At 43.4% G+C, this 144,179-nt stretch overlaps 1 protein-coding gene across 1 annotated transcript; it reads left to right on the top strand.

Moving 5' to 3' along the window:
• Window positions 1–62,451: 62,451 nt before the first annotated feature.
• On the top strand, window positions 62,452–138,629 carry LOC308289069 (uncharacterized protein). Its single transcript, XM_080730620.1, has 24 exons — window positions 62,452–62,577; window positions 74,982–75,086; window positions 79,525–79,590; window positions 79,674–79,796; window positions 80,050–80,112; window positions 85,192–85,253; window positions 85,666–87,484; window positions 92,114–92,290; window positions 94,142–94,315; window positions 94,911–95,054; window positions 98,676–98,725; window positions 99,680–100,220; window positions 104,061–104,114; window positions 106,305–106,573; window positions 110,774–110,974; window positions 123,258–123,349; window positions 123,874–123,973; window positions 125,386–125,477; window positions 130,763–130,841; window positions 133,529–133,767; window positions 134,710–134,835; window positions 136,592–136,733; window positions 136,973–137,011; window positions 137,777–138,629. Exons 2-24 carry the CDS (start codon window positions 74,998–75,000, stop codon window positions 138,058–138,060), a joined length of 5,025 nt encoding a protein of 1,674 aa, XP_080586746.1. The 5' UTR covers window positions 62,452–62,577; window positions 74,982–74,997; the 3' UTR covers window positions 138,061–138,629.
• The last annotated feature ends 5,550 nt before the right edge of the window (window positions 138,630–144,179 follow it).

The raw sequence follows: 144,179 nt of genomic DNA, 5'->3' as shown, positions 1-144,179 counted from the left end.
TCAATCCTTTAGTCCAGTGCTCTTCAAACCTTTAGTCCAGTGCTCTTCAAACCTTTAGTCCAGTGCTCTTCAATCCCTTTAGTCCAGTGCTCTTCAAACCTTTAGTCCAGTGCTCTTCAAACCTTTAGTCCAGTGCTCTTCAAACCTTTAGTCCAGTGCTCTTCAAACCTTTAGTCCAGTGCTCTTCAATCCTTTAGTCCAGTGCTCTTCAAACCTTTAGTCCAGTGCTCTTCAAACCTTTAGTCCAGTGCTCTTCAAACCTTTTAGTCCAGTGCTCTTCAAACCTTTTAGTCCAGTGCTCTTCAAACCTTTAGTCCAGTGCTCTTCAAACCTTTAGTCCAGTGCTCTTCAAACCTTTTAGTCCAGTGCTCTTCAAACCTTTAGTCCAGTGCTCTTCAAACCTTTAGTCCAGTGCTCTTCAAACCTTTAGTCCAGTGCTCTTCAAACCTTTAGTCCAGTGCTCTTCAATCCTTTAGTCCAGTGCTCTTCAATCCTTTAGTCCAGTGCTCTTCAAACCTTTAGTCCAGTGCTCTTCAAACCTTTAGTCCAGTGCTCTTCAAACCTTTAGTCCAGTGCTCTTCAAACCTTTAGTCCAGTGCTCTTCAAACCTTTAGTCCAGTGCTCTTCAAACCTTTAGTCCAGTGCTCTTCAAACCTTTAGTCCAGTGCTCTTCAAACCTTTAGTCCAGTGCTCTTCAATCCTTTAGTCCAGTGCTCTTCAAACCCTTTAGTCCAGTGCTCTTCAAACCTTTAGTCCAGTGCTCTTCAATCCTTTAGTCCAGTGCTCTTCAAACCTTTAGTCCAGTGCTCTTCAAACCTTTAGTCCAGTGCTCTTCAAACCTTTAGTCCAGTGCTCTTCAATCCTTTAGTCCAGTGCTCTTCAAACCTTTAGTCCAGTGCTCTTCAAACCTTTAGTCCAGTGCTCTTCAATCCTTTAGTCCAGTGCTCTTCAAACCTTTAGTCCAGTGCTCTTCAATCCTTTAGTCCAGTGCTCTTCAAACCCTTTAGTCCAGTGCTCTTCAAACCCTTTAGTCCAGTGCTCTTCAAACCTTTAGTCCAGTGCTCTTCAATCCTTTAGTCCAGTGCTCTTCAAACCTTTAGTCCAGTGCTCTTCAAACCTTTAGTCCAGTGCTCTTCAAACCTTTAGTCCAGTGCTCTTCAATCCTTTAGTCCAGTGCTCTTCAAACCTTTAGTCCAGTGCTCTTCAAACCTTTAGTCCAGTGCTCTTCAAACCTTTAGTCCAGTGCTCTTCAATCCTTTAGTCCAGTGCTCTTCAATCCTTTAGTCCAGTGCTCTTCAAACCTTTAGTCCAGTGCTCTTCAATCCTTTAGTCCAGTGCTCTTCAAACCTTTTAGTCCAGTGCTCTTCAAACCTTTAGTCCAGTGCTCTTCAATCCTTTAGTCCAGTGCTCTTCAAACCTTTAGTCCAGTGCTCTTCAAACCTTTAGTCCAGTGCTCTTCAAACCTTTAGTCCAGTGCTCTTCAAACCTTTAGTCCAGTGCTCTTCAAACCTTTAGTCCAGTGCTCTTCAATCCTTTAGTCCAGTGCTCTTCAAACCTTTAGTCCAGTGCTCTTCAATCCTTTAGTCCAGTGCTCTTCAAACCTTTAGTCCAGTGCTCTTCAAACCTTTAGTCCAGTGCTCTTCAATCCTTTAGTCCAGTGCTCTTCAAACCTTTAGTCCAGTGCTCTTCAAACCTTTAGTCCAGTGCTCTTCAAACCTTTAGTCCAGTGCTCTTCAATCCTTTAGTCCAGTGCTCTTCAAACCTTTAGTCCAGTGCTCTTCAATCCTTTAGTCCAGTGCTCTTCAAACCTTTAGTCCAGTGCTCTTCAAACCTTTAGTCCAGTGCTCTTCAAACCCTTTAGTCCAGTGCTCTTCAAACCTTTAGTCCAGTGCTCTTCAAACCTTTAGTCCAGTGCTCTTCAAACCTTTAGTCCAGTGCTCTTCAAACCTTTTAGTCCAGTGCTCTTCAAACCTTTAGTCCAGTGCTCTTCAAACTAGAGGTCTTCACGGGTCCAAAAAAGCGAACCGAAATCGAAAAGTACCGTCAAATTTCGACCGATTCCGACCGGTTCCGAAATAATAATCAACTTACAAAACCAAACCCGAGTAGCCCCGTAACGGTCTTGTCCGATTCCGACTCGTTCCCGACTTTCTTTCTTTTTTTACAGACCGAAACCCGTGACATGTTGTCCCGAAATCCTTTTATTTCCGAGGTTCCGAGAGACCCGAACATTAAATCATTATTAAAATCCCCTTTCATGTACCGAGATCCCTAACTCACGGCAGCTGTGCGGCGTGCGCTGTTTAACTGATTGGCAGGCAGAAGAAGGCTGCCAAGGAATCTATTATTAACATCGAAACAAATGCAAGAGATAAAGGAATACTTTTAGGCTATTTTCTATCAACAGAGGTAAGTCATGTTTGTTTGTCATGGTTTAACTTGTAGGCGAGTGCAGGAGAAGCTGCTACGCATCAGTCACGCACACGCATGCATTACGCACCAAGCTCTTTTTTCCCCGCTGTAAATCTGATCTTAGACCAGCATTATCATCTCACAGTTACAGCCATTCTTCATGTCGCTGCCTCGCGGCTAATAACGGACCTGAATCTGATCCTAGGTCAGCCTAAACACAGCACACTGAGCACAGCACTCACGTTAAACACAACTCCAGTCCGTTCCGTATCCACTATCCAGATCATAGCGCAGCTGCAGCGCACGCCAGCGCACACACACACATTGATTGATTGCTTGCTTTATAGTTTGCATAAAAAGCATAAAGTACACACACGTCACACACACAGTACGGGTCCTATCGGGTCCTCTCGGGTTATACACATGATGATTACAGTCCCGTGTCCGAAGTGTTCCGAGGGAAATGCGACCGTTTCCAACCCGGATCCGAGTGATTATGATAAAACACTGACCGAACCCAGTACGGGTCTCTCGGGTCCTCGGGTAATTTCGGGGTCGGGGCCCCCGTGAAGACCTCTACTTCAAACCCTTTAGTCCAGTGCTCTTCAAACCTTTAGTCCAGTGCTCTTCAATCCTTTTAGTCCAGTGCTCTTCAAACCTTTAGTCCAGTGCTCTTCAAACCTTTTCACATTATTTATTGGGCATTTGAGCCAAAGACCACCATCTGATGACATTTAGCATTCCATCCATTGATGTTGGTGTCATAGGAGAGATAACAGGTAAATGTTGATCATAATAACAATTATTATTCATTCTCTAATTGTGCAGACCAGTGGTTCACAAACCTTTCAGTCTGTGACCCAAAAGAGAAATCAGACAATCGCCCAGGACCCAAACTAAACAGCAGATCTACAAGCTCACAACGTGTTGCTTTGTGCCGCGTTGAGAGCTTGTAGATCAGCTATTTTCACTACGTATTTATTATATTTTATTCATGGGATTTCTTAGATGTGTTTGCTTGTTTGACGAAAATGTATACAATTATTAAAAAATAACCTTTCTAAAAATAAATTATTATTATTATTATTTGAGTCGAGACCCATACAAATTTAGCCATGACCCACAAATGGGTCCCGACCCACTGTTTAGGTCTTGGTGGTGTAGAGGTCTTGTAAGCAATGCAGGAGTTTAACAATAATTCAACTCTTGAGAGCTTAAATTCCATAAAATGAAACCAAATGGACCGTTTCATTTTACTCTCTAGAGTTACAGATCTATATAAGGGTCCATTTGGATACCATATTTACCAACTCTCCATCATTTAGCTGGGGACCACCTGGAACCCCCACCTCAAGGACAGGAAACAGGTATTTGGTGGTTCTGGAACTAGAGGTTCTAAACGGTCAGAACCGCTCTGTCGCTGTAGTTCTCGTCCTCCAAGGCTCCCAAGGCAGTCCATTGGCTCCTCTGGTCCGACTGGCTCCTCTCTTCTACAGCGTCACCAGACTGAATTAGCTGAAGCTAGCGCCATCTAGGGGCCGGAAACCAGGCTATGTTTCACTGCCAAACACAAAGGGAGAATAAACTATAAACTATCTATTTTTGTATTTTTTAATGCAAATTTTGAACTGCTTTCCATACAGACTCGTGGGTGACCTCATTAGACTTGGTTCAGAATCCTTGTCCTTCATTGGATCTACATAGCTCCTCCTCTTTCCTGTCCCATATTTGATTTGCTATTTTTTGCCCGAACCTTTGACCTTCTTGTCACATAGCCACTGTGAGTCACCTTATAGTTGCACAACTGAGCAGTGTTGCGCACAAGTGACAAAACATTACCTGTTTTATCTGTATCAGAAAGGGCGTGGCCTAATGGCTCAACCCGAGGAATCCTTGAGGGAAAATGGTTTCTAAGACAAACGTTTTGCATTTGTAATTCCTCTGGTGGAGAACTCTACTGTGAACCATCAATACACCCAGAGATGGGCAGTATTTGAAATACATGTATTTGAAATCATTTTTTGTATTTTTTCATTTGTATTTGGCTGGGATGGACACAAAAATGGATGTAATTTGTATCAAGTCTAGTATGTTCAGTATTTGAAATACAAAATGTTTTTTTTTATACGTTTTTAATGTAATTTTGTTCTCAAATGGACATTTTAAACATTCACAAAGTGAAAAACTGTAGGGTTTTTTTTTTTTTTTCGATCTAATTTGCTGGTGTTCATGTGTGTGTGTTACAGCCATAGAACTTGACTTTAATTTGCTTCAAATTTAACGTGCTTTTATTATTACAATTTCTAATTAGGCCTACTTGCACAGGCAAGAGCGCGCAAGTACTGCATTCGGCTGTGTATGTAGGCCTAAGTAGGTAGGTAGGTAGGTAGTTGTGTTTGTTTAAGCCCATAGCCCAATCAGGGACCAGCATTTATGACAATGTCAAAATACAAAATACGTATTTAAATCTCAAATACATGTCTCTGTCCTGTATTTATATTTTGTATTTTGATATATTTTTGTATGATACATTTTAAGTATTTGTATTTTGTATCAAAATACTTTTCAATGTATTTTCGGCCATCTCTGAATACACCCTTGAAATGTGGGCTCAATCACACAATGAATCCATTGATGCCCATCCTGCAAAGTTCACAGGTATATGTACATGTGCACGCACACGCACACACACACACACACACACACGCGCGCACACGCACACGCACGCGCGCACACACACACACACACACACACACACACACACACACACACACACACACACACACACACACACACACACACACACACACACACACACACACACACAGGTGATGTCTCTATCTTCTCTGTTGTTGAGCAGGCTGGTGGTCTAACTGGTTTATTCTTTGTCGTAGAGAAAAAGAGGCAGTTTGAGGCACTGAGGGACTTCCAGAGGGACAATGAGTGTGTCCTGGAGCTCAAGAAAGGAGATGTCATTGACTTTATTAAAGAGGTACATTCATTACCCTCTCATCATTGATCTCATTAAATAGGTACATTTATTACCCTCACATCATTGATCTCATTAAAGAGGTACAATTATTACCCTCACATCATTGACCTCATTAAAGATGTACATTCATTACCCTCTCATCAATGATCTCATTAAATAGGTACATTTATTACCCTCTCATCATTGACCTCATTAAAGAGGTACATTTATTACCCTCACATGGTTTACACTCTATGCTACTGTATTAACCCTTGCATTGTGTTAGAAACCTGATGACACACAAGGAAAACTAAGAACAAATATAACAACATAATTTAAACATGGTACCTGTTCAGTTTATAGCTGACTTGTTATACATTCATATCCATGTAAACACTATGTATACATATTATTCTGGGTTAGGGTTAGGGTTTCATCTATCAATATAGCTCTCTCAACTATATAAATGTTTAAATTCACTCTTTACATTTTCTAAAATGAAGACAATGTATAATAATGTTATCTGGCTATAATAGACTAATATTACACTTCCAAAAATATATTTTTTAGTTTTTTAACTTAATATTATTAACAATAGTGATGGTTACGGGTCAAACTTTGCCCATACATTAATGTCAGGAAAGAAGGTAAAACGTCTTTAACTCTTTATTTTACTCCACAAACTGATGACACGTTTTCTCTCTCTCTCAAGCATGTAAACATTGACGATTGGAAAGGAATTGAGACACATTTGACTCATAACACCACACTTTTTAATACAAGACCATTAGAATGAACTAAAAAGGGATAATTTATTTTGTTGTGTTAAAATAGCTGTTTCTGAGGATATGATGAAGCCCTGTTCCAATAAATCTATTAGCAAACTCAGGTCCATATACAAGAAACAAAAAAACAATAAAGAAACACAACAGGCATTAAAAATCTATATAGAAAATGTAAAATAAATAGTACATTAACACATGGGCTGCTCAGGTTTATAACATTTCTAGCTGTTGCTGCTGCCGCCGCTCACTCACGCTTTATTTTGAAGAGCCTCGGAAGCTTCGTGCGTGTGCACGTGGGTGTCCACTGACGATTGAGGAAGATAATCCCTTTGTTTACAAAAGCTCGCGAAACTATAATCCAAACCGGAGCCGACCATCGCGTTATAGTGTCGCCGTGCCCTTCTTATGTTTCAGAGCAGAATGGAAAGTAATGTAAGCTGCCTCCGCCATTTCCTCCCTCTCTCTCTCTCTCTGCCTGCTGCGGGGTGACGTAATGGACTCGGGTCATTCAGAGGGCAGGCTGCAGCAAGTACAGTTAACCCTGCCAAACTCCTTTTGGCAGGGTGACACCTAGTGGCCTTAACTCGTCCCTGAACGAGTTTGGCTCCCCAAGTGTTAATTAACCCACAGGCAACACACTTTTAGCGAGTGCCTTATGCCTTAACGTCTTTGCCTTTTTCTTACTATATAGACACACATATATATATATATATATATATTAAGGCTGGGACTTTAACTGATTAATTGCGATTAATTAATTACAGAAAATTAACGCGATTAAAAAAATTAACTCATTTTAATCGCACTTAGTTTTTGCACCACAGAACCTTCAGTTTCGGGCATACCGATCATAGCGATGCACCAACCAAGAAGAGACAACAAACGCAAAGGAAGAAGTAGCCGATCAGAGCGCTTTGCTTGGCCCAGTGGATGCGAAATTTAGATTTAAAAAACTCACTCGTTGATTCACTCGTTCAACAAAATGTGTTTTATTTGAAAAAAATTGCTTCTCAGGTCAAATATCGATGTGCGATTAAAATGCGATTAATTGTGATTAATTAATCACAGAGCCTGTAATTAATTAGATTAAAATTTTTAATCGCATCCCAGCCCTAATATATATATATATATATATATATATATATTTCTTTTTTTATTATTTCAAATAGCTGATCTGCAAGCTCACAACGTGCAGATGTAGATCAGCATTTGAAATATTTAAAAATGTTTTTCAAAATAGTAAAAAAAAAAGGCAAAGAAGTTAAGGCATAAGGCCTGGATAATAGAGCCCTAAATGTCTTAAAAGTGATTTAAAAAGAAAACTGGTCAAAAACGACCCCAGCACAATGGAAGGGTTAACTAACCTAACCAAATTATGTTCTATGAAATACATGGTTTTATTTGATTTGATAATCTTTATTCTGAACTCTCAATTAAAAACAAAATAAAACTAATAATAATAATGGTCACAATAAAAAAAACATAAAATATAAACAAAACAAAAATAAATAAAGTGCAATTATCATTTGGAGTAGGATGAAGTAAATACTTATTTACTCCTACCCCCTTATTGAATAATCCATAAACAACACGGTATATCATCTAATCCTATGATTTATTTCCCATTTCTAAAACGGCTAGTTCCAATTATGGTTGGGACTCGTTAGGATTTTAACGATTCCGAGTCCTTAGCGATTCCCTCTTAACGATTCCGGTTCCTAACGGTTCTCTTAACGGTTCCAATATATATATTTTTTCATATTTTCTGACACTGACGCTTCTGTATGTCCTATAGAAAAATAAAACATGAACGATTGAGACCATTTAACAGTAGTTGTTTACATAAGCCTAATGGGCGTTCAAATAAATAATAATTTAGGTATAGTTGTTGTAATACAAATTTATATTGTAATATAATCACAGTTAAGGGTCAATTTGTTTCTTACCAATAGGACTACTTTGGTGTAATTGAAAATGTAGATATATTCATGTGGTGTGGTGTTATTGCTTTAGTATCTAATATATAATATCTATAATCTATATCTAACTTCAATTACATACATACCGTATTGGCCCGAATATAGGACGATATTTTATTCTAATAAACATATCCTCAAAATAGGGAGTCGTCCTATAATTGGGGCTTAGACTTTTCACCGGGGAGATACGTTATGTATCTTTCAGGACCTTTCCCTGCTCTCTCTCAGCACAGCCCCCGCGAGCTCCTACGGTAATTACCGTACACTACATGATTGATGCGCAGCGAACTTTGGACCTCGGCTCATTTCACCTCCCGTTTGGCAAAGTCGGATGGCTTTGGCATTGGACTTACCGGGCCGCGTGCGTGTGCGTTGTTCTCGCGAACATCGGCGTGGATGACGGGCGCACATGTGATCTTTAGCGTGGAAGTTTAATCCCAACAGCAACTGAATAGCCTAGCCCTAGGCTATAACGCTGGCTGCAATGGTTTCTGTTTACAATGGACCGTCGCATCTGAATGATGAAACGGGCCGCAAAGCTTGATGGGAAATGTAGTGTTTGTTATTGGGCTTTTCACAGTCTGAATTGTGAATGTTGTTTTTGAATAGAAGTTGACTTTGATGGTTAATGCAATACAATACAGCAGAATGTTATCTCTGTATAAGCTTTTCTATAATAATTTTACAATAATAACGTGTTTCTTTATAAATAACATAATATAATATAATATATAATATTTTGTCTTCAACATATTTTTTCCCAAAATGATAATTGAAAAATAGGGGTCGTCTTATAATCAGAGTCGTACTAAATTCGGGCTAATACGGTACGTAAGAAATGTAAGAAAATATGAACAAAAATAAAAATAAAACAATTCACAGGAGGCATGGCAGTGAATGAGAGCCGGCTAGACCAGCTGGTGAACAAACACTATATTTATGAACCATTGTGACCTTTTCTCTTATAGTCGGTTCAGGAAAAGACATGACAGGTTGTTTTGTAATCACTGTTTCTCCAATATGCACACTATGTAAAGCATTCTATTGAGGGATCGAAACAGCAGCAGGTATCATTACAGGCTCAGTAGTACAACCAGATGTGGTTGTCAGACTGGCAATGATGGACAGTCTTGCAATACTTTGGCCCATTTCTAACCATACTTCTGCCTCTATAAAATAATATGTTCAACCCAGAGATTAATTGTCAATTATGGTTCAAATAATAACAATCATACCTAGTTTGAAGTGAGTTGTGCTATTTATGTACAGTAGCAGTGAGAACACAACACATGTGTGTGGGGAGGAATTAATTTGGGAGAAGAATGGGCTTTTTAATTATAATAATTAATTGGTTTTACTTTCTAAATGTACTCTCAGAGAATGCTGTCCAACTGTTAAAGTCAACATGTTTAACAATACATCAGATTTCATATAGGAGTCCAGGTGGATAAACTATGTCTTATGTCTTGTACATTCAGCTTGATGCTAACTGGTGGATCGGCAGCTTGAATGGAAAGAAGGGTCTTTTCCAACCCCACCATGTCAGAGAAGTGAAGACAGGTAAGACTGATCTGTCTGGGTTCATTAAAGAGCTGCACCATGACATGAACTCCTTCATAATAACATTATTGGTAGTTTTAGTATTTTGTCTTCTCTTCACTCATCCTCCTACTGAAACAAATTAGTTTCAGTTAATCTCCTCTCTTTGGACTATTATTACAAAACATACATTAACCACTTCAGCCCTATTTACATTTTGGCCATTTGTGACATTGTGAGCTTGTAGATCGTGTATGTCTGAGCATCATAATCCACTTGTGTTGGTGGTTGTTGGTTGAATAGTGGTCTGAGGTCTTTATGTAGCCTATTGCTGCTGTTTGTTTAGGCCTGACAGTCTGTCTCTTTAAACCTGATGGTCTGTGCAGTGTCTTTAAACCTGATGGTCTGTGCAGTGTCTTTAAACCTGATGGTCTGTGCTGTCTCTTTAAACCTGATGGTCTGTGCAGTGTCTTTAGGCTGACAGCTTAAGCTCCTGGATGAGATTCATTTGGCATGTTATTTTTGCCTGTGGAACAAAATAGTTAGCATGAAGATTAAGCTGGCTTGTGATGTAAGCCTGTTCCTTTCCAGATAGGAGTTCATGCCGTTGGATCTTTTAGAGACACGTTTTGAATTGATTTCCAGCGTGTTGATTTTAGCATTGGCTGCGGCCAGCTCAGTTTCCAGGGAAAACTGTTCCTTTTCCTTACTTAGTTTCTCCTGCTGCAGCCTTAGTTCCTCTTGCTTCTGTCTTATTTCCTCCTGTTGTGCCTCTAATTGATGTTTCCTTTTTAGGGCATTTAAACGTTCCAAAAGTGCTGCTTTGTCAGCTTCTGCTTTTATCCTAGCAGATGCCGTGGATGATGATGATGATGATGATGATGATGATGATGATGATACCTTTGACACATTAGAATGGGTTTTGTGTTGCTTTTCCTTGAGACACAAAATATTTGAAGCACTGTCCTCTGGATTGATGTCATCAATGACAATACTCTTTCTTTCAATAATCTTTCATCAACCTCATTTTTGTTTGTTTCAACATTTTCATTTTCAACCTCATTGTCATTTCCATTGTCATCATTTTCAACCACATTTTCAACATCCTCAGTGTAATGACAAAACGTTGTCACTGTTGCATTGAAATACGAATTTTGCCTCAGCACCTCCTCCTTAGGCAAATTCATATTTATGAAAGCCTCATGCATGTCCATAGCTTCCCCATAACAATGGATTAATTCACACCAATGAGGCTGCACAGATTTCACATTGTCAGTGGATTTCATCATTGGCTTGTTTGAATATGAAACTCCAATCCTTTTGCAGTAAACTTGCTACTCCGTTTTGCGAAGGGCTCTTGTGGAGCAACATTCTCCACACTTGGAACATTAGCATCATCACTCACAGGCATTGTCTCGTTTTATCTCCACATGATCCATATTTACTCACACTGTCACAGGCAACGTACGTGACGCAGCTTTTACGTCGGAGATTTATGAATGAATGTCTCTATAATTGTGCAATCAAACGGGCATCAAATCCAAACTCCCAGTTAGCGCAAAACAACTCAAGTCACTCCAATAGTTAAGCCTTTTTCCAATAAAGCCCTCTGAGTATGATGTTTCACATACCAATGTTGTCAAAAGTCAGTTAGAAAAACATCAATAATAGAAGCAGGTCGGTGCAAGTTCTGTCCACAAGTTCATTGATGAGGCGGCGGCGTCTCCTTCAATGCATAGCAGCTGAATCAAGTCCATATCAGCTGAAGCAAGTCCAAACATCCAGTGCAAAGATCCAAAACGATAAAATGTCCACTTCGATAAGTGCAAGTTTTTACTTTGTTTAGTGGCTATTTGTCCTACAAACAAAACATTTCAAAAGGCCACTGAGGCACCAGGTATAGTAGGCTAGATCTTACGTGTGTCCCTGGTAAAAAACACTCTCCCGGTGCCAATCTGAGTGCTGAGCCTGCCTAATGACTGTTAAGTAAATTCACCTCGGCACCCCAATTGCCCAATTAACTTCAAAATAAGAGTTTTTAGCTGTAACTCAAAATTAACTAAAATAATACGTCTGTAACTGAATTAATTAAGCAAAACAAATAGGAATCAAATAATATAGTAAATGACAAAATACTGAATAGCACCCACAATACGATTTAATTTTCACCATCTTCAGGTAAATGTTAAGTTATGACAGGGTTGAGCACAATTGGCACAATTGGCTCTCTCAGGCACATTTATATGTCAGAAGTTTCAAATTCCATTTTGAATCGCTTTCAAAGTCTGCAGAGGAGGATTTTTGCACATAATGCCACAAGCGTTGCTGGACACATCAGTGAGAAGCCATTCAAAAGTATTCACATTTTCCTGGCATAGCGCCACCATGAGGTCAATTCTTGCTGTTTGGCCTGGCGGAGACCTGTGCTCAGCGGAGCACTTTTTTCCAGTTTTATACTTGATTCAATACTGATTAATTTCTCTTGTTTTGTTTGCCAGATCCTGGCATGCAGCACCCTAGAGTGCAATGTGACTGCTGTGAGATGGCTCCTATCGTAGGGACCAGGTACAAGTGCACAGTGTGTCCTGACTATGACCTGTGCTCTGCCTGTCAGTCCACTGGGGTTCATGAGGAACACCTTCTGAGGTCCATCCAGCCTCCAGGTCCAGGTAATACTTTATCTTTAATATGTTGTAGGTCTCTCTTGAAAAAGAGATAATACTGTTGCTCCATTGTAGTTGGACAGTGAAGTGATTTTTCCTGTAAATGTACTCTGAACGGCCTGTACGACCAAACGTTCATTTGGTTACACATTCTGGATCACTTAAAGTCGAAATGCAATCAAAAATGTTTTTCACACTTTTAGAGCATATTTATGGTGATAATATGGCCATACCTAACACTGGATGCCAAAACAGTGAAGAATTGGAGTATTTGTGTATTATAATGAAACCGTTAGAGCCCTAAGCCCAGCCCTTAAACAGAAACGTCTTGCGTGATGACGAACATCAAGAAAATGTATAATTCACAAGGTCAGAATGACTGACAGGTGTCTGTGTCAATAAACGTCATCTACTTCAACTTCAGCGACTCCCCGTGAGCCGCTGGTTTGCGTGTCTCCCCCCTTCCCCCGCATCCCCTTCCCCCGCCTCCCCGTTCGTCCAGTGCAAGCCAGTCTGTTGCACTGGCTTGCCTCTGGTTCAGCCAATCGCAAGCCACCGCCGACATCTGATGTCCTATGAACACAAATTTGTTTCTGTAGGTGCTGTAGGTCTGTAGGTTCTGATCGGCGCTTAGTATCACAGTGTTGTGCTATAGACTGCTATAGCACAACACTGTGATACTGAGCGCCGATCGTCAGCCCGCCCATCTTTACATATTAATGTCTTCAATGAGTTATGGCCCGCCTACTTTTTGACCGTCAAATCACATTCACCCAAGTGCTTTGTACCTCCTTTCTGGAGCGTTTCAGGAGGAACTGCCTCACTATAAGGAAGTGGAGTGAGTGGAAAACTTGGTTTCATTTCGGCTTTAACAAAGTCCTGGGTGAACGCTAGCTTCGGGATCCAGAGTTTAGGTGAACGCTAACCAGAACAAATGCAAAATACATTCAGGGATGTCGTGTTTTGATCGAAGAGTCATAAGTCTATCTTCATGTTAAACTTATGCATGTTGTTAAAATCATCAAATGTGTCTTATAAACTTTTTACCATGAAATGGAAACTATAATGTTAAAAAAATACCTTCACAGGTTACGGTCTCTGTGTGGTCCACATCACAGAGGATGGGGTGGAGCTCTTAGAACCACTGGAAGTGACCCAGACTCATGTGGTTGTAAACGTGAGCCACCTGTCTCTGTTTGGACTGCTGTGGAGGCAGATCAAGGAGTATCTCTTTCCAACGTCCGGTCAACTTCTGATGTTCCTTCAACCACCAGAATGCAAAACACGGAGACTGAACGTGTTAATGCTGCCAGGCAACGTGACTTTCAAAGAGGTAACAAATACAGTTAAAACATTGGTGGTCGTTGATTAAACAATGAGTTAATGAAGTATGCCAGGGTATTTTATTGTTTTTATTTCGGAGGCTCTGAGTAAAAGTATTCGGAGTAAATGTAATCCGAGTATTTCCGTTTTTTCGTTGCGATCGTATTTTCTTTCACTCAAAAATGACATTTGCGGCCATCAGTGCTTTTGTAAAGGCCGGTAGAGAAAAAGCACTTTTGTGAATTTCATAACACTGGCCTGTATTGGAAAACCAGATTTCCTGATTGAGCTATCACCCGTTGCATTGTGGGAAGTGGAGTTTTTCTATTCAGCAGCAGCTGCCGCAGAGCTAGTCTTTGATTGATTGATTGATTGAAGACTTTATTAGAAGTTTGCAAAGGAAAAGGTACAGTTTCATGACGGTACAGTTCACTGGTACAAGGTCTACTAAAAGGAGATCCATGAAAAGACTAAGCTTATTTCCACTGGAAACCATTTAAGTATCTCATATAACATTGAATGACAGACGAATAGAACACAGTACTATGCAGTAGATATGTAAAGAAAAGAAAAATGAGAGAACAAAAAAAAGAGTCTAAACAGTAAGTAAGTAAGTATATACAAAGAAGGGGCAGGGGAGGGTAGGGTTGGGCTAGGTTAGTTTTTTTTTACCAGTTGCGAACGGCTGCTGCCTGTAAGTGGTTTTTCAGGGCAATTTTAAAGGATGCTAGTGATCCACACTCCTTTATGGCCTTCTTGGAGGATTTGCCTCGATACGTGGGCTTGTTGAGCCATAGGTAACCTCCTCCATCTTTGCCTCTGGTTACCCATAGGTAACCTCCTCCATCTTTGCCTCTGGTTACCCATAGTTGCCTCTGGTTACCCATAGGTAACCTCCTCCATCTTTGCCTCTGGTTACCCATAGGTAACCTCCTCCATCTTTGCCTCTGGTTACCCATAGTTGCCTCTGGTTACCCATAGGTAACCTCCTCCATCTTTGCCTCTGGTTACCCATAGGTAACCTCCTCCATCTTTGCCTCTGGTTACCCATAGGTAACCTCCTCCATCTTTGCCTCTGGTTACCCATAGGTAACCTCCTCCATCTTTGCCTCTGGTTACCCATAGTTGTGCAACTTCCTGCTACTCAGATTCTGAGCTGGGCTGACTTCCGGCCCAGAGATATAATGGTTTCTTCCCAGAAGTTCTTCTCGCCCCCCTAGTGGTGAGAAAAATAACTTCTTAACTCAGATTACCACAGAGCAGACCACAAGCTAACGGTTTAATATAAAACCCTATCACGACGTGCCAAACGCACCGACGGCACTGGGCGACATCAAAGAGTTGGACGAGTTGATGCTTTCTGGGCATCCAATGTCTTCCTTGCATCTTAGTTCTTTAGACTTCACTTCAATTCAGATTTTGAACAGGTGTGGACACAGTTACAGTTGACAAGCAATTTAATACCAAAATGTATACTGCATGGTAGCTGGGAGGGAATTCGTAAATATTGTGCACTTGGTGACAAGTTTTAGATTTTTGGCATGGTGTTAGGTATGGGTATAAGGTTTACAAAAACCATCACAAACAAGTTGGGCTCACCCCCTAGTGGTCTGTTTGCGATGAATCAAATATTAAATAGGTCAGTATGAAACCCCAAATAATTGATGGAAGAGATTTGTCAATGGATTCTTGTACTATTGGGTATGCTAAATAACATACTAAAAATGTAGGACAAAATGACTTCTGTAAAGGCGTCCGCGATGGCTGCCGGGAGCTTAAAATGCCTATAAATTAACCTGGGATTTAATATATAAAAAATCATAACAATTGTGCACTTGGTGATAAGATTTCGATTTTTGGCATGATGTTAGGTATGAAGGTTTTCAAAAACCACCGCAAACAAGTTGGGCTCGCCTCTAGTGGTCTGTTTGCAATGAATCCAATTGAATAGGTCAGTATATGGTTGAAACCCCAAATAATTGATGGAAGAGATTTTTCAATGGATTCTGGTACTATTGGGTATGCTAAATAACACCCTATATAATTAAGGAAAACAAACTTCTGGAAAGGCATCATTTTCAAGAGGGCGTCCACAAAGGCTGCCGGGAGCTTAAAATGCCTATAAATTAACCTGGGATTTAATATGTAAAAAATCATAACAACTGTGCACTTGGTGATAAGATTTAGATTTTTGGCATGATGTTAGTTATTGCGACCGTCAGGTCGCACTTACTATCAAAACCTCCACAAACTGTAAGTCAGTCAGTCCCTCCGTCAGTCTGTCTGTCACACCTCACACGTCACACTCTTGCCCTGCTCATATCTCCGCAACCGTTGCCCCGATCCATGCCAAATTTTGCACACACGCTCCTTGCCTGCCAAACTACAACCTCCAAGGACCCCCAGAGCTCCAGGGACCCCCAGGTCCCTGGGGGACCCCCAGATGTAAAAAATGACCAAATGTGCAAAAATGACCAAATGACCACCCCAACGGGGCTGCTCACGGGGAATTCCCGGGGACCACCGACTCCTGGTGCTCCAGAACGGATGCAAAAGTGGTGGCGCCCCCAGTGGAGGACCCCCTCCACTGCAGCTCACATAAAATGCCGTAACTCGGGCTAGGAGCATCCGCGAGAGCCGGGGCCGGTACCTATTCGTCCGCCAAGGCAACGCGGAGACCCCACCCCTCATTTCTCACATGCCCCTCTTCTAGCGCCACCATGAGGACGATTCTTGCAAAACACATTTTTGGACACTGCTCCTACAGATTTTGCCCTAAAATCACACAAATCGGTACACACTATGTCTACACGTCCCCCTACACTCAGGAACCAATGCCACTTACAGCCCTCTTTGTGTATACATGTCACCTGACGGTCGCTTATCTCCCGATTAGGGAGTCTTACTGGTGGGTATAATGTTTTCAAAAACCATTGGAAACAAGTTGGGCTCGCCCCCTGGTGGTCTGTTTGCCTTGAATCCAATTGAATAGGTCAGTATAGTTGAAACCCCAAATAATTGATGGAAGAGATTTTCAATGGATTCTGTTACCATTGGTGTGCTAAACAACACCCTAAAAAATAAGAAAAACTAACTCCTGGAAAGGCAAGATGGCACATATTCCCTCCCAATTTATAGCCTATGCACCTTCTGGTTGTGGTTGTGTCTTTGTAGGTGACGGCATTCCAGCAAGAGTTAAACCTGAAGGACCAACTGGTGAGGACAGCAGAGTGTGTTCTGACCTCACAGCAGCGCTACAGACTGCAGTGTGCTTCAGATGGAGTAGGCGTAATGCCTGAGGTATTCATTATCACATTAAACTACTACCTTCACATGAAGTACTGCCTGAGGTATTAATGATCACACATTAAACTACTACCTTCACATGAAGTACTGCCTGAGGTATTAATTATCACACATTAAACTACTACCTTCACATGAAGTACTGCCTGAGGTATTAATGATCACATTAAAACTATTACATTAGGCTATATGTTAACTCATTAAAAGCCAACCCCGCGATGTCGCGGGAAAAGTAATAGAGTATCTATAGTGCCATCCACGCGATGTCGCGGGAAAAGTAATATATTACTGTAACGGCGAGTAAAAATACCTAGTACAATGGCCGACGCTCCGGAGACGAAATCCGCGCTGATTTGTCATCATCACGGCTCCACGAGCACACAATAGTCATCCCATAACATTGAGGTGGACGGCCGATCTCATCTTTAATGTCCATTATCTCAAAACTACACTTTAGAAGCTAGGATGGAGGCAGATGCTCGCTTATTTTACACAGTTATAAAAGCTCCCGGTCGGCCATTACACAACTCCACGTGGACACGCATCGGTTCCGGCGCACGATCCGATGACGTCAGACCGGAAGTACTTCCGGTCTAGACTTCTGGCCTTCAAAATAAGACAGCGGCCGTTAATGGGGCCGGGAGGGGGCACTCTGGACCCCCTAATCCGTTAATGTCCTGGGCTCAGAATGAGTTAAGAGTCATCATGATAATGTCTAGTAACTAATACTACTACTGCTAGTACTACTAATACCAATACTAGTATTATTACCATTAATAGCGCTAGCACTGCTAGAACACAATACACAGACATTTCTATCTAAAACATGTCTCTGTTCTCAGGCTGTGACTTATCGTCTGAACTACGGACCAAACTACCATCCAACGTTTAGCGTGAAGATTCCTCTCGACGCAGTCGACGTCTTATTGACATTACTGGGACCTGAGAACGAACAGGTCTGGGAGGATGACTTGGAACTGAAAGGTAAACACAGTTTACTACCGCTTTTTGTGGTCACATGTTCAGATACTGGATTCTGATTGGCTTAAAACAGTGGTAAATCAGTCAACAACCTTGAGTTGGCTCATGGACCCCGCCCACTGTTGTGTTGCATTTGTATAACTAAATAGACTTGCAAGTTACAACTGTGTTTTCATTTATATGGTAGAAGTGGTAGAAAAGCAATTTACCATTCGAGGGTCGTGGTAAATCAGCCAACAACCCACTCCCTCTCATGGTAAATGGCTTACATTCACTTCAATTGTGCACTCTACATATACATAAATGATGAAAATGAATTGAATAAAACTCTCACTGCATCAGACTTATACTATAACGTTTCCAACACTGGGCACCGATGTGGGATAGTCATCTAAATCTAAATCTGTCTGTCCATCTGTCTGTCTGCCTATCTGTCTTCTAGTCACACATTTATTCAGTTTAATCATGTGTTAATAAAACATTGCATTATTGTTCTCCAGGCTCCGCCCCCAGTCAGCCAGACTCGTCAACAATGAAGACGGGACAGGAAGCAGAGAGAGGGTCAAAGGTCACAGGACAGGAAGCAGAGACAGAGAGAGGGTCGGAGGTCAAAGGTAAACAATGTGTGTTTAAGAGTCCGTCTGTCAATCAATCTGTATATATATATATATATATATATATATATATTATTAGGGCTGGGACTTAAATTGATTAATTGTGATTAGTTAATTACAGAAAATTAACGCGATAAAAAATTATGCATTTTAATTGCACTTAGTTTTTGCACCACAGGACCTTCAGTTTCGGGCGTACCGATCATAGCGATGCACCAACCAAGAAGAGACAACAAACGCAAAGGGAGAAGTAGCCAATCAGAGCGCTATGCTTGGCCCAGTGGATGCGAAATTTAGATTTAAAAAACTCACTCATTGATTCACTCGGTACAACAAAATGTGTTTTTTTCACATCGGGTCAAATATTAACTCATTCTGAGCCCAGGACATTAACGGATTAGGGGGTCCAGAGTGCCCCCTCCTGGCCCCATTAACGGCCGCTGTCTTATTTTGAAGGCCAGAAGTCTAGACCGGAAGTACTTCCGGTCTGACGTCATCGGATCGTGCGCCGGAACCGATGCGTGTCCACGTGGAGTTGTGTAATGGCCGACCGGGAGCTTTTATAACTGTGTAAAATAAGCGAGCATCTGCCTCCATCCTAGCTTCTAAAGTGTAGTTTTGAGATAATGGACATTAAAGATGAGATCGGCCGTCCACCTCAATGTTATGGGATGACTATTGTGTGCTCGTGGAGCCGTGATGATGACAAATCAGCGCGGATTTCGTCTCCGGAGCGTCGGCCATTGTACTAGGTATTTTTACTCGCCGTTACAGTAATATATTACTTTTCCCGCGACATCGCGTGGATGGCACTATAGATACTCTATTACTTTTCCCGCGACATCGCGGGGTTGGCTTTTAATGAGTTAATATGCGATTAAAATGTGATTAATTGCGATTAATTAATTACAAAGCCTGTAATTAATTAGATTATTTTGTTATTATTTTTAGCCCTAATATATATACTGTGTATATATATATATATATATATATATATATATATATATATATACGTATATATATATATATATATATATATATATATATATATATATATATATATATACGTATATATATACGTATATGTATATATATATACATATATACTGTGTATATATATATATATATATATATATATATATATATATATATATATATATATAAACATATATAAATGTTGTTATCCTTTGTTTTGTGTAAAGACAACAGGGCTTTCTTCATCAAGAATCGGGGGGCTTTGGTCAGGAACGTCAAGAACATTGATGACATCGTTGATGACCTGATAAGCTCGGGGTTCGCCGCTGGTTTGTTCGCCAAAGTCCGTGCTGAGACCACAGATCGAGACCGCATGAGGGTGGTCCTTGAAAGTGTGAGCAGCGAGGCGTTAGCAGAAGTCCTGTTCAATGCCCTACTCGAGCATCAAAGTGATGTTATGAATGAATTACTGGGGGAAAACCTCTGTACCGCGACGCATCAAAAGCCCTAAAAACAATGTTCCAAACCGCCCAAAACAAACGGATCAGGCTTCTGTTTAACCTTCCACCTCAGACTCACCTGTTGTCCTCTAGCTACACATTATCATAGTAGGACCTTCCACCTCAGACTCACCTGTTGTCCTCTAGCTACACATTATCATAGTAGGACCTTCCATCTCAGACTCACCTGTTGTCCTCTAGCTACACATTATCATAGTAGGACCTTCCATCTCAGACTCACCTGTTGTCCTCTAGCTACACATTATCATAGTAGGACCTTCCACCTCAGACTCACCCGTTGTCCTCTAGCTACACATTATCATAGTAGGACCTTCCACCTCAGACTCACCTGTTGTCCTCTAGCTACACATTATCATAGTAGGACCTTCCACCTCAGACTCACCTGTTGTCCTCTAGCTACACATTATCATAGTAGGACCTTCCACCTCAGACTCACCTGTTGTCCTCTAGCTACACATTATCATAGTAGGACCTTCCACCTCAGACTCACCTGTTGTCCTCTAGCTACACATTATCATAGTAGGACCTTCCACCTCAGACTCACCTGTTGTCCTCTAGCTACACATTATCATAGTAGGACCTTCCACCTCAGGCTCACCTGTTGTCCTCTAGCTACACATTATCATAGTAGGACCTTCCATCTCAGGCTCACCTGTTGTCCTCTAGCTACACATTATCATAGTAGGACCTTCCACCTCAGACTCACCTGTTGTCCTCTAGCTACACATTATCATAGTAGGACCTTCCACCTCAGACTCACCTGTTGTCCTCTAGCTACACATTATCATAGTAGGACCTTCCACCTCAGACTCACCTGTTGTCCTCTAGCTACACATTATCATAGTAGGACCTTCCACCTCAGACTCACCTGTTGTCCTCTAGCTACACATTATCATAGTAGGACATTCCACCTCAGACTCACCTGTTGTCCTCTAGCTACACATTATCATAGTAGGACCTTCCACCTCAGGCTCACCCGTTGTCCTCTAGCTACACATTATCATAGTAGGACCTTCCACCTCCATGTAAATCAGAGAAAATTCTCTGATTCTTTCCCCGGATACGTTTTTAAAGACCAGATGATCGCGGATACAATGTTGTTTTTCTGGTCTTTCCAACTTGAGCTCCTTTGTTTACATCCGCGGTGGATAAATAATTGTGTAGATCTTCAAAGTTTAGTGAAAACGCTCAAAATCACTGGAAAGGGGGGAGGCTAGACGATGTTTTAACTCTGGCAGTGAAACAGTTAAAGCTCAAAGACATGTTTCCTTTTTCTATTTTGTACATAATGGGGTTTTGTTTTTGTTGATGACATGTTTTATATTGTGGTGTTATGGGTTCAATTCATCAGCATGGCATAAACATAACAACATAATACAAGTCCCTGGGAGCTTTCTGTGTTGTCCTTTTAGTCTTAAAGGACAACTTTCGTTTTTTTTACAACAAGGGTTCATATTTTAGATTGTAATGAAAGAATATAAAAGACTATTCTTATTTCAGTGGTTGGGGGCATGCATGCAAGTGGCTAAATATGTCATTTTACACAGAATAAGCCCATTCCCAAGATAAAACACAACCTTTCATGGTTGGATGTGACTTATGGGGGCTAGAAGTGTTAGAACTGTAAATAGCAATAATTAAACAGCTGGCTTGTTGTGTCTAAAAATACATATTTAGCCACTTGTACACATGCCCCCATGCGTACGCATGCCCCACATTTTAGCACAGTAAACACGATAAAGCAATAGAACTAAGCAAATGAAAACATGTTAACACTCATTTTTTCTTTTCTCTAATTACAATCTAAAATATGAACCCTTGTTGTAAAAAAACAAAGTTGTCCTTTAATATCTGACTGTACCTCTGTTTACATTTATGACTAATAAAGAGATTCAATCAATCACCATTCTCTGGACAGAGATTAGAGTTGAAGATGTACAATAGTCAGATCTGTGTAATGTATATACGGGGAAATGATCAGATAAGATGAGATGACAGATGTAGAATTATCAGATGTCATGTATAGCCTATGTATATAAGAGAAATGATCAGATAAGATGAAAGATGTAGAATTATCAGATGTAATGTAGCTTATGTATAGAAGAGAAATGATCAGATACATAACTGTATAATTATCAGATGTATTGTAGTTGCCTGGTTAATAAACCAGACCGAACACAACACCACCCCCTGGCGGTAGTGGTGTTGTAGTACGGTCTGGCACCTATCCATTGAGATTCTATTTCCTCAACCAGCTTCAAGGGTTGGCCAATCAGGGTTGTATGCTTGGGGCACGTGGTTTCTGTAGGCTTGGGGCAAGTGGTTTGGGGCAAACCCCAGAAATGAAAACTCTTCCTGAAATCCCAGACTCTCTTCCCAAAACGAAGTGTGTGATAGAGGCTGGCAACGCCAGGCAAGTATTGTAGCCTATGTATACAAGATAAATGATCAGATATATAACAGATGAAAGATGTATAATGATCAGATGTATGTAATAAATGTATATAAGAGGAAATGATCAGATCAGATTAAAGATGTAATAAATGTATATCAGATAATTGATCAGATCAGATGTTTATTCTGATTGATTCTTTCCACATCTTGACTCCAGAAGACTGCAGTGTCTTGTTCTTCCACTAGAGGCACTAGCCGCTCAATTCCAGATGTTAACGTTGGTGATCAGATGCAGCCAATCACATCCTGACCTTACATGTATGACGCCCACAACACATGACCACTGTAACACATGATGATATCTAACATGACCACTGTAACATAGGGCTTTCACCGACTAGTCGACTAATTGACTAGTCGACTAGTATAACCACTAGTCGATCTTGTAGTTACTAGTCGAAAAGTCTATAAAAAAAGTTTTTTTCCTTTCCCCTTTTTTTTTTTTTTTTTGCTTAAAAGATAACAAGCTATAATCTCAACTAATCATAACTGTACGTTTTCCTTTTACAATTATAAATACAATAAATCAGATTACCCACAATACCTAATCACCCGGTACACACCGCTGCTTCCCCCACACTGACAGTCAGTAAACAAGCATGGCTGCGAACAACGCAGCATCAACAAGTGGCCCAGCGCCAGCTAAACGGGCTCGCCGCTCAGCTGTATGGGAGTATTTCACAGAAGATGTGGAGAAGAAAACAGTGGAGTGTAAACTGTGTAAGACTACCCTTAAATTCAACAGCAATACGTCTACTATGAGTAACCATCTGGCTAGCAAACACCCGCTTCCAACAGACAGCAGCGCCGCCGCCGAGGCCCCCGCCGCCGCCGGGAAACAGGTTGCAAAGCGGCAGACAACAATTGGAGACTATGCCCCACGCCCATTCACAGAGCAAAGACGAAAGAAGATAACAGAATTAATTCTCAACGTGGTTGTCAAAGATGTTCGGCCAGTCGCTGCCATTTCTGGAGAAGGCTTCAAGGAATTGATTACATTCTTCGAGCCAAACTATACGATCCCGTGTCATGCTACAGCTTGGAAGACAATCACATTGCAGTACAATTCTCTGAGAGCCAAAATCACCATTGAGATGAAAGATAAAAGTGTCTCTTTCACTACCGACTTGTGGACGTCTTGCACTATGGATCCGTAAATTACAGTGACCGCTCACTTCATTACAGACGGCTGGAAGATAATAGCAAGAGTGCTGCGAACAAGCATCATGCCAGAGAGACACACTGCTGTAAATATTGCCCGAAGGCTGACAGAAACGATCGAGGCGTGGAACTTGCATGTGTTTTGCACCGTGCATGACAATGCAAGCAACATGAATCTGGCAATGGAGCTTTGTGAGGAGTTTCCCAACGACCTGGGGTGCACAGGGCACACCCTTCAACTAGCTATAAAATCGGGGTTAGACTTACCTGAGATTGAGAAGACCACAGCAGCTGCTAGGCGTCTTGTCAGCTTTTTCCGCAATGTGCTTTGAAGAAATGCCAGAAAAACCTGGGCATGAAGAAAAAGAAGCTCCAGAACGATTGCGTGACCCGCTGGAATTCCACATTCACCATGCTGGAACGACTGCATGAGCAGCGCATCCCGGTGCTGGCAGTTCTCAACGAAGAGGAGACAACGAAGCCGTCCCAGAAAAAGGCCCTCTCCCTTAAAAACGGCCAGTGGGATTTAATGGAGCAGCTGATCCCTTTACTGAGGCCGCTAGCCTTGGCAACAAAAATCATGTGTGGACAGGCACATGTCGGGCTGTCGTTTATCTATCCCGTAATACTGAACCTGGTTAACAACACGCTGAGAGCCAGTGAGTCTGATATGGTTGCTACCCGCAAGTTCAAGGACACCGTGAGGACAGCGCTTACAACACGCTTCAAGTTGGATAGTGATCGTTTGGCTGAATCCATCCCCATCACGGCATGCTTGCTGGATCCCCGCTTTAAGCAGCTAAAATGCCTCCCAGAAAGTTCCAGAGCGGAGGCCCGGGCGCACTTGACACAGCTGGTGGAAGACGGAGGCGAGGAGGAACAACCAGGAGCAACAGCTACAGGTGCTAACCATTAACATTAACTTAATGTAACTATTATAAATAACCCTATAATATTGTGAATAACAATGTAAATCCCGTATATTGGCTCACTAAATAATTGTAGCCGATCCACAAGCTCATTTTGCCGTGCGAAACAGCGCGTCACGTTGTGTGAGCTTGTAGATTTGGCTATGATTATACTAGTTGAATAGAATAGAAAAACAACGCCATTAATGTGTCTTAATTTTCACCATAGATGATGATGACACCGAGGACAGCGTTGGAACGGAGCGGGTGACTCCCCGTGGGAAAACTAGAATGGAGAGTGACTTTGAGGAGTTGTTTGGACCTAGTTTCGAGAGCACCGACAAAAATAGAGCCACGACTGCTGCAGATGAGCTGCGGGATTACGCACAATTAACCCGCGAACCAAAGAGAAGGGAAGGTGGACACAATAAACGAGGAGGACTATGAATCTGACACTGACAGTGAGAGCGAGTAGCCTACAGTCTTGTGTTATACAGGCAGCAGTTGGATGTATTGTTGTTTATTTTTTGTTTCATGAGGAGACATGCAAGACATCTTGGTGAGTCCATGCACTTTTCATGTATTGTTGTAGCAGCTTAAAATTGATGTTGATTGTGAAATTCTGAGCCTGTTGTTGGTTTGTGCGCGTTCTATTCAGTCACACACGTGCGGTTGTTTATATGTTGTCATGACAACCTAGCTGCGTAGCAGCTGCAGCAGCCAGCCAGCTGTAAATGTGCCCCTGTCAGAGCGGCGTGTACTGTACTACTGTACTATATAAAGGTTTTATTTTATTTATTTTTTGTTTGGTTTGATGTTCAGAGGCTTTACTACTACATTGTGTGTGAGAGATGTATGTAATGCTTGAATTGCTGCTGTTTAAAAAATACAAATTGTCATTGTTGCCTGAAACTCTTCTCTCTGCGTCTTTTTTTAATTACATAATATGTTAACGACTAGTCGACTAGTCGACTACAAGCCCTTTCAACTAGTCGATCTGTAAAAAATGCTTGAAGTGAAAGCCCTACTGTAACACATGATGATATTTAACATGACCACTGTAACACAGGATCTTAACTAGAAAAGAACATTTCTAAGAAATTTTAAGTGTGCCTGCAGCTCGCTAAGTCTGTGCAACCTTGTGTAGCGGTTGGTGTTAGCATTAGCGTTTAATTTTTTAACATTAACATTTTTGCATAAGCTTTAACATTATCTTTTTTCATATGACACCACCCACGCGTCTGTACGACAAACGGTTCACGAGATAAAGGGTCACTTCCTGTTTGGTGAGGGGCACTTCCTGTTTGGCGAAATAGGCCCCAATTAAGGTTAAGGACTCTTAATCAAGTCATTTGACGCCAACCACGCGTCTGTACGACAAATGGTTCACGAGATAAAGGGTCACTTCCTGTTTGGTGAGGGGCACTTCCTGTTTGGCGAAATAGGCCCCAATTAAGGTTAAGGACTCTTAATCATGTCATTTGACGTCAAACACGTGTCTGTACGACACACGGTTCACGAGATATAGGGTCACTTCCTGTTTGGTGAGGGGCACTTCCTGTTTGGCGAAATGGGCCCCAATTAAGGTTAAGGACTCTTAATTTCTCTTAATTTAGTTTGTGTTTGTCACGCTAGCATCAATGTGTCAATGATAAGGTCTCTGCACATTGGTGTGATTCCATGCGTAGGTGTGTTGTAAGGAATGTCATCACAACAATAGCAAAGAAAACACCAGAGCCAAACAGACCTGATGAGTGATCACATAATGAAGGACACGGCGGCATTTGAAGGAATGCAGTGGCACTACATGCTGTCACGATAGGGACTGTGGTGTAAAGTTACGTTGGTAAAAAGCAGGTGAATAGTAATAAAGTGAGCAGACAGACAGCACTATCCTCCGCCTCCGCCCAGCGTATTGAGCAAGCGTAGCAGCACTGAGGGACTGTAGACTTTACACAGCAGAGTCCATGGGCCATACGAGATGTCGGTATCGGAAAGGTGGCAAAGGTTATCATGCATTTTTGAAAAGCTCTATATCTGTAGATTATATTTTGGTATGATAACCCTTTCTGAGACACAGCTAAATTGGTGTTATCAGCCGCTAGAGTTGGTGTCCCATTAACTTTACATTACAGGGAAAAAAAGAAAAAATTAATCTGCTTTAACTCATCTGCCGCCCAGCACGTTTATAAACGTTCTATTTTGCCCAGCTATTTACCGCCCAGCCCGTTTATAAACGTTCTATAGTCTTTTCATTGTTTTACAATTGATGGTGCTCTCGTGCTGCCTGTGACTTAATACAGTAGGGCAACATCAAAGGGAACCAGGTCATTCACGTGAATGAAGAAAAAAGGTCAAAAAACTGCATTGAAATACATGTTATCAGGCAATCCAAATACAACAGAGAGAGAGGGAGAAAAAGTCTGCAGCTGTTTTAGACGCGACAAGCCAGGCTAGCCAGCTAGCCAGCTGAGGAGAAAAAAGAAAAAAAAAAGATCGGTTGGGAGGCTGGTTGAGATTTGAATATAGGATATTTATAGTTAGAGTTAGAGTTTAGATAGTTGATTGATAGCCTAGAGATGACAGTAGAATTCGTTTAGATTTGAGTGTATTTAGGTGAAGGCACTCTGTATTTATAGTGGGAGAGGAGGACGCGCACACACACAGGGGTGTCACAAGGGGGGAGTGCGAGTGGAAACCCTACACTACTAGGGCCCAAGGTGGAGGGGACATAATTATTTTATACTTTAGCTATTGAAAAATAGCAGATCTACAAGCTCACAGCGCGGCACTCTGCGAGCTTGTACATCTGCTATTTTTGAAATCCCCCCTATGAAGAACAATCATGGGGGTCCCGCAGTGAATCCTTGTGGCCAGGGCCCAGATTTTGGTGGGACACCCCTGGCCACACGCAGCAAAACAACATCCATCCATACGACACGACACACAATGAAAAAAACGGAAAAAACCAGGGTCCTACCTGATACACTGTCACCTCCTCCCCCCCAGTGCACTCCTGGCTCGTAAAGATATTCCATTGATAAACAAACAGTCTGCTGGCTCGTAAAACTATAATCCATGTGGCTAAACAACAGTAAGGAAAATGATCCAATGGTCCAGCAAACTTTTCTCTGCATCGATCTGAGTTTCCGTTAGCTAAGAAATCACGTGACATAACACAGGCAGGGGCGTCAATTGGGTATGGCAGGGGTATGCAGCTGCCAATGCCATACCTTGGCTACAGGGGGAAATAATAAAAATGTACTTTTCATCGTGCCTGTTGCTAAGGTATGGCAACATGCCTGGTGACACCAGTCATGTTGCCATACCTTAGCTTGTTCTGAACTGACGCCACTGAACACAGGGATCAGCTGGGGGGGCTCGTCTGTGTGTGTGTGTGTGTGTGTGTGTGTGTGTGTGTGTGTGTGTGTGTGTGTGTGTGTAAGCACTTGGTTTCATTTACCCTAAAATGTCATGGTTTCATTATCTGAGAAATCACGTGACCTTCCTTGTTGCTTGAGACATGCGCGTGCATGTGAGTGTGAGTGAGTGTGTGTGCGTGTGTTGAGTGAGCACACAGTACCACAGCGCCATCTATTGGCTTGAAACTAAATAAGCGACTTATTCATGCTGGTTTCATAAAAAGGCTTTTTTTAGGCTTTTTTATTCAAATTAGCCCATGTTGGGCCAGTACAGTAGTCACTTAAAAAATCAGGGAAAAATCAGGAAACAACATTTAAACCCCATTTATTTATTGGTAAAAGTATATTTCTTCATCTTTCCATCGGTATACTCCATTTGTTCATAGCTAAGAAACACATTTTTTAAATATTCATTGAAAATTAGTCAAAATGCTCCAAAACCCTGACATGTTTTGGAAGAGTTTAATAAAAAACGTGGGGCAGGCAATGTGTTAAGTAACATTATGAGGGGTCAAACTAGGGGTTTTTCGTGATTCTAAATCCATTGCAAACATCTTCTAAACATCTTTTCTGGCCCCAGAAAAGTGTGAAAAGTGATGACTCATCACTTTTCATCACTAAACCATAATCTTGTGAGGCCGTTTTTTAGCCCAAGGAATGTTTTTTATGCAAAACAGATGTTTGCAATGAATGGATTTAGAATCATGAAAAAACCCTAGTTTGACCCCTCATAATATGTTACTTAAAGCAGATACATTTTTTGCTTTTTTTCCCTGTAATGTAAAGTTAATGGGACACACTCTAGCGGCTGATAACACCAATTTAGCTGTGTCTCAGAAAGGGTTATTATACCAAAATATAATCTACAGATATAGAGCTTTTCAAAAATGCATGATAACCTTTGCCACCTTTCCGATACCGACATCTCGTATTATGGATGGGTATCGTTCACCTTTGAATCGATACGATACCTTTTTCGATACCTGGGAATCGATACGATACCTTTTCGATACCATTTTCGATACTTTTTATTTAAGTTCAGCGGTAGAGCAGAGGTGATGGTGATGATCACACAGTGTGGCAGAGCGGAGAGTACAGACGTTGGACAATCATCAAAATAATAAACATTATAGGCTATTGTCGGCTATTTTCTACAGTAACGAGTGTAGCCTACTAAAGCAGTCATTAAACTCTCAGTAGCCCAACTGTTACAGATGCGACCGGCCAGGGGTACTTTCCAGAGTATCGAAACGAGGTATCGTTCGTTTTTACGCGAACCGATACTCGATAGTATCGACGTCATGCAATCAATACCATTAAAAGTATCGCAGACGATACCCATCCCTATCTCGTATGGCCCATGGACTATAGCAGTCATGGTGGCAAGCTCATGGGCGGTGCTCATGCAGGAAATCAGTCTCTAGTAATGTCATTGTCCTGGACATGTGCTGCTATATGAGAGAGTTACATGTTAACTTGTCTAGTTTGACTGCATAATGTTTATGTACTGCTGTATGAGAGAGTTACATGTTAACTTATCTAGTTTGACTGCATAATGTTTATGTACTGCTGTATGAGAGAGTTACATGTTAACTTGTCTAGTTTGACTGCATAATGTTTATGTACTGCTGTATGAGAGAGTTACATGTTAACTTGTCTAGTTTGACTGCATAATGTTTATGTACTGCTGTATGAGAGAGTTACATGTTAACTTGTCTAGTTTGACTGCATAATGTTTATGTACTGCTGTATGAGAGAGTTACATGTTAACTTGTCTAGTTTGACTGCATAATGTTTATGTACTGCTGTATGAGAGAGTTACATGTTAACTTATCTAGTTTGACTGCATAATGTTTATGTACTGCTGTATGAGAGAGTTACATGTTAACTTGTCTAGTTTGACTGCATAATGTTTATGTACTGCTGTATGAGAGAGTTACATGTTAACTTGTCTAGTTTGACTGCATAATGTTTATGTACTGCTGTATGAGAGAGTTACATGTTAACTTGTCTAGTTTGACTGCATAATGTTTATGTACTGCTGTATGAGAGAGTTACATGTTAACTTGTCTAGTTTGACTGCATAATGTTTATGTACTGCTGTATGAGATAGTTACATGTTAACTTGTCTAGTTTGACTGCATAATGTTTATGTACTGCTGTATGAGAGAGTTACATGTTAACTTGTCTAGTTTGACTGCATAATGTTTATGTACTGCTGTATGAGAGAGTTACATGTTAACTTGTCTAGTTTGACTGCATAATGTTTATGTACTGCTGTATGAGATAGTTACATGTTAACTTGTCTAGTTTGACTGCATAATGTTTATGTACTGCTGTATGAGAGAGTTACATGTTAACTTGTCTAGTTTGACTGCATAATGTTTATGTACTGCTGTATGAGAGAGTTACACGTTAACTTGTCTAGTGTGACTGCATAATGTTTATGTACTTCATTGTAACTGTGTTAATGACAACTTAAATATTATCACTTTATACAGGAATCAATAGAGGCCTAGCGGTCCAGGCGCACACCACATAGGCTCTGATGCCATGACACTGTGTCAAGTTCGAATCCTGATTCCGCGCGTCACACCCCATCTCTCTCCCCATTTCCTGTCAGTCTACTGTCCTTTCAATAAAGGCATGAAAGCCCAAAAATCTAATCACACCTAGTGTGAAGTGAGCGGTGAACGCTTATTGAGTGGTAAAAAACAGAGTCAGTATTAGTCATGAGCAGTCAGAATGAGTTATGAGGAAATGGGAAATTAATTCTGTCTTACTATTTATATTTCTGCTTTGCTTGGGCTTTTCAGTGAGCCCACGCTGTTTCTCTAGGAACTGCATTTCTACTTTCATCAAGCATCCCACTAACCAATATTAGATATGTGATGTGACAACAAACCTTGAGGCATTTGTGTCAGAATGTAGGCCAGATGTAGGCCAGATCGAAATGTAGGCCTAGATGTAGGCCTAGATGTAGGCCTAGATGTAGGCCAGATGTAGACCAGATGTAGGCCTAGATTTAGGCCAGATGTAGGCCAGATGTAGGCCAGATGTAGACCAGATGTAGACCAGATGTAGACCAGATGTAGACTAGCTGTAGGCCAGATGTAGGCCAGATGTAGACCAGATGTAGACCAGATGTAGGCCAGATGTAGACCAGATGTAGACCAGATGTAGACTAGCTGTAGGCCAGATGTAGGCCAGATGTAGACCAGATGTAGACCAGATGTAGAATAGATGTAGGCCAGATGTAGGACAGATGTAGGTCACGCTTCAGAGCCCAGACAGATCCCGGATATTTTTTTACACCTAGTGTGAAGTAAGGGATGCTATTTATACCAGTAAGACTCCCTAATCGGGAGATAAGCGACCGTAGGTGGCTTATCTATCTATAAATGCGAGAAGTCTCTGCGTGTGTGTCTGTCTGTCTGTCTGTCTGTCTGTCTGTAATCCGCGTATCTCGAGAACCGTTCGTCCCACCGGCTTCAGATTCGGCACGCGCGTTCCCCGCCGCGGCACGGAGTGCAGTGCCGGGTCTCGACCCGACCCGATGCGCGGTTTTCCCGAACCGGCGCGAAACGTTCGGAATCTCCTTATGCGGGGTTGATTGTTGACATCAGGCTGTTCCGGAGGAAATCGGCGAAAGCTCTGACTCATTGTGACATCACTTCATAAAAGGCTCTGACATCACGTACGCCACATGAGTCAACAAAAAATCTCTGTGAGTGTGTATGTATGTATGTAATCCGCGTATCTCGAGAACCGTTCGTCCCACGGGCACGCGCGAATGCCCCCATATATGGGCATAAAATGGATTGCAGACAGACAGATACAGATATCTCCATATATGGACATAAATGGACAGAGGCAAACAGATGGTCAAAGATCTCCATATATGGGCATAAAATGGACGCAGACAGACAGATACAGATATCTCCATATATGGGCATAAATGGACACAGGCAAACAGATGTTCAAAACGGGTTCTATGACAACAGGTATAATGAGGTTTGCATTAAAGGGGGAACCGGCACTGTGTCTGCAACACAGTTGGAGGCACAGACAGATACTCCATATATGGGCATAAAATGGACGCAAATAGACAGATATCTCCATATATGGGCATAAAATGGACCCAGAACTATAACTGCAGTGATCTCCATATATGGACATAAAATGGACGCCGACAGACAGACAGACAGATACAGATATCTCCATATATGGGCATAAATGGACACAGGCAGACAGATGGTCAAAACGGGTCCTATGAAAACAGGTATAATGGGGTTTGCATTAAAGTCTGTAATCCGCGTATCTCGAGAACCGTTCGTCCCACCGGCTTCAGATTCGGCACGCGCGTTCCCCGCCGCGGCACGGAGTGCAGTGCCGGGTCTTGACCCGACCCGATGCGCGGTTTTCCCGAACTGGCGCGAAACGTTCGGAATCTCCTTATGCGGGGTTGATTGTTGACATCAGGCTGTTCCGGAGGAAATCGGCGAAAGCTCTGACTCATTGTGACATCACTTCATAAAAGGCTCTGACATCACCTACGCCACATGAGTCAACAAAAAATCTCTGTGAGTGTGTATGTATGTATGTAATCCGCGTATCTCGAGAACCGTTCGTCCCACGGGCACGCGCGAATGCCCCCATATATGGGCATAAAATGGATTGCAGACAGACAGATACAGATATCTCCATATATGGACATAAATGGACAGAGGCAAACAGATGGTCAAAGATCTCCATATATGGGCATAAAATGGACGCAGACAGACAGATACAGATATCTCCATATATGGGCATAAATGGACACAGGCAAACAGATGTTCAAAACGGGTCCTATGACAACAGGTATAATGAGGTTTGCATTAAAGGGGGAACCGGCACTGTGTCTGCAACACAGTTGGAGGCACAGACAGATACTCCATATATGGGCATAAAATGGACGCAAATAGACAGATATTTCCATATATGGGCATAAAATGGACCCAGAACTATAACTGCAGTGATCTCCATATATGGACATAAAATGGACGCCGACAGACAGACAGACAGATACAGATATCTCCATATATGGGCATAAATGGACACAGGCAGACAGATGGTCAAAACGGGTCCTATGAAAACAGGTATAATGGGGTTTGCATTAAAGGGCGGGGCATTCATTCCCTATTTACATTGTTCCGAGTTGGCCAGGTCGCCGACTAGACAGCTTCTAGTCTCCACAAATAGGGCAAAAATTTGTTTTTCCAAAATCTTCCTGATCCATGTTGATGACATGAGTGTAGACATGCTGTGTAGTGATATTCGTGATTTTAGGGCAAAAACTGTAGGAGCAGTGTCCAAAAATGTGTTTTAAAAATCGGCCTGAAGGTGGCGCTAGAATAGGGCCATGAGAAATGAGGGGTGGGGTCTCCGCGTTTCCTTGGCGGACGAATAGGTACCGGCCCCGGCTCTCCCGGACGCTCCTAGCCCGAGTTACGGCATTTTATGTGCGCTGCAGTGGCAGGGGGTCCTCCACTGGGGGCGCCACCACTTTTGCATCCGTTCTGGAGCACCAGGAGTCGGTGGTCCCCGGGAATTCCCCGTGAGCAGCCCCGTTGGGGTGGTCATTTGGTCATTTTTGCACATTTGGTCATTTTTTACATCTGGGGGTCCCCCAGGGACCTGGGGGTCCCTGGGGCTCCGGGGGTCCTTGGAGGTTGTAGTTTGGCAGGCAAGGAGTGTGTGTGTGTGTGTAAAATCTGGCATGGATCGGGTCAACGGGTGCGGAGATATAAGCAGGGAAAAAGTGTGACGTGTGACGTGTGACTGACTCACTGACAGACAGCCTGTGGAGGTTTTGGTAGTAAATGCGACCTACGGTCGCAATGAGTTCATTTCATCAATAGTGTGGTACGATGCGTCCAAAAAAGAGCTTCCGTAGGATTTTCGTGCCAAAATTGATTTTTTTGCAGAACTTGGTTCTATAGAGTCCAAACTATGAGAAAATGATGGGTGTATAGTTTTCCGGACCCCCACCCCCTTTCTGGGGGTCATCTAGTTTGGGACCTCCCAGAACAGTATGCCAGTCAGTTAAAATGTCAAATTGTCTTAATATTAGAGTTGTTTTGTAGGTTTTAAAACATTCTGAGTTCATTTATTACACTTTTGAGGCAGCCAGAATAACCTTTCTGACTTTTGTTTGGGGTCTTTCCTCACCTGGGACCCCCGGAATGACCCCTGTGCCTATCTCAGTAATCGTTCTGCTCCTGCTCCAGAACAATGTCATATTAGGACATAATTGAAGCATAAAAGTCTTTGTAGCTGGGCTCTGAAAACTAAAATGAGTAGTAGCAAATACCAGGGGTCTTCCACAGGGGGTTCGGGACCCCTAGGGGGTCCTCAGAGTTACTACAAAGTGTAATTCTAAGGATTTTTTTGCTAAAATGTATTGTTCTGCTGCTTTGGCTTTTATAGGGACCAAACTGTCAGAAAATGATGCATATCACACTTTTCCGACCCCTGCCCCCTTTCTGGGGGGTCATCTATTTTAGGGCCTCCCAGAACAGTACACCAGCCAGTTAATGTCCAGTTTTCATAATATTAGAGTTGTTTTGTAGGATTTAAAACATTCTAAGTTCATATATTGCACTTTTGAAGCAGCCAGAATAACCTTTCTGACTTTTGTTTATGGTCTCTCCTCACCTGGGACCCCCGGAATGACCCCTGTGCCTATCTCAGTACTCATTACAGTCCTTGCTCTGTTTCTGCTCCAGAACAGTGTCAAATTAGATCATAATTAAAGCATAAAAGCTTTTGTAGCTGGGTTCTGACAACAAAAAATTTGTAGCTAATACCAGGGGTCTTCCACAGGGGGTCCGGGACCCCCAGATGTCATCAGAGTTACTACAGGGGGGCAGCCAAATGGTTATTTCAGCAACCATTTCTGCAATGTGCTAACTATTTTTGAATATTATTCTCCTTGGTTTATGAAGTGTACTTGATGGTTTATGGACAGATGGCCAATTCTTGGCTATCTGGCCAGTGATGTATATCGGACCAGTTACCTATATATGGAGACCCCTGGAACCCATGGAGATCCATGTACTGATGGTACATCCCTTTTATGCCCATACATGGAGATCCCTGTCTGAAGTTCTCTGAACCAGCCCTACAGATATGGGCTGTCTTCCTCCATATATGGGCATTCTCATATGAAGTCCTGTTAGATATGGGCTTAATATTGATGACATCAGGGATCTCCATATATGGGCATAAAAGGGATTATGTTAGAGTGGTTCCCATGACATCACAACATACAATCCCTTTTATGCCCATACATGGAGATCCCTATCTGAACCAGCCACACAGATATGGGCCATGTCTTGGCCATCTGGCCAGAGATATATATGGATGACATCAGGGATCTTCATGGGTATAAACAGGAATTCTGGGGAATGCCCCTATATGTACTTTTACATTTAAATAGGTCACCTGTGATATAACCTGTGATGTCACAGTGATGTGTCAGTGGAACCACAGTGTCAGGTGTGACCTTCAGACAGACAGATAGACAGAGATACGCAGACAAGATGTGTCGGTTTTTGTAGTAAACTTGCGACCTATGGTCGCAATAACAGTTATAATTCACAGGTGTTACTGCAGGGATTACAAGAAAGTATTGCAACTTCTTACTTTGGCCACGTAGAACAACATGTCCATTACACAGTCATGTTGAATGTCCTGCCTGATAGAGTTGACAGTTTCCACCATATAATTTGCAGAGAGGAGTGCATGGCAGGTTATTGCTTGCGCACATTTGATGAGCTCAAGTATTGCCTTTGGAGTAGGGAGGGCAAGACACCTAACTGGAACATACCTTGGCAAGGGTTCCATTCCTCCTGAGACTGGGAGGTAACTTGGGGTTCGATCCCCAGCTGGGTCATACTAAAGATTCTGAAAATGGGACCTCAGCATCAAAGGCTGGATTGGGCTATGTCCCTGTGACAAACTATTATTATGTCCACTGTCCAGGGGTACTTGTACATCAAGCTGCCTCACTCTACAGAAACAGGACATAGGCTCCTGCCCTATGAGCCTCAGGGCTGGGCAAGGCACTTACAACCATCAACATTGGAGTCATTGGAGCACTTTGGTCCAACAACCCTTCATCTGCGATAACTCATATGGGATGGGATTTCAGTCAAAGAACTTGGAGCTGCACTGCTACCACATATCCTCAATGCCAACTACATCACAATGCAGTATAAATGATACCTGACAAATTGCCCTGAGCTTCCAGTCAAATGTCTTGGCTGACTGGGAGGTTGGGGTGACCAGAGATTTGGCTGGCCCCCTGTAGTAACTCTGAGGATCCCTGGGGGTCTCGGACCCCCTGTGGAAGACCCCTGGTATTAGCTACTAATCTTTGTTGTCAGAGCCCAGCTACAAAAGCTTTTATGCTTTAATTATGATCTAATTTGACACTGTTCTGGAGCAGAAACAGAGCAATGACTGTAATGAGTACTGAGATAGGCACAGGGGTCATTCTGGGGTCCCAGGTGAGGAGAGAAAGGTTATTCTGGCTGCTTCAAAAGTGCAATATATGAACTTAGAATGTTTTAAATCCTACAAAACAACTCTAATATTATGAAAATTGGACATTAACTGGCTGGTGTACTGTTCTGGGAGGTCCTAAAATAGATGACCCCCCCAGAAAGGGGGCAGGGGTCGGAAAAATGTGATACGCATCATTTCCTGACAGTTTGGTCCCTATAAAAGCCAAAGCAGCAGAACAATACATTTTAGCAAAAAAATCCTTAGAATTACACTTTATAGTAACTCTGAGGACCCCCTAGGGGTCCCGAACCCCCTGTGGAAGACCCCTGGTATTTGCTACTACTCATTTTAGTTTTCAGAGCCCAGCTACAAAGACTTTTATGCTTCAATTATGTCCTAATATGACATCGTTCTGGAGCAGGAGCAGAACGATTACTGAGATAGGCACAGGGGTCATTCCGGGGGTCCCAGGTGAGGAAAGACCCCAACCAAAAGTCAGAAAGGTTATTCTGGCTGCTTCAAAAGTGTAATAAATGAACTCAGAATGTTTTAAAACTTACAAAACAACTCTAATATTAAGAAAATTGGACATTAACTGGCTGGCGTACTGTTGTGGGAGGTCCTAAAATAGATGACCCCCAGAAAGGGGGTGGGGGTCCGGAAAATTATACACCCATCATTTTCTCATAGTTTGGACTCTATAGAACCAAGTTCTGCAAAAAAATCAATTTTGGCACCAAAATCCTACGGAAGTACACATCGTACCACACTACAAGCGTCCCATTGGGCTGTGGTGGACCTTTTTGAACTTGTTTTCCCTTGTAGGCCAAATATTGTAACCTGACTGCGCCAGATGGTGGCAGTAGTGCGTATACTGCATATACCACTCTACTTTTACCATCTGGAATTGCTCGGGCAGACCCCATGTAAGGGCCGGGCCATTTGTGTCCCAATTTGGCTGGGAGCCAGTCATTGGATTTTTATTCATTTTCATTTTTTCATTTCATTTGAAAGCTGGGGATCATAGCTACAAAATGATATATTGGTTGTGGAGATTGACCCAACAGTTTTGAAGATATGGCTTATAGAATGATGCCATGCTGAAATACTACTTTTGAGATATTCAAGTTTTAAATAAATGTCTAACCTGCAAATGACCTGACGATCTCTCACATTAATTAAAAAAAGTCTTATTTACATGCAGAGTTAAGCTCTGGCGTTTAAGTGAAATGTAGCCTGAAATTTATGAAATGCTTTAGTGGCTTTATCACATTTTAGTGAAAAAAAAAATATATATATTTTCAGTCCCTGTCTAAAGCTGTACTTTCCGAGATGACTTGCTCTCAGTGAGATTGGGACACATTTTTTCAAATTCTTTAGCAGGTGATTGGATGGGGCCGTCTGTCTATCACAGTCTGGGAGTGCCAACTCCAACCACTCATATTGGCCTGTCTGCATGACGTTACACCCAGAATCCGCCTCCTGGGTTTCCACGTGGTCTGCAGTCAGACTCTATTGGCTCAGAGTTGCTCAGAGCCCGCCCGTAGCTGCCGCTGATTCGTCCTGTCTGGGACTTTACGAGTGTTATCAACTCTCCCTGAGCAGTCTCAGATGGTAAAGTAGGGTGGTACCAAGCCCCCAGAACCCAGGGCTAGATTTGAAGCAACCCCGATGGTGGCCAAAGTTGGAACTGCAGCCTAAACGCGCATTTTGGCCCCGCCCCCTCCACTCCAGACAATCCTTCCTCTGAGCGGAGAGCAGCGTGACGTCATTTGTGGTCTCTAGGTAGAGACCAATTTCCCCCAGAATGCACCAGGATTAGCTACATGCTAGCATGTAGCCGTTTCTTCAAAACGCCACTGAGCACTTGCATTGAAATGATAGTGGGGGCGGGGCCGGTCCGCTCTCTATTTTATATATACTCTATGGGTGGTACGCACTGCGGAGTCAGGTTACAGATATTGAAGGTCACGCTTCAATTTACTTCAGCTTTTACATTTTTGGCTGTGTTTTCCCTTTGGGCTCTGACCGGACAAAGCCAGATGTAGGAGCTATAGCTCCTGTTCCAGGAGCACCGCTCAAAAAGAATAACTACACTGCACTCTGTTCGAAGTGCCAACTTGCTCCTTGTGCACTAGCAAAATATAGCACACAAGCCAGTCAATTTGACATATGGCCCAAGTGTGTGCCACCAAAACTGTGGGAGGAGTAGCACGGCAAAAGAAGTTAACTTAGTAGACGATGGAAGATGAAAGATGGAAGATGGAATAAAGTTGGACAAGTACTATAGTCTTGTTGCCTTGCAGGCTTATTGTGTCATAGAAACATATTTAGCCTATTGTACTCATGCCCCCCCAGCCCCCAGTGCCCCCACTCACTGAAATCTAAATAGTTACAATCGCTACAATGATAGAAAGCAGCAAATGAACATTTTTTAACACTGATATTCATTTTCTCTAATCTAAAATATGAACCCTTGTTGTAAAAAAAACACACAAAGTTGTCCTTTAAATGCATCATACTGCAAGTCCTACTACTAGCCTTGCGTGGCCAGACTGACTCATCCACACCCTCTGGTGCAGGGTGAATTAGTCTGAGCAACGCCAGGCTACCTACTATACTACAACTCTTTCTTGTATACAGTACACCATACACAGCATGTCACTGGAGCTCTCCATATGAATGCAATAGTTACAGGCTTTACACATAATGGATTGGATTGATCCATTCATCCATCCAGGATGGGTAGTGCCTCTTGGGTCACAATATCTTCAGTTTGATCCCCTCTCCACACCCATCTTTCTGTCTCACACTCTTCTGTCTGCATCAAATAAAGCAAACGCTACCTAAAGACGTTACAGGACCTACAGACAGACAGACAGACAGACAGACAGACAGACAGACAGACAGACAGACAGACAGACGGAGAGAGTAGGGAGCTGTCTAACCCTAGTGTGTAAAGTAACTCAATTCATACATCTATTTTTTTGTTACAGGGTAGTTGTTAATATATGTTACATGGTTATTTAATAGTATACACATACAGACTGTTGGCTTTGCAGGGGACTCAGGGTTATGTGAGGTCAGGACTAGAATGACATCAAGTTCAGTTAAGGTGAACAGATAAAGAATGTTGATAATTAAGTGTAGGAGCGTTAGTGTGATAGCATGCGTAGGTGTGTTGTAATGTAAGTTATGTCAAGGAAACGATAGAAGAGACAAGGCTGGGATGATGATCAGATAATGACAGGGTTTAAAGGAGCGCAGTGTCACTTACATCCTGGTACCTGTATGTCAGGCAGTTTCATTCTACATTCTTCTGCTTTCACCACAGGGTTCAGTGTTGGGAAATCTCCATTCTGTGAATTGTTCATATTTATTCATTTCATTGTTTTTGTGGTACTTATTAAACCAGCATTGTTCTAAACATATTTCAGTTATGTGTACCGTTGTAACCATGGTAACCCAATGGACGTCTACAGCATGTTTGGGTCATGTGACCTGACTCCTCTGTGCGCACGCACGCACGCACGCACGCACTCACGCACGCACGCACGCAACGCACGCACGCACGCACGCACGCACGCACGCACGCACGCACGCACGCACGCACGCACGCCCCCACACACACACACACACACACACACACACACACACACACACACACACACACACACACACAAACTGTCGATTCACATTGACAGGAAACAAATACTGCATTTTCCTTTTTTTAATGATTGAGGATTTAATAAACATTGATTATTTACAAGGAGATGATAATAATACTGTATACTGTATACATTACACCCTTATTGCTCTTCCCCAATACTTGGCTGTGGCCTTTTTACCTAATACGTGTATGTACAATCTGTAGATGGATAGTCCATCCTAGCATAAAAGTGAAGGGTTCCTATTATTGCGACCGTCAGGTCGCAGTTACTATCAAAACCTCAACCGGCTGTCTGTCAGTCAGTCTGTCTGTCCGTCACGTCACACTTTTCCTCACTTTTTACTCATATCTCCGCCACCGTTGTCCCGATCCATGGCAAACTTTGGACACACCCCTCATTTCTCACATGGCCCTTTGCTAGCGCCACCATGAGGCCCATTCTTTCAAAACACATTTTTGGACGCTGCTCCTACAGATTTTGCCCTAAAACACACAATGCGGTACACAGTATCTCTACAGTCATGTCATCAACATGCATCTGTCCCAATTAGCGCCACCATCAGGCTGATTTTTGCAAAACACATTTTTGGACACTGCTCCTACAGATTTTGCCCTAAAATCACGCAAAGCGGTACACAGTATCTCTAAAGTCATGTCATCAACATGGATCTGTCCCATTTCCCATATTCCCTCCTGATTGGCTACCATTGCCTTCTAAAGTTTGTGAATGCGACGTGACGGTCGCTTATCTCCCGATTAGGGAGTCTTACTGGTACGTTATATTGTTATACAGACTGTTGGCTTTGCAGAGGACACAGGTTACTTGAGGTCGAGAGTGAGATCAAGTTGTGTAGGTTTGTGTTTGTCACGCTAGCATCAATGTGTCAATGATAAGGTCTCTGCACATTGGTGTGATTCCATGCGTAGGTGTGTTGTAAGGAATGTCATCACAACAATAGCAAAGAAAACACCAGAGCCAAACAGACCTGATGAGTGATCACATAATGAAGGACACGGCAGCATTTGAAGGAATGCAGTGGCACTACATGCTGTTGTGTCAGTTTCATTCTACAAGGAACAGTAATTAAATACTAATCCATAAACATTCCTGTATGACAGGTAGAGGAATTAAAAAAGTGGAAGGACGTTTGAGGGGGTTTTCTCAGTTTTAGATTTCAAGGACCCCCAGTTTACTGTACAGTGCATTGGGCCATGGACCTCGATAACTAAATAATAGTGTACAAAGGGAACTAAATGTCCATTTGTCTCCCTTTCTACACTCTCAGAGTTACCAATATTTTAGCTCGGGACCCCCTGGAAAGCCCTGAAGGATCACTGGGCGTCCCCGGGCCTCACATTGAGAACCACTGTTTTATTGGTCAGTGATGAGGTTTGAAGCTGGATGCCATTTGTTGTTGGCTGTCAACAAAATAAATAAAATAAAAACATTAGTCTTGGGTGCATTTTTTTAAATGTGGAGATGTAACTTGAACCCACTTGAAAATCTTCGTTTGAGTTATGTATTCTTTAATAAATCATTAGGGCATGTTGTCATTTAGGCTATTAGAGACATCTTAGTGTGAGTTATGTATTCTTTAATAAATCATTAGGGCATGTTGTCATTTAGGCTATTAGAGACAGGCACAGCTGAGGCAGCACATTTCCTTCCCAGAATCAACCAGCTGCCTTTAGGACCCGGAGGTGTAGCGCAGCACAGAAAGGAGCAGATCTACAAGCTCACAGTGCATCACAGTGCGACGCGATGTGAACTTGTACATCAGCTATTTTTGATCCTCACCATTATGGCACAACTAATAGGAGGATACTGTGCACAGGAGGCTAAATAACACTACACTTTTAGATCTGTGATTCTGCTCATTAAAGGGATAGTTCACCCAGTTTCTATGGATTACTCACCCTATAGAGACTTGAATTCATGCATTTATTTATTTATTATTGTCTCCACCAGGCCGAAAGGTGTTCTGCACCCTGTCCGTCTGTGTCAGTCCGTCTGTCCTTCCATCTGTTACCATATTGCATGTTAACTTGTCTTGTTTGATGGGATATACAGTACTTACTTATAACAATGTGCTGCGTCCACACAAAACACACCATCATCACCAACATGCATGGCCTTTTGCCCTGCACCATGCCAGGCATGTCTCACTAGGGCACAGCCTTTTGCCCTGCACCATGCCAGGCATGTCTCACTAGGGCACAGCCTTTTACCCTGCACCATGCCAGGCATGTCTCACTATAGGGCACAGCCTTTTGCCCTGCAGCCATGCCAGGCATGTCTCACTAGGGCACAGCCTTTTGCCCTGCAGCCATGCAGGCATGTCTCACTAGGGCACAGCCTTTTGCCCTGCAGCCATGCAGGCATGTCTCACTAGGGCACAGCCTTTTGCCCTGCAGCCATGCCAGGCATGTCTCACTAGGGCACAGCCTTTTACCCTGCACCATGCCAGGCATGTCTCACTAGGGCACAGCCTTTTGCCCTGCACCATGCAGGCATGTCTCACTATAGGGCACAGCCTTTTGCCCTGCAGCCATGCAGGCATGTCTCACTAGGGCACAGCCTTTTGCCCTGCAGCCATGCAGGCATGTCTCACTATAGGGCACAGCCTTTTGCCCTGCACCATGCAGGCATGTCTCACTATAGGGCACAGCCTTTTGCCCTGCAGCCATGCAGGCATGTCTCACTAGGGCACAGCCTTTTGCCCTGCACCATGCAGGCATGTCTCACTATAGGGCACAGCCTTTTGCCCTGCACCATGCCAGGCATGTCTCACTAGGGCACAGCCTTTTACCCTGCACCATGCAGGCATGTCTCACTAGGGCACAGCCTTTTGCCCTGCACCATGCAGGCATGTCTCACTAGGGCACAGCCTTTTGCCCTGCACCATGCCAGGCATGTCTCACTAGGGCACAGCCTTTTACCCTGCACCATGCCAGGCATGTCTCACTAGGGCACAGCCTTTTACCCTGCACCATGCAGGCATGTCTCACTAGGGCACAGCCTTTTGCCCTGCACCATGCCAGGCATGTCTCACTATAGGGCACAGCCTTTTGCCCTGCACCATGCAGGCATGTCTCAGGGTGCCTGAGACTGCCTCCGGGCCTCTCACACACACACGCATGCAAGCACACACCCACCACGCACGCACGCACGCACGCACGCACGCACACACACACGCACGCACACACACACACACTACAGAGAAGCAAAGCCACCTGAGCTATAAGCCCAGCCCCCTTCCCTCTGATCCTTGCAGTCTTCATTCATTTAAATATGAAATGGATTCTGCATTTTATTTTAGACAAGCTGTGTAAACCGTCTCCAATTGGAAATTGGAAATACCCAAGTAAAGTACAAGTAACTCAAACGTGTACTTAAAGTTATACCATGTAACTTTTTTTATAAAACAAATCTTAAAATTGTCCTAACTGTTAAATCGCTAAAGTTTTAGAACCCCCACTCCGTTATTTTCAGCTTCTGAAGCCTTCTCTTTATATGTTTTCTACTTAGCCGTGACAGGGGCGTCTTGAAGTGGGGTCGCTATGGCGGCCATATTTGTAGTCGCCCGTGTGTCTCTATACTCAAAAGGTAATCTCGCCTTCCAGGCAGGGTGAAGGAGTCCGTTTCTCCGGAATGCCTGAACGCACAGGAACCAGGGACCCCTCTAAAGATAGCTCTCGGCGAGGTGGAGGCAGACGCGGGGGTGTGAAGGTACGAAAAACGGCCGAAAGACGCGGACGCGACCACGGTTTGCTATAGGGCTACTGACCACTAGTTGAGCATCTTACACAGTATAGCTTTAAGTACAGTACTTAAAGGCCCGCTGACACGCCTCGAAATTATTCAAAAAATTGTCTTCAGGCGGTAACCATCGATCATCAGGTGTTTCGACCTGTGAACCCTCCGCTACACCCTCCTGATGGCCGGGTCGGCAGTGGTGACCAAATCACTGCCCATTTCCTCCTCCTGGCCAAGGCTAAACTCCCCTCTCCTGCTCTATTTTTTTTTCAACAAGAGGCTCCTCTGGGGAGGTATTGGGTGGGTCCCTCCTGAGGTCTTGAGGTGACACAGGTGCGTAGAGTTCTCCAGTACTGTGGGGTTATTCCTCATATCACCAACTCACCAACCAAGTTGTGCGCTGCACCTGTGACCCCTTCTCTCCGCACTTGGTCCTGGCTTGATGTATTTTTACCGTTTGTGTTCCTGCAGATGTTCTCGCAGTGACACTTTACTTCCAATTTCTCCCCAGCTGATGTTGTTTAGGTGAGCCGTCTCGTTAGCTGTCATTAATTAAGGGCTGTTACTGTTATGTTTGTATTGTTGTACACATGAAGAGGCTGATACCCTGATTCCTCATCAAGTCCTTGCCTCTACTGCTTATGGTGCTTTGCTAGACATATGTTTTTGGTCACACGACACTGATGTCCTCCTGCCGTTACTTCTCTGAAATTTGTCAAAGCCAAGGTACAAAAAAAAAAGTCAAGGGTTCCTTAGCCTACACAGTTTTTCTGGTGCTGACAGGGTAAGAACATTTATTAGAATCTCCAAAAAGACATGCCAACTATGTCACAATGTGGGATTAATCATGCATGACAAATGAGCCCTGAGCTCCACCAATCGAAGAAAATAGATGGAATTCAGAGAGTGGAGCGTATGTTCCAGTCAAGTGTCTTGCCCTCCCTGCTCCAAAGGCAGTACTTGAGCTCATCAAATGTGGCTGCAAAGCAGGTTACAAGGGACGCTGCAGCTGCTCAGATAACCTTCCTTTCACTCTATGCTATGGTGGAGACTGTGTCAACACTATTAGGTTGGACATTGAAGATGACGATGATAAATATGAATAGATCCTGCATGTCTGAAATTACTGTATAGTGAATTCCTTTGGGCATAATTGACCATGGGCTCTTTAAGAGGATAGGGTGAGGGTTTGGGGGTGACGATAACAAAGAGGTGTGTGTGTGTTGTGTTGTCAGTGTGAGTGCAGTGCAATAAATGGACACGTTGTTCTGCGCGCCCAAAGTGAGAAGTTGCAATACCTTCATTATTGCAATCCCTGCAGTAACAGCTGTCAACCATAACTGTCTAACACAAAACCGTTATAAATAATACTGACTAATAAACCATCAAAGTACAGAATACAGAATACAAAAAACCATTCAAAGTTTCAAATGTAAAAAAAAAAAAAATATATATATATATATATATATATATATATATATACCATCAAGATTTGGCGGGCCCCCTGTAGTAACTCTGAGGACCCCCAGGGGTCTCGGACCCCCTGTGGAAAACCCCTGGTATTTGCTACTATTCCTTTTTGTTTTCAGAGCCCAGCTACAACAACATTTATGTTTCAATTATGATCTAATTTAACATTGTTCTGGAGCAGGAGCAGAGCGATTACTGAGATAGGCTCAGGGGTCCGTTTGGGGGGTCCTAGGTGAGGAAAGACCCCAACCAAAAGTCAGAAGGGCTATTCTTGCTGCTTTAAAAGTGTAATAAATGAATTCAGGATGTTTTAAAACCTACAAAACAACTCTAATATTATGAAAAAAGGCCATTAACTGGCTGGCGTATTGTTCTGGGAGGTCCCAAAATAGATAACCCCCAGAAAGGGGGTGGGGGTCCGGAACATTTTACACCCATCATTTACTCATTCAATTCCTTGACCCAGAAAACATAGGATTGGCATGTTTAATTACGTTTCTAGGTTGTCTAGAAGCCAAGATAGCACAAATTATGAATTTCATGTCGGCCATTTTGAGCGTCCAAAATGGCGGCTTTGCCGGTGTCTGTGCAAATGGGAACATTGATTTTTGGATTCCCCATGCTCTGAAGATTACAAAAATGTATAGTTTTACAAATCTCCAAAGAAATCCGACAAAAATATATAATGAACCTGACTAAAATAGCAAGCCATTTTTTGTCCATTAGACGTTTTCTCAGTGTAAAGAGTGTAATGTCCCGTGTTGCATACACAACAACACAGGAATAGACATCAAACACCTTGTAGCCAGGGAAGACCTGGTCGCCATGGTAACTAATGGGCCGTCCCCCCCATTGTGTGCGCTGGGGCGTGTGGACCACTGGCAGGGAGCTTCCACCGTGGACCCCCTACGGCCTTGAAGATAGCAGATCTACAAGCTCACAACATTGTGAGCTTGTAGATCGTCTATTTTCAAACAGCCAATGTATAAAATAGGGCCAAAGTGGGCTATGTAATGTTTCATAATTTATATCCGCAAAGTAACTAGTAACTAAAGTGTTCAAATAAATGTAGTGGAGTAAAAGTACAATATTTGTTTCCGAGATGTAATGGAGTAGAAGTAAAAGTATTGGGAGTTGGAAATACTCAAGTAAAGTACAAATACCTCAAGATTGTACCGTATTTACACCACTGCAACATACTACACATGGCCTATAGCAGGGGTCCCCACATTATTTGGGGGGTCCCCAGATGGTTAACTTATCATAATTTCCATAAAATAAGAACACATCCAAAGTGTGGTTTAATTCTCAGAAAAACAAAATCCATCTCTGATCAGTAAAACTACTAATAATTCCCCCGCTCATACCCATTTAGTGCTCCAGACATGAACGGGTTAAAAGTCCAAGCTGTCGGCTGCCTGCTCCGTCCGCGGCCAGTCTCTTATTTTGAAGGCCGGAAGTATATCGCGCTCACAATTCCCTACTTGACGACGTTTGAGATTTACCCGGAAGTGTTGTCGTCCAAAGCGTAAACAGTAATGGCGGATCGATGCCTTTCAGCTTGTACTATTTTAGCGAGAATCCAATGCCATCCTTGGCATCAAAAGTGTTTTTTGGAGAAAATGGACATCAAAGATGAGAAAGACCGTTGGCTTCCATGTTAAGGGATCACTATTGTGTGCACGTGGATGCGCGATGATGATGAATCGGCGAGTCCACCCGTGCCAGCACTTTCCAACGGACGGTACGTAGCCCTTGCCAGCTTTACTGTATATACAGTAAATATTGCGCGTATACTCGGGATCGGCACTATAAATACTTGAGTATTTTTCGCGAGTATATACTCGGGATCGGCACTATAAATACTCGAGTATTTTTCGCGAGTATATACTCGGGATCGGCTACAAATGGGTTAAAAACATGCCCATATATCACACGCCCCCTCCTCAACAATCTCCACGCCTCTGCGTGCCTAAGATAAGAAATACAAATCTATATTAGGGCTTTAGAGCAGGGGTCTTCAACGTTTACAGGCCAAGGACCCCTTAGCTGAGAGAGAGATGAAGCAGGGACCCCCACAACCTGTTCATAGATTCCATATAGCTTCATTGTTTGACAACACAATCATCAGTGAATTTTGGATTCATGTAAATTTGTGTTTTCAGATATTTAACCACTTGAACCGTCAATACTTAATAAACTTGACCTTTCACTCTGTACTTAGTCTGCTCTTTTTCCCCTCTAGACCAAGCCTCTTTGCCGAAAATAGCCGATCTACAAGCTCACAACGCCTCGCGCTGCGAGGCGTTGTGAGCTTGTAGATCGGCTATTTTTGTCTACAGTTCTCAGAATATGGACACTAGGGTTCAAGTTGTTAATATAAAAAGGATGAGAAGACTTGGAGGACCCCCTGTAGTAACTTTGAGGACCCCCTAGGGGTCCCGGACCCCCTGTTGAAGACCCCTGATTTAGAGAAAAGCAGTGTGACAAAAAAACACCGGGAGCTTCCTCCAAAACACATTAAAAACTCAAAAAACACGATTCATGTGGAGTGTGTCTTTTAGTACATTATGTTAGTCTCTTGGGATTAGTCTTAATCTTTTAGTCTTGGTCCTTTAGGCTAAGTCTAGGCTAAATAAAACCACATAACTCTGAACAAGTCATTGTCTTCTACTGTCTGTTACTTGGTCAAAATAAAAAGAAGATTTCAAAAAATACAGTGCAATTCTCAAATAATTATAAACAAAACACATGCCTAGTGACACTGTCTGCTACTCTCTGTGCAAAACCCGACAAGATTTGAAAAGAACAAATAAGTTCTCAAATGTAAATATAAAAGATGCATTTTGCTTTAATTTCATTGCACAGTTACATACCAGTGTCAATTTTTACAGCCATTAGTCTTTCTCGACTTAGATTTAGTGTTAGTCTTAATAACACTCATAATTACTATCCAAACCTCCACCGGCTGTCTGTCAGTCACACGTCACGTCACACATTTGCCCAACTCATATCTCCGTCACCGCTGCACCGATCCATGCCAAACTTTGCACACAGACACACACTCCACAACCCCCACCTCATCATGTTTACTTCACATGGTTGAATTTGTATATTTGAGAGAAATCTCAGCCTTATTGAAGGTATAATATATACAGTATATGTACAGTACAGTGTATTTGAGTGACAGATGAAGCAAACAGGAATTAGAACAGGCCTTCAGTGGCAACGGGCCATGGTTGGCGGTTGCCATGACAACGATCCCGGTATCCAGGGAGCTTTAGAGGAGCACATGTACACCAACACATCTGAGTCAGCACACACACACACACACACACACACACACGCACACACACACACACACACACACACACACACACACACACACTCACACACACACGCACGCACGCACACACGCACGCACGCACGCACGCACGCACGCGCACACGCACACGCACACGCACACGCACACACACACACACACTGGGTACATTTTGTATCACACGGCAGAAATTGTGAAAATAGCAGATCTACATGCTCACAACACCACAACTAAAAACTAATATTATTGAACTCAAGTCTCCATGGCGTGAGTAAAAAAACTCTTTGGGGTTACAGATGTCACAATTCCCACGCACGCACGCACGCACGCACGCACGCACGCACGCACGCACGCACGCACGCACGCGCACACGCACACGCACACGCACACGCACACACACACACACACTGGGTACATTTTGTATCACACGGCAGAAATTGTGAAAATAGTAGATCTACATGCTCACAACACCACAACTAAAAACTAATATTATTGAACTCAAGTCTCCATGGCGTGAGTAAAACAACTCATTGGGGTTTATTCGATGTCAAAAGATCCATTTTGGACCAGAAAATAAATACCAAAATCCGTCAGGAGCCTCAAGACATATTTTATCAAACTAACATTTGATCCTGCAGCAAACGACTGTCCATAAACCATTACATTCTCTGCTTTCTACAGGCATCTCTTTTTGCATTTGGAATCCATAATGTAATCCATAATGTAATCCATAATGTAATCCATAATGTAATCTATAGGCCTACTGGTTTGTTGCAGTTACTATCAAAACCTCCACCGGCTGTCAGTCTGTCTGTCTGTTAGTCTGTCAGTCTGTCAGTCTGTCAGTCACACGTCACACTTTTGCCCCGCTCATATCTCTGCAACCGTTGCCCAGATCCATGCCAAGTTTTGCACACACACTCCTTGCCTGCCAAACCACAACCTCCACCCATCAATTCTCACATGGCCCCCTTCTAGTAGCCTGGTTAATAAACCAGACTGCACAACTCCACCTTCTGGCGGTAGTGGTGGTGTTGTGTAGTCTGGCCCTTCACATTAAATAAGCTTTTTCCACCAGCCCTCAGAAAGGGCGAGCCAATCAGGGCTGTAGGCTTGGGGCACGTGGTGGGTGGTGGCCTGGTTCAAAACCATTCAGCCAATCAGGCGAGTCTGTGTGTATTCAAACATATTCCCCCCTCCACTACAGACTTCAAACAGGTCGTAGTCTTTGATGCTTTCATCGAACTAACGAGCTATTGACACATGTATGGCTCAATCAATTACCGCAGCTCACAACCCCTTTGAAGTTCAGAGGGAGCAATTAAGAGCAAGTCACCTTGACATTTTTTTTAAACCACCCCTTGGAAATGAAAATTCTGCTCCCGAGTCCAGACTAATATCCAACACGCAGTGAGGAACTAGTATGAGCAACGCCAGGCTACCCTTCTAGCGCCACCATGAGGCAGATTCTTGCAAAACACATTTTTGGACACTGCTCCTACATACTGCCATGTTCTATGGGGCTTTTAAGCCGTGACATTTTGTAGTCAGACCTCCAAGCAGATTTATTGTCAATATCTGTCCCTCGCTATTTCAACAGATCCGAGACAAAAATAACGACTAAAGTATAATGTTACCACTTTCCTTTCAACAACAGAGAGAGAAAAAAATAGTAAATAATAAAAATAGTAAAAAGATCCGCTTTTTTGGCAAAAGTTCTCCTCTGCCTACAAAATTATGTCAGACTTAGCCTTCCTTCCTGTTGATGAGATGCAAACAAGCACAGCTTTATGCTAACATGGACGACCCAGTTTCACTACTATAACACCACCACACTTATGACCTTCCTCTCTCTCTCTGTATCTCTATGTCTCTCTCTCTCTCTCTCTCTCTCTCCATCTCTAAAAGCACATTAATCATAGCCTCTCTTCAAGTGGGTCAGTCAGTGACTGGGGATGGAGAGAGAGAGAGAGAGAGAGAGAGAGAGAGAGAGAGAGAGAGAGAGAGAGAGAGAGAGAGAGAGAGAGAGAGAGAGAGAGAGAGATCTTCTATTAAAACCATGACCACAGAGTGTGTGTTATTCAGACGCGTCCAACGTCACAGAGGATTCCTCCACAGCCCCCCCCCCCATTACTTAATTAGTATCAATGGACCCTACTTTTGTATTTTTTTATACTGTTATTCTTTACTCCTTTTAGTAGACCTTGTACCAGTGAACTGTACCGTCATGAAACTGTACATTTTCCTATGCAAACTGACAATAAAGTCTTCAATCAATCAATCAATCAATCAATATGCATGAGGCGTCCAAGCCGCTTCTTTTCACCTGACAGGGGGAGTTTCCCTGGTTGGTTCAAACAGGCTCCATGTTTACCTGAGCAGACGCTGATATCTAGTGGCCATACGTATGTACTGCATCTACAGTGACTACATTACAACTGCTGTTGATCTATCTATCTATCTATCTATCTATCCATCTATCCATCTATCTATCTATCTATCTATCCATCTATCCATCTATCTATCTATCTATCTATCTATCTATCTATCCATCTATCTATCTATCTATCTATCTATATATGCTGCGCTGTCAAATAAATCAAACACAACCTCTGAAGATGACATGGCAACAGGGACGGACTGGGACTAAAATTCAGCCTTGGCATCTTGGCCAGACCAGCCCCCACAACCAGCATGCGTGCAGATACTCTACCGACTCGTCAGGTGACAGGTCGAGGGCAGCACATATAAATACACAAGCTTTTAATACCACAACTTTTACAGACAACATAAATGATAACTACACAACTACACAATCCATAAATTGTATACGTTAGCGTACAGTTCTCACCACCATCAAGCGAAGTATGAACATGATTAGTGCCAAAATGTGTCAGAACTTTGGCTAGTTTGCTAAAAGAAGCATATTGATCTGAGAATTGGACAAACAAGTTGTATTTGATTGCTCAATATGCATTTGGCTTACTGTATGTTATATACTAGATTTTTATTTTCCTTTTTTTTTATCCAAGAAAGTCCAAATACCTCAAAAGTGTACTTAAGTATAGCACAGCAGCACTTGAGGACATTACTTTCCATCACTGCCATTGGGCCAGCAAGAGAGGTCAATGCTTTTTGTGTTTCGGTACTGTCACCTGGCGCCAATCATCCCCACAGTGCTGACACAGTATCTCACATTATGGCAAAAGTTATGTTAGTGGTTCTCCGGGGACCCCCAGAGGTCCTTGGAGGGGTTCCCAGCTAAATGTGTAACTGTGGTTATTAAGAAAATAGCACAGCCAAAAAGTTCTCTATTTGCAAGGATGAAAACATAAATGAGCAAACAGCACTATTATGACAGGGAAGGTCCCGGATCCAATCAAACAGGAGAAATGACGCACTGGGCAGGCTGGTGCCTTGCATGGTTTCCTCCTCCATCAGTGGGCAGGCACGTGCACACATAGACATCAAAGGGGGCTTGAGCCCCTGCCCTTTTATCTCTCTGTAAAAAGTGCCCTCTCCAGACCATGAATGCAGTTTTTACTATGGTGAAAGAAATGCAAATGTCCCCTCTTTCCATGCCATACCTGAAGGCAGCATTCAAGAGAACTGCCTTGTCCAAACTCTCCTGAACTTGAATGCAGCATCTTATGTTGAAAGAATTGCCCTCTCTGTGTAAAAATCCATGCCGTTTACGACACATGTCCAGTATTCTTGATTATAATGTGGTTTAAAGTACCGAAAATAGTTGACCTCACAACGCGTCGCAGCGCGGCGCGTTGTGAGCTTGGAGGTCTGCTATTTTCAATATTATCACCAAAAGGCCCCTTTAGAAAGTTCAGCCCCTGCCCCTCTAACATTCTCTGCACGTCCCTGTCAGTGGGTGCATGTACATTGCAGAGCCCTTTAAAGACGCTAGACCAGGGGTCTTCAACAGGGGGTCCTCAGAGTTACTACAAGGGGTCCTCCAAATCTTTGTGTGATACAAACTTTTTTCCTCCTTTTTATATTTTAACCACTTGAACCCTAGCGTCCATTTTCTGAGAACTTTAGCCCAAAATAGCCGATCTACAAGCTCTTGTGAGCTTGTAGATCTGCTATTTTCGGCAAAGAGCTTTGGTGTAGAGGTGGAAAAAGAGCAGAATAAGTACAGCGTTGAAAGGTCAAGTTTATTAAGTATTGACGGTTCAAGTGGTTAAATACCGTAACTGGAAACACAAATTGACATGAATCCAAAATACACTGATGATTGTGCTGACAAAGAATTAAACTATATGGTATCTATGGTTGTGGGGGTCTCTGCTTCATCTCTCTCTCAGCTAAGGGGTCCTTGGCCTGAAAACGTTGAAGACACCTGATATAGACAACATTTACCATCTTATTTGACCTTTTAGCCTCAAAGATAACAAATGACCCAACCATGTCCGCAGAGGTGCACTGTTGGTGCGTTTATGTCCATTAAATACAACCAGATATGAGCTGTTTTCCCTGACAGACGCCTTTATGGAGGCAGTGGTGACAGAGAGGTCTGAACACACCATCCGGATGCTGATGCTAATGTCCTCAGTCTGATGCTAATGTCCTCAGTCGCTAGCGGCTATAGGACTGTGACTGACACTTCTACATCAGCTCTGACATCCTCAGCATGCAGGAGCAGCTAACGAGGTCTGTACGCTCCAAACCTCCTAGCCTGGCCAGTCTCAGACTGTGCATTCACTAACGAGGTCTGGACGCTCCAAACCTTGTAGCCTGGCCAGCCAGCCTCAGACTGTGCATTCACTAACGAGGTCTGGACGCTCCAAACCTCGTAGCCTGGCCAGCCTCAGACTGTGCATTCACTAACGAGGTCTGGACGCTCCAAACCTTGTAGCCTGGCCAGCCAGCCTCAGACTGTGCATTCACTAACGAGGTCTGTACGCTCCAAACCTCCTACCCTGGCCAGTCTCAGACTGTGCATTCACTAACGAGGTCTGGACGCTCCAAACCTTGTAGCCTGGCCAGCCAGCCTCAGACTGTGCATTCACTAACGAGGTCTGTACGCTACAAACCTCCTAGCCTGGCCAGCCAGCCTCATGCTGTGCATTCACTAACGAGGTCTGGACGCTCCAAACCTCCTAGCCTGGCCAGCCTCAGACTGTGCATTCACTAACGAGGTCTGTACGCTCCAAACCTCCTAGCCTGGCCAGCCTCAGACTGTGCATTCACTAACGAGGTCTGTACGCTACAAACCTCCTAGCCTGGCCAGCCAGCCTCAGACTGTGCATTCACTAACGAGGTCTGGACGCTCCAAACCTCCTAGCCTGGCCAGCCAGCCTCAGACTGTGCATTCACTAACGAGGTCTGTACGCTCCAAACCTCCTAGCCTGGCCAGCCAGCCTCAGACTGTGCTGTTAGGTATTTAGTTGTGGTTTATGTGGTTTATATCATCTTTTTATCAATTCATATTGATCAACACCTGACCCTAAAGGACAGTGACTGTGTCAATGTCATGTACAGTACACACAAGGTCTGGTAGAAAGGCCTTATCTACTGCCATGGAGCCTGTTCCTAAAACAATGAGAATTGTTTTGGTTCAGCTCAGACGGCAAGGACATCTCTTTCCCCAGGAATCTACTGTATATGGACTCTTTGTCTTGTCATTCGTGGACAAGAAACATATCCTATGAACTGTTGAAACGTCATCTACTGACTGACCAAATGACCATAACTCATGTCAAAACATCATTTGTCAGAGAGAGCACGAACCATTGACTATTCTGTTGTACCTTTGTCTTGAATACTCTCTCTCCATAGTAAAACTTTCCATTCTCACTCTGATCACTCTCCTCTTATACAGCCTCAGACTGTGCATTCACTCACTCCTTCCTTCCCACAATATGAGTCTGGACTTTGGGCTGTAGCAGGGGTGGGCAACTTTGATGATGGTGAGGGCCGCTATATTTCCACCTTCACTCCAGAGGGCCGCTATATTTCCACCTTCACTCCAGAGGGCCGCTATATTTCCACCTTCACTCCAGAGGACCGCTATATTTCCACCTTCACTCCAGAGGGCCGCTATATTTCCACCTTCACTCCAGAGGGCCACTATATTTCCACCTTCACTCCAGAGGACCACTATATTTCCACCTTCACTCCAGAGGGCCACTATATTTCCACCTTCACTCCAGAGGACCACTATATTTCCACCTTCACTCCAGAGGGCCACTATATTTCCACCTTCACTCCAGAGGGCCACTATATTTCCACCTTCACTCCAGAGGACCACTATATTTCCACCTTCACTCCAGAGGGCCACTATATTTCCACCTTCACTCCAGAGGGCCACTATATTTCCACCTTAACTCCAGATGGCCACTATATTTCCACCTTCACTCCAGAGGGCCACTATATTTCCACCTTCACTCCAGAGGGCCGCTATATTTCCACCTTCACTCCAGAGGGCCACTATATTTCCACCTTCACTCCAGAGGGCCACTATATTTCCACCTTCACTCCAGAGGGCCACCTTCACTCCAGAGGGCCACTATATTTCCACCTTCACTCCAGAGGGCCGCTATATTTCCACCTTCACTCCAGAGGACCACTATATTTCCACCTTCACTCCAGAGGTCCACTATATTTCCACCTTCACTCCAGAGGGCCACTATATTTCCACCTTCACTCCAGAGGACCACTATATTTCCACCTTCACTCCAGAGGGCCACTATATTTCCACCTTCACTTCAGAGGGCCACTATATTTCCACCTTCACTCCAGAGGACCACTATATTTCCACCTTCACTCCAGAGGGCCACTATATTTCCACCTTCACTCCAGAGGGCCGCTATATTTCCACCTTCACTCCAGAGGACCACTATATTTCCACCTTCACTCCAGAGGGCCACTATATTTCCACCTTCACTCCAGAGGGCCACTATATTTCCACCTTCACTCCAGAGGACCACTATATTTCCACCTTCACTCCAGAGGGCCACTATATTTCCACCTTCACTCCAGAGGGCCACTATATTTCCACCTTCACTCCAGAGGGCCACTATATTTCCACCTTCACTCCAGAGGGCCACTATATTTCCACCTTCACTCCAGAGGGCCGCTATATTTCCACCTTCACTCCAGAGGGCCACTATATTTCCACCTTCACTCCAGAGGACCACTATATTTCCACCTTCACTCCAGAGGGCCACTATATTTCCACCTTCACTCCAGAGGGCCACTATATTTCCACCTTCACTCCAGAGGGCCACTATATTTCCACCTTCACTCCAGAGGGCCACTATATTTCCACCTTCACTCCAGAGGGCCGCTATATTTCCACCTTCACTCCAGAGGGCCACTATATTTCCACCTTCACTCCAGAGGGCCACTATATTTCCACCTTCACTCCAGAGGGCCACTATATTTCCACCTTCACTCCAGAGGGCCACCTTCACTCCAGAGGGCCACTATATTTCCACCTTCACTCCAGAGGGCCGCTATATTTCCACCTTCACTCCAGAGGACCACTATATTTCCACCTTCACTCCAGAGGTCCACTATATTTCCACCTTCACTCCAGAGGGCCACTATATTTCCACCTTCACTCCAGAGGACCACTATATTTCCACCTTCACTCCAGAGGGCCACTATATTTCCACCTTCACTTCAGAGGGCCACTATATTTCCACCTTCACTCCAGAGGACCACTATATTTCCACCTTCACTCCAGAGGGCCACTATATTTCCACCTTCACTCCAGAGGGCCGCTATATTTCCACCTTCACTCCAGAGGACCACTATATTTCCACCTTCACTCCAGAGGGCCACTATATTTCCACCTTCACTCCAGAGGGCCACTATATTTCCACCTTCACTCCAGAGGGCCTCTATATTTCCACCTTCACTCCAGAGGGCCGCTATATTTCCACCTTCACTCCAGAGGGCCACTATATTTCCACCTTCACTCCAGAGGACCACTATATTTCCACCTTCACTCCAGAGGGCCACTATATTTCCACCTTCACTCCAGAGGGCCACTATATTTCCACCTTCACTCCAGAGGGCCACTATATTTCCACCTTCACTCCAGAGGGCCGCTATATTTCCACCTTCACTCCAGAGGGCCGCTATATTTCCACCTTCACTCCAGAGGACCGCTATATTTCCACCTTCACTCCAGAGGGCCGCTATATTTCCACCTTCACTCCAGAGGGCCACTATATTTCCACCTTCACTCCAGAGGACCACTATATTTCCACCTTCACTCCAGAGGGCCACTATATTTCCACCTTCACTCCAGAGGGCCACTATATTTCCACCTTCACTCCAGAGGGCCACTATATTTCCACCTTCACTCCAGAGGGCCACTATATTTCCACCTTCACTCCAGAGGGCCGCTATATTTCCACCTTCACTCCAGAGGGCCACTATATTTCCACCTTCACTCCAGAGGACCACTATATTTCCACCTTCACTCCAGAGGGCCACTATATTTCCACCTTCACTCCAGAGGGCCACTATATTTCCACCTTCACTCCAGAGGGCCACTATATTTCCACCTTCACTCCAGAGGGCCACTATATTTCCACCTTCACTCCAGAGGGCCACTATATTTCCACCTTCACTCCAGAGGGCCACAATATTTCCACCTTCACTCCAGAGGGCCACTATATTTCCTCCTTCACTCCAGAGGGCCGCTATATTTCCACCTTCACTCCAGAGGACCACTATATTTCCACCTTCACTCCAGAGGGCCGCTATATTTCCACCTTCACTCCAGAGGGCCGCTATATTTCCACCTTCACTCCAGAGGGCCACTATATTTCCACCTTCACTCCAGAGGGCCACTATATTTCCACCTTCACTCCAGAGGGCCACTATATTTCCACCTTCACTCCAGAGGGCCACTATATTTCCACCTTCACTCCAGAGGGCCGCTATATTTCCACCTTCACTCCAGAGGACCACTATATTTCCACCTTCACTCCAGAGGGCCACTATATTTCCACCTTCACTCCAGAGGGCCGCTATATTTCCACCTTCACTCCAGAGGGCCACTATATTTCCACCTTCACTCCAGAGGGCCACATTGCATAATGCTAGCCTACTGTACGTCCAACTTTGTCATTCTAGTATCTCATACAAAAGAAGCAAAAATAGCAGATCCACAAGCTCAAAACGCATCGCGCTGCGATGCGTTTTGAGCTTGTAGATCTGCTATTTTTTCTTTTTTTGAATTGGAATCCTGAAATGTGACATTTTGATTTAATTTCAAAGGCATTTAGTTATATACTCATGTTAACTTTATGAACCTAAAATACAACATTGGACATAAAAAAATACATTTTATTACTACTATACGAGTCATTAAGCTACTAATATAAACTGATGGAATTAAAGCAGGTCATGTTTGGAATTGTAACAGCTGAAATCAATAATAATATCAGTATTCTGATATTAACCTGAGGGCCGCATTAAGTGAAGGTGTGACGGGGCACCCTGGGGTGCCGTGACGGCAGTCCAGGGGTGCCGCCAGATAATTTGATAATATTTGGAATTTATTTGGACACAAAAATATTTAGGCCTAGTATAATTTTAAACTTGAAGTACAAAGTTATTTTCAGTCAATTCTAAACAAAATGGCTGTTATCTCAACGTTTTCCTTGCAACATAATCACTAAAATATCGTCACTGTCGGGCAGAAACCTTGTATCTTCAAGTTTCAAATGTGTAGGCCTACGTCTTTTGGTAAAAGCAAAGCCCTGCTTCATCATAGAAAGACTGTCGCACAAAACTAGTGAAAACAAGCGATGCGAGGCGTTGTGTGCTTGTAGATCGGCTGTTTTCACTACTTTAGTACATTTTATAGATGATGAATACAAAAAGAACGGTTTTGGACGTACAAGGTTTCCACCCGACAACGACGATATGCTATAAATATAAGGTGCTGGGAGTGAAAATTATAATGTAGGGGTGCCTCAGATTAAAACAATATTTATGGGGTGACCTGAGACAAAACAGTTTGGGAAGCCCTGTACTAGACTATGAGCTGTGACATCATTTTGTAGTCTGGTGCCAAGCAGATTTATTGTCAATATGGGCAGTGCTGTGTCCATCGCTATTTCAACACATCCGAGACAAAGATAATGACGAAAGTAGGCTATTCTACCACTTTCCTGTCAACAAGAAAGAGAAGAAAAATGAGCTTATAGTAAAAAGATTCACGGGCCATTGGGAAAAGTGGGACAACTCCCAAACAGCTGGTTCATTCCCGACCGGTCCAGGCCGGCCATTAGGAAAATAATTAAAATAAAATGTCGTTCCATTTTGGGGGCTGGGCGGCCAACAAAGTAAATCACCACTGTTTGGCAGAAACCTTGTATCTCCAAGTTTCAAATTGATAATTTTTTTTTCGCAAAGCAAAGCCCTGCTTCATCATACAAGGCCGTGGCACAAAAGTAGTGAAAACAGCCGATCTACAAGCACACAACGGTGTGTGCTTGTTTAAATCATTTTTTAAATGATAAATACAAAACAAACAGTTTTGGACATACAAGGTTTCCACCCGACAACGATGAAATATAACTCATGTAATTGGCCTTAATCTGAAATGGCAAATCTTTGAGTAGCAGCAGCGCTATAGAGAGATCTCTCTCTATAGCGCGCAATGAGGGCCTCTACAACTCTTTTTCCTGGGCTGAATCAGGGGCCCAGCACGTCCCTGGGTTGCGTGCGTTCACACAGATTTCACAGAGTTGGTCTGAAAGAGGCTGAATAACTTCCTTGCTGTAAGGCTACTGTTTTGTGCGGTTACACATCGCCACTCCGACATGTTTCCTTTCCGACATGTTTCCTTTCCGACACTAACCCTATCTCTAACCCTAACCCTAAACCTTAGGCCCATGGGAGTGTCGCCACTCCGACACTAACCCTATCTCTAACCCTAACCCTAAACCTTAGGCCCATGGGAGTGTCGCCACTCCGACACTAACCCTATCTCTAACCCTAACCCTAAACCTTAGGCCCATGGGAGTGTCGCCACTCCGACACTAACCCTATCTCTAACCCTAACCCTAAATCTTAGGCCCATGGGAGTGTCGCCACTCCGACACTAACCCTATCTCTAACCCTAACCCTAAACCTTAGGCCCATGGGAGTGTCGCCACTCCGACACTAACCCTATCTCTAACCCTAACCCTAAACCTTAGGCCCATGGGAGTGTCGCCACTCCGACACTAACCCTATCTCTAACCCTAACCCTAAACCTTAGGCCCATGGGAGTGTCGCCACTCCGACACTAACCCTATCTCTAACCCTAACCCTAAACCTTAGGCCCATGGGAGTGTCGCCACTCCGACACTAACCCTATCTCTAACCCTAACCCTAAACCTTAGGCCCATGGGAGTGTCGCCACTCCGACACTAACCCTATCTCTAACCCTAACCCTAAACCTTAGGCCCATGGGAGTGTCGCCACTCCGACACTAACCCTATCTCTAACCCTAACCCTAAATCTTAGGCCCATGGGAGTGTCGCCACTCCGACACTAACCCTATCTCTAACCCTAACCCTAAACCTTAGGCCCATGGGGAGTGTCGCCACTCCGACACTAACCCTATCTCTAACCCTAACTCTAAACCTTAGGCCCATGGGGAGTGTCGCCACTCCGACACTAACCCTATCTCTAACCCTAACCCTAAACCTTAGGCCCATGGGAGTGTCGCCACTCCGACACTAACCCTATCTCTAACCCTAACCCTAAACCTTAGGCCCATGGGAGTGTCGCCACTCCGACACTAACCCTATCTCTAACCCTAACCCTAAACCTTAGGCCCATGGGAGTGTCGCCACTCCGACAATAAGAAGTCAATGTCGGAGTGGCAACACGTCGCAATGGAAACCCGTTACCGTTTTGTGCGTGTGTGTGCATGTGACTAGCACTGACATAGTAAAAGCAGTAGTCTATTTTACTACTTGTTGAGATGGAATATAATACAATAACCCATACAACGCCTGACCCCACCCGTTCACTTAGATCAGCCAACACAGGGATGCTGACAGAACCCTCGCTAAAAACCCCAGGGCAAAAATCCACTCGTCCGAGACAGTTTGCCCTCCTGGCCCCCAAGCTGTGGAATAAACTCCCTGTCGCACTTAGAACAACGGACTCACTCGCTAGCTTTCACCGTGGACTGAAGACAGACCTTTTCAGACTCCACCTAAACCCTTAGCACTATTGAAACACTCAATGACCATACATGAAGCTAGTTTATAGCCTTTGTTTTTTTGATTTTTAGAACCTTTTTTTTCTTTACTGATTATATAGTTTTTTTTCCCCCTAGATTGATACGCATATGCATTTGTTATATTGTTGTTGATGTTCTGACATATTATCTTGTTTCAAGGACGTGCTGGGCCCCTGATTCAGCCCGGGAAAAAGAGTTGTAGAGGCCCTCATTGCAGCGCTATAGAGAGAGATCTCTCTCTATAGCGCTGCTGCTACTCAAAGATTTGCCATTTCAGATCATGACAAGTGACAAGCCAGTGGGCCAATTACATGAGTTATATTTCGTCATTGTCGGGTGGAAACCTTGTATGTCCAAAACCGCTTGTTTTGTATTTATCATTTTAAAAATGATTTAAACTAATGAAAACAGCCGATCTAATGTGTGCTTGTAGATCTGTTTTTTCACAACTTTTGTGCGATAGCCTTGTATGAAGCAGGAGCAGGACTTTTGCAAATTTACAAATTTGAAACTTGGACTTTGTTGGCCGCCCAGCCCCCAAAATGGAACGAAGGCGACATTTCTTTTTATTTTTTTTTCCTAGTTCATACCCGGCCTGGACCTGGGAATGAACTGGACGTTCGGGAGTTGTCCCGCTTTCCCAATGGCCAGCACGTCCCTATCTTGTTTATTATAGTGATGTATCTGCTTAAGTCTCTTTGGATTAAAAGCGTCTGCTAAATGCCTAAACTGCATGTAAACTGTAACTGTAATATTGAGTTGCAGTAGCACCAGTCAGCCAGTAGGTGTCAGCCTCGACCCACACAAGATGTAAGCTTCTCCATGCGACTCAAAGAGCTCCTCTACTTTTACTACAGTTTGCACGGCAGTGCAGTGGTTCTAAATGAAAGGGGGAGGGGGGGGGGGGGGGTCCCTTGAGGGGTTCCAGGGGGTCCTTGAGGGGGTTCCAGGGGGTCCTTGAGGGGGTTCCAGGGGGTCCCCCAGCCACACAACAGGTAAAGGCTGAGGCCATAATGCAGTGGTGCAAAGTAACTAAGTGCATTTACCTAAGTACTGTACTTAAATAGAATATTGAGGTATTTGTAGGCTACTTTACTTGGCTATTTCCAATTTCCAATACTTTTACTTCTACTCCACTGCATCTCGGATCCAAATATTGTACTTTTACTTTATTTGAAAACTTTAGTAGTTACTTTGCAGATATAAATTATACATTTATAAAACATACATTAATCCACTTCTTATTTCATAGGCTACCTAGGCTATTTTGAAAATAGCCGATCTACAAGCTCACAAGGCGTAGCATCGCGAGTTTCGCGACGCATTGTTAGCTTGTAGATCTGCTATTTTCAAACATTTTGTACCTTTATTTTGGTAGCCTTATGCTATAGCTCCTCCCTCGACGTTTTATTAAAAAAACAGAAGTGATCTTGATCTCATAGAACCAGGAAGAAGATCACAGAGAGAGAAGAGTTTAGTTTTCTTTAAGTAATAAACATTTTATTACCAAGAATCTCAAACTACCAGAACTACTCTTCAACAACTACCAGCCTACACACACAGGACGACGTGTTGAGGTAAGAATTACACCAGAGGGTTTTTGGCTTTGAAAGGTTTTCAGGGTTTTGTTTTGTTCTGTTCAGTTGTTTGGGTTTGTTTTCTGTTCCACTGATGGCTGATGTTTCATTGTGTGTTTTAGTTTCTGTATTTTAGCCTTTTCTTTCTGTACAGCATAATTCTATTCTGGTTGTAAAATGTGCTGTAGGCTATAATCATAAATAAAGTGGATTGGATTGAAAGGTTTAGGTTTAGAAAGGTTTTTTGCTTTCGGTTTTACATCGCAGAGTAGGTGCGGTCTTCAAACACTTTGTTTATTAGCCTATACAGACGTTATAAGCCTGTCTGCCGTTACGGTGGCCGTGCGCGCTGACACGCACCGTGTGTGTGCGTGTGCGTGTGTGTGTGTGTGTGTGTGTGTGTGTGTGTGTGTGTGTGTGTGTGTGTGTGTGTGTGTGTGTGCGCGTGTGCGTGTGTGTGTGTGTGTGTGTGTGTGTGTGTGTGTCAGGGTTGTCAACATTGGACTGTCAGAATCCAGGAGATTTATTTTTGGGGGGCGCGCGGAACTCCCCAACCGGGGTCTGGGGGGTCCTCTCCCCAAAACGTATTAATAGATATTTTTTCCTGTGTTCTGTTGAATTTTGTGCATGTTTGATACATTTATCAGGCTTACTTTACTAGCATGGGTACAATTTCAGCCTTAAAATGCCAAATGTTGTTGTACAGATTTGATGACTGAAGCAAAAGGACATCTTTAATAATGATTTCTCATCTTTAAGTCATTACTTAAGTGAATATCTGTATGATCTTTCTTGCATGCATTGCCCCCACCCCTAAAGCGGGGGGTCTGGGGGTCCTCCCCCAGAAAAATTTTAACATAGTAGATGTAATTTCCTGTGTTCTGGTGAATTTTGGGAGTTTGATACAAAATCCAGGAGAAATCCAGGAGATTTGCCAATCCAGGAGACTCCCAGGAGAGGGGTTCAAAATCCAGGAGACTCCTGGGAAATCCAGGAGAGTTGACGGTGTGCGCGTGTGCGTGTGTGTGTGTGTGTGTGTGTGTGTGCGTGTGCGTGTCCGTGACGACGTTGCTACGGGACGGACGCTCGTTCGTGCGTGTGCGTGCGTGTTGCTGCTGCATGTAGGACTACATGTAGGCTAAAACGTATCCTACAGAGTTAACACCACTCTCTGTCCCACATCTCCACTGCAGTATCATTCCATGCCGCTCAGGTCCGCGCTGCACTAGTCTCGCGTAGCCAGACAACTATTCCACAATCTCTGAATGCTAGAGTCTGGAAGAGCAGCTCCCGAACGGCGAGTATCGGTGTCGGTACTCGATCTTTTCGCTCTGCCTTTTCTGCTCTCTTCCGGCGCTTGCGACTGACGTCACAAATATGGCTGAAAACAGCAGACCTACAAGCTCAAAACGCATAGCAAGCGCAACGCTTTGTGGGCTTGTAGATCGGCTGTTTTCGCCACCCAACACAGTCACTGGTGCCCAGTCGTTTTTAGAATACTACAGCTGCATGGATTATTAATTCTTATTGAACACAGGAAAATAACACGTTTCTTTAAGAATATTTATTATTAAAAGAAACTATTTACTATATTAATAATATAGTAATAGTTTATTTTAATATAGTAATAATAATAATATAGTAAATAGTTTCTATATTAATAATTATAGTGAATACCGGTAGTTTCTTTTAATAATAAATATCAGCGGTGAGAGACACCCCGGTCGGTGGTCAGCAGCGAGGCCCCCGCCGCTGGTCCCGTGGTCAGCGGCGAGACCTCCGCCGCTGACCACGGTCAGGCGAGGCGAGGTGACGGTCATCGGCGAGGCGAGGTGACCATCGGTTCTCCCGGTGGAGGGTCGACAGATCCCCGCACGGTAGCCGTGAGTCATCCGCCCTGCGGGGGTCTCTCGCCGCCGACCACGAGCCCCCCGCAGCCCGTGGTCAGCGGCGAGACCCCCGCCGCCGACCACGGAGCCGCTGACCCCCGCTCCTCTCACGGACCTCCTCCGCTGGAGGTCCGTGAGAGAGGAGGTCCGTGAGAGGAGCGGGCGTCAGCGGCTCCGTGGTCGGCGGCGAGAGACCCTCGCAGGGCGGCTACTCACGGCCACCGTGCGACCCTCCACCGGGAGACCACCACTCACGGTCAGTCACGGACCTCGCCCCGTGGTCGGCGGTGAGAAACCCCCGCAGGACGGCTGACTCACACTGAGGTCTCTCGCAGACCACCGGTCCTCAGAGGGGTACCTCAGTACTGTTATTTATTATTAAAAGTTACTTGGAATTTTCGGCAATAAGAATTAATGCAATACTGTTATTTATTATTAAAGGCAATAAGAATTAATGCAGTACTGTTATGTATTATTAAAAGTTACTTTGGGGGATGTTGTTAGTCCTTGTTCAATAAAGGTTTGAAGAGGAAAAGCCAATCACAACACCATATTGTGTGCCGTCAGTTGCAACCGCCGGATGTTAATATGGCAGGCGCGCAGATATGGACCCCGCGCAGATATGGACCCGACATCGGAAGTAGACACTGCTGCACTGAACTGTAGTCCCATTGGAAACATAACAGAAACACAATAGCTCAGACAAAGTCATTCGAGCTGCCTATTATTGTTATGAGTGTATAGTTTATGAAACGTTTGAAAACATCATGGAGGTAACACCAACAACACCAGAGAAAGACAAAATAAAGCCCCCAGAAATGTTGAAAGGAGACATAACGCTTCCAGTAGGACATGTTATTGCTACTGCACTAAGGGAGCGGTTGCGTCACATCCGCTTTATCTCGCACTCACCGTTTCTATTTCCGTCTGCCAGACTGTATGCTGGGAGCATTTGACCAAATCGCGGAGGCAACAGTCTGGTCACGCGAGACTAGCGCTGCACTGACCGGTGTTTCCATTATAGTGAGAGAGAATGAGTTGGAACAAGAAATGACAAAGTCAATATTAATCTGGTTGCACTTGTCGTTCTCTTTAGCATAACAAAGGATCATTAATTACACCAACAGGCTATTAGAGCTACAACGCTCAAACGAGGGAAATATATATATATATATATATATATATATATATATATATATATATATTCTTGACTTGTTTGCACTGACTTTGGTCACTTATTTTCTGGCCCTGCACTATTGGGTTGTGTTGGTTGTACTGTGTACTATTGCTGTGTTGATATGGCGGTGCTGCATTGACTAGCATTGACTGTTATTTGTACTTTTTTTATTTTGGCACTGTTTTTTAAATTATGCTTTGAGAATAGCTTTTTTCTGTGTGACGTGTGATTATAATTACATCTAACGATGCTTCTCCTCCATTCACGTTTGGTGAATGTAGCCTTGGCCAGGAAAATTTGATGTCTTCAGGTGGTAACCATCGATCATAGGTGGTGTTTCGACCCGCAAACCACAACACCCTCCTGATGGCCGGGTCGGCAGTGGTGGCCAAATCACTGCCCATCTCCTCCTCCTGACCAAGGCTAAACTCCCCTCTCCTGCTCTATTTGTTTTTTCCCAACAAGAGGCTTCTCTGGGGAGGTTTTGGGTGGGTCCCTCCTGAGGTCTTGAGGTGACACAGGTGCGTAGAGTTCTCCAGTACTGTGGGGTTATTCCTGCCTGGAGTTCTCCTTCGTCTCACCAATTCACCAACCAAGTTGTGCGCTGCACCTGTGACCCCTCTTCTCTGTCACTTATGAGCATTGAATGCTTCGTCACTTTATGTATATATTCTTCTTTTTTTGCAATAGCTTTTCGACACTATCTATCTATCTATCTATCTATCTATCTATCTATCTATCTATCTATCTATCTATCTATCTATCTAAACAATGTCTATTATTAGCAGTGGTTAGGGAGTCTTATTGGTTACTCTGTCAGCACAGTACATTCCAATATACACTCTGATCACTCTAGTGTGTCTCATATGAGAATAAGAAACAAGGTGTTGTTGTTTACAGTCAGAATGTATTTATCAACCATAGACCAAGGAGAGCTTGAAAACACGGCCGTTAATTAGCCTAATTAACACCCCATTATTGTGACCGCCAGGGAGCAGTTAGTATGAAAACGTGCGTCACACGCTGTCACCCTTTGCTCTCACTCTTACTCTGGCATACTTTTGCCTGGCAACGTGATTTCAACTTTAAGACGCTCACACAACTTGGGCCTTTCTCCGGCCAATAGAGACGAGCTGTAATTGTTGAAGCCCCGCCCCCCCTCTGTCTACTAAACGGCTGTCACACTTTGCTGTCACACTTTGCTGTCACACTTACTCTGGCATACTTTTCTGCCAACTTGCTCCTTGTGTGTTTGTGGGCGGGGAAGTTGTCGCTCGAGGTGCCAACTTGCCCCTTGTTATCTATACTAGTAAGACACCTCAGGGTGAATTGCGACCTTAGGGTGACATGCGACCTCGCCCTAAAGGGTGAGGTCGCGCCAATTCCTGGCCATCTGGCCAGTGATGTATATGGGACCAGTTACTCATATATGGAGACCCCTTCATGATAGTTATGTTATGTCAAAATATGCCCATATATGGACATTACATATGGGCATTCCCATATATGTCCTTAATATTAATAACATAATATCCTTAATAATATCCTTAATATTGACAATGTAGGAATCTCCATATATGGGCTTCTCTCTCTACGTCGTCCTCAGACGAGCCCTCCATCGTCGTTTCCAGTCATCTCGGTTCTCCATATATCTGGACAGCTCGTTTGTGCTTTCTGCTCCAGCATCTTTCTTTAGTACGTCCACGTAGGTAGGTGTGGGACGTCCCCTTGATCGGTGCCCGTGTGCTGGTTCCCACAGTACAAGCCTTTTGACTGGGAGTTCTTGGTGTCGATGGCAGTGTCCAGCTAGTCTCATCCTCCTGACTGTTATCTTCTCTGATACACTTGGCAGTTCCCCGTACAGACGCTTTTGTTGGTAATGTGCTCGTCCTGGTTGATGTTCAGCACCACCCTTAACATTCTGGTGTAGCACCGTCCAAGGAATTCTGTAGGGCTTGCGTTAGTGTCCAGCATAAAAAGTACGTTATTAATGCCAAGCAGGGCCTTGGTGAGTTAGGGCCCTGGTTTGATGCCTGTGGATCTCCATATATGGGCATACCCAAGGGGGTACCCTAACATTCTCATTTTCGACCTGGGATTTATGATCAGAAATCTCCATGTATGGGCATAAACGTTTTTTTTTTCTTTTTCTGGGAATGACCATATATGGACTTTTATACCCTGAGAAATCTCGTAACTTGTCTGACTGTCAGTGCAGGAAGTGATGTCACGTGACATCCTTTTTATGCCCATGTATGAGTAATTCTGTACCACATCACTGTGACTCACTGACATCACGTGACATCACTTCCTGTACTGACAGTCAGACAAGCTACGAGATTTCTCAGGGTATAATGCCACCTTCGGTCGCAATCAGGTCACACTTGTTGGTGGTGACGCTGCTCCTTCATTTTACTTAGTTGCGACCACAGGTTAGTATGAAAACGGTCACAACTTGTCTATAACTGCTTGCTGAAATGACGTGTCTGTTTCAAAGTGGCTTCATTGATCGATTGATTGATTGACTTTATTTGGTGATTAAATCAAAGATCATCAGCGTAATTCCTCAGAATATCATCATATATAAAGACGTATAGGATAGATTAGAACGAAATACGAATTAAAGGACAACTTTGTTTTTTTTACAACAAGGGTTCATATTTTAGATTGTAATTAGAGAAAAGAAAAAGTGTGTGTTAAAATGTTTTCATTTGCTTCGTTCTATTGTTTTATCCCGTTTACCGTGCTAAAATGTGGGGCATGCATACGCATGGGGGCATGCGTACAAGTGGCTAAATATGTCTTTTTTGACACAATAAGCCAGCAGTTTCTTTATAGCTATTTACAGTAACACTTCTAGCCCCCATAAGTCACATCCAACCATGAAAGGTTGTGTTGTATCTTGGGAATGGGATTATTCTGTGTAAAATGACATATTTAGCTACTTGTACGCATGCCCCCAACCACTGAACTCAGAATCTCTAAAACAATAGAAAGAAGTAAATGAAATAATTTTAACACTCATCTTTTATACTCTTTAATTACAATCTAAAATATGAACCCTTGTTTTAAAAAAAAACAAAGTTGTCCTTTAAAACAATATTTTTTCGAAACATTTTTGGTGTCTAGTTATGATTTCTTCTTGTTGCCGTGGTCAACTAATGTCCCATGGGGTTTATTTTTAACCATTTCTTGTACCTATCCCCAATCCAAACCATACAATGGAGATAACAGAAAATACCTCTTGAAGTAGGCAAATGAACACATTGTTACATAATTTATGATTTTGAGCCCAGGAATTCATTCAAGTGGTTAAAATATCATTGAGGATGAAGACACAATAAAAGCTTTTTTTTATTATTTCCTTTCCCATGGAAACCTTGTTATCATCACCAGAATGACTATTAAAACTAGTAAAACCAGTAAGACTCCCTAATCGGGAGATAAGCGACCGTCAGGTCGCATGTAAAAAATAGGCCTGATGGTGGCGCTAAATGGTATGGATCCATGTTGATGACATGACTGTAGAGATACTGTGTACCGGTTTGCGTGATTTTAGGGCAAAATCTGTATGAGCAGTGTCCAAAAATGTGTCTTGCAAGAATGGGCCTCATGGTGGCGCTAGAAGAGGGCCATGTGAGAAATGAGGGGTGGGGTTTGTGGTTTGGCAGGCAAGGAGTGTGTGTGGAAAGTTTGGCATGGATTGGGGCAACGGTGGCGGAGATATGAGAAGGGGAAAAGTGACGTGTGACGTGACTGACGGACGGACTGACAGCCGGTGGAGGTTTGGATAGTACCAGTAAGACTCCCTAATCGGGAGATAAGCGACCATCAGGTGGCAGCATGATTTTAGGGCAAAATCTGTATGAGCAGTGTCCAAAAATGTGTTTTTATGTCTGTTCGTCCATCCATCCGTGCGTCTGTCCATCCGTCCGTCATGAAGAAGAGCGCTATGGCGTGTTTCCATTGGGGTTGTGTGTATTCAATCCATCAAACATTTGAAGGTAATACATGAGCAGTAATCAAAAGAAGAAACATGTGTATTGCTGCTGTGTGTTTTGTTTTCTGGTTACAACAGATAACATTTACAGGTACAGATGGAACCAAATGAACCCGTGGATATTTGTACCCTCTCGCTGTCAGAGTAACCTCTCATGAGAATCTACAGCACACCACCTGCTGCAAGGGTGCTTGTGTATGTGCGTGCACGTGCTTGGGCGTGTGTGCATTATGTGCTTTTTATTATATCTGGCACAGCTAATACATCAGATGTTGTTGTTGTTGTTGTTGTTGATGAGGACAGAAGAGAAGTGATCATTTTGAAAGAGGCATCATTTACATTTGACCACCGTCTGGACAAGAATGTGTTAAGGATGCTATTCAATTCATGTCATTTACTCACTGTTTTTGGATTGGCACTTTTGACCCACCAGGTGTCAGCCTCCAAGAAGAAACCCAAAATACAAAGGGAATACATAATTGCTCATAACAACCACACCAGGGGAGGGGGTCTAATGTAGTACTGTCAACCTCCTAGACACATGAAAACCAGAAAAAGTATAAAACTATGGCACCACCTCTCTAATTGTTTTTACACTTTGGAAACAAAGTGCCAGGGGGCTTTCAAGTTTCACATAAACTATGCACAAAAAGTTAGGAAACTTGACTTAGGTTCATTATACCTCCCCATTAATAATACAAATTGGTATTGTATTTTATATCATTCTTATTGTTGATTAGTCACCTTTACAACGAGGCAAAGCTTGTATGAATAGGGAATTCGTGGGAGGAGCAACACAGCCAAATGTGTGTGTAGCGCTGACCAAAAATATTTAAAAATGGCCTGCAATACTGTTCTGTATTGCTATTCACCTTTGCTTGCTTGTTGCATTGAATGATTGCACACTTGTACAATAATAAGGAACATAAAATAAAAATAAAAATATTGACACATTTTTTACACTTTGTTCATTTTAAACTCTGTGTCAGGACGAGAGTGAATGCCAGCAGAAGAGAATTGCAGGCCATTTTGGCACATTCTTTGGGGTCGCTACCCACACATTTAGCTGTGCTGCTCATTCCATGAATGTCCGATGCGTATAAGCTGTACCTTGTTGTAAAGGTGACGAATCAACGATGACAATGATATAAAATACAATAATTGGCATTATAAAAGGGGAGATATAATGGACCGAAGTTACGTTTTTTAGTAGTTGTAGTTTAGTATGTGTCACGCCACCGGCCTCCAGAGCACAGGAGAGTGGATCCAAACTCAGAGAACGACACAGGAATGAGAAAATAAAGACTTTACTGAAACTAAGGTTCGGCCAGACAGGGTCACAGTGTAACAGATTAGGGAGTGTTCGTCTAATACTTAAGGTGGGTATAGTCCATAGCGAGGGGGGGTTCTCAAATAATAATTTGATTGTCAGGGGGGACCATGACTTTTTTATTTTGGCTGGAGGGGGGTCCATGCAACTTTAATTGGTTGAATTTTGTATTAAAAAAATGTTTTCTTTTGTTATTTTTCATACGTGTTTACTCCCATATATTTATCAAGTTCCCCCTGATTAACTTGGTATATTCCGCTTCTGTAACGCTTTCATTGGGCGCAGTCGGCGACTCGGCGGCAGTCGGCGCTGACAGTGCAGTGCTTCGAGTTTGTGTTGCATTCTACAAAAGTGATTGTGAAGCAAACAGAAGAACCAACACAGGGCTTTACACACGAGTGCTGCAGTATATCCTATACGTATATTAATTAGGCCTACTTTAAACCATACAGCTTTTGGTAGGCTAGACTATAATAACTTGAATAATATGAATGCCATATTTAATTTCGTATCGGCATTGCCAGGGTGGCATTGCGCACTAGGCTAAAATACCCTATATAGCCTATAACGTTCTCTACAATAAGTAATTGTAGATGATAGTTATATCTATCAAATATGGTTTTATATAGCAAATCAATGTCGGGAAATGTCCATTTTGGGAGCGCACTGCATGGCGCACTGGTAGATCAGCCAACGTTATACATCTTTAGATGTAATAGGGACACAATACAGTCCATGGAAGTGGGGCTTTCCAAGGAAGAGGTGACGTTTTATTTGTTTTAATCGCTTCATAATTGACCGAGCCATGATGAATTTAAACCAGAAGAACAAAACGTAATCCTGTAGGCAGGATTTTTTTGCTCTCTCGCTTTCTCTCTCCATCTCTCTCTCGCTCTGTTCCAAATCATGTCCAAATGGAGACGCTTCATGCGCGGAGCGCAGAGACACACACACAGAGAGAGAGAGAGAGAGAGAGAGAGAGAGATAGATAGAGAGAGAGAGAGAGAGAGAGAGAGAGAGAGAGAGAGAGACGTTATCTTGCTAAAGTAGTTGCTGTTTGGTTTATTGCAAGATTTTGCGAGTCTGCTGGCCGCCGCTCGTTTTATTTTTGATCGCCCGTTTCCGACCGCAGGTAAATAGGCCTAGGCTACCCTGCTTGGTCACCGCCTGGTTACATTGTGGTTGAACTTGAAGAATTAATATTCACAGGGAGATGGAGGATGCATTATTAGTCAGCTTGGATACATACATGTCCCGTGGACAGACGTGGACTAAGCAAGGCTTGTTGCGGTTGACAAAGTGGAGCAAACGTATCCTATATGCAAGAATGTTGCAACTTCTTCCCTCCCATAATTCGCACTGACTACCGAATTATGTATGAGAATGTGGCCTGAGACTGAAATGTATAAGCAGTCATATCTGTCAAATATTGTTAGTTCAAGGCAATAACAAAGCTTTCGGCAGGGAAGGAGGTATAGGAGAAACAGCTTGGTTTTAAACTATGATTTTAGATTTTATATCTGTTCACAGTTGCTCAATCTTTCTTTTGTTTTGAGTGTTGTGGAACCAAATGGAACCTTTCTGTATTAGTTGAGTACAAAGAGACCCACATTTAATCCCAAAAGCTTTCTTGTGGTCCTTTTAGTTGACCTATCCTATTGCCAAAATAAAATGCCTGGGTTTCCGAGGCTAATCTTGTATCAATGAACTGTACTGTTCTGTACCCTCAATCAATTGTCAAATAGGGTGCTATATTTTGTGTGTGTGTGTGTGTGTGTGTGTGTGTGTGTGTGTGTGTGGTGTGTGTGTGTGTGTGTGTGTGTGTGTGCGTGTGTGCGTGCGTGCGTGCGTATATATATATATATATATATATATATATATATATATATATATATATATATATATATATATATATATATAGAGTTTATTGGGGAGGGGGGGGGGGGCATGCATTTTCTTCAAGTCACGCAGGGGGGATCACCCAAAAAAATCTGAAGGTTGGGGGGGGGGGGCAAGGAATTTTTTTTTAAAGTTACAATCTGTCAACCAGCCCCCCCTAGTGGCTAATAAACGTACACTCCCTTAACATAAAGAGGGCCACACAGGGCTACAATAAAACACAGCAATCCGAACGGAGCAAACACAGAACCAGTAATGACAGAACATGGGCAGCACAACGTCAATAATAGTCATTAGTGGCAACAGCTAGCAGCTGTGTGCCCGGGAGGAGTTCAGTCTCTCATTCACACTCACAAGGAGGGGGAGGGTGAGAAGGGAAAGGTGGGGAAAAGGTTGGGGAGAGACCCTGGAAATGCCACCATGTGGCACAGATGGTAACAGTAGTCTAGGGGTGTAACGATACATTTTAATAGCGATTCGATACATATCACGATACATGGTTGACGATACGATACATGGACGATATTGGTTCATTCATGGCGATACGATACGATTCGATTCAATGATTTAAAATCGATATAGTAACTATTTAGCAAAGACATTAAATCTATGTGAAAGGTGTAGTGCAGGTTTTTAAGGGAAACATGTATTATTGCGACCGTAAGGTCGCAGTTTAGTATGAAAACCTCCACCGGCCGTCCGTCGGTCACACGTGCGGTCGACCGCACGTCACACGTGCGGTCGACGTGTGATGAGGTCACGATGAGTCATCTATGCCCAAATATAGATTTCTAGGTCAGATGGCCCATAGAGTTTGTGATGTCAAACCTAGCAACCCAATATAAACAAACCTGATGTCAGACCTGAAGTATCCTTTTATACCCATATATGGAGATACAGAGATCTCCATATATGGGCATATTAGAAAGCCCATATATGGGCATATACGGATGACATCAGGGATATCCATATATGGGCATAAAAGGGACAAGGGCTTACAGTTAAGAGATCTCCATATATGGGCATATCAGAAAGCCCATATATGTTCATATACTGATGACATCAGGAATATCCATATATGGGCATAAAAGGGACAAGGACTTACAGTTAAGAGATCTCCATATATGGGCATAAAGGGACAAGGACTGTTACAGTAGATATAGAGATGTCCATATATGGGCATAAATGAACAAGGACTGACAAACACTGAGATCTCCATATAACCTATGGGAATATAAGGGACGAGGACTGTCAGCTTGTAGACCTATTTTCTAAATATTGTTGTACATTAAAAACTTGAAATGGGTCGTTCTGCATAGTACTTGGGATTTGTTGATGTAAATGTTCACATAGAGTGTAATAATTGGTAAAACAAACTTTTGGCCTATTTGTGGAGATAAGCGACCAACGGTCGCTTATCTCCCGATTAGGGAGTCTTACTGGTTATGGATATAAATAAGTAAACACAGTGATTATCTGCCAAATACATGGACATTGTATATTGACAAACCTGCACCTTGACATAAACCCAGTGATTACACACATTTATCGATAGACCAGTGTAGCTATATAAGGAAAAGTAATAAAACATTTTCTCCTTAAAAATGCTAAATAATTTGCACAAGTAGGTAGTATCGATACAATCGATTCTTTGCACTGCCGATTCGATACCATACAAAATGAAACGATACGATTCGATTTTAGCTGTTTTCATTTTGATATACTTCGATTTAAGTTAAAAACGATATTTCGATACAGTTACTATACAGTTACACCCCTAAACAGTACTCAAAGCACTTTACAATGGATCATTCATTCATACGTTGGGACAAAACAATATGCCCACGGCCACACCTCCAGGGGCAAATAACAGTAGGCCTAATGTATAGTGGGCAGTGCGGCCCCAAGATACTGTTTAGGGACGGTGCCAGCTGCCTTGCCTGTAATGCATGGGTAGCTGGTAAGGCTAATGGGTAAGGAACTGCCAAGAGTAGAATATGTTGTTTTATATGAGCTTAGGTCGCACAGAGCAGCAAAATCAACAAAGAGTTCAGATGATGGCATCAAGTAACAGACTAGTTATTATTCTTTCTTGTGTGTTCTCCATAGATGTGTCCAAGTCAAGATGGGCTCACCGTTCTCAAAGTCCAGACACCGCCCCAAAGGAACAACGTCTCCAGCAGCCAGCAAGGATGACACACCAGCAGACTCCAGGTAAGACTAAGATCACTGCTTCTACTGGGGCTGGGCGACAGTGGCTCAGGAGGTAGAGTGGCCGTTTGGGAAAAGGAAGGTTCTCGGTTCGATCCCGGGCTCCCCCACAGTTAGTGTTGAAGAGTTCTTGAGCAAGACTCTGAACCCTTTACTGCTCCTGATGAGCAGGTTGCTGCTGCGCATGGTTTCCTCCACTCCGCCATTGGTGTGTGTGTGTGTGTGTGTGTGTGTGTGTGTGTGTGTGTGTGTGTGTGTGTGTGTGTGTGTGTGTGTGTGTGTGTGTGTGAGAGAGTGAGAGAGAACTAGAAAAGAAAATTTCTAAGAAATTTTAAGTGTGCCTGCAGCTCGCTAAGTCTGTGCAACCTTGTGTAGCGGTTGGTGTTAGCATTAGCGTTACATTTTTTAACATTAGCATTTTTTGCATAAGCTTTGGCACACTTAAATATCAGATCTACAAGCTCACAATGCCTGAGCCACTGCTGTGGAACACAGTGTGTGAGGATCCTACTCTGTTCTGGTTACTATCAGTCTATTGTTGTGTGTTGTGTTACTATCAGTCTACTGTTGTGTGTTGTGTGTTACTATCAGTCTACTGTTGTGTGTTGTGTGTTACTATCAGTCTACTGTTGTGTGTTGTGTGTTACTATCAGTCTACTGTTGTGTGTTGTGTGTTACTATCAGTCTACTGTTGTGTGTTGTGTTACTATCAGTCTACTGTTGTGTGTTGTGTTACTATCAGTCTACTGTTGTGTGTTGTGTTACTATCAGTCTACTGTTGTGTGTTGTGTGTTACTATCAGTCTACTGTTGTGTGTTGTGTGTTACTATCAGTCTACTGTTGTGTGTTGTGTTACTATCAGTAGTCTACTGTTGTGTGTTGTGTGTTACTATCAGTCTACTGGTGTGTGTTGTGTGTTACTATCAGTCTACTGTTGTGTGTTGTGTGCAGTGGCCATATGTTCAAAGTCAATGTAGAGGAGTGACTCACTGCCTCAGCCTGATCAAAGTCAATGTAGAGGAGTGACTCACTGCCTCAGCCTGATCAAAGTCAATGTAGAGGAGTGACTCACTGCCTCAGCCTGATCAAAGTCAATGTAGAGGAGTGACTCACTGCCTCAGCCTGATCAAAGTCAATGTAGAGGAGTGACTCACTGCCTCAGCCTGATCAAAGTCAATGTAGAGGAGTGACTCACTGCCTCAGCCTGATCAAAGTCAATGTAGAGGAGTGACTCACTGCCTTAGCCTGATCACCTAAACAGTCTAGTATCTCCCCTGGTCCATGGGGGAATCCCAAGCCCCCAGAACCTTGGGGGAGCTCTGAAGTGCCATGGACATGGTGGCCGTTTTGAGGTACTGCAGTTGGGGCCAGAAACATGAACGCGCATCTTGGCTTCTTTGTATTGACTGCGCGTTCATACCGGAAGTGCTCGTTCATGAATTGGAGCCCCAGCGCGTCCATGAACACAAACTATGACGCAAAATGCGTCACATAGGCCCCACTATGTCACGGTTTTACTACCCGGAAGAAGGGGTGAAAACGCCTCATGCGCTGGGTGAGCAACTCAATGCAAGTGGACGGGCGGGGATATCTGGTGTCCTCTCTATTCTTATTATAACTCTAAGGGGTATCCCTTTAATCTGGTGGTTAAACTGTTGGACTTTCACAGGGGAGACCCGAGTTCGATTCCTGGGCGTTACATAAAACACTGTAGTGATCCTAGAGGGCAGTCAGGACTCCTGAATCGCTGCCCTCCACACCCTCCTATCTAGCATTCAAACTGACACTATGGGAGCCAACCCAGGACAAACTGACTCTATGGGAGCCAACCCAGGACAAACTGACTCTATGGGAGCCAACCCAGGATAAACTGACTCTATGGGAGCCAACCCAGGACAAACTGATTCTATGGGAGCCAACCCAGGACAAACTGACTCTATGGGAGCCAACCCAGGACAAACTGACTCTATGGGAGCCAACCCAGGACAAACTGACACTATGGGAGCCAACCCAGGACAAACTGACTCTATGGGAGCCAACCCAGGACAAACTGACTCTATGGGAGCCAACCCAGGACAAACTGACTCTATGGGAGCCAACCCAGGACAAACTGACTCTATGGGAGCCAACCCAGGACAAACTGACTCTATGGGAGCCAACCCAGGACAAACTGACACTATGGGAGCCAACCAAGGACAAACTGACTCTATGGGAGCCAACCCAGGACAAACTGACTCTATGGGAGCCAACCAGGACAAACTGACTCTATGGGAGCCAACCCAGGACAAACTGACTCTATGGGAGCCAACCAGGACAAACTGACTCTATGAGAGCCAACCCAGGACAAACTGACTCTATGGGAGCCAACCCAGGTCAAACAGACTCTATGGGAGCCAACCAGGACAAACTGACTCTATGAGAGCCAACCCAGGACAAACTGACTCTATGGGAGCCAACCCAGGACAAACTGACACTATGGGAGCCAACCCAGGACAAACTGACTCTATGGGAGCCAACCCAGGACAAACTGACTCTATGGGAGCCAACCCAGGACAAACTGACACTATGGGAGCCAACCCAGGACAAACTGACTCTATGGGAGCCAACCCAGGACAAACTGACTCTATGGGAGCCAACCCAGGACAAACTGACTCTATAGGAGCCAACCCAGGACAAACTGACTCTATGGGAGTCAACCCAGGACAAACTGACTCTATGGGAGCCAACCCAGGACAAACTGACACTATGGGAGCCAACCCAGGACAAACTGACACTATGGGAGCCAACCCAGGACAAACTGACTCTATGGGAGCCAACCCAGGACAAACTGACTCTATGGGAGCCAACCCAGGACAAACTGACACTATGGGAGCCAACCCAGGACAAACTGACACTATAGGAGCCAACCCAGGACAAACTGACTCTATGGGAGCCAACCCAGGACAAACTGACTCTATGGGAGCCAACCCAGGACAAACTGACACTATAGGAGCCAACCCAGGACAAACTGACTCTATGGGAGCCAACCCAGGACAAACTGACTCTATGGGAGCCAACCCAGGACAAACTGACTCTATGGGAGCCAACCCAGGACAAACTGACTCTATGGGAGCCAACCCAGGACAAACTGACTCTATAGGAGCCAACCCAGGACAAACTGACTCTATGGGAGCCAACCCAGGACAAACTGACTCTATGGGAGCCAACCCAGGACAAACTGACTCTATAGGAGCCAACCCAGGACAAACTGACTCTATGGGAGTCAACCCAGGACAAACTGACTCTATGGGAGCCAACCCAGGACAAACTGACACTATGGGAGCCAACCCAGGACAAACTGACACTATGGGAGCCAACCCAGGACAAACTGACTCTATGGGAGCCAACCCAGGACACACTGACACTATAGGAGCCAACCCAGGACAAACTGACTCTATGGGAGCCAACCCAGGACAAACTGACTCTATGGGAGCCAACCCAGGACAAACTGACTCTATGGGAGCCAACCCAGGACAAACTGACTCTATAGGAGCCAACCCAGGACAAACTGACTCTATGGGAGCCAACCCAGGACAAACTGACTCTATGGGAGCCAACCCAGGACAAACTGACTCTATGGGAGCCAACCCAGGATAAACTGACTCTATGGGAGCCAACCCAGGACAAACTGACTCTATGGGAGCCAACCCAGGACAAACTGACTCTATGGGAGCCAACCCAGGACAAACTGACTCTATGGGAGCCAACCCAGGACAAACTGACTCTATGGGAGCCAACCCAGGACAAACTGACTCTATGGGAGCCAACCCAGGACAAACTGACTCTATGGGAGCCAACCCAGGACAAACTGACTCTATAGGAGCCAACCCAGGACAAACTGACTCTATGGGAGCCAACCCAGGACAAACTGACTCTATGGGAGCCAACCCAGGACAAACTGACTCTATGGGAGCCAACCCAGGACAAACTGACTCTATGGGAGCCAACCCAGGACAAACTGACTCTATGGGAGCCAACCCAGGACAAACTAACACTATGGGAGCCAACCCAGGACAAACTGACTCTATGGGAGCCAACCCAGGACAAACTGACACTATGGGAGCCAACCCAGGACAAACTGACTCAATGGGAGCCAACCCAGGACAAAGCCAGGAAAGGGAATAAGACAGTGCAACATTTATGTACTGTAGGTACACTGTGGTGGGACAACAGAGCTAACAACACTGTAGAGCTCTAGACCCTGATGTTAGATAGTAGAGTGTGGAGGGTTTAGAGCTCTAGACCCTGATGTTAGATAGTAGAGTGTGGAGGGTTTAGAGCTCTAGACCCTGATGTTAGATAGTAGAGTGTGGAGGGTTTAGCTAACAACAATGTAGAGCTCTAGACAGACATTACTCTGGTTTAATGAACCAGACACTCAGTGTTGTGTTTATGATTCCAGAAGTGAAGACCAGACACAGACAACAGAGTCTCCAGAACACAGCAATGAACCAGACTCCCAGACAAAGTAAGTAACTGTAAACTTTAATTCATGTTAGTTTTCCTCAGGAATGTACTGTATGAACCAGTGTTGTGTGCTTGTGATAACAGATGTGACCAGAGTCCGAGACCAGAGGCTCCAGCTCCAAGCAGCAGTATGAGTGGCATCTTCTCTCTCACTTCTACTGGACGGTCTCCAGACGTCAGTGATGAACCTGGACCTTCACACTCAAAGTAAGATCACTGATCAGGAAACTCTATGACTGTTGTGATAAAGTCCTCTCAGATTTAGTTAGAACCCAAGTTATGAATGAATTGTAATGTAAATATAGTAACTTAGTATTTTCACATGATTTGTCTACACAGTAATTCATTACTGAAGACAGAGTAAGATCACTTTAAACTTGAATAAATGTTATTTCATGTTATCATGCATTCTTCATTAAGACTTTTCAGCTAAAACAGAGTGTTGTCGTTATAATTCCAGGGGTGAAGATCAGAGACAGACAGAGTCTCCAGAACACAGCAGTGAAGCAGACTCCCAGACAAAGTAAGTGACTGTAAACTTTAATTCATGTTAGTCAATGTGTTGTCATGAGTAATGCACTGTATGAAGCAGTATTAAAGGAGCTCAGACTCATACTGAGCTACTGAGGGGTTGAGCCTGTAGTTGGACCTGGCTGATGGTCTGTTTGATCTGATACCAAACCATTCTCTGAGTGTCACTGTTACAGTGGTGCGATGCAAGCAGTTCTTCATGCAGAAACAGTGTTTTATTACTTCACTGTGTACTTTACAACATCTTCAGGTTCCATACAGAAGAATGAATATTTATCACTAAACATCACCAAACATTTAAACAGTGTGGTAACAGCGGTAACAGCAGTCAATCCTCCCACCCATGCCTGTGAACCTGACTCTTATATCGACCATTTGGCTCTTACACACCACCCCTAAATGTTAATGGCAGGCACACATACTATTCAAGAACAAATAAATTAAAGCTGTACTGTGGAAGCTGCTCAACTAGTGGTCAGTAGCGGTATTGCTTTTTTAGTCCGGAGTCGCCGCGGACCAGCGGAACGGGGGTCCGCGGACCACCGCGGCCGCCGCGAGCACCTCCGCCTCGTCGATACGCATTTTCCCGTCATTTTTAGACCAGGATTGAGGGAGTAGCAGGCAAGATTCCTTCACCAATGTAAACACAGTTGCTGAGGGAAGCTACTTCCTTTAGAGACAGCAAGACTCGCTGTGATTGGCCGGTGTTGTATGATCTGCGCTGTGATTGGCCGATAGTGTATCATGAGGGAGATGACATAATTTTGCCGGGAAATACAGCTATGTAGAAAACATATAAAGAAAAGGCTTTGGGGCTGAAATTAACAGAGTGGGGGTTCTAAAACTTTAGCGATTTAATAGTTTGGACAATTTTAAGATATGTTTTATAAAAAAAGTTACATAGTATAACTTTAAATAAAGGAGCCAAAAAATGTCATGTATTCAAATGCAATTATATTCCATGCACCAAACACAATTCTGCCATTGGCCTTTCAATGGTGCTGCCTTTAGTTTACATTTTCACGGACCACACAAGACCTTGTTTGTCTGGAAAGGCCTCCAGAATCCTGCCATGTGGCCAAGACCCACAAAGAGCTGAAGAGTCCATGATGACCTCAATATATCCAACTGCCAAACTCCTTTTCCCCTGGTTCCACTTTTGCCTATCTTGGAGCGAGGGCAAGTAGTCCAGTATCCATCTTGTTCAGAAGAGATCTTTATTCTCAGACAGCTCTGCTCCAACACCATGACTTTCTACCTGAGGAACCAGGCTGTTTTCCAGTCTGAGCAGTAGTCAATGAGGAAAGTAGGACTAGAAATGTCCCACACATTGATGGCATTTACTGTTGCCTCCTTTCTGACCCCCTGGTCATTCCAGTCCACTGAGATTTCCACAGTTTTGAGCCAATCCTCCTCTGGCTTCCAAAGAACCACAGTCTCCTCCAACTGAAACTTTAACTCTGCCTTCAACTGTGATCTTCCATCTATGGTCTTGCCAGCAGCCCTCAGTGCTGTCATCACAGTATGCCTTTCATCCAGCCATCCAGAAGGATGGATGCATGGATGGATGGATGGATGGAATAAAGTACTATAGTACACAAATAACGTCCGAGGCAATGTACACATTTGTGTTGAAAATATATCTACTGTCGTATCATTTCTCTAAACTAATTTAAGATGTACAAGAAACCCTCTTCAACGTTGTTTATTTGCAGTTCAACGACGAGGCTTCTCTCTGTCTCTCTCTTTTCGCCATAGTACCCCATAGTACTTATGGGTGTGCTGCAGCATGAGAACAACGTAGAGAACAGACACAAGTTTAGCTAGGAGATGTAGCCACAACGTCCAGAGTAGATACATTCAATGTGTGACAAAAACAACCGAGTGTGAAGGAAATCTACTCAACAGTGTTGAGGCAATAAGAAAAATTTTCATCATGAGTTTTGAACTCCAGACCTTTCATATATGAACCCTTGTTTTATCCCTTGAGCCATGCTGGTATAGGAATATAATTGGGAATGTAATACTTACCCCACCTTTTAGAATTAAAATAGACAGTGAAAATGTTCATCATGAGTTATGAACCCCAGATCTTTCATATATGAAACCTTGATTTATCTCTGTTTGAGGCAATAAGACGTTTGTCTATATATTTTTCTCCTCCTTTTCTCTCCCTCTCCTTCTGTCTGTCTGCCTTGAAGTTTCTCTTTCTCTCTCCAAGTCATCCTCAGACGAACCCTCCATCGTTGCTTCCAGTCATCTCAGGCCAGCTTGTTGGTGCTTTGCGCTCCTGCGTCACATATGTTAGTGTGGGACGTCCTGGTGACCGGTGCCCATGTGTTGGTTCCCACAGCACCAGTTTACTGGCTGGCAGCTCCTGGTCTTTGGCAGTGTCCTCCAAGTCTCATTCACTCAGTCCTAGAATAAGCCGAGTTTGTTTTGTAGGGGGAGGTTGAAGTTCCATACACTGGCCTCCTGTGCTTGCTCCACATGGTTGGAGAGTAGACTGATGTCATCCGCGTAGTCTAGGTCTGTCAGGACTACTGCAGGGTGTCGTCTTGACCTCCTTGGTGTAAGAGTGAGGCCAAGATCCTGCTCTCGTCCACTGATGGCCTTCCTGAGTACGTAGCCCAGGACTATGACAAAGAGGAAGGGGGCTAGGGTGTCCCCTTGCAGTACCCCAGCCAGGATGTTAAACTCCTCACTGTTGCCATCTGGGGACACCACCTTGGCCCGTGTTCCTACATACATGGTCTCTATTGCCCAGAGTAGGTTGGGAGGGACACCGTAGGCCTTCAGGATCTTCATCATGGTGCCTCTGTGTATTGAGTCAAAAGCCTTTTTGAAGTCAATAAAGCACAATACAGCCGTCAGGTTGTTCTTCTTCACCTCCTCGATTAATATCCTCAGGGCCAAGATCTGGGCTACTGTGGTTCTCTCCTCTCGAAAGCCGTTTTGTTTTTTCTTCTGCTTCATGACAAACGTTACGAGCCTCCAAGCACAGCGCCTCTGGGCCACTGAAATAGCACCTCCAGCGCCGAGCCCCGGCACCGTGCGGATACAGCGGCACCGTGCGGATACAGCGGCACCGGGCGGATACAGCGGCACCGGGCGGATACAGCGGCACCGGGCGGATACAGCGGCACCGTGCGGATACAGCGGCACCGTGCGGATACAGCGGCACCGTGCGGATACAGCGGCACCGTGCGGATACAGCGGCACCGTGCGGATACAGCGGCACCGTGCGGATACAGCGGCACCGTGCGGATACAGCGGCACCGGGCGGATACAGCGGCACCGTGCGGATACAGCGGCACCGTGCGGATACAGCGGCACCGTGCGGATACAGCGGCACCGGGCGGATACAGCGGCACCGTGCGGATACAGCGGCACCGTGCGGATACAGCGGCACCGGGCGGATACAGCGGCACCGGGCGGATACAGCGGCACCGTGCGGATACAGCGGCACCGTGCGGATACAGCGGCACCGTGCGGATGCGGCATCGCTTCTGGCCCGCAAGTCCATGATCACCCGGGCATCGAGCTGAATTCTGCCGCCGCGGCGTGCATCCATGGCCCACGGAAACTCCTCCCATTCCTTCGGCACCTGGCTAGTGTAGACCTTTGCAGCGATGCAGGTCAGGCTGATGCCTTGGTAATTGTCTGGCTTCGAGAGGTCTCTAGCTTTAGGCACTGGGATGAGGTTCGAGAGACCACATGTCAGATAGCTTGTTACCTAGCAGGGCAAGGTTACAGAACTGTAGGATGATGTTGTCGAGACCGTAGTTCTTTACAACCTCTGGGGCTATGCCGTCCGGCCCAGCACTCTTGCACTCTCTCAGCATGTTTTTCGCCCTGGCAAACTCACTGACCGTGAAGGGTTCTGGAGGAATGATGGTATTTCTTCCTCCTCTCCATCTGATGTTGTGCCCAGCAGCCTTCGGAAGTGGTTGAATCATGTCATCACCCTTTCCTCAGGACTGTGTCCCTCATCCTGTCCCTCCTTGGTCTTACGTCCTGTCATCTCTTTGATGACCCTTCAGGCCTCTCCATACTGAAGTTTAGCTTTGCACAGTTGTGACCTATAGTCATTGTGTGTGTTCTGAGGGCTGCATTAACTCATTTAGTGCCCCTGAAATTAACGGATTATAAAGTCCACGATGCCAACCTCAGGTTGGCATCACTCCCGTTATCTTATTTTGAAGGCCAGAAGTCCACAGCTCAAACACTTCCGGTCTGACGTCATTGTGTCCTGCGCCGGAACCGATCCTTGTCCACGTGGAGTTGTGCAATGGCGGACCGGAGCTTTTATACATGTGTAACATAAGCGAGCATCTGCCTCCATCTTCGCTTCTAAAGTGTAGTTTTGAGATAATGGACATTAAAGATGAGATCCATAACCTCAATGTTATGGGATGACTATTTTGTGCTCGTGGAGCCGTGATGATGAGAAATCAGCAACGGATTTCGGCTCCGGACCTCCGGCCATTGTACTCGGTAATGTAACCGCCGTTACAGTAATATATTACTTTTCACGAGTATACTCGGGATTGGCACTCCGGGTACTCGAGTACTTTTCACGAGTCTTCGCGGGATTGGCACTATATGAGTTAATATAGGCCTTCTCTCTTATACATGCCTCCTTTCAATAAGGATCTGGTGCCCTCTACTGTTGAGACCGGGTTACTATAAGAGGATTTACCCTTTTGAAATTGGTTCGATGCCGACATGGCATTGTACGTCAGCTATCGTCCTATTTCGATATGTTACAGATATAATGGTGCATCCTTGTTTGAGATGAAATATAATGAAAGAATCAAGTTAAGTTGAACCACAGATGCAGGCTGTGGGGAACAGTGGATGTCAGAAAGACGTGTTGTCCATAAATGGTTCTGGACTCTTTATTCAATCATCATTTTATTAACTAGTACTCAGCTAGTCTGTTACTGTCATCAATAGTTACTAGATTCATGCTAATTACCATACTGTGTGTGTGTGTGTGTGTGTGTGTGTGTGTGTGTGTGTGTGTGTGTGTGTGTGTGTGTGTGTGTGTGTGTGTGTGTGTCCACAGAGAGAGGACTGAGGATCCGTCCAGGGGTTCAGTGTGTGACCATCCCACCAGCATTGAACAAAGTAAAGCCTGATTTATATAAATATATCATTATACTTATTATGCTATATATATATATATATATATATATATATATATATATATATATATATATATATATATATATATATAGTAATATACGTGAATATTATATGAATTATATAATATGTCATTCATTGACGACATGATGTAAATAATATGTACATGTAATACATAATAAATCAGTAATCAAGTATGTAATTAAGTAAAAACATACATACATTAATAAATAGGTATACTAGTCAAATTGTGTTTGTTGCTTTAGCATTTTAGTTGTTTCATTGATTTGATCAATTTGATCCTGTATTAATTCTGGGAATGTAAATCATATATTTCCATAGGATATAAAGTGATGACTGAAGGTGTGTTTAACATTGATGAACTGTTGTGTTCCAGTGTGTGTCAGTCTGCAGGAGCTTATAAAGACATCTATAGCCAGTTTGACAAAGAGGTTAGAAGGTCAGAGAGAAGACACCACTGGACCTGGAACCTCCTTCAAAGGCACCTACACAACGATCTACCTCTCACTTGGAGACAGCATAGGGGTCAATCAGCAACATGAGGTGTGGCAGCTTGAGAAAACATCCAAGATGGAGAAGACCCTCCTTGACAGGCCCATCTTGTGCTCTGACATCTTCAAGCCCTTACCAGGCAGGGACACACCCATCCGATTAGTCCTGACAAAGGGCATCGCCGGCATTGGAAAAACCTTCTCTGTGTACAAGTTCGCTCTGGACTGGGCGGAGCGCCTGGCCAATCAAGACATCAATCTGCTGATTCTGATGTCGTTCCGTGAGCTGAACCTGGTCAGAGATGAGCAGTACTGTCTTCTCACACTGATCCAGGATTTCCATCCAACATTGAAGAAGCTCACTGCAGAGCAGCTCGCTGCCTGTAAGATCGTGTTCATCTTGGATGGTCTGGATGAAAGCAGAATTCCATTAATCTTCGACCCAAATTGCATCATTTCTAGTGTCTTAGTGATCTCTTCAGTGGGTGCCCTGTTGACCAACCTCATCGAGGGGAATCTGCTCCCCTCAGCCCTCCTCTGGATAACTACCAGACCTGCAGCAGCCAATCAGATCCATCCTGGACGTGTTGACAGGATGACAGAAGTACGAGGGTTCACAGATCTTCAGAAGGAAGAGTTCTTCTGGAAGAGATTCAGCGATGAGAAGATGGCCAGCAGAATCATCTCCCACATCAACAAAACAAGGTGCCTCCACATCCTGTGTCACATCCCACTCTTCTGTTGGATCGTTGCGACCGTTCTGGCGGACATGTTGAAGACAGGCGAGACCGAAGCGCTGCCCACGACCCCAACTGAGATGTTAATCCACCTCCTGTTAGTCTTGACAAGGACGAAGCAGCAGAAGTATGGTGACACAAACGAGGAGAATCAACGGCAGCTCATGGAGTCTGACTGGGAGGTTCTTCTGAAGCTCGGCCGGCTGGCGTTTGAACATCTGGAGAAAGGCAGCATCATGTTCTACCGAGAAGACCTGGAAGAGTGTGGTCTCGATGTCACGGAGGCCTCGCTGTACTCAGGACTTTGCACAGAGATCTTCAAAAGAGAGAGTGTGCTCTTCCAGAAAACGGTCTACAGCTTCATTCATCTGAGCGTTCAGGAGTTTCTGGCTGCAGTCTTCCTGATGCACTGTTTCACTGAGAGGAACACAGAGGTGCTGAAGACATTCCTGGGAGATTCTGAAGAAGATGAAGATGAAGATGACTCCAGTGACATGTCCCTGGCTGTCTTCCTGAAGAAAGCCATGCTTAAATCCGTGAAGAGCAGAAACGGCCACCTCGACCTCTTTCTCCGCTTCCTTCATGGCCTCTCACTGCAGTCCAATCTGAGACTGTTACCAGGGCTGTTGGGTCAGACAGAAATCAGTCCAGAGGAAATCCAGAGAGCCATCGACAACCTGAAGGAGATGACCATTTATGATGATGATGCCTCCCCTGACAGATGCATCAACATCTTCCACTGTTTGATGGAGATGAAGGATGACTCAGTACACCAGGAGATCCAACAGTACCTGGAGTCAGGGGACAGATCTAAGACACAACTGTCTGACACCCAGTGTTCAGCTCTGGCCCACATGCTGCTGATGTTGGAGGAGGTTCTGGAAGAGTTGGACCTGCAGAAATACAACACATCTGCGTTTGGGCGACTGAGACTGCTGCCAGCTGTGAGGAACAGCAGGAAGGCTCGGTTAGTATTCATCGTTAAATGAGAATTTCGGCCTAGAAGGCTATGTTACCTTTAAAAGTACTTATTTGCTCTCCCAAAGAATGGTCCAGATGTAATTTCTTCCTCAAGATGCAATATAGTCCATTTTGGGTCCATCTACCCTAACCGACCAGGGCTTCAGTAAGGAGCGATTGGTTGATAAATCCCTACATGTCTGCCGTAGATAATGCCTCTAGTCAGTAATCATTCTCTATTCACACCGGGTTGTGAACTTTGAACTCACGTTGAAATCGTGTCTCTCACGGAACTTCCGGCTGTGCGTTCAACCAATGCTGTGCAGTGCACACGCATACAAATTACGTTTAACTTTCTATAGGCTATAATATTCAAAGAAACATGTGAACCTGAACTCCACAGGACATGCATAAATGTAACCGATTATATTTTATTATAAGGTGATGTATTACAATTATGAACATTTAAGACACTAAGAACCTGACCAAAAAGTACATCTGAACAATGTTCCCTCTAAATTTTTTTCGGTCTGAGCAAACACTCCAACCTTCTGAGCACAACTTGAGCACTGATGAGCAACATATGTCGAGTGCACGATATATAGTAGGTATAGCCTACTGCGTCAAGTCATGTCAAGTTATGTCAAGTTATAGCTTATTAAAATTTAATTACAGAATAAGTAATAGCGGTTCGACTACTGTTAAGAAACTGTAGGACTGTTACATTTAAAAAGACGGGGGGAAAAGGGTTTTATATCCATTATTATTCATTAAGCCTACAGACTGATTTCCCCCCTTGGGATAATAAATCTATCTATCTTATATAGTATACACATGTTGACAACATGTTGTGTAAATACAATACAAACAATGGGCCTAAATATGAGTCTACAAAATAACAATACATTGACATATTGACATTGACACGTCTAAAGAAGGTTAGCCATCGCTAAGAAGTGTCATTATTATGAATAAAATACAGTCCAAAGCATTATAGCATTATAGCAAAAGCTACCCCAGGGACCCCCATAAGATAATATTTGTATGGCTTTAGCAGTGATTCCCTTTTTAATGATAAAGACCCCCTATTTGACATGCATTAGGCTATGGACCTCCATTTAATGGCATTTCTATCACTGAGACCCCAATTTAGATTTGTTATAAAATCAAGTTAATTTAACCCTTGAGTGTGTGGTTCCATGTGTACACTCTGAGTTACATAAGGGTCCATTTGGTTCCTAACTTTTGCTGGGGACCCCTGGAACTACCTCAAGATCCCTGGGGGTCCCCGGACCCACTTTGAGACCAATGCATTACAGGACTGGAGTTATTTTTGTTAACTGGTCGTGAAGGAGAGACGCCAAGCTCGTCAGCTCCAGAGAAACATTGCAGTTTATATAGTTCATACCTGGAAGCTGGATGGAGGAGTAGTGTGTAGCCTACTGTAGGTCTAATCTCCGCTGTGCACAGGCGGGGGACGTCTTTATGAAACTGCACATTAGCAACCATGGTCCTTTGAGCTTCTGACTGATACGCAATGCAAAGCACATGCGTTTGTTTTGTTTTGGTAGCCTGCCCTACAGCCACGCTGTTGCTAACGTTAATGCACACATAGAAGATGTGAGAAAGTTTTATGACGGCAATAAAACAATAAAAGTAGTCCGAAGAAGTCTCTGTTTACCACACGTGCTTGCGTGCGTGTGTGTGTGAGAGAGATAGAGAGAGAGGGGGGGGCGGAGGAGGCGAGCGAGAATCGAGACGAGAGACGCGGAGAGAGCGAGAGCGAGAGGAGGGGGGAGGCACAGAGAGAGAGAGAGGGAGAGAGAGAGAGAGAGAGAGAGAGAGACCTAGCGCTGTCTATGTTAAGCATATGCAGGCAGACAGAGACTGAGTACCACAAAATAATCAACTACCTTTCACAAATCTATCAGCGTTAAAGGTAAAATGACATTCTGTTTTTACCAATCATAAAAGTCTTTGCCCTGGTCCTAAAAACATGTTTTAAAATGTTTAAACTTGAAAATCCACTCCATGGAGCTGTAATATCTCTCTTTTATGGGCCCTGTTGAAAAAAGGTCTGTCACCTGAAATACTCTATATTCACCACCAGGGGAGCCTCTCTCTCCCACTCATTCTAACAAATTAGTATGGTGCAGTAACTAGGCTACATGTACTTGAGTACAATTTTGAGTATTTGTACTTTACTTGAGTATTTCCAATTTTCAATTATTATACTTCTACTCCACTATACATCTCAGAGGCAAATGCACTTTATCTCTCCACTACAATCATTTGGAGGCTTATAGTAACTTTGTAGATTTTGATTATTAATACATAAACAATCACTTCAGCCAGCGGTTCCCAAACTATGGTCCCGACCCAGTGGCCACACACACACACACACACACACACACACACACACACACACACACACACACACACACACACACACACACACACACACACACACACTATACGCACGCGCATGCACGCACTTACAGATCTGCGGCCGCCCCTTCAACACACTGAGAGATGCGTGCTTCAGACTCAATGTGGATCGCCTGCGTGCTCGCTGCTCGCATTTTCGTTGCTTTCGCACAAGACACAGGACACAGACACACACAGAACCAATACGAGCCGAGCCCGAGGCGCAGGTGTTTTTTCTTACCCCGGGGACGATACATTACCGGAGCCTTGTGGTTACATATGTACCTTCGCGGAGTTCAATTTAGACCGTCCGCGCCGCGATAAAGTTCCTCCGCTCCGCTATGCAAAAAGATTTCACGGTCCTTTGCCTCAGTTTAGAGAACCACATTGTCCACATATTGCTTGTGTTTATCATAGCGTGTCATTGGGTGTGTGTGCGCTGTGCACGGTCACAGCAAACTGAGCAAAGACATAGCCTAGAGTCGGTAAGAGAGGAACGTTCCACTGAGCTGAGCTTTACCCGGGGAGCAGTGCAATGTTCTCGGACACAGAGGAGGAGGGAGCTTCCACGCCACGGAGCTCTGTAACCCGGTCGGCAGTGCGCAAATACAATGCGATACAATAGCGATTTTAATTATTTCACTAAAGCATAAACAGACTACTTGATATGAAGGATATTGATGTAAATAAGATATTTGAATGGACACATGTATTTTATATGCCCATATTTACAATTAAAGGACAATATAATGTAGAGATTACTTCCTCAAAACTTGGGCTGTGGAGAAATACAGCCAGGGAGAGAGTAGAGCCCAGGAGGAGGGGGGGGGGTGCACTAACTGCTAGTGACGACATTGTCTGAGAGCCAATGATCAGAGCATCAGAGCCTCATTATGCAGAAATCGTCAAAAAACCACAGATAACAAGGGAACGACTGCAAGTTAAAAGTTGGTGTTTTTTTGGTGTAATTGAGGCCAGGAAACATTAAAAAAAGCAAAAAAAACTCAAAATTTATTTTTGGATGTCACCACCCCTTTAAATCTGCCATGCGCTACAAAGATTTGTCGTGCGCGACAGCGTCCTGAGTAGTGCGCGGGCACGCATGCGCGCAGCTTAGAGGGAACATTGCATCTGAATGCTTATACTGTAAGTGTAATTATACACAAACACATTATAATACATGTGTATTGTTTTACACTATAGACCAGGCGCGGGCAACTTTGATTTCTCAACTAAAACTAAATGTTTTAAATGCAAAAGAATGTGCGTCGACTAAAAATGTTGGGAGGTACTAGTGGAGAAGAGATCCAGTAGAACTAAAAGACAAGTCTTTTTATGTTTGGTTGCTCTGAAAATAGCAGATCTACAAGCTCACAACGCATCGTGCTGCAGCGCGGTGTGAGCTTGTAGATCTGCTATTTTCAGCATGCAACCAATTGTAAAATCTGCCATTATGACACCATCAAGGCATCGCCAGAATACATTATAGACTAAATTAACTGGAGATTTAGTCGACTGAAACTAAAACATTTTAGATGACTAAAATGTGACTAAAACTAAATGCAATTTTGATCAAAAGACTGAAAATAAATCTAAATCAACACTGCTATATTTCCACACTCACTCCAGACTGTCGGGCAGAAAAAACTCTTATCTCCGTATAGTTTTTTAAACACATACTGCCAAATCTGGGACTTTTTATAGTCTTTTCCCTACCTTTACGATTTTCTAGAAAAAATATCCATCCATTATTCCAAGCCGTGATGTTGTGTAACACATGGCCGCATGTCTCAGTCTCGCAAAAAAAAAAAAAAAAAAAAAAAAACAGGCAACCGTGATCCTCCATTTCAAAGATAGAGCCGGTAGAATGTGCCTCGTTTTCACCTAAATAAAATAAACAAGGAAGGAGAGAAAGTAGTTTCACAAAGTTGAACCACTTTAACTACTACACCTTATATACAGTTGACTGGAGTCCCCCAGGGTTCTATACTAGGACCACTCCTGTTTTCCCTCAACCCCGAAACCGATCTACAAGCTCGTACAGCTTGTAGGACCGCTATTTCAGCAGCATGTGCTGAACATGACTGAACATGACAAAGTAGTGGTATAGTTAGAATAACAGTAGATAAGATGTGATAGTGGTGTTATAGTGTTGTATAAAATGATTGTTTTGCAATATTCACACATTTTCCCTTTAATGTCATTACAGACTTGTTGAGTGTTCCATCCAGGTGACACACTGTGAGGTTGTGGCCTCAGCTCTCAGCTCTAATCCCTCCTACTTGATTGAACTGGACCTCAGTTTCAACTTCCTCCTGGGGGACGAAGGAGTACGGCTGCTCTGTGAAGCAATGAAGAGTCAACATTGCAGACTGAAAGTTCTGTGGTCAGTGCTCCTGTAGTTTGTTTGTGTGTGTGTGTGTGTGTGTGTGTGTGTGTGTGTGTGTGTGTGTGTGTGTGTGTGTGTGTGTGTGTGTGTGTGTGTGTGTTGGTGGGTGGGTGGGTGGGTGGGTGCGTGCGTGCGTGCGTGCGTGTGTGTTTGTCTTTCTGTAACGCCTGCCACTGTGGTTCCCTGACACATCACTGTGACATCACAGGTGACATCACAGTGATGTCAGATACTCAGAGCAGGGATCTACATATATGGGCATAAAAGGGATTCTGATCACTGTGACATCACAGGTGGCATCAGATACTCAGAGCAGGGATCTCCATATATGGGCATAAAAGGGATTCTGTTATAGGAGAAGCACACTAACAGAATCCATATATGGCCAAGACAGATTGTGCGACTTCGCAAGTTCTATGTACTACTGTAGCTACATTTCTGGTGTGAGGTGGCACGAGGGACCCCCACGAGGGACCCCCACTAGGGACCTGTATACTGTAATACACCCATTTAGGCCTAACCTTGGGCTAAATCAGAAATTAGCCTACACAAACAAATATGTTGCTACATACTGTACCAGCCCATTCTCACCCCCTCTGCTTCACCCTCCCCACGCGTTCCCAACTCGCTTTCTGCTTCACCCGTGGGACGCTTTGGAACGTTTACAGCGTCTACGGTCAGACGAGAACGGAACGAGAACGGAGAGTCTTAGTACGCATGCGCCGACGTGTTTACTGGAATATTTTCCAGTCACAGGGAATCGAACCCTGGTCTCAATTTTAGCTGTCATCATGCTCTACCAACTGAGCTAAGGAGACGACTGGGATTTTTTGGGACTCTGTCGCTACCGCTCCCTCGGCGGCGGCTCCCGGGGCTCATCGGCGCCTGAGACGGCACGGCTCCGTCGTTTATAGTGGCGTAAACGGTAACGTCGGGTGGCTGGTAAACCCTTCATAGCGTTATTGAATCTCGCTTCGGCAACAACTTTTTTTTATTTCTTTTTAGACCACTGGCCATACCCAATTCGTCCAACCCTTGACACAGTAGGCTTACCCAATGCGTCCCCTCCGACACAGTACAGTACTTGACAAGGCGTCGGTTGTATGACGCTTTAAAGGTGAGAATATGTTGACTGTACATACTGTAAGCCCCTCCCAAACAGCAAAATGTGTTCCCGGCCTGAATGGGTTAATGTGTACCCGTCAGTTGAAAACAAAATATAGGAAACAAAATAATTAAAGCTATACTGTGTAAGTTGCTAAACTAGTGGTCAGTCGCGGTATTGCTTTTTTCGTCAGTTTTTCGCCGCGGACCACCTCCGCGGACCACCGGAGCGGCGCCGCAAACCACCGCAACCCACCGCAACCGACCATGGAGAGGTAGAACGTAATTTTCTGAGCAGGATTTGGGGAATAAGAGGTTAAGAATCCTTCACCATCGTAAACACTGGCTGCTGAGGGAAGCTACTTCCTGAAGAGTCGGTTATTGGCCGGTAGTGTATCATGTGTGTATGATCTGCGATGTGATTGGCCAACGTATACACAACGTATACAGATGATGCAGATTATGTCATTTTGCGATCAAGTATGTAACGTCAACTTTAGCGATTTAACAGTTAGACAATTTTAAGATTTGTTTTATAAAAAAAGTTACTTGGTATAACTTTAAGGGACCCATAAAAATGTGTCCACGACCCACAAAATGGGTCCCGGTCCAGTGTTTGGGAACCAGTGGATTAACAGATCTAACAGTGTCCAGAGCTGCTGACACATTGATTTTGTTTCATAAACAGTCACAACAGAGCAACTTGAATAAGACATGTTCATGTTTGTGTTTATCTCCATTCAGGCTGCTGTACTGTGGCCTCTCAGAAACCTGCTGTGAACATCTGGCCTCGGTTCTCTGTTCCAACTCGTCTTGTCTTCAAGAGCTTGACCTCAGCTACAACGCCGTGGGTGACGAAGGCCTGACGGGACTCCTACCGGGACTGGAGAGTCAACAATGTACCCTGGAGGTTCTCAGGTTAGATCAGTTCATGGTGAAGTGTTTTATCTTTGTCTTCTGTTTTATATACAAATGTTTTCAATTGTGTTTAATTTGTTAAGTAAGATATCTGCTTCATGCAGACAATATATGTCCCAATATGATAAGCCTGTTATTTTCAATGTCACATTTTAGATTGTTCAGTTAGTGGCAATCAGATTATGGTATCATGGGGGGGAAAAAACATAAAAAGAAGTAGATTGTTGCTGTGTATAGCAACAATATAGTGGTTCTTTGATAATGTGTTGTTTACATTTTCTTTATAACAATGTTCTAAATAAACTCAACTAAACTAGATCGAACACAGTTATGTACCGGTAGGTTCAAACGTAAATTGCATCATTCATCAGTTTCTGTGCTGATGTTTAAGGGAATGAACGAGTCAGATCTGTGATTAAGTCTGAATTAATTTTCACAATGCTTTCTGCTGAAAAGTAAGGACATTGAGGGGGTCTTCCCGGACCCCCTCAACTATGCTTCGCAATATATTATTATTTGTTAAATATTTGTGTGTTCTTTCTTTCTTTCTTTCTTTCTTTCTTTCTTTCTTTCTTTCTTTCTTTCTTTCTTTCAGGTTGAGACAAACCAACCTCACAGAAAGATCCTTTGAGGGAATATCAGCTCTTCTCAGTTCCAAGTCGTCTCTGAGAGAATTGGATTTGAGCTTCAATGAGCAGCTCCTCTCTGCTGGACCAGAGAGTCCACACTGCAAACTGAGGTCAGTAAATATGAAATAAATATAGAAAAGGTTTAGACCTCCACACCTATTACTGTATGCTCCCAGATCCAGATAATAATACTCTGTTCATAGATCATATCCATGATAATAATACTCTGTTCATAGATCACATCCATGATAATAATACTCTGTTCATAGATCATATCCATGATAATAATACTCTGTTCATAGATCATATCCATGATAATAATACTCTGGCCATAGATGATATCCAAATGCATCAGTTGTAGCAGACAAAACCACTTCCTGTTTCCTGTCTGTCTTCTACTGAAGAGAGAAAAGAAAATGATCTAGATCAGAGGTCTTCAACAGGGGGTCCGCGGCCCCTAGGGGGGTCCCTGGCCTGAAAACATTGAAGACCCCTGATCTAGATACTACAACAGTCTGTTCCTCAGAGCACAGTCCTCAGCCAGGTCGGGTTGCCTACCCATGGCACACACATGTCCTAAATATAAGTCTTAGCCAATTTGAACGGGGTCTGAAAAATCTGACTCATTCATCTTCATCACACGACCCCAAATATACTGTGTACTGATTTGTGTAGTAGCAAACAGTGTGTTTTGAAGAAAACACTTTGGCACAGGGGTGGACGATATGACGATAATTATCGTTGGGACGATACAGCTTTGCCACGATGCCTTTTCAGAGCTATCGTATGGATGGTGATACAGACAAGGCTCTGGATACAGCGAGTGCACGTTCTATAGCTTCATTTATACTTCTATAGTACGGTGGTGTAATTCACCAAAAAGAACAGATCTACAAGCTGGGTCCCTGCTTCATTTCTCTCCCTCTTCAAAACGGGCTAACATGACCAGCTTTAACACGTGGGTGACTAACAGGTCATTTTAGCCGATTTTGAGATTGCAAAGTGCAATAATTCTCCCCGTGAAGGTCTCAGAAATGTCCCCTTCCATGACTTTTCCTAAATACTCAAGATATATGTTCTCGTTTTTTTTTCCCCTTCTGAAACATTTCCTAAGTATGAAATAATAATACATTTATACCACTCTGACTGCATTTATAGGTCAAATTGACAGGTAAATTCTTTAAATCTTTTGCCCAGGAGAGCAACACCTATTTCCCTGCTGCCAGCGGGGGTTCTATTGTCAATAGAACAACAGACAATAGACTAAGATCTAAGGATTAGCAAACTGGAGTTATAGCTGTTTAAAGCTCAGCCAATAGCAATACAGAGGGGGCGTGGCTTAATCAATTACAGCTTGTCCCTATTGGCCGGAAAAAGTCCAAAGTCGTGTGAGCGTTTTAAAAGTTTAAATCACGTTGCTAGGCAAAAGTATGGCAGAGTTATGTGGCGCTAAAGTTCCTGTGAGTGTAACTTTCCCCCATTCAAAGTCAAGGGGGTTTTTGGGCGTAGTTTTTTGCGAATTACGTCGTCATGGCAACGCGGATCGGAAAGAAAAGTAACAGCAACCTATTCCCGGCCGAGCCGCACGTTTTGATGTATATATTGCGGGGGTGGCATCAATCGTGCGGCAGTTATTACGTGCAGAAATTTGCAAGAACATGACTGACTTACTTAAGTATGGCGGATTACAATAAGTGTTTTGCCATTGCATCATGGCAGGCACACTTAAATAGCAGATCTACAAAAGCTGATCTACAAGCTCAAAACGCGACGCGCTTTGAGCTTGTAGATCAGCTATTTTTGCTATTTTTGACTGTGCATTTTGGCCCTCTGGAGTGAGTTTGAAAATATACTGGCCCTCTCCATCATCAAAGTTACCCACCCCTGCTCTAAGGGGTCCCTGCTTCATCTCTCTCTCTAAGGGGTCCCTGCTTCATCTCTCTCTCTAAGGGGTCCCTGCTTCATCTCTCTGTCTAAGGGGTCCCTGCTCCATCTCTCTCTCTAAGGGGTCCCTGCTCCATCTCTCTCTCTAAGGGGTCCCTGCTCCATCTCTCTCTCTAAGGGGTCCCTGCTTCATCTCTCTCTCTAAGGGGTCCCTGCTTCATCTCTCTCTCTAAGGGGTCCCTGCTTCATCTCTCTCTCTAAGGGGTCCCTGCTTCATCTCTCTCTCTAAGGGGTCCCTGCTTCATCTCTCTGTCTAAGGGGTCCCTGCTCCATCTCTCTCTCTAAGGGGTCCCTGCTTCATCTCTCTCTCTCTAAGGGGTCCCTGCTTCATCTCTCTCTCTAAGGGGTCCCTGCTTCATCTCTCTCTCTAAGGGGTCCCTGCTTCATCTCTCTGTCTAAGGGGTCCCTGCTCCATCTCTCTCTCTAAGGGGTCCCTGCTCCATCTCTCTCTCTAAGGGGTCCCTGCTTCATCTCTCTTTCTAAGGGGTCCCTGCTCTCTAAGGGGTCCCTGCTTCATCTCTCTCTCTCTTTAAGGGGTCCCTGCTTCATCTCTCTCTCTCTAAGGGGTCCCTGCTTCATCTCTCTCTCTAAGGGGTCCCTGCTTCATCTCTCTCTCTAAGGGGTCCCTGCTTCATCTCTCTCTCTAAGGGGTCCCTGCTTCATCTCTCTCTCTAAGGGGTCCCTGCTTCATCTCTCTCTCTCTAAGGGGTCCCTGCTTCATCTCTCTCTCTCTAAGGGGTCCCTGCTTCATCTCTCTCTCTAAGGGGTCCCTGCTTCATCTCTCTCTCTAAGGGGTCCCTGCTTCATCTCTCTCTCTAAGGGGTCCCTGCTTCATCTCTCTCTCTAAGGGGTCCCTGCTTCATCTCTCTCTCTCTAAGGGGTCCCTGCTCTCTAAGGGGTCCCTGCTTCATCTCTCTCTCTAAGGGGTCCCTGCTTCATCTCTCTCTCTCTAAGGGGTCCCTGCTCTCTAAGGGGTCCCTGCTTCATCTCTCTCTCTAAGGGGTCCCTGCTTCATCTCTCTCTCTCTAAGGGGTCCCTGCTCTCTAAGGGGTCCCTGCTTCATCTCTCTCTCTAAGGGGTCCCTGCTTCATCTCTCTCTCTAAGGCGGGGGTCAGCAACCTGTGGCACTAGAGCTGCATGCGGCTCTTTAGCGCCACCCTAGTGGCTCCCTGGAGCTTTTTCAAAAATGTATGAAAATGGAAAAAAATGGGGGGAAAATGTATTTTTTGTTTTAACGATTTTTTTATCGTCACTGTCGGGCAGAAACCTTGTATCTCCAAGTTTCAAATTTGTATGTTTTTTTTTACGCAAAGTAAAGCCCTGCTTCATCATACAAGACTGACGCACAAAAGTAGTGAAAACAGCCGATCTACAAGCACACAACGCCTCGCGGTGCGAGGCGTTGTGTGCTTCTAGATCGGCTGTTTTCACTAGTTCAGTACATTTTTTAAATGATAAATACAAAACGAAGTTTTGGACATACAAGGTTTCTACCCGAAGACGACGATATATAAAGCTTTTATAATTTTTTGCGGCTCCAGACAGATTTCTCTCTCATCTCTCTCTCTCTCTCTCTCTCTAAGGGGTCCCTGCTTCATCTCTCTCTCTAAGGGGTCCCTTCTTCGTCTCTCTCTCTAAGAGGTCCCTTCTCTCTCTCTCAGCTAAGGGGTCCCTGCTTCATCTCTCTCTCTAAGGGGTCTAACCCTAACCCATGAAGATTATAAAGTTTGTATATCAGAGGTGTGTTGCCGATAGCAACAACATAACAATGTGATTGTGTCGTCCAGGTTGGATCAAGAAGAACAACTCTCAGTTCAACCTCAACTCCTGAACACATGTGAGTACACACTGTGTGTGTGTGTGTGTGTGTGTGTGTGTGTGTGTGTGTGTGTGTGTGTGTGTGTGTGTGTGCGTGCGTGCGTGCGTGCGTGCGTGCGTGCGTGCGTGCGTGCGTGCGTGCGTGCGTGCGTGCACGCTTATCCCTCCCTGCTTCATCTCTCCCTCTCTCTCCCTCTCTCTCCCTCTCTCCCTCTCTCTCTCTCTCTCTCTCTCTCTCTCTCTCTCTCTCTCTCTCTAAGGGGTCCCTGCCTCATTTCTCTCTCAGCTAAGGGGTCCCTGCTTCATCTCTCTCTCTCTAAGGGGTCCCTGCTTCATCTCTCTCTCAGCTAAGGGGTCCCTGCCTCATTTCTCTCTCAGCTAAGGGGTCCCTGCTTCATCTCTCTCTCTCTCTAAGGGGTCCCTGCTTCATCTCTCTCTCTCTCTCTCTCTCTCTCTCTCTCTCTCTAAGGGGTCCCTGCCTCATTTCTCTCTCAGCTAAGGGGTCCCTGCTTCATCTCTCTCTCTCTAAGGGGTCCCTGCTTCATCTCTCTCTCAGCTAAGGGGTCCCTGCTTCATCTCTCTCTCAGCTAAGGGGTCCCTGCTTCATCTCTCCCTCAGCTAAGGGGTCCCTGCTTCCCTGCTGTGTGTGTGTGTGTGTGTGTGTGTGTGTGTGTGTGTGTGTGTGTGTGTGTGTGTGTGTGTGTGTGTGTGTGTGTGTGTTTTGTGTGCGTGCGTGTGTGTGTGCGTCCATTTTCGCGTGTGTTTCTTTTATAATCTTTTGAATAAAGTTATATGTAGACTACTATATGTTATGTTACATCATGATGAATTAAGGGGGGGGGGGGTGATGTGAAATACCATCAATCTAACATTTAGATATCATACTGTACATTGTAATGTAATATTATTATGACATTTCTCTACTCAGTACTTTGTGATGTAATGACATGTTGTGTGTTGTTCTGTCCATCAGGTGTCTGTCCTCTCACACTGGACACAAACACAACATACCCACGCATCTCTCTGTCTGAGAACAACAGAAAGGTGACACGGACCGATGAGAGGCAGAGTTATCCAGACCACCCTGATAGATTTCAGTACTGCTCACAGGTTCTGTGTAGAGAGGCTCTGACTGGATGCAGTTCCTGGGAGGTGGAGTGGAGCGGAGTGGTTCAGATAGGAGTGTCCTACAGTGGAATCACCAGGAGAGGAGTGGGTGATGACGCTGTGCTTGGATTCAATCCTAAGTCCTGGGTTCTGCATTGTGCTGGTGGTGGAGCCAACAGATACTCTGTCCTTCACAACCAGAAGAGAACCGTCCTCCATGTCCGTCCCTCTGGCTGCTACAGAGTAGCAGTGTATGTGGACTGTCCTGCTGGCCGTCTGTCCTTCTACAGAGTGTCGTCTGACACACACACACACCTGCAAACCTTCAAAACCTCCTTCACTGAACCGCTCTATGCTGGGTTCAGGGTGTGGGGGAAGGGCTCCTCAGTGTCTCTGTGTCAGATAGAGTAAGTTACACACACACACACACACACACACACACACACACACACACACACACACACACACACACACACACACACACACATGCACACACACAGACACACACATTCTCACACACACACACGCGCGCGCGTGCATGTGCACACACTCTCATGAACGCACACACTCTCATGAACGCACACACACACACACACACACACACACACATGCACTCGCGTACACCCCCCCCCCCCCCCCACACACACACACACACACACACACACACACACACTTGTTTAACTCTAAACGGTGTGTACTTATCTGTTATAGTAACGTGTGCGCACACACACTCTCACACAAACGCACAATAACCAATAACAATGGCCAATAACATGAAATTGTCTCGATATATTGATTTAGATTTTACCATTGATTGTACCATACTACATTATACATATTGGTTTCAGTATACTGCGTATATAGCAAGGGTCTTCAACAGGGGGTCCGGGACCCCTAGGGGGTCCTCAGAGTTACTACAGGGGGTCCTCCACATCTTTGTGTGATAGAAGCTTTTTTCTCCTTTTTTATATTAACCCTAATGTCCATATTCTGAGAATGTCAGACGAAAACAGCAGATCTACAAGCTCACAACGCCTCGCGCTGGGAGGCGTTGTGAGCTTGTAGATCGGCTATTTTCGGCAAAGAGGTTTGGTGTAGAGGGGAAAAAGAGCAGACTAAGTACAGAGTGAAAGGTCAAGTTTATTAAGTATTGACGGTTCAAGTGGTTAAATATCTGAAAACACAACTTGACATCAATCCAAAATACACTGATGATTGTGCTGTCAAACAATGAAACTATATGGAATCTATGAACAGGTTGTGGGGGTCCCCCCGCTTCATTTCTCTCTCAGCTAAGGGGTCCCTGCTTCATCTCTCTCTCAACTAAGGGGTCCTTGGCCTGAAAACATTGAAGACCCCTGCTATATAGTTTAAATACTGGTGGTAGACTATACTGAGATTGACGATCAAATGTTTTTTTTTTTTTTAGTTTTAGTTTTTATTAGTAGCCAATTATATGTCATACATAAAGCACATGGTCTGCCCAGCGTGGCAGAGATAGAACTGTAACTGTAGGCCCCCTTTTGTTTATAAACTCAGTTGAAAGGCATATTTCTGCTGACGTGACGTTTTTGTGGGACATTATATTTATTTTCATTCATACACAGCACATGTACTGTACATTCAAAAAAAAAAAAGGAATTGAAAGTAATTCAATTTAATACTTTTTAAATTTTGCTGTAATTAAGTGTGCCTGCCATGCAATGGCAAAACACTTATTGTAATCTGCCATAGTTACGGTAGTTAATTAGAATACTTCCCGCTAATTTCGGCACGTAATAACTGCCGCACGATTAATGCCACCCCCGCAATATACACATCAAAACGTGCGGCTCGGCCAGGAATGGTGTGCTTTAACTTTTCTTTTTGATCCGCGTTTTCATAGCGACGTAATTCCCAAAAAACAATGCCCAAAAACCCCTTTGACTTTGAATCGGGAAAAAAAAAAAAAAAGAAAGTTGGCGCCACATTACTCTGGCATACTTTTGCCTAGCAACGTGCTTTAAACTTTAAAATCGCTCACACGACTTTGGACTTTTTCCGGCCAATAGGGACGAGCTGTAATTGATTAAGCCCTGCCCCTATTTTCCTATTGGCTGAGCTTTAAACAGCTATAACTCCAGTTTGCAAATGCTGATGCTAATGTTACATTTATTTAATGCTAATGCTAAAATGCCTAATGTTACAAATTCTAATATTAAAATGCTAATGCACACACTTAGCGAGCTGCAGGCACACTTAAAATTTTGTAGGAATTTTCTTTTCTAGTTTAGCAAATTACATTTCTCTTAGGGGTAACAATGTAATTGGATCAATTACTGCCATAACATGTAATTCTACAAATTGCGTGCGCACACTTCTCCACTAGTCTTAGTTCTACTGGATGTCTTCTCCACTAGTCTTAGTTCTACTGGATCTCTTCTTCTCCTCTAGTCTTAGTTCTACTGGATCTCTTCTCCTCTACTCTTAGTTCTACTGGATCTCTTCTCCTCTAGTCTTAGTTCTACTGGATCTCTTCTCCGCTAGTCTTAGTTCTACTGGATCTCTTCTCATCTAGTCTTAGTTCTACTGGATCTCTTCTCCGCTAGTCTTAGTTCTACTGGATCTCTTCTCCGTTAGTCTTAGTTCTACTGGATCTCTTCTCCGCTAGTCTTAGTTCTACTGGATCTCTTCTCCGCTAGTCTTAGTTTTACTGGATCTCTTTTCCACTAGTCTTAGTTCTACTGGATCTCTTCTCCACTAGTCTTAGTTCTACTGGATCTCTTCTTCTCTACTAGTCTTAGTTCTACTGGATCTCTTCTCCTCTACTCTTAGTTCTACTGGATCTCTTCTCCTCTACTCTTAGTTCTACTGGATCTCTTCTTCTCCACTAGTCTTAGTTCTACTGGATCTCTTCTCCGCTAGTCTTAGTTCTACTGGATCTCTTCTCCTCTACTCTTAGTTCTACTGGATCTCTTCTTCTCCACTAGTCTTAATAGTTCTACTGGATCTCTTCTCCTCTACTCTTAGTTCTACTGGATCTCTTCTTCTCCACTAGTCTTAGTTCTACTGGATCTCTTCTCCGCTAGTCTTAGTTCTACTGGATCTCTTCTCCACTAGTCTTAGTTCTACTGGATCTCTTCTTCTCCACTAGTCTTAGTTCTACTGGATCTCTTCTCCTCTTAGTTCTACTGGATCTCTTCTTCTCCACTAGTCTTAGTTCTACTGGATCTCTTCTCCTCTACTCTTAGTTCTACTGGATCTCTTCTTCTCCACTAGTCTTAGTTCTACTGGATCTCTTCTCCTCTACTCTTAGTTCTACTGGATCTCTTCTTCTCTACTAGTCTTAGTTCTACTGGATCTCTACTAGTCTTAGTTCTACTGGATCTCGTCTAGAGGGCTCCGAGGCGGGGAGAGAGAGAGATGCCGGCCGCCGGGAGACCGAGAATTTAGTGTTGTTGACATTTCAATATAAGCATAAACAAACATATTCACATGAACAATATTGTTTAACAAGCAGATGTGTGTGGAAATATAATTTTTAAATACACAGATGTGTATATAAAAGACATTTTCGTGTCGAGTCCTTGTTTGTACACAGTTCTGTACGAGTAGAGGAAGTTTATCATGCGGCTGCCGTACATGAAGTGGATTCCAGACTGATACTTTTAACGTATGTAAAACATTGATTGGGGTACTTTTTCCACCATTGGAAAAATTGCAGCATCTTATCTTATTGATAGGAAATTGGTAGAATTATACTTTAGTCGTTATTTTTGTCTCAGATCTGTTGAAATAGACAACACTGCCTATAACCTATTGACAATAACACTGCTTGGCACCAGCGTGAGTCTGACTACAAAATTACATCACAGCTTAAGAACTGAATAGGCTCCTATTCATTACTGCTGCAAGCAAAGAAACAGCTTTATCTCGGAATCTTTCTCCAAAAATGCTTCGTTCGCAGATAAACACTTTTTTCATGGTGGCACTGGGCCGCGACAGTCGGCCGCAGATTTTATTTTTTTATTTTTTATTTTTTTGATTCTGTGTGAAAGCAAACATCCCGGTCTACACGAGCCACGAGCGTGGCTTCTGGGGCTTTTCAAAATAAAGCGCAGTGAATGGCGGCACTCTGTATCAAATTAATTACAACTTGTAGATGAGCGTTTTAAGTATAAAATAGGGCTAAAATGATTAAACACAAAATTATCTCTAAAATCTCATTTGTTTGTTTGTTTGTTTGTTTGTTTGTTTGTGTCTTTCAGGCCAGTCAGTTTCTCCCCCATCGTGCACACAGAACACACAGCCAATGAATACAGGTCAGTCCTCCTAAACAGCTTCATTAACTTCTTATTTATCAAAGTGATTTTAAACCTGTCAGCACAACGTAAAACTATGTTGCTACAGAAACGCTACATGTAATACATATTAAGTGATATTCAAAGCAAGGTTTTTTTTACATCCTTCTTGTTAAATAAACATACATGTATAAACGACATAAACACTGGGATTGATGTAAAGTGGCAACTAGGGATGTCCGATATTATCGGTCTCCCGATATTATGGGCCGATATTAGCATAAAAAGTAAATATCGGTATCGTTTTTTGTAAAAATATTTTTATTTTATTTTTTTCAAACAGGACTTAAATCTCATAGAAAGGTTTATTAACATTGATAATTTGCTAAAACTGTTGTATAATAGTAGCTCATGTACTGTACCCTCCTGGAGCGCTGGTTCAAGCCAACTCCAGCAGGGGGCAGTGTTCAACAGAGACCATGACAGACAACAAAGAACATACAGGAAACAAAGAACAGCCCAAAAGAAACCAACACAAAGCATGATAACCTGACTCCACCAGATGGTGGCAGCATTGAGTAATGTTGCACTACCATCTGGACACGCTCCAAGACAGTTGCTTCCACCGCAAAGCACTGTTTCGCACCAAACAGCGGCAGCTGATTGGTGCTCCATTGTACTCCATTGTACTCCATTGTACAAAAAACAGATCTACACGCTATAGTGAACAAAATATGTTTTTAAAAACAGCTAACAGTGTTGGCTTGTTGTGTTGTTGTCTTTACTGCTGGCACAGCTATTATACATCATACATACGTGCCTGTGATAGACAGGCAACCCCATCGAATCACCTGCTAAATAGCTTGAACAAATGGACTTGCCTCCAACATTGGTTTGCATTGAGCAGGTCCAGATGGAAGTCTTGGAAGTGGAACTCAAGACGCCACCATCTAGCAGAGTTAGGTTAAAAGCATGATGGGATAGATGGCTTTGCAGGAGAACAGAATAATTAGTATCTCTGAATGTGTGACATTGAAATGGTGATTTCTCTGCTAACGGTTTTTAACTTCTCTTGACTTCAGATCTGAGCTGTAGTTTCAAAACTATTCACTCAATCTAATTAACCAATATCTAATTATTTTGATGTGATGTGATCTTTTGATTAGATATCATATTGATACTATAGTTATTTTATTTTAATAGATATGTGATGTTACCTGACAATCACTTGACTTTTGGTGAAAGAGCCAGCACATATCGGTATTGGTTAATATCGGTATCGGAAATAATGGGTTGGAAATTATTGGTTATCGGTAAAAAGGTAAATATCTGACATTCCTAGTGGCAACGTGACACCTAATCTAGTCAATAAATTGTATCAATAACAATGATAGTTTAATATCATATAGATTTTATATCAATAGAAATGATAGTTTAATATCATGCATATTTAATAGGTAAGGTAAGGCATATTTAATATCAATACAAATGATAGTTTTATATCATACATATTTAATATCAATACAAATGATAGTTTTATATCATACATATTTAATATCAATACAAATGATAGTTTTATATCATACATATTTAATATCAATACATTATGATAGTTTTATATCATACATATTTAATATCAATACAAATGATAGTTTTATATCATACATATTTAATATCAATACAAATGATAGTTTTATATCATACATATTTAATATCAATACAAATGATAGTTTTATGTCATACATATTTAATATCAATACAAATGATAGTTTTATGTCATACATATTTAATATCAATACAAATGATAGTTTTATGTCATACATATTTAATATCAATACAAATGATAGTTTTATGTCATACATATTTAATATCAATACAAATGATAGTTTTATGTCATACATATTTAATATCAATACAAATGATAGTTTTATGTCATACATATTTAATATCAATACAAATGATAGTTTTATATCATACATATTTAATATCAATACAAATGATAGTTTTATATCATACATATTTAATATCAATACAAATGATAGTTTTATATCATACATATTTAATATCAATACAAATGATAGTTTTATATCATACATATTTAATATCAATACAAATGATAGTTTTATATCATACATATTTAATATCAATACAAATGATAGTTTTATGTCATACATATTTAATATCAATACATATGATTGTTTGGTGTCCCAGGTTCCAGCTCCCCGGGGCGGGGCTGTTCCACTGCAGAGACACAGGGTTGGAGTTTGGAGCGACAAGGGAAGCTGATCTCCTCTACAAGACTGTTCAGTGGGAGGACAGATGGCTGCAGTCAACAGGAGGGACTCCTGCAGGGCCTCTGTTTGACATCCAGGGTCCTCAGAAGGCTGTCAGCCAGCTACGCATGCCACACTGTGCCATCATGCCACACTGTGCCATCATGCCACACTGTGCCATCATGCCACACTGTGCCATCCTGCCTGGTGAGTACTGGCTGCTATTAGCATTGTCCAATCACTTTCACCTTTCTTGTTCAAAGGGACAGAGAATAACAGACAATACTATGTTGAAACACATTGTTTGATTTTGTATTACATTAGCACAGTGGTTCTCAACCTGTGGTACATGGACCACTGGTGGTACTTGAGCCCCCCTCTGGTGGTACTCAGAGGAGTCTCCCAAAAATAACATATAAGTGGAGTGAGATATTTAGTTCTTCTGACCAAGCAATTGGTTGAAATGGGCTCCAAATGAGCATGACAGCACACCTAGACGTTAAAGGAGAATTTGGGGGTAAACAGCTCTCTTACCTTTCAAAGTATTTATGTGGTGCCAAAAATCATGGTCCAGTTTTCCTGTTTTGAAAAAGATGAAATATATCTTCAGGGTCCCATTCACTTGCATAGGAGAACATAAGTACTTCTGGGTCCCATTCACTTGCATAGAAGAACAAAAGTACTTCTGGGTCCCATTCACTTGCATAGGAGAACAAAACTGTACTTCTGGGTCCCATTCACTTGCATAGGAGAACAAAGTACTTCTGGGTCCCATTCACTTGCATAGGAGAACAAAAGTACTTCTGGGTCCCATTCACTTGCATAGGAGAACAGAACTGTACTTCTGGGTCCCATTCACTTGCATAGGAGAACAAAGTACTTCTGGGTCCCATTCACTTGCATAGAAGAACAAAAGTACTTCTGGGTCCCATTCACTTGCATAGGAGAACAGAACTGTACTTCTGGGTCCCATTCACTTGCATAGGAGAACAAAGTACTTCTGGGTCCCATTCACTTGCATAGAAGAACAAAAGTACTTCTGGGTCCCATTCACTTGCATAGAAGAACAAAAGTACTTCTGGGTCCCATTCACTTGCATAGGAGAACAAAACTGTACTTCTGGGTCCCATTCACTTGCATAGGAGAACAAAACTGTACTTCTGGGTCCCATTCACTTGCATAGGAGAACAAAGTACTTCTGGGTCCCATTCACTTGCATAGGAGAACAAAACTGTACTTCTGGGTCCCATTCACTTGCATAGGAGAACAAAACTGTACTTCTGGGTCCCATTCACTTGCATAGGAGAACAAAGTACTTCTGGGTCCCATTCACTTGCATAGAAGAACAGAACTGTACTTCTGGGTCCCATTTACTTGCATAGGAGAACAAAAGTACTTCTGGGTCCCATTCACTTGCATAGGAGAACAGAACTGTACTTCTGGGTCCCATTTACTTGCATAGGAGAACAAAAGTACTTCTGGGTCCCATTCACTTGCATAGGAGAACAAAAGTACTTCTGGGTCCCATTCACTTGCATAGGAGAACAGAACTGTACTTCTGGGTCCCATTCACTTGCATAGGAGAACAAAGTACTTCTGGGTCCCATTCACTTACATAGGAGAACAGAACTGTACTTCTGGGTCCCATTCACTTACATAGGAGAACAGAACTGTACTTCTGGGTCCCATTCACTTGCATAGGAGAACAGAACTGTACTTCTGGGTCCCATTCACTTACATAGGAGAACAGAACTGTACTTCTGGGTCCCATTCACTTGCATAGGAGAACAAAGTACTTCTGGGTCCCATTCACTTGCATAGAAGAACAAAAGTACTTCTGGGTCCCATTCACTTGCATAGGAGAACAAAACTGTACTTCTGGGTCCCATTCACTTGCATAGGAGAACAAAGTACTTCTGGGTCCCATTCACTTGCATAGGAGAACAAAGTACTTCTGGGTCCCATTCACTTACATAGAAGAACAGAACTGTACTTCTGGGTCCCATTCACTTACATAGAAGAACAAAAGTACTTCTGGGTCCCATTCACTTACATAGAAGAACAAAAGTACTTCTGGGTCCCATTCACTTACATAGAAGAACAAAAGTACTTCTGGGTCCCATTCACTTACATAGGAGAACAAAACTGTACTTCTGGGTCCCATTCACTTACATAGAAGAACAAAAGTACTTCTGGGTCCCATTCACTTGCATAGGAGAACAAAACTGTACTTCTGGGTCCCATTCACTTGCATAGGAGAACAGAACTGTACTTCTGGGTCCCATTCACTTGCATAGGAGAACAAAGTACTTCTGGGTCCCATTCACTTACATAGGAGAACAAAGTACTTCTGGGTCCCATTCACTTACATAGAAGAACAAAGTACTTCTGGGTCCCATTCACTTGCATAGGAGAACAAAACTGTACTTCTGGGTCCCATTCACTTGCATAGGAGAACAGAACTGTACTTCTGGGTCCCATTCACTTGCATAGGAGAACAGAACTGTACTTCTGGGTCCCATTCACTTACATAGGAGAACAGAACTGTACTTCTGGGTCCCATTCACTTACATAGGAGAACAGAACTGTACTTCTGGGTCCCATTCACTTGCATAGGAGAACAGAACTGTACTTCTGGGTCCCATTCACTTACATAGGAGAACAGAACTGTACTTCTGGGTCCCATTCACTTACATAGGAGAACAGAACTGTACTTCTGGGTCCCATTCACTTGCATAGGAGAACAAAGTACTTCTGGGTCCCATTCACTTGCATAGGAGAACAAAACTGTACTTCTGGGTCCCATTCACTTACATAGGAGAACAGAACTGTACTTCTGGGTCCCATTCACTTGCATAGGAGAACAGAACTGTACTTCTGGGTCCCATTCACTTACATAGGAGAACAGAACTGTACTTCTGGGTCCCATTCACTTACATAGGAGAACAGAACTGTACTTCTGGGTCCCATTCACTTGCATAGGAGAACAAAAGTAACACGAGATTTCAAGGGTTCAAAGTTCAGTGTTTTAATAACAACAATGGCGCGCCCCTGGAGATGTAAAAGCTTGGATGTGTTACTAACAGTGTTGGCGACTGATGTGTAGCGGGACATTTTACTTTGAAGCGTTTTAAGCCCTGTTTGGGTAGGACGGTTCGAACAAAAAATGGAAGAAGACAAAACGGGACAACTGGACCATGTTTTTTGGCACAAAAACAAATACTTTGAAAGCTAAGATAGCCTTTTTACCCCAAAGTTTTCCTTCAGTAGATTTGAGAAGGGATTAATCACATTCTAAATATCATCAGTTGTGCAGCTGATTGCATGGGAAGTTCACAGACGTAGTAGCTAAACTGGCTAAATTATTGGCTTAGGACTGCAACAAAAAATAAGAAATCTCCAATACATTTGCCTCCTGTGTTAACTGTGCATAGCTGAATAGGATGGGATACCTGTATTTTACCTGTATTTTATGCCTGTATTTTAACCTGTATTTGTATACCTGTATTTTTATGGTGGTACTTTTCTTCTGGAAAACAGTGTGACCGTGATGAAGTGTCAAACGTTCATTATTCTCCCAGCCTGACACTCAGCCTGAAGGTTCATTTGGTTTCACTCCATTATTCAGTCTGAAAACCAGACGTTTTCTCAGATGGGGGTGTGGCCAAAGTGGGACTCTTTGGCGATTGGTTCACACTGGATTATCTCGATCTCGATTGGCCCGGGCCGCCGGTTAGATTTTCAACTGAGAAAACCCCGCCTTCTACAGCGTCACCAGACCCTGAATGTGAGAGCTCTGTTCAGCTGAAGGTAGCGCCATCTAGGGGCCGAGCCGGGCTATGTTTCACTGCCAAACAGAAAGGGAAACTAAATTATTCTTATTTTTTTCCTATGTAACTTTTGAACTGCTCTCCATTCAGACTTGTTGGTGACCTCATTGGACTTGGTTCAGAATCCTTGTAATTTATTGGATTTATTGGTTTAATTTACGTGTATAAAACGGCCTCATCTTCAGGGAGATGTCAAGATAAGTTATGACAGGGTTGAGCACAATTGGCACAATTGTCTCACACAGGCCCCTGTACAAACACATTTATATGTCAGATGTTTCAAATTCCATTTTGAATCACTTTCAAAGTTTGCGGGAGGAGCATTTTTGCACAAAATGCCACAAGCGTTGCTGGACACATCAGTGAGAAGCTTTGAACGCGCACTCTCCCAGTTGGCCACGGCCAAACCTCTTCCATTGAATAGAGGAACTTATTCAAAAGTTTTCACATTATCCTGGCATAGCGCCACCATGAGGTCAATTCTTTGGCCTGGTGGAGACCTGTGCTCAGCGGAGCACTTTTTTCCAGTTTTATACTTGATTCAATAATGATTAATTTCTCTTGTTTTGTTTGCCAGATCATTGCATGCTGCACCCTGGAGTGAGTTGTGATGGCTGTGAGATGAATCCTATCGTGGGGACCAGGTATAAGTGCACAGTGTGTCCTAACTATGACCTGTGCTCTGCCTGTCAGTCCACTGGGCTTCATGAGGAACACACTCTGAGGTCCATCCAGCCTCCAGGTCCAGCCTCCAGGTCCATCCAGCCTCCAGGTCCAGGTAATACTTTATATTTAATATGTTGTAGGTCTTTCTTGAAAAAGAGATAATACTGTTGCTCCATTGTAGTTTGACAATGAAGTGATTTTTCCTGTAAATGTTCTCAGAGCGGCCTGTACGACCAAACGTTCATTTGGTACACATTCTGGATCACTTAACAAAGTCCTGTGTTATACCTAGCATTAGCAGGCACACCTAACTTTGTCACCAGTAGGGGGAGCACTTTAGGGTGAGATCCACGCCCACGTGGGTTTTTCCTTTATTAAATCATATTTTTCCTTTCACAATATTAAGTCAGGTGTCTTTGGATGTTTCACATTGGCTATGTTAACAACTCCTGGCAGTCAGTTCTGTTCATAACTCACCATTTGTTTTGGTCACGGTCCTCAAGGACCATGCTAATTATTATTGAACCATTTTAGAGTTCAATATTTCACCAATATAAACAGACCATGCTAATTATTATTGAACCATTTTAGAGTTCAATATTTCACCAATATAAACAGACCATGCTAATTATTATTGAACCATTTTAGAGTTCAATATTTCACCAATATAAACAGACCATGCTAATTATTATTGAACCATTTTAGAGTTAAATATTTCACCAATATAAACAGACCATGCTAATTATTATTGAACCATTTTAGAGTTCAATATTTCACCAATATAAACAGACCATGCTAATTATTATTGAACCATTTTAGAGTTCAATATTTCACCAATATAAACAGACCATGCTAATTATTATTGAACCATTTTAGAGTTTAATATTTCACCAATATAAACAGACCATGCTAATTATTATTGAACCATTTTAGAGTTCAATATTTCACCAATATAAACAGACCATGCTAATTATTATTGAACCATTTTAGAGTTCAATATTTCACCAATATAAACAGACCATGCTAATTATTATTGAACCATTTTAGAGTTCAATATTTCACCAATATAAAGTCCAAGGGACCTCTGAGTGCACGCTGCAGGCACAGAACGTGAACCCTCACCTGGCTGTCAATCATCAGTGATCAAAGCGTCTCTGTACAGACACGCTTGATTGATTGATTGATTGATTGATTGATTGATTGATTGATTGATTGAAGAATGTATTAGTTTGCAATAGAAAAAAGTACAGTTTCATGACAGTACAAATCACTGGTACAAGGTCAACTAAGAGGAGATCCTAGAAAGCCGAGGCTTATTTCCACAGGAACCACACTTTAAGTATCTCATATAACATTGAAAGACAGACGGATCGAACATAGTACTTTATCTAGGATAATATCAATACAAAAAAGCAGAAAAAGCATAACATCAAATACAAAGGTAGAAAAAAAGGGGGGGGAGCATGGGGGCTTAGTCTATTTACAAGTCACGGGTAGCAGCCGACTGAAGGTGACTTTTCATACCGATTTTGAAGGAGGCTAGGGATTTGCTCTCCTTTAGAGCTTGTGGAAGGGCGTTCCACATGTTGATGGTATAGCAGGAGAACGAGTTAGAGCCTTGTTTAGTGTTAAATCTACGTTGATGATGATTAGTGGAGCTGCCTCTGGTGTTGTGATCGTGAACATCCTTGACCTTTAAGAAGTAGTTTGCCAGGTACATGGGTATCTTGGAGGTGTAGTGTATCTTGTACACCAGGCCCATTGCAAGATGCTGTACTCTGTCAGCTACTTTGAGCCACCCCACGCTTTCGTGGTGCTGTTTTATAGGACAGACTTTCTCAATCAAATCATCTATCATTGCCTACATGCTTACAATTGTTACACTTAACACCAACAAACTGCTGCATAAACTCACATCACATCATACATAGTAAAGTTTAAGGCTTTGCACATTATCAAATAAGGTCAAAAACTTTAGTCCAGTACTCTTCAAACCTTTTAGTCCAGTGCTCTTCAAACCTTTTAGTCCAGTGCTCTTCAAACCTTTTAGTCCAGTGCTCTTCAAACCTTTAGTCCAGTGCTCTTCAAACCTTTTAGTCCAGTGCTCTTCAAACCTTTTAGTCCAGTGCTCTTCAAACCTTTAGTCCAGTGCTCTTCAAACCTTTAGTCCAGTACTCTTCAAACCTTTTAGTCCAGTGCTCTTCAAACCTTTTAGTCCAGTGCTCTTCAAACCTTTTAGTCCAGTGCTCTTCAAACCTTTAGTCCAGTGCTCTTCAAACCTTTTAGTCCAGTGCTCTTCAAACCTTTTAGTCCAGTGCTCTTCAAACCTTTAGTCCAGTGCTCTTCAAACCTTTAGTCCAGTGCTCTTCAAACCTTTTAGTCCAGTGCTCTTCAAACCTTTTAGTCCAGTGCTCTTCAAACCTTTAGTCCAGTGCTCTTCAAACCTTTAGTCCAGTGCTCTTCAAACCTTTAGTCCAGTGCTCTTCAAACCTTTAGTCCAGTGCTCTTCAAACCTTTAGTCCAGTGCTCTTCAAACCTTTAGTCCAGTGCTCTTCAAACCTTTAGTCCAGTGCTCTTCAAACCTTTTAGTCCAGTGCTCTTCAATCCTTTTAGTCCAGTGCTCTTCAAACCTTTAGTCCAGTGCTCTTCAAACCTTTTAGTCCAGTGCTCTTCAAACCTTTAGTCCAGTGCTCTTCAAACCTTTTAGTCCAGTGCTCTTCAAACCTTTAGTCCAGTGCTCTTCAAACCTTTTAGTCCAGTGCTCTTCAAACCTTTTAGTCCAGTGCTCTTCAAACCTTTAGTCCAGTGCTCTTCAAACCTTTAGTCCAGTGCTCTTCAAACCTTTAGTCCAGTGCTCTTCAAACCTTTAGTCCAGTGCTCTTCAAACCTTTTAGTCCAGTGCTCTTCAAACCTTTAGTCCAGTGCTCTTCAAACCTTTTAGTCCAGTGCTCTTCAAACCTTTTAGTCCAGTGCTCTTCAAACCTTTAGTCCAGTGCTCTTCAAACCTTTTAGTCCAGTGCTCTTCAAACCTTTAGTCCAGTGCTCTTCAAACCTTTTAGTCCCTTCAAACCTTTAGTCCAGTGCTCTTCAAACCTTTTAGTCCAGTGCTCTTCAAACCTTTTAGTCCAGTGCTCTTCAAACCTTTTAGTCCAGTGCTCTTCAAACCTTTTAGTCCAGTGCTCTTCAAACCTTTTAGTCCAGTGCTCTTCAAACCTTTAGTCCAGTGCTCTTCAAACCTTTTAGTCCAGTGCTCTTCAAACCTTTTAGTCCAGTGCTCTTCAAACCTTTTAGTCCAGTGCTCTTCAAACCTTTAGTCCAGTGCTCTTCAAACCTTTTAGTCCAGTGCTCTTCAAACCTTTTAGTCCAGTGCTCTTCAAACCTTTTAGTCCAGTGCTCTTCAAACCTTTTAGTCCAGTGCTCTTCAAACCTTTTAGTCCAGTGCTCTTCAAACCTTTTAGTCCAGTGCTCTTCAAACCTTTTAGTCCAGTGCTCTTCAAACCTTTAGTCCAGTGCTCTTCAAACCTTTTAGTCCAGTGCTCTTCAAACCTTTTAGTCCAGTGCTCTTCAAACCTTTTAGTCCAGTGCTCTTCAAACCTTTTAGTCCAGTGCTCTTCAAACCTTTAGTCCAGTGCTCTTCAAACCTTTTAGTCCAGTGCTCTTCAAACCTTTTAGTCCAGTGCTCTTCAAACCTTTAGTCCAGTGCTCTTCAAACCTTTTAGTCCCTTCAAACCTTTAGTCCAGTGCTCTTCAAACCTTTTAGTCCAGTGCTCTTCAAACCTTTTAGTCCAGTGCTCTTCAAACCTTTAGTCCAGTGCTCTTCAAACCTTTTAGTCCAGTGCTCTTCAAACCTTTTAGTCCAGTGCTCTTCAAACCTTTAGTCCAGTGCTCTTCAAACCTTTTAGTCCAGTGCTCTTCAAACCTTTTAGTCCAGTGCTCTTCAAACCTTTAGTCCAGTGCTCTTCAAACCTTTTAGTCCAGTGCTCTTCAAACCTTTTAGTCCAGTGCTCTTCAAACCTTTTAGTCCAGTGCTCTTCAAACCTTTTAGTCCAGTGCTCTTCAAACCTTTTAGTCCAGTGCTCTTCAAACCTTTTAGTCCAGTGCTCTTCAAACCTTTAGTCCAGTGCTCTTCAAACCTTTAGTCCAGTGCTCTTCAAACCTTTTAGTCCAGTGCTCTTCAAACCTTTTAGTCCAGTGCTCTTCAAACCTTTTAGTCCAGTGCTCTTCAAACCTTTAGTCCAGTGCTCTTCAAACCTTTTAGTCCAGTGCTCTTCAAACCTTTTAGTCCAGTGCTCTTCAAACCTTTAGTCCAGTGCTCTTCAAACCTTTAGTCCAGTGCTCTTCAAACCTTTAGTCCAGTGCACTTCAAACCTTTTAGTCCAGTGCTCTTCAAACCTTTTAGTCCAGTGCTCTTCAAACCTTTTAGTCCAGTGCTCTTCAAACCTTTAGTCCAGTGCTCTTCAAACCTTTAGTCCAGTGCTCTTCAAACCTTTTAGTCCAGTGCTCTTCAAACCCTTTAGTCCAGTGCTCTTCAAACCTTTAGTCCAGTGCTCTTCAAACCCTTTAGTCCAGTGCTCTTCAAACCTTTAGTCCAGTGCTCTTCAAACCTTTTAGTCCAGTGCTCTTCAATCCTTTAGTCCAGTGCTCTTCAAACCTTTAGTCCAGTGCTCTTCAAACCTTTAGTCCAGTGCTCTTCAAACCTTTAGTCCAGTGCTCTTCAAACCTTTAGTCCAGTGCACTTCAAACCTTTTAGTCCAGTGCTCTTCAAACCTTTTAGTCCAGTGCTCTTCAAACCTTTTAGTCCAGTGCTCTTCAAACCTTTAGTCCAGTGCTCTTCAAACCTTTTAGTCCAGTGCTCTTCAAACCTTTTAGTCCAGTGCTCTTCAAACCTTTTAGTCCAGTGCTCTTCAAACCTTTTAGTCCAGTGCTCTTCAAACCCTTTAGTCCAGTGCTCTTCAAACCTTTAGTCCAGTGCTCTTCAAACCTTTAGTCCAGTGCTCTTCAAACCTTTTAGTCCAGTGCTCTTCAAACCTTTTAGTCCAGTGCTCTTCAAACCTTTTAGTCCAGTGCTCTTCAAACCTTTAGTCCAGTGCTCTTCAAACCTTTTAGTCCAGTGCTCTTCAAACCTTTTAGTCCAGTGCTCTTCAAACCTTTAGTCCAGTGCTCTTCAAACCTTTAGTCCAGTGCTCTTCAAACCTTTAGTCCAGTGCACTTCAAACCTTTTAGTCCAGTGCTCTTCAAACCTTTTAGTCCAGTGCTCTTCAAACCCTTTAGTCCAGTGCTCTTCAAACCTTTAGTCCAGTGCTCTTCAAACCTTTAGTCCAGTGCTCTTCAAACCTTTAGTCCAGTGCTCTTCAAACCTTTAGTCCAGTGCTCTTCAAACCTTTAGTCCAGTGCACTTCAAACCTTTTAGTCCAGTGCTCTTCAAACCTTTTAGTCCAGTGCTCTTCAAACCCTTTAGTCCAGTGCTCTTCAAACCTTTAGTCCAGTGCTCTTCAAACCTTTAGTCCAGTGCTCTTCAAACCCTTTACTCCAGTGCTCTTCAAACCTTTAGTCCAGTGCTCTTCAAACCTTTAGTCCAGTGCTCTTCAAACCTTTAGTCCAGTGCACTTCAAACCTTTTAGTCCAGTGCTCTTCAAACCTTTTAGTCCAGTGCTCTTCAAACCTTTAGCCCAGTGCTCTTCAAACCTTTTAGTCCAGTGCTCTTCAAACCCTTTAGTCCAGTGCTCTTCAAACCTTTAGTCCAGTGCTCTTCAAACCCTTTAGTCCAGTGCTCTTCAAACCTTTAGTCCAGTGCTCTTCAAACCTTTTAGTCCAGTGCTCTTCAATCCTTTAGTCCAGTGCTCTTCAAACCTTTAGTCCAGTGCTCTTCAAACCTTTAGTCCAGTGCTCTTCAAACCTTTAGTCCAGTGCTCTTCAAACCTTTAGTCCAGTGCACTTCAAACCTTTTAGTCCAGTGCTCTTCAAACCTTTTAGTCCAGTGCTCTTCAAACCTTTTAGTCCAGTGCTCTTCAAACCTTTAGTCCAGTGCTCTTCAAACCTTTTAGTCCAGTGCTCTTCAAACCTTTTAGTCCAGTGCTCTTCAAACCTTTAGTCCAGTGCTCTTCAAACCTTTAGTCCAGTGCTCTTCAAACCTTTAGTCCAGTGCACTTCAAACCTTTTAGTCCAGTGCTCTTCAAACCTTTTAGTCCAGTGCTCTTCAAACCCTTTAGTCCAGTGCTCTTCAAACCTTTAGTCCAGTGCTCTTCAAACCTTTAGTCCAGTGCACTTCAAACCTTTTAGTCCAGTGCTCTTCAAACCTTTTAGTCCAGTGCTCTTCAAACCTTTTAGTCCAGTGCTCTTCAAACCTTTAGTCCAGTGCTCTTCAAACCTTTTAGTCCAGTGCTCTTCAAACCTTTAGTCCAGTGCTCTTCAAACCTTTAGTCCAGTGCTCTTCAAACCTTTTAGTCCAGTGCTCTTCAAACCTTTTAGTCCAGTGCTCTTCAAACCTTTAGTCCAGTGCTCTTCAAACCTTTAGTCCAGTGCTCTTCAAACCTTTAGTCCAGTGCACTTCAAACCTTTTAGTCCAGTGCTCTTCAAACCTTTTAGTCCAGTGCTCTTCAAACCCTTTAGTCCAGTGCTCTTCAAACCTTTAGTCCAGTGCTCTTCAAACCTTTAGTCCAGTGCACTTCAAACCTTTTAGTCCAGTGCTCTTCAAACCTTTTAGTCCAGTGCTCTTCAAACCTTTTAGTCCAGTGCTCTTCAAACCTTTAGTCCAGTGCTCTTCAAACCTTTTAGTCCAGTGCTCTTCAAACCTTTAGTCCAGTGCTCTTCAAACCTTTAGTCCAGTGCTCTTCAAACCTTTAGTCCAGTGCTATTCAAACCTTTAGTCCAGTGCTCTTCAAACCTTTAGTCCAGTGCTCTTCAAACCTTTTAGTCCAGTGCTCTTCAAACCTTTAGTCCAGTGCTCTTCAAACCTTTTCACTTTATTTATTGGGCATTTCAGCCACAGAACCACCATTTGATGACATTTAGCCTCTCAGACCCAAAATGGAATATCTTTTTTTTTTCATTGGATAACAATGATACATCCACAATTCCAAGCTGTATTGATCAATACACCCTTGAAATGTGGGCTCAATCACACAATGATGTATTCATGATTTCATTCCACAAAGTTCACATATATGCACTTGCACGCACGCACACGCACACACACACACACACACACACACACACACACACACACACACACACACACACACACACACACACACACACACATTTGAAATGTTTATTTATGACCACATAAACAGAGCTACAAGGGTGCCTCATACAAAGGTCATAAACAATGACCTTTGTAATGCAATCAGATCATATGAAAGAGCAGCCAGTTACAAAGAGCCTAAACGGCAGAGCATTGTTACATACAGTATAGATGACATACTTGTCAGACACAGCGTACATAAATCATGGGTAAAGGAAACAACTCCTCCTCCAAATTGAGCGGCTTCCTATAACGGCTGACACTGAGCAATACCTTGCTAACTGTTTGGCCCTCCTTTTGGAGAGGCCTGCCATTTGAAGGACACTCACAACCAACTTGTGCAAATGCCCTCCCAGGCTGCCAAAGATAAAAACTAAACGTTTACATCTATAGCCTAGCTGTGAGATGGTCTGCACTAGCTGTTGATATTTCAGCACTTTGGTTAGAAAGGCTTCTTCCAAGCTGTAGTCAAAAGTACAGCCGACCTGGAGAAAAATAACAAATACGAATACAGTGAGGAGCATGGTTGCCTGGAAACCAGATGGAGAGATTAAGTTTAGTTGGTAAAACCTGTAATCTTGCTTTCAAAGTAAAGACAACAATGCACTCATCTATGGCAACATTTTTGAACAGAGTGAGAGATAGAATGGTCTTCCCCTGCAGTCTCAGCTGAGTCCAGTGCTGCCGCTGCCTTTGCTGTTGTGCCCATAGGAGGCGACCTCGGGCATTAATCAGTGGAAGTTGGTCTTCTGCTCCGCATACAGTCATAGTTGCTCTCACAGAGATACTGGGGTCAGATATAAAGTCCTCCGAGACAGCCACCACCTCAGAGTTAGACCCTACCCACTCCAAGGTAACATCAGCCCAGCAACACAAGTCATTTAAGTCCGGCCAGTCTGACCACACACCAAAGCCAGGGGAGCGACTGTCCAGCTTTCCATTCGGTTTCCTCTTAAAACCAAGGAAGTTAGAGTCCGAGCCACGAGCTAGCGTCTTTTTAGGTCCAAGAATAGAGAAGAACGAGCAAGCATTCTCACATACTGGTCGTCACTCTTCAGCATATTCAACAGATGTATAATACAAGTACAATATAAACCCATTCGAAATTGGGAACACCCAGACCACCCTCGCCTTTACAGTGAAATATAATATTGCGTGTTGTGTGTGTTTAGGCCAGTCCATTGCCTCAGTCAAATCACGCAGTGATTATCGTGGGACATGTACATTGGAGAATAGGGGCTCTATTATGATCCAGGTCTTATGCCTTATGCCTTAACTTCTTTGCCTTTTTTTTACTATTTTGAAAAACATGTTTAAATACTTCTAATGCTGATCTACATCTGCATGTTGTGAGCTTGCAGATCAGCTATTTGAAATATTTAAAAAAATGTGTATATATAGTAAAAAAAAGGCAAAGAAGTTAAGGCATAAGGCATAAGACCTGGGTCATAATAGAGCCCCTGTGTTGTACTTTGGCCAAAGCCATTACTCGAACTGCCTCCAGCTTCATGATTAGAGGCAGGGGCGATGCCTGAATTAAATCAAGTCTGCTGGAGTATTCAGAAATGATTTAATCGACCTGGTCTTTCCATTCGCCTGCCACATTAAACTTGTGACCCAGGTATGTGTATGTTTCATTGCGTGAATAGACTGTTATGGGTTTATTGCTAATTGTGAATGCAGGTATTGTTAGCCTGACACTCAGCCTGAATTCAGGCTTTTGCAAATCCCGCCCCATTCTGCCCTGTTACTATGATGGGACATTAACCCTGGGCAGATTGTTTTTATAGTGGCAGTGAATGAGATTTTTTTTTTTTCATAGCCTCATTATTGCAATTTAAAGTACCAAAGGAAAAACATCTAGGTGAAATTAATAAAAAGGGAAGACAAAGGTACAGAAGTTACATTGCAAAACAGGGGGTTTCCCCGAAAATATATGTTTTAATTTGTTTAATCCCAGTGGGACAGAATCACTATTGCAGATTCTTTTATAGTGGAAGTGGATGGGATTTTTTTCCCTTCATAGCCTCATTACAGCTATATAAAGTACCAAAAAAAAAACACATCTACGTGATATTAATAAAAAGGGAAGAAAAAGGTACAGTAATTACATAGCAAAACAGTAATTTCCCCCCGAAAATATATGTTTTAATTCGTTTAATCCTCTGGATCAGAGAGAGAATAGAAATCGCGCATTGCATCTTGGGTAGGAAGAGGAGAACTATAATCTGTTCTCCTCACATAATTCATACTTGTCAGCTGTCGTAACGACGCTGTGGGAACGCCCCCTGGTTTACTTGTGTCGGGCAGAAAACCACGTGATCTAGCACAGACCTCCAGTCTGCAACCCGACAGAAGCGTTTCACTGCCCTCCAAAAAGGATTGCAAAGCGACTTTGCCACATGCCGGACAGTTGTTGTACGATTGGTGTTCTAATAGACGAGGAGATAACTCCGGAGCATTATTTTGCGAGTGTTTAGTGTTGTGTTAGTTGTGTAGTACAGTGTTAACACACTGTACGATGTTGCGTGGTCGGCGAGTCATCAGGTCGTTAGATTATTTCACACTAAACAAGTGACTTTCTTTCTTGAAATCGTCTGTCATAATAATATTGTTGTGGTTTTCACACTATGAGATTGATCACACACTGTCAGATATTTCACCAGGATGATCCTTGCCAAAGCAAGAGTCACAAATAAAATAAAAACGGTTGAAAATGGATAACATATAGCCTATACATTGGGAGGGGGGACAGCATTGTGTAAAGTTATGTCACATTGTGACATTTTATATATATACAGGGTATAAAGCTTTTGGAACAAATAACAGCATTTCTTCTCAAAATGCATTTAAAGGTAGCAGCTCTGTTTCATACTGTATGTGCAGTAGGTGTCAATCCATGGTTTATTCATAGTTTACTCTATTCACGTCTGTAATAAAAACAGCAAAATATTGTTGAACTCAAGTCTCCATGGTGTGAGTATAATCAATAGAAGAAAAGTCATTTTGAGGGTGAACTATGAAATACATTTTATTTTCTATGTGTTAAACGGACGAGGCTTGCTTAACGAGTTTTAATATGCTACAGCTGGAGAGACAACAAGACGACGTCAATTCTTAATCCAGCAGTGCTGGATTTAAACAACACAATAATCGAATCACGATCATCACATATTGTGTTTGGAAGCTGTTTACTTACTACATTAAGGACTTTATTAATTTGGAACAGAGGATATCCTACAGGTAGGAGGAAAGCAGAGTGGACTTTGTTCAGTGTGTTATTGTCTCTGTTGTTGCGACTTGAGTTAATGGCCATGGCAGCCCACATTTACATCTCTAAAAGCGTAACACTTTCTCAATTGCCCGGCCGCTTACTATAGTCAATGAATGGAACTGGTTGAGCGACATTCCTAGGCCTAGGTCCTCTCCACACTGTACTGTCCAGTCAGGTCTTTACACAATGGAAATAGAGATTTATTTATGTTTTAATTTAGGCGAGATCAGCTCTCAGTAGGCGGGCGCCTCGTTCGCCTAACGTTCCCTACGCTTCAGTTCATGATATATCCATCCATCGATCTATCCATCGATCTATCCATCCATACAGACAGACAGACAGACAGACATAAGTTCTGTCTGTGCTCACATGCTGTCTGCTCTCATTTAACACGGATCTTTGAGGGTGCGCAGCCTCTTTCATACTGTATGATAAGTTTGCGACAGAGCCAAATATCAATTGCTACTAGATATCTAGAAACGCTCGGGAAGAAATCGCTGAGCGATATATTTTCTTGCGGCCAGATCTTCGGGTGATGATATTTAGTAGTATGTCCTTATTTAGTAGTACTACTAACACTAACCCTATCAGTTAGTGTTGTGTTTTACAGTGAGCATTATTATCAGCTTGCGTATTCTCTTCCATGGGCGACGCTATTGTTGTTGTGACATTCTACGTGCTTTCTGCCCGACAGCATGGAGGAGGGGGGCAGGGGGCGGAGTCACTGACAAGTATGAATTGGCTGGCTTTTCGTAATTCTGCCCATTTAAAATATATGTACCCAAACGTAACAAGTTAGACCATTGATAAGGTCCATGTGAACTAGTCTGTTGAAGCTTATTCATTACAATGATCGCAAACGCTATGGTCGCGAGCGGCCTGGCCGTGCTCCGCAGTGCGGACAGCCGGTGAAAGACGGCTCCCACTTTCTCCGACTGCAGAACTCCACCCCCGCTTGCAAAAAGTGAATGCATTTTTCTGGTTGGCCAGTCAGGGAGTCTCAGGGACCAATCAGAAGGCTGACAAACGGTGAATTGACATTTCGTTTCACTTCATTTTTCAGTCTGAAGTTGGTTCCACCCAGGGCGATTGCTGGGATGGGCGTTGCCAAAGAGGCAGTCTTCTGTGATTGGCTCATCGTCTGACCAACACAACAGTAGCAAAGCAGATGACATAGTGTAGTGTTGTTTTGTGTGGCTGGCTAGTGGCTAGCCTGTTGCTTGCTAGTGCTACTTGCTAACCAAAGAAACAGCAGGAATAGGAGCACAACAAATTAGTAATCAAACACAACATAACATGTCTGCTGCTACTGATGTTTCATAGCGAGATCGATACGATCGCATATTACCACAATTTACCGCATTTTACCGCGACGCGATGTGTGCAGTTCCGTCCGGCGGCGGCAAATTGCACATGAGTTCTGGGAAATCCCCACCCATGCTGATCACAAGACGCTGATTCACGACGCTGATTCGCCGTACGGATTTTCGAATGAGGAAAGTCTCTTCAATGAGAGCAATTCTAGACCCCTGAATCGCCAAAACAATCATTTAAAGGTGTGTGGCTAGCGTTTCAGGGTCCGCCTTTCATAAATAAGTGGGTTTTGGAGAGCATGTTGTTAATAACAGCCCCTTGATAAGAGGCGACCTGCACGTCATCTGCATACCCCTGTACGGGGTTAGGGGAAATAACATTGGCGGGGGCGGGCATACAGAGCCACTTCAGCCAATGGTTTAGTCCTAAAATAAAATGTACAGCACTCCATGGGAAGCCACTTTTAATACCTACTTGTAAAGGGATGGGGTCTGTGAGCTTTTTACCACAGAGCAGAGCCATTGAGCAGGCTAGTGGTCTAACTGGTATTTTTTGTCATTACAGAGAAAAAGAAGCAGTATGAGGCACTGAGGGACTTCAAGCCACCGGATAAACTGGAGCTCAAAGTGGGAGACATCATTGACCTCATTAAAGAGGTACATTTTAACTCCTAGGAATCGAGAAAACTTCTCTACTGGGTCATATTTGACCCATAACACCACAGATGTCACTTTTGTATAGAGATCATTAGAATGAACTAAAATTACATGAATTTTTTTATTTTTTTTTGTTGCATTTAAATAGCTGTTTCTGAGGATATAATGCAGTCCTTCTTCCTTATATGTTCTATGATGAAATACATGGCAGTGAATGAGAACCGGCTGGACCAGCTTGTGAACAAACACTGCTTCTGAACCATTGTGACATTTTTCTTACAGTATAATCGGATCAGGAAAAGACTTGACAGGTTGTTTTGTAATCACTGGATGTCCAGTATGCACACTATGGAAATAATTCTATTGAGGGATCTAAACAGTCTTGCAATACTTTGGCCCATTTCTAAACTTTCTTCTACTTCCAGAGAATGTTGTTCAACTGTTAAAGTTGATGTTTAACAATACATCAGAATCCATAGAGGAGTCCAGGTGGATACATTATGTCTTATGTCTTGTACCTTCAGGATGAGGGATCTGGCAGGTTGTACGGCAGCTTGAATGGAAAGAAGGGTGTTTTCTCTCCCCGCCATGTCAGAGAAGTGAAGACACCAGGAGATGAGCCAGGTCAGACTGATCTGTCTGGTTTCATTAAAGATCTGCACCATGACATGAACTCCTTCATATTGTTGGGCTTTATTTGTGCTCCCCTGCATTCCTTCTACCACCAAGAAACAAACAAACAAACCTAACACATCTGAACACTCTGGCTTTCACTTTAAATTCTCTGAACAGACCATTTCATTTGCTTTTGGCCAATCACAGCGAGCCTTGATTTTAGGCTTTCAAAAGAGCATTTTCTCCAACCCACCATTTGTAATAATAATAATAACTAGAAAAGAAAATTTCTAAGAAATTTTAAGTGTGCCTGCAGCTCGCTAAGTCTGTGCAACCTTGTGTAGCGGTTGGTGTTAGTGTTTCGTTTTGAGAGGGTCGTTCCCCCTGAAAAACACGTTTTGGCATGAAACGGTTACGTTTTGCGCGTTTGTGGTGCCCCCTATGGGTCGAAGTGGAAATGCTTTTGGGTATATGTTCAGTATAGCGCCCCCCACTTGTGGTTAAAATTTGGTGTCGACTGGATGTTTCGTTTGTGATTTATGGCTACTTCTTATAAAACGGGCTCCTCCCGCTAACTTTGGAACCCTGTTACGGAAGAACGGTAAGGACTATCAAAATATCGTTTAAATATGTTTATCGCATGAGTCCATAGATTGTGTGTATCGATTTTTGTGACATTTGGAAAAAATATGTAGGAAAAGGAGCAAAAAGTGTGTTTTGAAGAAAATTCAAAATGGCGGAGAATCTATCCTGACGCAAATGGCGTGGCCTATAAGAGGAGATGCGTCATGACCCAAGGAATCCAGGGAAAAAGGAATTTTAATTTTCCGACCCACGGTTCAAGAGTTACAGGCCGAAAGGTAAAGTGGACTGTTATAGCGCCACCATGAGGCCAACTGACGAAATTATTTTTTATTTAATCCTTGATATCATTATAAATCTCCTCTCCAAGTTTTGAAACTGTAGCCCCTATGGTTTGCGAGAAAAAAAATATTGAATGTGAGTTTTTGCGATTCCCATTATAAGTCAATGGGTAAAATTAATTCACTAATAAATTAATATCAATTAAACGATACAACTTTTCTCTTAGAAAAGTAATAGCAACCTATTCCCGGCCGAGCCGCACGTTTTGATGTATATATTGCGTGGGTGGCGTAAATTGTGCGGCAGTTATTACGAGCAGAAATTTGCAAGAACATGACTTACTTACTGACTTAAGTATGGCGGATTACAATAAGTGTTTTGCCATTGCATGGCAGGCACACTTAATGATGAATATTATTATTGGTGTTATTTAATACACTCTTGAAATGTGGGCTCAATCAGACAATGAATGTACACAATATACACAGGTGATGTCTCTATCTTCTCTGTCGTTGAGCAGGCTGGTGGTCTAACTGGTTTATTCTTGGTCATTGCAGAGAAAAAGAGGCAGTTTGAGGCATTGAGGGACTTCCAGCCACGGAATAAACTGGAGCTCAAAGCGGGAGACATCATTGACCTCATTAAAAAGGTACATTTATTACCCTCACGTCATTGACCACATTAAAGAGGTACATTTATTACCCTCACGTCATTGACCACATTAAAGAGGTACATTTATTACCCTCACGTCATTGCCCTCATTAAAGAGGTACATTTATTACCCTCACGTCATTGACCACATTAAAGAGGTACATTTATTACCCTCACGTCATTGCCCTCATTAAAGAGGTACATTTATTACCCTCACGTCATTGACCTCATTAAAGAGGTACATTTATTACCCTCACGTCATTGACCTCATTAAAGAGGTACATTTATTACCCTCACGTCATTGACCACATTAAAGAGGTACATTTATTACCCTCACGTCATTGACCTCATTAAAGAGGTACATTTATTACCCTCACGTCATTGACCTCATTAAAGAGGTACATTTATTACCCTCACGTCATTGACCTCATTAAAGAGGTACATTTATTACCCTCACGTCATTGCCCTCATTAAAGAGGTACATTTATTACCCTCACGTCATTGCCCTCATTAAAGAGGTACATTTATTACCCTCACGTCATTGACCTCATTAAAGAGGTACATTTATTACCCTCACGTCATTGCCCTCATTAAAGAGGTACATTTATTACCCTCACGTCATTGCCCTCATTAAAGAGGTACATTTATTACCCTCACGTCATTGACCTCATTAAAGAGGTACATTTATTACCCTCACGTCATTGACCTCATTAAAGAGGTACATTTATACCCTCACCTGGCTAACACGCTAAGCTAATGTATTAACACTTGCACTGTGTTAGAAACCGCAGGTCACGTTTGACCCAGAATCCCAATCAGCTTCATAAATCACAAGTTTATAGAGGTATAAGAAGTGTGTGATTAGTTTATGTGATTCATTCCCATCCTATTTTCATTTCCATGGAAGAAGGGGAAGAAGTATATAACTACATATTTACACATTCACATGGTACCTGAGATTAAAAAATAAAAAAAAGTATAAAAAACTATAAGAAAGGTGCGTGGGGTTAGGGTTTCATCTATCAATATAACTCAATCAATTATAAAAATCTTAAAATTCACTTTTTGGCCAGGCCTGGAATTTTGTCATTTTAGAGTCAAGGCCAGTTGGCCTTTAGTATTGTCAAATCTTTGAGGGCACAAAGGCCAAGTGCCAGGGCAGGAAGGCCATCAATTTTAAGTTGACGGTCACAATTAATTTAGCTTAATCGTTAAGTTTGCACTATCATTGATTCATTGAATGAATACTTTATAGAAGTTTGCATAGGAAGAGTACAGTAGGCCTACAGGACAAGATACAAGGTCTACTAACAGGATTTAAACCAAAGCATTCATGAATTAGTGTTAATTTTGCCATTTTTAGATTTAGTCTCATTCTTAGTCCAGTCTCAATCACCCCTTGTTAGTTTTGAATCACATTTAGTCACCCTCATCTTGTTTTTATTTAGTTTCAGTCGACTAAAAGTCCAGCATTTTAGTCTAATTTTAGTCAACATAAACTGTTTATTTTACCCCTTAATTTTTTGTCAGGAGACAAAGATTTACATCTAATCATAATTATTTCACACACCATTTACTCTCATCCTTGTACAGTACAGTACGCCTACAGTACAGTACAGTACAGTACAGTACAGTACAGTACAGTACAGTAGGCCTACAGTACAGTACAGTACGCCTACAGTACAGTACAGTACAGTACAGTACAGTACAGTACAGTACAGTAGGCCTACAGTACAGTACAGTACGCCTACAGTACAGTACAGTACAGTACAGTACAGTACAGTACAGTAGGCCTACAGTACAGTACAGTACAGTACAGTACAGTACAGTAGGCCTACAGTACAGTACAGTACAGTACAGTACAGTACAGTAGGCCTACAGTACAGTACAGTACAGTACAGTACAGTAGGCCTACAGTACAGTACAGTAGGCCTACAGTACAGTACAGTACAGTACAGTACAGTACAGTACTGTGGGCGCTGGCCGGGGCACTGACTGGGGCACCACGGCCACTGTGGCCGTTTGGTCATGTCATTTTTCGAGGGGCAACGGCGGCCATGGCCGTCGTCTCAGCCGTGAAATTCCTGCCCTGCTCTTTGCATTTCCTTAAGTGAAGACAATGGATAATGATGTTATCTGCTCTAAAAGACTAATATTAGAACACACTTCCAAAAATATATTACTTGTGTTTAGTTTTGTCAACTGTCAGCGGGGAGTGTTGGGTGGGAGGAGTAGGAGAAAGTCCCTATGTCCCCCCGGTGGGGGCTCCTCACTGGCAGGTGAGTCAGTAGGATACAACAGTACGTCCTCCCGGTGGGGGCTCCTCACTGGCAGGTGAGTCAGTAGGATACAACAGTACGTCCTCCCGGTGGGGGCTCCTCACTGGCAGGTGAGTCAGTAGGATACAACAGTACGTCCTCCCGGTGGGGGCTCCTCACTGGCAGGTGAGTCAGTAGGATACAACAGTACGTCCTCCCGGTGGGGGCTCCTCACTGGCAGGTGAGTCAGTAGGATACAACAGTACGTCCTCCCGGTGGGGGCTCCTCACTGGCAGGTGAGTCAGTAGGATACAACAGTATGTCCTCCCGGTGGGGGCTCCTCACTGGCAGGTGAGTCAGTAGGATACAACAGTACGTCCTCCCGGTGGGGGCTCCTCACTGGCAGGTGAGTCAGTAGGTTACAACAGTACGTCCTCCCGGTGGGGGCTCCTCACTGGGTGAGGTGAGTCAGTAGGATACAACAGTACGTCCTCCCGGTGGGGGCTCCTCACTGGGTGAGGTGAGTCAGTAGGATACAACAGTACGTCCTCCCGGTGGGGGCTCCTCACTGGCAGGTGAGTCAGTAGGATACAACAGTACATCCTCCCGGTGGGGGCTCCTCACTGGGTGAGGTGAGTCAGTAGGATACAACAGTACGTCCTCCCGGTGGGGGCTCCTCACTGGCAGGTGAGTCAGTAGGATACAACAGTACGTCCTCCCGGTGGGGGCTCCTCACTGGGTGAGGTGAGTCAGTAGGATACAACAGTACGTCCTCCCGGTGGGGGCTCCTCACTGGGTGAGGTGAGTCAGTAGGATACAACAGTACGTCCTCCCGGTGGGGGCTACTCACTGGCAGGTGAGTCAGTAGGATACAACAGTACGTCCTCCCGGTGGGGGCTCCTCACTGAAAGGTGAGTCAGTAGGATACAACAGTACGTCCTCCCGGTGGGGGCTCCTCACTGGCAGGTGAGTCAGTAGGATACAACAGTATGTCCTCCCGGTGGGGGCTCCTCACTGGCAGGTGAGTCAGTAGGATACAACAGTACGTCCTCCCGGTGGGGGCTCCTCACTGGCAGGTGAGTCAGTAGGTTACAACAGTACGTCCTCCCGGTGGGGGCTCCTCACTGGGTGAGGTGAGTCAGTAGGATACAACAGTACGTCCTCCCGGTGGGGGCTCCTCACTGGGTGAGGTGAGTCAGTAGGATACAACAGTACGTCCTCCCGGTGGGGGCTCCTCACTGGCAGGTGAGTCAGTAGGATACAACAGTACATCCTCCCGGTGGGGGCTCCTCACTGGGTGAGGTGAGTCAGTAGGATACAACAGTACGTCCTCCCGGTGGGGGCTCCTCACTGGCAGGTGAGTCAGTAGGATACAACAGTACGTCCTCCCGGTGGGGGCTCCTCACTGGGTGAGGTGAGTCAGTAGGATACAACAGTACGTCCTCCCGGTGGGGGCTCCTCACTGGGTGAGGTGAGTCAGTAGGATACAACAGTACGTCCTCCCGGTGGGGGCTACTCACTGGCAGGTGAGTCAGTAGGATACAACAGTACGTCCTCCCGGTGGGGGCTCCTCACTGAAAGGTGAGTCAGTAGGATACAACAGTGCGTCCTCTCGGTGGGGGCTCCTCACTGGCAGGTGAGCCAGTAGGATACAACAGTGCGTCCTCCCGGTGGGGGCTCCTCACTGGCAGGTGAGTCAGTAGGATGCAACAGTACGTCCTCCCGGTGGGGGCTCCTCACTGGGTGAGGTGAGTCAGTAGGATATAACAGTATGTCCTCCCGGTGGGGGCTCCTCACTGGCAGGTGAGTCAGTAGGATGCAACAGTACGTCCTCCCGGTGGGGGCTCCTCACTGGCAGGTGAGTCAGTAGGATGCAACAGTACGTCCTCCCGGTGGGGGCTCCTCACTGGCAGGTGAGTCAGTAGGATGCAACAGTACGTCCTCCCGGTGGGGGCTCCTCACTGGCAGGTGAGTTAGTAGGATACAACAGTGCGTCCTCTCGGTGGAGGCTCCTCACTGGGTGAGGTGAGTCAGTAGGATATAACAGTATGTCCTCCCGGTGGGGGCTCCTCACTGGCAGGTGAGTCAGTAGGATGCAACAGTACGTCCTCCCGGTGGGGGCTCCTCACTGGCAGGTGAGTCAGTAGGATGCAACAGTACGTCCTCCCGGTGGGGGCTCCTCACTGGGTGAGGTGAGTCAGTAGGATACAACAGTACGTCCTCCCGGTGGGGGCTCCTCACTGGGTGAGGTGAGTCAGTAGGATACAACAGTACGTCCTCCCGGTGGGGGCTCCTCACTGGCAGGTGAGTCAGTAGGATACAACAGTACGTCCTCCCGATGGGGGCTCCTCACTGGCAGGTGAGTCAGTAGGATACAACAGTACGTCCTCCCGGTGGGGGCTCCTCACTGGCAGGTGAGTCAGTAGGATACAACAGTACGTCCTCCCGGTGGGGGCTCCTCACTGGGTGAGGTGAGTCAGTAGGATACAACAGTACGTCCTCCCGGTGGGGGCTCCTCACTGGTTAGGTGAGTCAGTAGGATACAACAGTACGTCCTCCCGGTGGGGGCTCCTCACTGGCAGGTGAGTCAGTAGGATACAACAGTACGTCCTCCCGGTGGGGGCTCCTCACTGGCAGGTGAGTCAGTAGAATATAACAGTACGTCCTCCCGGTGGGGGCTCCTCACTGGCAGGTGAGTCAGTAGGATACAACAGTACGTCCTCCCGGTGGGGGCTCCTCACTGGCAGGTGAGTCAGTAGGATACAACAGTACGTCCTCCCGGTGGGGGCTCCTCACTGGCAGGTGTGCCAGTAGGATATAAAAGTAGTGACAACGCACATGTGTGTGGGGAGGAATTTATTGGGGAGTAAAAAATATTATAATAATTGATTGTAGTTTTTACTTTCTAAATGTACTCTCAGAGAATGTTGTCCAACTGTTAAACTTGATGTTTAACAATACATCAGAATACATACAGGAGTTCAGGTGGATAAACTATGTGTTGTTATGTGTCTTGTACCTTCAGCATAATAACTGGTGGATCGGCAGCTTGAATGGAAAGATGGGTGCTTTCCCTCCCCGCCATGTCAGAGAACTGAAGACAGGTAAGACTGAGCTGTCTGGGCTTCATTGAAGAGCTGCAACTCTGTGTTGTGTTGTGAAACATAAATACCTGAATGCCCTCACTGAAAGTCACCTCAACAGCGCCCCTTGATAGAACAGGTACATTTTTGTATTGCAGCTGAAACGGTTTCAAAACACACAGAGAAAGTACATGGTACATCCATTATATGAATGGTTACAATAGTGCCCCAATTTAAAAAAAAAATTACAATTTCAAAGTTGAAGCCCCACAATACGCTTTCACCTAACAGTACGTGTATGAAAATTGGTGCATTCATGTGTCATGTCCTGACTTCAAAAGGTCATGACCTAAACCCTAAACCCACAACTTGACCGTTTTGAATCATCAAACTGGAGTGACAGCGAGATCCAAATCTGACGTCGGGAATGCGGTTCTTCCATGACGGAGACGGTTCTGAAGGGCTCTTCCCTGGAACTAGACGTTCTACACCGTCAGAACCGCTCCGTCATGGTGGTTCTTCAACTAGAGGTTCTACAGATTTTGATTATTATTACAAAACAAAGCTTCAGCCCTGTATACATTTTGGCCATTTGCGACGCATTTGGAGCTTGTAGATCTGCTATTTTCAAAAGATTTGAAAACTTGAAATGGGACAAACATTGAGTACTTTTGGTACTTTAAGTACATGTTCACCCTTTGTCAGCCTTCTGATTGGTCCCTGACTAACCAACCAGCAGGCTCTATCTGTAGGGGCGGCATAGCTCAGGGGTAGAGAAACCATTATTAGAGCACGAAGGGTTCCCGAAGGGTTCCCAGTTCGAATCCGGGCTCCCCCTGAGTTAATGTCGAAGGGTCCTTGGGCAAGACTCTGAACCCCTAATTGCTCCCGGTGAGCAGGTTGGTGCCTTGCATGGTTTCCTCGGCCACCGGTGTATGAATGTGTGTGTGAATGGGTGAATGCAATGCACAATCTATGTAAAGCGCTTTGGATAAAAGTGCTATATAAATGCACCATTTACCATTTACCATCTGACTTGTCCCGCCCTGGTTCCGCCTTTGTAATGTTGAATTTGCTAAAACATAATTTTATGGAGAAATAAAAACATTTAAAAACATGCTGAGTCACTATACTGCCACTGAGCAGCTCCATTTCACTGAAACCAAGTTTGAAATTAGAATTGAACACACAGAATAACAATACAAAGCAACTGAATTAAAATGGTAGTGGATGGAGTGTCTCACCTAGTGTCCCACCAAGACACAGCAACCAGTGGGTGTGAAGATTTAGTTTAGTTTATTTTTCAGTCAGAAGAGGGGCGCGACATCAGGCGGGACTTGACAAACGGTGAATTAAATGTTAATTAGCCCTATTCACGGCCTGCCCACTCAGCAAATTTCTCAGCAACTTCCTGGTGCTGACATCAGCTTTGAAGGGTAAACCCTGCTAAAATAACACAGAAATCACTGGACTTAAAGCCAACAAATCATTAAAGTAAATTATAATGCTTTGTGCCTTTTACTATCTTGTGTTCTTGATCATGCTAGCCGTATTTTATACTTTACTATTCGGAAATTGCATTAAAGTTATACCATGTAACTTTTTTTATAAAACAAATCTTAAAATTGTCCTAACTGTTAAATCGCTAAAGTTTTAGAACCCCCACTCTGTTATTTTCAGCTTCTGAAGCCTTCTCTTTATATGTTTTCTATGAGTTGTGAGGAGGGGAGAATTTCCCGGCAAAATGATGTCATCTCCCACATGATACACTACCGGCCAATCACAGCGCCGATCATACACCACCGGCCAATCACAGCGAGTCTTGCTGTCTCTAAAGGAAGTAGCTTCCCTCAGCAACTGTGTTTGCCAGACCCATGAAATGGGTAGGCCTACATAAGCAAATGTCGGTCTGTCCGGGTTTTCTATATAAAGGGTATATATGATGATGACATGATGATGACATGCCTACAAAAGGCATGATGTCATAAATGATGATGACAGACAGGGGGTCTGGCACAACCAGGTTGACCTGGTCTAGTTACATTGGTGAAGGAATCTTGCTTGCTACTCCCTCAATCCTGGTCTAAAAATGATGGGAGATGGCTCTACGGAATCGTATCGGCGAGGCGGAGGTGCTCGCGACGGCCGCGGGGGTCCACGGACCCCCGTTCCGGAGGTCCGCGGCGACTCCGGCCGAAAAAAGCAATACCGCTACTGACCACTAGTTGAGCAGCTTCCACAGTACAGCTTTAAATGTGCGATTTCTGTGTTAACTCTATGGGCTTTAAGGAAGGTTTCCCCTTCAAAGCGTGACGTCAGCACCAGGAAGTTGCTGAGTGGGCGGGCCGTGAATAGGGCTAATTCTGGACTTGTACTTGTAAAAGAGTAGAGATACTTGTAGCACTGACTAGCATTGGCTGCTGTGGACACTTTCTGTTTGGCACTGTATTGATTGAAGTTGTGCTTAAGTATTGCTATTTGCTTTTTTAAATATGGCTGTTACACTTATGAGCTTTGACTGTTTTTGACACTTTATGTATATTCTTCATTCCCTTTGTTGGTGTACCTTGCTCTTTTACTGTACAATGTACTTTTTCCTTTTCATACTTCTCTGTAACTTTGTAAATATCCTTATACCGCTGTGCTGCCTCCGGGCATGTTATTATCCCCCTTGGGATAATAACATGTGAGTACTTTCCCCCCCACAGGTCTGTGTGTGGTCCACATCACAGAGGAAGGGGTGGAGCTCTTAGAACCACTGGAAGTGACCCAGACTCATGTGGTTGTAAGCGTGAGCCACCTGTCTCTGTTTGGACTGCTGTGGAGGCATATCCAGGATTATCTCTTTCCAACGTCTGCTCAACTTCTGATGTTCCTTCAACCACCAGAACGCAAAACAAGGAGACTGAACGTGTTAATGCTGCCAGGCAACGTGCCTGTCATAGAGGTAACAAATACAGTATGGTCTGTTAAGTTGCATCTTAGTTCTTTAGACTAATTGAAGTTCAATTACAGATTTTGAACAGACATCCAGAGGCTAGTCTGTGGGCATGGACACAGTGGACAATCAATTTAAAACAAGTTTATATACAGTATAGTGCCTGTAATAAAGTTAAGGTTTATATACTGCATGGTGCCTATAATAAAGATAGTTTGTAAACTGCATGGTGCCTCAAAAGTCTATAGTATCTCCTAGAGCATACATGGGCAACTGGTAGCCCGGGGGCCACATGCGGCCCCCACCTTCACTTAATGCAGCCCACAGGTTAATACTGGAATACTGATATATTATTATATTTCAGCTGTTACAATTCCAAACATGACCTGCTTTAATTCCATCAGTCTATATTAGTAGCTTAATGACTAGTAGGCCTATAGTAGTATTAAAATGTATTTTTTATGTCCAATGTATTTGTATTTAAGTTCATAACGTTAACATGAGTTAAATGTGTTTGAAATTCAATCAAAATGTTACATTTTAGGATTCCAATTAAAAAATATTGAAAAAATATTTCAGGATTCCAATTCAAAAGAATCTCAAGCTCAAAACGCATTCAGCGCGATGTGTTTTGAGCTTGTAGATCTGCTATTTTTGTTTCTTTTGTATGAGATAGGCTACTAGAACGTAGGACGTAGCAATATACAATGTGGCCCACTGGAGTGAAGGTGGAAATATAGTGGCCCTCGCCATCATCAAAGTTGCCCACCCCTGTCTATCTCCCCTGGACCAGAGAGATGTTTCTTTGGTCTAGTGGATAAGATGTTGGACTTTCACGCGGGGTTCACATCCCGGGTGTTACACCTATGATGAAGACACATGAGCTATTACAAAATTCTTGCAGTCATTATGGTTGAACCTACTGGTCAAGTTGTGTTTGTGTCTTTGTAGGTGAACACATTCCATCAAGAGTTAAACCTGAATGGAGACCTGGTGAGGAACCGCAGCTGTGAACTGACCTCACAGCAGCGCTACAGACTGCAGTGTGCTTCAGATGGAGTAGGCGTACTGCCTAAGGTATTAATGATCACACATTAAACTACTAACTTCACATGAAGTACTGCCTAAGGTATTAATGATCACACATTAAAACTACTACCTTCAAATGAAGTAGTACCTGAGGTATTACCGTATTGGCCCGAATATAGGAGGACATTTTATTCTAGAAAACAAACCTCAAAATATGGGGTCGTCTTATAATCGAGGACTAGTCATTACACATCCACGTCGGTAGATGGCGCTGGTACCGAAGTAACCAGTAAGCAAGTGAAGCAACACCAGCCAGTGTGTGTTTATAAAGTCACGTCATTTGTTTGCCAAAAAATAGGGAAGTGTTATTCGATCCATACACATGTTTATTTTCATCCAGATTTAGCTGCTATGTGGATCCACTAAAAGGAAACTCAGGTAAAGGCTTATTTCTGTTGAGATCCTTCTCTTTAACTCATATAACAGTGAATGACAGACGGATAGAACACACTACTATGCAGAAGATATCATCAGATAAAAACACTTGTGAACAAAATAAAAAATAAAAAAACAAAGCTAAATGAAAGGTAAACAAGGGTACTGTTCCACCTGTTCCCTCCCCACCAGGTAAGATTGCATTCAACTCACTGCTGCGCTGTCAAGACCGACAGTGTCAAATGCCTTCTGGAGGTCCAGCATGACCATGACGCTTTATTTGCCCAAATCCACTTCTCTTTTGATTTGGTCAAATAGAGAAGGCATGTGTCCGTGGAATGGGATGATCTGAAGCCAGATTGGAACTCAGTTTTCAAGATATCTTGCAACCTAGTTCGTAGATTTATTTCCATGACTTTGGAGATGGAACTAAGAATTGAATTGAAATGGGCGGTAGTTGCCAGGGTCTAGTCTACCTTGTTTATGCAGGGGCTTTACTTTTGCTAGTTTGACATGGCCCTGTACAGCTACTGAACGACCTCACCCTTTAGGGAGTCTTACTGGTATTATTACTATCACTACAAATACTACCATATAACTATTAATACTACTACTACTACTACTACTAATACCAATACTATTACTATCACTGCAACTACTACCATTACTATTAATACTACTACTACTACTACTACTACTAATACTAATACCAATACTATTACTATGATTATAACGACTACATTACTATTAATACTACTACTACTACTACTAATACCAATACTATTACTATCACTACAACTACTACCATTACTATTAATACTACTACTACTACTACTACTACTACTAATGCTAATACTATTACTATTATTATAACTACTACATTACTATTAATACTACTACTACTACTACTACTACTACTAATGCTAATACTATTACTATTATTATAACTACTACATTACTATTAATACTACTACTACTGCTAGTATTACTACTACTAATACCAATACTATTACTATCACTACAACTACTACATTACTATTAATACTACTACTACTACTACTACTAATAATAATAATAATAATAATAAGGGTAATAATAATACCAATACTATTACTATCATTATAACTACTACATTACTATTAATACTACTACTACTACTACCAATACTATTACTATGATTATAACTACTACATTACTATTAATACTACTACTACTACTACTACTACTACTACTACTACTACTAATGCCAATACTATTACTATCATTATAACTACTACATTACTATTAATACTACTACTACTACTACTACTACTACTACTACTAATACCAATCTAAAATAGATCTATCTAAAACTTTCCTCTGTTCTCAGGCTGTGACTTATCGTCTGAACTACGGACCAAACTACCATCCAACGTTTAGCGTGAAGATTCCTCTCGACGCAGTCGACGTCTCATTGACGTTACTGGGACCTGAGAACGAACAGGTCTGGGAGGATGACTTGGAACTGAAAGGTAAACATAGTTATTCACTTCAATTGTGCACTCTATATAATTTATACATAAATGATGAAAATGACATGAATAAACTCTTACTGCATCAGGCTTATACTATAATGTTTCCAACACTGGGCCCCAGTGTGGGCTGGTCACAATCAAATACAACTAAATATGTCTTCTAGTCACACATGTTGTCAGTTTGGATCAGTCAGTCAGTTTAATCACGTTTAATAAAACATTGCATTATTTTTCAGACTCGTCAACAATGACACAGAGAGGGTCAGAGGTCAAAGGTAAACAATGTGTGTTTAACCCTATTAGTGCCTATCCCGAACAAGTTTGGCTTCATTTCAATCCAATACAATATTTTATTTGCTATTTTACTTACCCCGAGCTGCTTGGAGCAACGTGGGTGGTCCTTGCTCGTCCAGCGCTTGCCAACGAGAGACGCTAGATGGTCCGACGATTTATTCCATTGAAAATGGTTTAAAATAAAGTTTAGACCCCCCCCAATGTTCACCGAATGTTCACTGTAGGCGGCGCGACGTATTCCAGTGTGCCTATCCCGAACTAGTCCGGCTTTTTTAATAAAATGAATAAAATAATCCCAGGCCGCACCAAGCCTGGCTCTAAATTTTAAATCTAGGCGGCCGACCGAAAGCCCTTTCCCCCGGCCCGTAATCGGGCAACGCGGCCGCATCGCGCCGCCCACTCCAATAATAAATCACATCTTTAGACAGGATTTTCTCCGGATTGTGTTTTCAGCCCCAAAGAGAAAGTTTTTTGCGACTGAAATAGCTTTAGATCGGGCTTCTAAATGGGTTAGCATTTTGGCTACGTGTCAGCTAGCTTCCTCCTCTAGTCACCCATAGCATTGGCTGGAGTGAAATCCCAAGGCACTTGGGACAGTGTCGACGGAAGCTAGAGCGAAGGTCTATAGAGAAATTTCTGGCACTCTAGCGCCCCTTGTGGCCGGCAGCACTGTATGAGTTAAGAGTCCCTCTGTCAATCATTCTGTCTGCTAGACATCATGTTGTTTTCCTTTGTTTTGTGTAAAGACAAAAGGTCTTTCTTCGCCAAGAATCGTCGGGCTTTGGTCAGCGACGTCAAGAACGTGGATGATATCGTTGATGACCTGATAAGCTGGGGGTTCCCTGCTGGTTTGTCCGCCAAAGTCCGTGCTGAGACCACAGACCGAGACCGCATGAGGAAGATCCTGGACAGTGTGAGCAGCAAGGCATGCGCAGAAGCCCTGTTCAAAGGCCTACTCGAGCATCAAAACGATGTTATGGTGGAATTACTGGGGGAAAACCTCGGTACCGCGATGCCTCAAAAGCCCTAAAAACAAGGCTCCAAACAGACCAAACTGATCAGGGTTCTGCTTAACCTTCCACTTCAGTGTTTCTCAAATTAGGGCACTTGTACCCCTAGGGGTGTGTGGGGGTATTGCAGGGGGTACGTGAGGAAAAACTAGGAATGTAAATATGTATTTTACTGTTATGGTTAATGATAAAACATTGACAGACTTTGTGTGAACCTGAACATATCTAAACTGTTAAACCAAATGTCATCAATAACTGTTATTGAATAGAAAGCTATGCTGCCAGTATTGTGTTTCATTTTGAACATATTAGAAACTGGACTTTTTGTACTTTTCCAAGCTAAATGCCGTAGTCAGGAGAAGGTGGTACTTAGCATCATAAATCAGTATAAGGAGAACTGCAGCCTTAAAGGTTTGAGAACCACTGCCCAAGACCTTTCTGTGTTATCCTTTTAGGACCACTTCACCTCTGGGACAACCAGATCTTATTTTATTGTTGTGTGGGACACGATCAACACAATTCTGAGTTATCTTTTTTTTTTTTTTTTACAAAGCCTGTAATTAATTTGATTAATTCTTTTAATCGCATCCCAGCCCTAATTAAAATATGTTTTCACATAGGATCAAAGGTTGTATGGTCATGATTCACTGCCATCCTGGATGGCTTGGTTCGAGGCTTAACATAATTGTTATAAATATTTTTGAAAAAGTGTATGGCGAAAATGAATGGGAGATTTTAAGTGGCACCAGGAAACCACTTCCGCTGCGATGCTCTATAATCATCACTTTACCCACATACAGCTCAATGGAGTTAGGAGGTTTTTATAATTATCGTCACTTTATCCAGTGGGCGTCAGCTCAGAAAAAGCTAAGGTATGGCAACATAACTGGTGTCTTGCACGCACACAGGCATGATACATGACAGGCATGATACATTTATTTTAAGACAGTATTTTCTTTTTCTCTGTTTGTACAGTTTCTTGGGCTGGATATGGCAGCCTGGAACGGTTGTTCAAGTGTAGCTAAACTTGGCATGTTAGTAAATGTGCCACAATTAACAATAATGCATTGCACCTGTGCAGCTGACCTGCGGAACCTGGGAATATACCATTCTGTCAAGATGGCGAGAATACAAGTGTGGAGAATACAATTATAACACCTTGTTAAAGTGACCATTTTGTTCAATTTTGCATTTGTAGTTATTTTACTGTAATTTAACAACATAATAGCCAGCACAGATAGACAAAGAGACATTCATGGATTTATATTTAAAAGTAACTTTTATTTTCCGCCCTGGACCCAGGGTATGGCAGCTGCATACCCCTGGACCCCCCTGGACCCAGGGTATGGCAGCTGCATACCCCTGGACCCCCCTGGACCCAGGGTATGGCAGCTGCATACCCCTGGACCCCCCTGGACCCAGGGTATGGCAGCTGCATACCCCTGGACCCCCCTGGACCCAGGGTATGGCAGCTGGATACCCCTGGACCCCCCTGGACCCAGGGTATGGCAGCTGCATACCCCTGCCATACCATATTGACGCCCCTGACTTTACCCACATACAGCTCAAGGAGGGACCCTCAAGGACCCCTGGGGGGTCCCCGGACCGCGACCGCATATTTTCCGGTGAACCTAAGCGCAACGGTGGGGGCTTGGGAGTGTGGGGAACACACACCACTGACTATTGCTGATGATGGAGAGGTTATAATATAGCTTAGCCTTTATGTATTGAGAATGAGAGGCACTCTTGCCAATTTAGTAAGAGACTCGTCGCCAATTGCAAGACATTTAAAAGTTATTTCTGGCCATGACGTGTGGCAGGATCGCAGTTCCACTTGTTTTAGTAGGCTATAGTGTAGGCTTAGAAGCCTTTTCAGAAGTTAATTTAATGTTTTCCATTTAATGATTTCCTTTATCCTCATCTAATCTTGAGCTAATGCACGCAACTGTTTTTGCCATGTTTTAAGGCCTTGTAGGCTTTTCTTAAGTTAATTTAATGTTTTCCATTTAATGATTTCCTTTATCGTCATCTTGCGCTAATGCACACAACTGTTTTCACCAGGTTTTAAGGTCTTATTTTAGTGGTTTCTCATAAGCTTGCGATCCTCCTTGCCCATCGGCCCCCACCGTTGCGCACAGGTTCACCGGGTAATATGCGGTCGCCCCCGGACCGCACTTTGAGAAGCACAGCTCCTAATACATGACGTCACCACCTTGTTGTTATTCATGACTCAGAAGGGGGCGGGGCTGACTGACAGAGGTCACGTGGTTTCAGTGGTGGAAAAAGTACTCACATTTTTTACTTGAGTAAAAGTATCATTACTGCAATGCAGAAATACTCTGTTCCAAGTAAAAGCCCAGAATTCATAATGTACTTGAGTAAAAGTATGAAAGTATGAAAGAGCTTGTAGATCGGCTATTTTCAAATAGCCACGGTATAGAATAGGGCTAAAGTGCATTGCACACACACACACACACACACACACACACACACACACACACACACACACACACACACACACACACACACACACACACACACACACACACACACACACACACACACAAGCGCGCGCGGGTTGAGATGAATATTGAGTTGCAGTACCACCTGTGAGCCAGTAGGTGTCAGACTCGACCCAGCAGATCTAAGCTTCTCCATGAGACTCAAAGTTCCTCTACTTGTACTACAGTGTTTTTATGGCAGTGCGGTAGCTCTAAATTACACCCAATTAAATGTGATTTGTATTCATTCTAGATTGACAAAAAAAGGAAAGAAAGAACTTTATTAGAGTTTGCATAGGAAAAGGTAAAGTTTCACAACAGTTCACTGGTAAATAAGTATGCAGTCGTAAAACACAATACAAAACAAATGGTATTCACAATAGAAAGGTCAGGGGAGGTAAGGATAGGCTGTTACCAGTTTCGAGTAGCAGTAACTTGGCTTTGGAGCATTTGGAATTCCTTGACTACCTCCCTTAAAACATGTATACAGCTCGCTGGCATCCTTCAAAAAACTGCCCTGAAAACTCACCTTTCAGGAGGCCAGAGAAGGAGGTAGTTATCACTTCTCCCATAGACAGGTGAAAACTCACCTTTCAGGAGGCCAGAGAAGGAGGTAGTTATCACTTCTCCCATAGACAGGTGAAAACTCACCTTTCAGGAGGCCAGAGAAGGAGCTAGTTATCACTTCTCCCATAGACAGGCCAGAGGTACAGCTGACTGTAATATTGTTTAATTGTCTGGAGAGAAATCTCAGTGTTTTGCCAATTATTTTGGGGACCGACTTGCAATATCCTCGCGGCCCTCCAGTGGGCCGTGGGCCACAAGTGGAGAACCACCCGCAGTATGTGTTATCTATTGTGCATCTAGCTTAAGGCAAGACCCAATGTATTCAGTGAACATTTTTCAAATCAAATCTTTGCTTCTGGTGGTCCCTGGAACAACATGTTTTGAGATGGGGGTCCGCAGCCAAATACATGTCATTTTGGGGGGTCCTTGACGTGACAACGTTTGAGAACCACTGATTTAGCAACAGAAGTTCTTTCAGAATTTATTTTTAGTTTGGAAGACTTTTGTAGAATTGGCATAAATGAAATGAATCGGCATTGATTGATTGATTGAAGACTTTATTAGAAGAAGTTTGCATAGGAAAAGGTACAGTTTCATGACGGTAAAGTTCACTGGTACAAGGTCTACTAAAAGGAGATCCATGAAAAGACTAAGCTTATTTCCACTGGAAACCATTGAAGTATCTCATATAACATTGAATGACAGACAAATAGAACACAGTACTATGCAGTAGATATGTAAAGAAAAACAAAAAAGAAAACAGTAAGTCTAAACAAACAGTATATACAAAGAAGGGGCAGGGGAGGGTAGGGTTGGGCTAGGTTAGTTTTTTTTTTACCAGTTGCGAACGGCTGCTGCCTGTAAGTGGTTTTTCAGGGCAATTTTAAAGGATGCTAGTGATCCACACTCCTTTTTGGCCTTCGGTAAGGCTTTCCACATTTTGGTGGTATAGCAGAAAAAAGAGTTTGACCCTTTGTTGGTTGAAAGTGATCTGTGGCGCTGCCTCTGGTGTTGTAATTATGGACATCCTTAATGTTTATAAAGTATTTTGACAGGTACTTGGGTATCATAGTGGTGTAGTGTATCTTGTACACCAGGCATAAATGTCAAGGACCCCCAAAATGACATGTATTTGGTCCACGGACCCCCATCTGAAAACACGTTGTTCCAGGGACCCCCAGAAGCAAAGATTTGAGTTTATTTCTGAATGTTTATTTCTGAATGTGTGTCTTCTCAAGCTAGATGCAGTTTCTATTACGAGTTAACCAGCGTGATCCGGTCTAAATCCCGCCTACCATATCCGGTTATTTTGCCCCTGCACCACACCGTACACACACACGCATGCACGCACGCACACACACACACACGTATCCGCTCCGTTGGTTTCCGGTGGTGACCTGAACTGAATCCCACGGCAGCCAATAGCAGCTCGATGTGGGCGGCAACCAGCGTTGACAGAAAGCCGGGCGAACCAACCAGAGAGCAGTCCTGAGGTAAGGCGTGTTCTCTTGGCAAATATAGAATATCCGGTGTTAGTGTAGCGTCACGGCCAGGAGGCGAACCCGGGACCCCGATTTGCCAGGTATGCACGCTGACCAGTCAGCCAAAGTGCCAGGCACGTTGGCGAGAGCCAACGCACATACCGTATAGCCTACATTAGCGCAGTGAAATAAGACATCCGGTTTGAATTACTTGCCTTCAAAATAAAATGCTAGTAATTCTTATATTTAGATTAAAACTTTGTTTTTTTTTACACAGAAACATAATTTCCGTTGTATAGCTTTAATTAAACGCTTAATTTATATTTTTAATGTGCATATTAGTCTACTTGCCAGCCCATAGGGCCCCATTGTGAACCCGGACATATTGAGTACAGTAAGGTTTTATGTTAGAAATGTTGAGTAACCCAGTAAGCCAAATGACGTCATAATGACGTTATGATGACGTCTTCTGGTGACGTTCAGGACTAGGCCAGATCACAGCCCATATGGGGATGATCATGACGTCATTTCCAGGACGTCATCTCCAGGACATGACAGACCTTTTTTGTTTTACAGCCATTTTGGGTACTGAGAAAGCCGTTTAGATGACGTCCCGCTCAACACGTCATCATGATGTCTTTCAGTGACATTCAAGCCTAGGCCAGATCACAGCTCATTTGGGGATGATTAGGACGTCATCACCAGGACATCTTATGGATGGCTTTGTGGTGACCTCAAACAGCTGCTCATTAGCCTTCAGCCAGTGTCGGTGATGAAAAAGCCGTTTATATGACGTCCTGAAAATTACGTCCAAATCATCCCCATATCGGCTGTCATCTGGCCTAGTCCCGGACGTCTTTGAAAGACTTCATCATGTCATCATGACGTCTTTCAGTGACGTTCAGAACTAGGTCAAATCACAGCCTATGAGGGGATGATTTGGACGTCATCACAAAGACATCTTATGGACGTCTTTGTGATGACCTTAAATAGCTGATATTACGGCCAGTGTGGGTGATTAAAGAGCCGCTTAGATAACGTCCTGGGAATGATCCCCATACACCCCCCCCCCCCATCGGCCTGATCTGGCCTAGTCACGAATGTACGTGACACCATCACTAGGACATTGTATGGATGGCTTTTAGTGAGGTCAGATCATGTCATTAAAAGTCTCTAAGGTGACTTTGGCTTGACTGTGTGCGGAGGAGTACCCCACATTTAATGTGAAAGCATTAAAGAGAACTATGTTGCAAGGTTAGAGGTCTGGTTACCTGTCTAGTCATTACAACTCTCTAGTGGAGAAACCAGCATCACACCCATACAAACACATACTATACTTAAATAAGAAATGGGGAGAGGGACTGACCAAACAAACAGACATTGCCAGTCATGGTTTTACTAACAAATTACATAAAGCAACATAAATCACCAAATAACACCACAAACAAAACACTAAACACATAACCCACAACATAACCCCCAAACACATTCCCTATTCAAATAATAAAACAAATAAGAACAATAAAACACATTCATTGTGCGCCCCAGTGCATGCTGGGAAATGGACTTCCTCTAGCCACTATAATGTCA

Source organism: Nannobrachium achirus (assembly GCF_963921795.1).
Source record: "Nannobrachium achirus genome assembly, chromosome: 7".
Lineage (NCBI taxonomy): Eukaryota > Metazoa > Chordata > Actinopteri > Myctophiformes > Myctophidae > Nannobrachium > Nannobrachium achirus.
Note: the sequence above shows the minus strand (reverse complement) of the source record. Positions and strands in the feature narration are given on the sequence as shown.

Coding starts and splice junctions, on each gene's coding strand:
- LOC308289069 (XM_080730620.1), top strand. CDS start 74,998: ATGGGCTCACCGTTCTCAAAGTCCAGACACCGCCCCAAAGGAACAACG. Junction 75,087..79,524: donor GACACACCAGCAGACTCCAG/GTAAGACTAAGA, acceptor TTATGATTCCAG/AAGTGAAGACCAGACACAGA. Junction 123,974..125,385: donor GACACCAGGAGATGAGCCAG/GTCAGACTGATC, acceptor TGGTCATTGCAG/AGAAAAAGAGGCAGTTTGAG.